This window comes from Urocitellus parryii, chromosome X (genome assembly GCF_045843805.1).
Source record: "Urocitellus parryii isolate mUroPar1 chromosome X, mUroPar1.hap1, whole genome shotgun sequence".
Lineage (NCBI taxonomy): Eukaryota > Metazoa > Chordata > Mammalia > Rodentia > Sciuridae > Urocitellus > Urocitellus parryii.
The window spans coordinates 120,667,207-120,811,385 of NC_135547.1; the positions used below are offsets into that span (position 1 = coordinate 120,667,207).

General features: G+C 39.3%; 2 protein-coding genes and 1 non-coding gene across 3 annotated transcripts; 1 reads left to right on the top strand and 2 right to left on the bottom strand.

The window, feature by feature from the left end:
• Nucleotides 1-21,587: 21,587 nt before the first annotated feature.
• On the bottom strand, nt 21,588-22,598 carry Mageb17 (MAGE family member B17). Its single transcript, XM_026396764.2, has one exon. The coding sequence runs from the start codon at nt 22,596-22,598 to the stop codon at nt 21,588-21,590; it is 1,011 nt and encodes a 336-aa protein (XP_026252549.1).
• A 17,859-nt stretch (nt 22,599-40,457) lies between these two features.
• On the bottom strand, nt 40,458-72,020 carry Grpr (gastrin releasing peptide receptor). The gene is made up of 3 exons (XM_026396759.2): nt 71,608-72,020; nt 42,741-43,092; nt 40,458-40,847 (listed from the first exon to the last, which is right to left on the bottom strand). The coding sequence occupies exons 1-3, from the start codon at nt 72,018-72,020 to the stop codon at nt 40,458-40,460; spliced, it is 1,155 nt and encodes a 384-aa protein (XP_026252544.1).
• Nucleotides 72,021-98,875: 26,855 nt separating this feature from the next.
• On the top strand, nt 98,876-98,979 carry LOC113188460 (U6 spliceosomal RNA). The gene has a single exon (XR_003301546.1). It is a non-coding gene; the product is annotated as a U6 spliceosomal RNA (small nuclear RNA).
• Nucleotides 98,980-144,179: the final 45,200 nt, after the last annotated feature.

Here is a 144,179-nt window from a genome sequence, read left to right on the forward strand (position 1 = left end):
ACTATTTGTAAATTGCTCATGTTATGAAACTTCAAAAGTGGAAAGCTGATCTCAGTAAATGATACAAACCTTCACATCTACTCTCAGGCTTTGGGGCAAACAATGTCGGAGCCTCACATATCCCACAGGCTCTGGGTTAAAAATCCTCAAGGTATAGGTTTTACACCATTTCTGAGTTTCCCCATAGGATTAGGATCTAGTTGTCCATAGTGGAAGCTGGCTGGATAATTCATCCTCTATTGGCTGCCTTTTCACATTTCCCAATTCCCAAATAAACTACTTGACTTCATATCCTTTTTTTTTTTTTTTTTTCAGATTCGGCTTCTGGGGAAACCCAAGCAAAGATAAGTTTGGATAAATGAAGGCAGACTTGGAGAAGCAAATATTTGGCCTCCCACTGATAGCTTAGCAGGCTGTTTCAAAGGGAAGAATCTGTCATTAAGATGGGGTTAATCTTGTGTGGTTCATTCTATTAACCCAGCGACTAGTTTGGCTGATGAGGGCTCACTTTCCTGCCGTCACTGGTCCTGAGTCACCTTACCAGCCAAGTAGGGAGGGAGGCCAAGACACCCAAGACATGCTGCTGCTGCTGACTTGGAAAACTCCGCAGTGTCATCAATCAATGGCTTACGCATGCTCTCAGCCGAAGGGCAATTAGTGCTACTCAGGATGAAAAGAAATAGAAGGCTGTGGATGAATGGGTTATTGAAGAGACTATCAAATCAGCCTGGCTGTTAGAAGTGACCAGAGGCAGTGGGAGCGCTCCTTGTCTGTGCTGAGCAACAGCTGCTGGTGAGCAGGCTTCCGGTTCAGGCTTGGAAGGGGTCATTTCACTGAGAGCAAGATCAGTCATCTTTACTACTTCCTCCCTCTGGGTCATCCCCTGTACAGACTTAGCAAATAGGGTACTCATATGATTGTGGCCATGTTTTCTTTCTTAAAAGCATGAAAATTGAATCCTTTCTATAGAATGACAGTATATTTTCCGAGCTTTTCTCTTGTACCTCTGCCTCTGTCTCTTACAGGGTCTATTTTTTCCTATTGGCTTTTTCTTCCCCACCCTGGCTAATCTCCACCTCTGTCTGCTTTTGCCCTTCCTCCCTTCCCCTCTTTCTTTCTTTTAAAAAAAAATATTTATTTTTTAGTTGTAGTTGTCAATATTTTTATTTTATTTATTTATTTTTATGTGGTGCTGAGGATTGAACCTAGGTCCTTGCACATGCTAGGCAAGTGCTCTAGCACTAGCCACAACCCCAGCCCTCTTTTCTTCTTTCTGCCCCAATCTCCCAACCTTATTTTTCCTGTGTCTTTTCCTCTCTTAGTTTCTCTACCCCCGTCTCTATCCCTCCTTCATTCCTCTGGTCCTGGGAATGCTCTGATCTTCTTGTAAAGTAGGTTCATTTATTGAATCCTTGATGTATCCCCCAAAGAAAAGCACTTGTAGTTAAAATCTTTCTGGGTCATTTGTGGCCAAATAACCCAACATAAAATCAGTTAGATTCACTTTCAAGTAAAAATTCCTTCTTGGGCTTTAAAAGCTTAACCTAAAGTTCCTCCAACTGGATAGACTGTCTGCTTTTCTGTCTTTATTGAAGCCGCACTTCAATAAAGTGGACATTACCTAGGCAGTGGGTTTGCATAAAGTTTAGCCATTTTTTTTTTAAATGGGACCCAAATGTGATCTCCTGCTTGCTTACCTAGAAAGGCAGGAGGAAAAAGTAAAGGGTGAAAGGCAGGTTAAAGATCTGCTGCTTACTGCCACCTGGGGTTGTGGCTCATAGGTGGACATGGGACATAGGCAGTCTTGATACGAGAATGGGGCCAAGGTATCCACAAGCTTGGTGACAAGATCTATGGTATCCCTGATATCACCACAAAGCTACACCTGGAACCTCCAAATAATTCCTGATACTGTATCATCAGCCCAGAGGTGAATTATTAAAAACCTGTTGACAAATAGGCACAGTGGCTCATGACTGTGGTTCTAGCTACTCTAGAGGCTGAGGCAGGAGGATGCTTGAGCCCAGAAGTTGAAGGCCATGCTGGGCAATATAGTGAGACTCCAGCTCTAAAATAAAACAAACTTGCAAATAAAACAAACAAACAAAAAATCTGAAGGAGAAGAGAAAACTCCATTGAAGACTCAAAACATCTTGCAAACTAAAATTCCAAAGAAAGTGAAGATATTATGTGCTAAGAAAGGCAACTGATGAAATCAGCAAACCATGAAATTTACTCAAGATGAAATTAAAGTAATTTTAAAAAGCTTAAAAGGGCTTGATCATAAATATGCCTCAGATGGTAGCTTGAAAAGAGAGATTTTCATAAAAGAGCAAGAAAGTATAAAATAATAAGGGAGGGTAGATAAGAAAACAAAACAATGAAAAATGTAGTTGCTGGAGTTAAAGACAGCAGGTAGAATAAACTGAAAACATTTTAATAAAGAATTTGTGAATGGAAAAACAGTGTTGAAGAATCCATCCAGAATATAGCACAAAGATACTACTACAAAATATAAAAGGATAGGAGTAATGAAGATAGGTTAAAAATACATATGCATTAGTGAATTCCACGGGGAAAAAAAGAGCATGGAATTAAAGAAGCAATATTTAAGCAAATATTGATAAAAGTTTTCCATAATTGATGGAAGACATGAGTCTTCAGACCAAAGCACACTTTGAGACTGAGCAGGATAAATAAAATTATGTCCAGTTTTAGACAGATTATAGTGGAAATGAAGAGCAGTAAGGGTAAAGAGAAAATATCTGAAAAACTACCCAATAGAAAGGACAGATATAAAGGAACAATTAGGAAAAGAGACAATGGAGTAGCATATTCAAACTAGAAATTTATGTGCACATAAATTCTTATTCAAGAGTGAGGAAGAATACAAATATTTTCCAATTTACAAAGGCTGAAATGTTCATACAGACCCTTGTTGAAAGAAATATTCAACCATGTACACTATTGAGAAATGAGCACAGAGGGAATACTTAAGATTTGTGAAATAATGATGAGCCAATAAATTATTAAAATGTCAGTAAAGTTTAATTAATGATTGAAAGAAATAATCATTTTGTATAAACAAGAGTAAAACCAAATCTCAAGGAACCAATAAAATGATAGGGGCTGTTTGAGACATACTTCGAGAAGATAAGGTGTTGAATTCACAAAAACCAAAGGTAGCTTACAATTAGTTTCAGGAAATGTGGATTTGACTTTTTCACTTGGAAAATCTGAATGTCACACTCTTTCCACATGATTTTCTACTGGTAAGTGGATTTTTTTCAATCATTTATAATATTAATTATTATCTAGTTGAAAGGCAAGCTATTATTTGTTTAGCTGAACACTAAGGACTTTTGGCATGAAAGTCACCACATGTAAAATTAATCTGATTGGCTTAATGGAAGATTTTGTGACATCAAAAATTATAATTAATACCCACAGTATACAAGAAAATTATTCAAATCAATAAGAAAAGGAAGAGGGAAATAGAAAAATGGGTTATTTATATGAAAAGGTAAGTCACAGAAAGACTTACCTTTGTTCTTTTTCAAGATTGTTTTTGTCTATTCTGAGTCCCTTGTACTTCTGAATGAATTTCAGAATCATCCTGTTGATTTCTTCAAAGGAAGCAATTAAAATTTTGGCAGAGATTGCATTGAATCTGTAGATCAATTTGGGGTCTATGGTCATTTTTTTTTTTTTTTTGGTTCAAACAGGAACTACTTTATTGCCCGAACCCAACGGGAACTCTCTAGAACTCCCCGGAAACTCCATGAGAACCAAAGGGAACACAAAAGTAGCGGGCACCTGAGGTAGCAGGAGCCACCCCACTGCCGGACAGCAGAGGTCCACATACACAACTGAAGACACAGCTTGCCCCAATCCAGCATCATCCAGTTACAGCAATCAGTCATTATCTTAATAATTATACACAGCTTAACTTAATTATCATCATCTTAATGGCTCGCTGGCATCACCTCCCAACCACTCCTTCTGGCAAAATGCCAGGCACCATCCCGACTTGGCTGTGGCTCTCAACACCTTCCAGGGGCTTCTCTGGAAGGAATCCAGCCTGGCTGACCCCTTGCTCTTAGTCCAGGGAACTCCTCAGACTTCCAGCCTTTAGACCTGGAATTGTTTCCTTAAGGCACAATTTGAGGTAGTATGTTACAGCAGTATTAAGAAATCCAGAATTTCATACTAGGAATGGCCTGGGTCTCCCGTGCACATCACAGGGATTTATCCCACCCAACAAGAGCGGCCACTGCCCCCTCCCCCTGGGCCTTTCCTAGATACCCCATCTCTATTTTTGGCTTCTGCTGAGATGCCCATGGGTGAGATGCTCAGAAATTCTCTGGTATCCATCTAGGGAGTTGTGAGTCCCTCCCTCAGACTCTTCAAGGAGATTCGGAGTGGCTGAATACTCGGAACTTGCAATTTTGTCAGAGGTATTAGGAAAGGGATGTACGGCCACGTGGTTGGCTTTCTCTCTGGGTCCTGCTTTTCTGACACAGACTCTCTAAATTTTAGCATTTTTGGAATCTGGATGGGCTGAGAATTTTCAAAATTATCAAGTTCTGGTTTCATTTTTTTTAACTTATTTCCTCAATCAATCTCATTCCACTTGCATTTTGCTATAAGCAGCAAGAAGTAAACAGCCTGCACCTTCCAAACTTGGCTTGCAAACGACCTCAGCTAAATATCCAACTGTATCCCTTATAGTCCGCTTTCCCCCAACCCCAGGACATGATCCCACCAAGCGCTCTGCCGCTCTATAACAAGCCCGTCCGGGCTCCAGCACACCTTCCTCACCAGACGCACCTTTGACCTCTGTACTCCTGTCCATAGAGATCTGGGCATTTTCTAAAGTGATCATGTGTTTCCCTCCCATGGGAGGCAGTGCCCAGGGGTCCAGGGGAACAGCTTCCTAAGGGAAGCTAGCCACAAGTGCCACAGGGAGGCTGGGGAAGATGTGGCTGGCCAGGAGGACTGTGTCAACCACACACCATGTCCATAGCAGGCCAAGCACACTCACAGCTCCAACTTCAGACCCCTCGCACTGATCCTGGGGGGCAAGGACCCCTGTAGTGAAGACACTGCTTAGGAGCTCCCAGGTCTCCAGGTCTCAGCCAACACACAATAGACCTTCAGATTCCTGTGGGGCAGGCCCTTCTCTGGGTGTGTGCTCAACTGGTTCTTTTATTTTGAATTGTGGTGAGAACACTTAGCATGAGATGTGCGTAGTGGGCTGCTACAGATTTCTGCATGGACAATCAGTACTGCTATCCGTGGGCCCGACATTGTCCAGCATACCTCAAGAACCCACTCATCTTGCCCAGCCGAACACTGCAGCCCCCAGAACAACTCCCCCAGCCTTGGAGACCAGCTCTCCACACTTTGCTGGTGCAGGCTTGATTTATGTTGGTATACTTTGAATTTTGATCTTTTCCTGGGCTGTCCATATATGATTTTATACTCTTTCATGATGCTAGGCAGCATCACTAAGCTATAGATCCCAGTCTGCTACATGATCATGAGGGTGAACAACCTATACTCTGCAGTACACTGGGCTGCTAAACTAGGATGCTTGGTAGGCCAAATGCATTAAAGGTATTTTTCACTTATGATATTTCAACTTATGATGGGTTTATTAGGGTGTAACCCTATCATAAGTCAAGGAGCATCTGTAATTCTTATTTCTGAAAGGTTGGTGATGATGTCTCCTGTTTCATTCCTGATATTAGTTATTTGAGTGTTCTCTCTTCTTTTGATTACTTTAGCTAAAGGCTTTTAAGCTTTATTGATCTTTTCAAACAACCCATCTTCAGTTCCATTGATTTGTTGTTTTTCTATTTTTGATTTCATATATTTCTGCTCTAATCTTTATTATTTCCTTCCTTCTGCTTGCTTTGAGTTAATTGCTCTGCTTTTGCTAGTTTCTTAAGTTGGAAAATTCAATTATTAAATTGAGATCTCACTTTTTTCCTAATATAATAATTTACAACTCAAATTTCCTCTGAGTACTGTTTTAGCCACATTTCTTAAGTTTTGGGGAATGCTATATTTTCATTCTCATTCATCTCAAAGTATTTTGTAATTTTCATTGGGATTTGTTTTCTTTGACCTATTGGCTATATAGGAGTATGTTGTTTAATTTCCACATATTTGTGAATTTCCTAAATTTCCTTTTGTTGATTTCCAATTTCTTTACATTGTGATTAGAGAATATACTCTGGATGATTTCTATTCTTTCAAATTTATTAAGGTACTATTTTGTGTTTCAACATGTGGTGTGTCCTAGGCAGTGTTCCATGTTCACTTGACATAAATATTTTCTGCTCTTATTGGCTGAGGTGTTTTATAGCTGTGTGTTAGTTAGATAGACCTAGTTAGCTTGTAGTTTTGCTCAAGCCTTTTATGTAGAAGTGAATTTTCAGAGGTCCTTATGACACCATTCTGGAAATGTTTTCCACTACAGTTAACAGAAAATAACTTTAGTATAATGCCCTTAAATACACAAAGGTTTTTTTTCTTGAGGTTGACAACATAGGTAATAATAAAATAACTTACTTAGTTTGCACTTGTCGGTTCAGTAAGTGCCTGGTGCAGACGTAACCTTGTCTTTGGTCGCTTCTGTGAAGTGATGTAGTTTTATGTTACTCGTGAAAAGGTTTTTCTTGGACAGCCTTTCAAACTACACTCATTAGTTGAAGAAGTCAAATTACTTTCTTGGAAATATCTAATGCCAAAGGCTATGATTGAATCTTTAAGAAAACTATGAAGATAAAAAAAGTGATAGGAAGATACGAAAGGCTGAATTTGTAATTTTGTCACCCAGAGGACATTTGGCAATGTCTAGAGACTTACTTATTTGTTGTAACTGGAAGGTGCTACTGGCATCTAGTTAGTAGATGCTACTAAAAATGCACAGAACAGTCCCCTGCAGCAAAGAATGATGTAATTCAAAATGTCAATAGTGCTATGATTGAGAAAACTTGCTCATAGATTAAATCTAATCTGTGAGATCAAAATGGAAAAAATATTTAAATTTTATTGCTTTAAACATCATGCATATATAAGTGCCTTGATTTTTTTTTTTTTCCCATTGAGGAAAGAAACTCAGGAGAACCTTTTTAAAGTTAATAGATGACAAACTTGAAATTTAGGATGTATTACTGAAATCAACATAAGAGATTAGGATAAGACAAATGACATCAATGTAAGTAGGCCTTTCATAGGAGGTAATTAATTATTTCACAGAGATTAATCATGGAAAGGCGGTGTTGCCTTAAGGACTGACAGCAATTAGAAAATTGATCAGATACTTTTTCGCTGCAAAGTGGTAAATACTTAGAATATTAAACAAGTTTTATATTAGTTTCTCAGACTTTGTAAGAATATGTAGGTTTTTTCATTTAGCCTTTTTCTTTGTTTAACATCTGGCTCCCATCCTATTGGTATGATTTGAATTGCTAGAATCCATTGCTAGAATCCATTAGTATATATGTTCCATGAAGGATGAGGATTTTTTGCTTATTTTGCTTGGTTTGAGAGTTTTGTTTTCTAATGTTTCCACAATATCTAGAACAAGAGTCAGCAAAACTCTTCTATAAAAATCCATATAGTAAATATTTTCAACTATTACAGGCAAAGTTCAAGTCTGAGCAGGGACTCAGAGTTAACTGATTGCTCACTGTGAAGAATTATACTGTCAGAGATCTTTCTAGGCCCCCAAAATTTGCATATTGGAAAATTCAAGGATCAACTTTTTAGACTTTTTGGTATTTTTTGAGGTATAATCTCACTATGTTGCTTAGACTGGCCTCAGACTCCTGGGCTCAAGTGATACAAATGCCTAAGCTTCCAAAGTAGCTGGAACTACAAGTGTGCACAACCATGCATGACGACCTTTGTAGCCTTTTGTCATCTTTAGCAAGCACTTCTGTCGGGTGCATCTGCTTCAGTCAGTGCACTGAACCTTTTTTTTTTTTTTTTTTGCGTACTGTACCATTTATAAAGAGGACAAAAGAAAAGTGATCAGTTGCATATTCGTAATCTCCAGCAAATAGAAGCAACAAAATTTGCCATGTATACCTCCTTTTTGGTAGTAGGTAATCCTTTTCTTTATAATTCTTTTTATCTGTGTGAACAGGTAATATATGCATATATATGTATACTTATATGTATGTATACACACACACACACTATTTTGGAAGATAAAATATAAGAAGTAAGACTACCTTATCATAGCCTCCCAAACACGGTCCTCTCACAAAAGACATCATCATTGCCTTGACGTGTTCTTCTGGACAGTCTTTTATGTTAGTCTATTCCAATGCTATGTGACCCAAATGCTATTTGATATGATGAATGATTTCTAATCTCTTCTTGACTATCCTGAAATAAAATTCACAGAAAATATAACTTCTGTGTTCAGATAAATAAAAATATAAATATAATATACTGTCCTATGATATAAGAGAAATTTTTTTAAAGAGAGAGAGAGAGAGAGAGAGAGAGAATTTTTTAATATTTATTTTTTAGTTTTCGGCGGACACATCTTTATTTGTATGTGGTGCTGAGGATCGAACCGAGGCCGCACACATGCCAGGTGAGCGCGCTACCGCTTCAGCCACATCCCCAGCCCAAGAGAAAATTTAAAGTAACAAATAATAAAATAATGGCTTTTAAATATGTAAATAGTGGTCATGAATGTTCTAGAAGACACAACAAAGTAGATTCTTGCATTTACTTTAATTTTTTTTTTTTGTATTGGTGATTCAACCCAGGGCCTTGTGCATACTAGGCAAGTGCTCTACCACTGAGCTACATCCCCAGCCCTTATACTCACTTTTGAAAAATTTAAGAAAAATAAGACAATGTCCAACAGGATACTCGTGATATTTTTCTTCATATTTGACATTTTTCAATAAATGTTCAATAAATAGTTGTATATATACCTAAAATTACTGTGAATGAGACCCTTACAAGTGAGATGTGTTTGCTGGCTATCCAAGTGCCAGGAACAGTGATGTCATTGGTAATGGGATTTTTCTGAGATATTCAACAACTAAAATAAAATAAAATAAGATCCAGTACAATATTTCCTCATTTTTAAGCAGTAATTTCATCTGTGTTCATGTGCAAAAAACAAAACAAAATACTTTGTGTTTCTATGTAAAATAGAATTTGAGTCTAGGTGGACTTTGAAAATCTTACAGGTTAATGGACATGAATATCCCTCAATTTGGATTAGCAACTGCCCCAAATTCCAAACAATTTGGATGAAAAGAAAATGCTCCCAGATAGCAGGACCTGGCCATTTGGTAACAGCTGTTCAATATCATACACTTGTATACCTTTCTAACAGGATAGGACATAGGACTTCTGTTGAGAGCTTTGGTTATGCCCAAGACTGAGCATGGTACATGACAAAGGCCCTGAATATTTTAGAAATACTTTCAAAGAGGAGGTAAAACTAGTTCTATAGGAGCTAGAGAATATTAGAGAGATCCATTAGGAAATTCAAAGTAATGAAGGTTTTTGTGTCATTTCCTCTCATGCCCATAGAGGGGAATGAGTGTCCTTTCTCAACCAAATTCCAAGTGAGGAGGCTACAAGAGCATGCAGTACTTCCTGGGGAGTGGGTTGGGAGACAGGCATCATAATTCACTGGTTGTATAGTTTCAAAAGGCAGAGCTGTGACAGGCCCTAAAGCCACAAGAGAAACTGAGATTTGTAAGGGAAGCTTGACTCAACATATGTATCTTGGAGTCAAGAGGCATCCAAATTAGTGCCTGCAGAGCAAACATGATCTAAGGAAAGTTGAAGGTAGGAGAAGACTAGACCAGTCTGCAATTGCCAGAGAAGGAAGCACTGGGAATTGCCTACCCTTTCATTAGGGGAGAAAGACTGTCTACATTTTCCTGGGACCTGCATAGACTCCATGGAAGGTAACTGGGCTTGAATTTTCCTGACTGAATGTGCCCAATCTTTTGCTACTTCAATAATGAATTCAAAGAAGATATAACCCAAGAGTTTCCAGGAAAAGGCAAGGCTTTGTTCCAGGTGAATCAGTGGCTAACCTGGCTAGAAACTGCTGAAGAAGAAGAATCAGAGGAAGAAGCTGACTAAAGAACCAGCCAAAGCCTTCAATTGTGCAAAACATACTGTTGCTATGATGTAACTGCATTTGACCTAACCACTTCGAAAATTCATTCCGCTGTAATGTTTTCACGATGTTTAAAGCAGAAGCATGTCAGTTAGGATTTCCTTCTGCATAAGGTTTTTTTTGTAGTGTAATATCTTAATCATAGTTTACCATCAAATATTTTAGGAGTATCTTTAATGTTTAGATAGTATATTAGCAGCATGCAATAATCACATCATAAGTTCTCAAGCAGAGGCAGTCTATTACAAGGACCTTCTTTGCTGCCAGTTATCATAGGCTGTTTTAAGTTAGAAAACTGAATAGCAACACTGAATACTGTAGAAATGCACTTTGCTCAGGATACCTGAGTTGTTGCAATATTTGATTATCCATTTGGTTGTTACAGAAAAATTGTTAACTATAATTGATGGTTGTTGCCGTAATAGTATATTGCCTGTATTTCTACCTCTAGTAATGGGCTTTATGTGCTAGATTTTAATATCCTTGAACCTCGGCAAGTGCACAAGACTTTTTAAAAGAAACATGGTTTACTTGCACAAAACTGATCAGTTTTGAGAGATCGTTAATGCCCTTGAAGTGGTTTTTGTGGGTGTGAAACAAATGGTGAGAATTTGAATTGGTCTCTCTTATTATAGTATTGAAATTAAGTCTACTTATTTATCAAGTCATGTTCATGCCCTGATTTTATATACTTGTATCTATCAATAAACATTGGATACTTGAAAAAAAAAAAAAGAATGCTGAACGTTATTTTAAACACATACCAGTAGGTAAATTTCTAAAACTGAAATTCCTAGGTCAAATAATGTATGAATTTTGAGAATAATTGCTAAATCATTTTCCTTAGAGGTATTATTAGCTTACAGATAGGCATGATGGTGCATGCTTATAATCCCAGTGGCTCAGGAGGCTGAGGCAGGAAGATTGCAAGTTCAAAGCCAACCTCAGCAACTTAGCAAGACCCTAAGCAACTTAGTGAGACCCTGTCTTAAAATGAAACATAAAAAGGTCTGGGAATGTTGCTCAGTGGTTAAGCACCCCATACTAAAAAAAAAAAAAGAAAAAGAAAGATATTCCTATTTTCCCATATCATCACTAACATAGTGTATTATCAAACCATTTTTATCTTTATCTTTTTTTAAGGGAGAATTGCTTCATGAACATTTTATTTTTTGTTATACCTTTGTTCTATTTAATTAATTAATTAATTATTTATTTTTATGGGGTGCTGAGGATCAAACCCAGGGCCTTACATATGTTGGCAAGCACTCTATCATTGAGCCACAACCCCAGTGCCCCCCATGTTTATCTTTACCAAGATAATATGTGAAAAATGTTATCTCCAGTATTTTGTGTTTCCTGTATTATGAATAAAAGTGAAGCATCTTTTTAAAAACATATTTAAAGGACATTTGCTTTTGCTTTCTATGAACTGTGTGTCTATAATAGTTTATTGTTCTGCCAATACTCACTTCCTTCCTCTTCCCAGTAGAAGAGATGAATATTCCCCTGCTCCTTTTTTCTTTTTTCTTTTTTTGGGGGGTGGGTAACAAGGATTGAACTCAGGGGCACTCAACCACTGAGCCACATCCCCAGCCCTATTTTGCATTTTATGATTTAGAGACAGGGTCTCACTGAGTTGCTTAGGACCTCACTTTTGCTGAGGCTGGCTTTGAACTTTGCAATCCTCCTGTATCAGCCTCCCGAGCCACTGAGATTACAGGTGTGTGCCACGGAGCCCAGTTTTCCCTGTTCCTTTGATGTTGATTTGGCTGCGTAACTTGCTTTGGTTAATAAAATGTTATCTTATCCAATGTGACATAAGAAAAAGCTTGACGACGTCCCTGTGTAGTTGGATTTCCCCTCTTGCTATCATGAGAATAGTATATCTCAAGGAACCCACTCTTCCCAGAGGACTGCTAAATGCAGAGAGCTGAGCTATCCCAGTCAACACCTAGACCTACAGCTTAAAGTACATCTATCCCAGGGAAACTACAGAGTAAAGAATGTGAAATAAATACTTATTTTTTGATGCTACTGACTTTACGAATTGTTTGTTATCCAGCATTACTGTGGAAAGAACTGACTGATTCGGTATTCTTTGCTCATTTTTCAAGTGATTTTATCTTTCTATTTTTGTCATATTTTATGTTAGAGACATTGGTCTTTTAATGTTATCTTTTGTCTCTTGATTTTGCTTAGGGTATTTTCTTACCATGAAAATGTTTTTGCATTTACCAATCTTTTAAAAGTAGTGTATTGCTTAGAATGGCTTTATGCACTATAAAATTATTTTTAAAGGCTTCTATATTTTTCCAGTACTTTTATGATATCAAGGTTTGGATTTAAAAGTTTTTAGTACATGCTTATTTTTATGGTTTGAACTGGAATGTTCTTCCCCAAAAGTTCACCTGTTGAAAACATGGTCCCCAATGCAGTAAGGTTCAGAGGTGGGGTTTTTAAGCAATGATTGGATCATGAAGGCTCTGACCTTGTTTGTGAATTAATCCATTTGATTAATGGAATGGACTGCTGGGAGGTGGGACTAGTTGGAGGAAGTAGGTCACTGAGGGTGTGCCCTGTAAGGGTTTATCTTCCCCCTGGCCCCTTCCTTGCTCTCTTTCTCTATCTCTGTTTTCCAAATGCCATGAGCTGAGCAACTTGTCTCTGATACACCCTTCCACCATGATGTTCTGCCTCATCTCAGGCCAGAGCAATGGAGCCATCCCAATATGGACTGATACCTCTGAAATTATGAACCAAAATAAACTTTTTCTCCTCTATGTTGTTCTTGTCAGGTATTTTGATCACAGTGATGCAAAGCTGACTAACACTTAAGTTTATATTTATATGTTGCATGCTGTTGATTTATATATGTATGTGATGTATTTCAACAGTGTACATTCGTATTTATTTATATTTGTGAATATGAGGTAAAGAACGAAACCACATTTTTAAGGATAATACCCAGTACTTCCAGTACCTTTTATTTGTTGATCCATGTTTTCCACACTGATTTGAAATGCTATCTTTATTGTATCCTAAATTCTCATGGGTACTTAGTTAGATCTACTTCTGAAAAGTCTCATGGGTTGGATTGATCCCTATTACCTGTAATACTTTTAATAATCATACTTGTACAATATTTTAATGTTTAATAAGGATGGTCTCCTTCATAATTCTTATATTTCAGAACTTTATTGGATTTTCTTACTTATTAATTTTTACATATGAACTTTAAATTCAGCTTATATATATTTCCCCAAAATACATGGAATTTTTACTAAGATTCTATTAAATACATAGATCAATTGAGGAAGAACCAGCATTTTTATGATATTGAGCTATTCTATCCACAGATATGGTATATATTTCTTTTGGCCCTCAAGATCCTTTAAATTTTTTCTTTACATGAATTTTGGATATTCCTTATTAAGCTTATTTCTAAGCATTTCATTTTGTTGTCATTGTGGATATTATAATTAGGCTCTTCTTCAGTATATCTTGATGTTTATTTTCATGAAAGCTTTTTTTCTGTATATTGATATTATACATGGAAATATACTGAAATTTCCAATTGTTTGTAACAGGTTTTAGGGTTTTCTAAAATGAACAATTTGAGGCTGTGGATATAGCTCAGTTGGTAGAGTGCTTGCTTAGCATGCACAAGGACCTGGGTTCAATTCCCAGCACCACCACAAAAAAAAAAAAAAAGTCTTGTTAAAATGAACAATGTGTTTTTTCTAGTAAAAACAAATTATTCATGAATAATGGCAATTTGACTCCTTTCCAATTTTGGCCTTTGATTTATTTCTCTAATTGTTTTGGCTAAATTTTTTTTAAATTAAATAATAATAGTAATAAAAAAACTACCCTTCTCCTATCTTAATTTTAAGGAGATACTTCTCACATTTTCCCATAAATCACAATACTAACTTTTTAGTTATATAATACCATAATAAGTAAATAAATTAATCAGTTCTTATTTTATTAATAGTTCATTTTAAATCATGAATGGATGCTGAATTTTATGAAATGCCTTCTCAAATTCTATAGAAATTATTTTATGTCCTTTTAACTTGTTAATCTTTCAATCTCTAGCTTGGTTGGTCTTCCAAACAAGTTTTTCATTCCCACATTTATAAGGTAGAAGAAACATGGTCTCTAAGGAATTAGCCACCAGCCCCCACAGTTGCCCAATTCTAATCATAGACTTAGCTGCCAATTTTAACATGATGTCCATGGCCTATTCCATAATTTACATTCTTTTCCATAGAGAGTTCCCTGAAGAGGACTTCCTTGTTATTTTATCTTTATCATCCTCTAGAATTCTATTCTCTGACATTTATAATCCCAAGGCTGCTGCCAGTCTTTCATACTATCACCCACTTTGTTTCATGGTGGGAAATGCTTATCCATGTGTATTTATTTGCTCTTCCATTTGCAAGTAGGATATTTGTGGTAGCTTTGTATCATACATCCCAACATACTTCCCTGTGTGGTTCCAGGTTAGGATTGGCCACAAGAGAAAGTTGCATGAGATTAGAAGTCAGAAGTAAAGGAGCAGCTGTATAGTTTTTCCTCTGCTGTAGAGGGTTAGACAGGTTGTCACTGCTCTTCTGGTTCATCTTGTCAACATAGGGCAGTGCCTGGACATGCAGCTTATTCTGCTCTTGACAGGCTCCCTCCTTAGAGTTCTATGGAGCAAATACATGTGAATGTCATGGCAAAGATAGCTTCTCCTGAAAGTTACCCATGACAGTGAAGCTGGAGGTAGTGAGAGATACAGCCTCCAGTTAATGCTTGCTTACACTCTTGTTCACCTTAATTTCAGCTAGGTGACCTATGGTTACTTCTGGGTCAACACTAGATGCAGAAACAGCCGCTTTTCATGGACTGCTCCACTACCCCCGCCATTGCATAAGGTCTAATCCCTGTAAGAAGCCCCACACTTTACATCATGCATGTATTTCTGCTTTTTTCACTGAACCTTGCCTGATTTAGATTTTCTCCTAAAGATTATTTCACTAATTCTCATTAATGACTTCAGGAAGTCTGCTGGTATAGTTTTTTTTTTTAACAGAATTATTGAAAGTTTATATATTTTCTGCCAAAGTTAAACAGCATTAAGATGAGACTGAATCATCTTGAGGAGAACCTTTCTGTTTCTCAAGTGCTAATGAATTATTTTTTTCTGAAGAAAAGTGGTCTCCTGAAATTGTTGGTGATGTATATTGATTCAGTAGCTCGAACAATCAGATTTCAGTTAAATTACTACATGGCTGTCCAGGACAACCCTTGGTCAAATTCTCTCTTGGGGGAGTTTAAATTGTCCTGAATTGCCCTGATTTGTCTTAACACTCAATATATAATTAGTGATTTTTTTCCACTCTTGTGGGAAACAAATGAGACTGAAAAGCAGGACTTTTTTTTTTCCTCTTGTACTTAACTAATTCATATTGTGTACATGTCCCAAAAGATAGTTTATATGTATTTCAGTGAGTGAAACATCTACTGCTTAAATATTCCTATGAAAGGTTTCTTTCAGCCCAGAGATGGTTTAGTTTGATGAAGTCATCTTGTTTTTACATCAAAGAGGGACTTAACAATTAGTTCTTCTTCCCATGAGTTAATTAAATTGCATCTGGCTCACAATGTCGCTCATATTTTCTACCACCCACACTATTTGAGGAAGTCATCTTCTCATGAGCAAACCCCTTTGAGTTTGCCATTTCCCAGCATATAGACATTTGGGACCAGGTTGCTCTTTGTTGAAGGGCACTGGCTAGCAGCATCCCAGGCATCTACCCACTAGATCCCAGAAGTCCCTTGCCACTGGTATGACAATCAAAAATGTTTTCTGGACTAGGGGTGTAGCTCAATGATAGAGTGCTTCCCTAGTATGTGCAAGGCCCTAGGTTCAATATCCCGAAGCACAAAAATAAATAAATATGTCTCCTGACATGGCCAAATGTGCCCTGGGGGAGATGGGACGAAATTACCTCCAGTTGAGAAATGCTTAGCATTTCCTTTCTGCTAGAGAAAAAAAAAATGAAGGATTTAGTTACACTTGGCCATTAGCTATAGGGAGGCCAAAGTAAAGGGCTTAAGTCATGGTGGGCACAATCTGAATACAGCTTTATATTGTTTGAGGATATGAATAAGGAAGTAGCAGAGGCTACATAAGGACCAAGTCAATCCTGAGATCCTCATTAATATCCTATGAGGTGAGACAGACTGGAATAGTATGCCATCTTTTCTTAACTACTAGGAACACTATGATTCTCTGTTTCTGCCCCAGTTTCTTCAGGAAAACAAAAAGTTTGAACCTGAATATTGAACCTGGTAATTATATTCACTATGTGGTAATTATTAAAATTGAAAAGTAATCGGTTACAAAATAATTATACCAAAAACATTGCCTTTAGGACTAGGAATATGGCTCCATGGTAGAGAGCTTGCCTAGCCTGCTCAAAGCCCCGGGTTCAACCCCAGGACCAAAACAAACAAACAACCCACAAAAATTGTCTTTGGACTTCATAGTAGTAAGACATAAAAGGTTTCCAGGTTGACCCTCCTTCAGAAAACTATTTAAAATACTGGATTAAAAATTATTGAAAAAGCTGACATCTGTCAAGAAAGAAAGGAACATGTAGGTAATATATTGAGTAAATATGGAAGCCCAGAAAGGTAAGCAGATCACCAGAGCAGGCTTTGGAATGGAGAATTATAGCCAAGCTGAGGTGAACTTGAACTTCAGTGTCACTATGGTGACCTGGATTCAGGAGAAAAAGTACTAGGGAAAGAATCTAAGAAAAAGCTTTTGTCATAACATTACTAGAGCAAAGGAGAAGAGGGAAGAGATACCCTCAGGAAGTTATGGCCACAAGCTGTCTCTTTAGAGAACTGGCAGCCCAAATTCAGAGTTCTTAACTGTTCAACAAAACCTGAAACCAATAATCTAGTGGTTTTAGATAGTTTGACAAGTGTCCAGAGCAAACAGGTGGAAGCAAAAGCCAGTTCTTGATAGGGGCAATGGCACATACCTATAATCTCAGGGCTAGAGAGTCTGAGGCAGGAGGATCACAAGTTCAAAGCCAGCCTCTGCAACTTAGAGAGACCTAAACAACTCAAATGAGTCCCTGTCTCTAAATAAGAAACTAAAAAGGGCTGAGGATGTGGCTCAGTGGTTAAATGTTCCCTGGGCTCAATTCCCAGTACCTCCCCCTCAAAAAAAATTTCTCTCTACACTAGAGACTATATTCAAAACTTCTGAGGATTCTCGTAAATAAAACTTTTAAGAAATACAAACAACAGGCTGGGGTTGTGGCTCAGTGGTAGAGGGATCGCCTAGCATGTGCAAGGCCCTGGGTTCAATCCTCAGAACCACATATAAATACATAAATTCAATAAAGATATTTTTTTAAAAAAGAAATATAAACAACAGAAAAATAAATAATTAAAAAAATGCATGAAGATATGAGTCCACGAGCAAATATTTGCAGGGGAAAAAAATAAATTCAAGGAGAAACAGGCTCACAAAATATAAAATTGCTAATGGTTACTCTATTTAAAGAAATAGCGGATAATGTTAAAACTACATACAGAGGTGGCCTTTGCTGGTAAATGGATGGAACTGGAGACTGTCATGCTAAGTGAAATAAACCAATCCCAAAAAACCAAAGGCAGAATGTTTTCTCTGATATTCAGATGCTAACACACACAATGAGAGGGGAGGAGGATAGAAGTTCATTGGATTAGACAAAGGGAAATGAAAGGAAGGGAGTGGGGATGAGAATAGGAAAGACAGGAGAATGAACTGTACATAACTTTCCTATGTTTATATATGAATATAAGACCAGTGAAACTCCACATATGTACAACCACAAGAATGGAAAGTTATACTCTATGTATGTATGATATGTCAAAATATACTCTAGTCATGTGTATCTAAAAATAACAAATAAAAATGTTTTAAAAATACAGAGGAGAAACAAAAATTGCCAAGCAGATTTGAAATAGAGCTTCTAAAATTTAATAATAGTAAATAATTCACAAGATTTTAACTGAAATTTAGACTCATTTGACGATAAAATTAATGAAATGGTTTATATGATGAAATTTATCTGAATGCATCAGAGAAGGCAAATTTCCTCCAAACAAAAACAAAAACAAATCAAGAGATTAAAGAGAATAAGAGATATGGAGAATAGTATGTGAGAAGACTAATACACATCTAATCAGAATTATAAATGACAAAGAACAAATGGACACAGGTAATATTTGAACATACAGTATAAGAAAATAACATCAGAGGATGACCTCATTCTAGGACACAGATATAAAATCTTAAACAAGAAATGTTAGTTCTAATCCAGAAACACAAAATTGTCTTAGTATTTAGAAATCACTTTAATCTACTACATTAACAAGAAACCATTAAAACCCTATATGTTAGTAGACGGAGAAAAGAATCTTCCAAAAAATCAGCATCGTTCATGATTTTAGAAATTAACTCCAGTGGGTGTGGTGGCACACGCTTGTAATCCCAGTGGTTCAGAAAGCTGAGATGAGGCATGAGGATAGCAAGTTCTAGACTAGCCTCAGCAACACAGCAAGGCCCTGAGCATAAAAAGGGCTGGGGATGTGGCTCAGTGGTTGAGCATCCCTGGGTTCAATAACCAGTACCAAAAAAAAAAAAAAAATCTCCCCAAACCTTTAAAAAAAAGTCAGAATGGGAGGGACTACCCATTGACATAGTGTTAATCAACTTTTCATCATTATGACAAAAACCTGAATAAAACAGCTTACAGGCAGAAAGATTTACCCTGGTTCATAGTTTCAGAGATTTTAGTCCATGATCATCTGGCTCCATCAATCTGAGCCTGAGGTGAGGCAGAACCTCATGGCAGAAGGGCATGGTAGAGGAAAACTGCTTAGCTCATGGAAGCCAGGAAGCTGGGGACAAGATATAGCCCTAAAGACACACCCCCAAGGACCCAGTTCTTCCAACTAGGTCCCACTTCCTCCAGCTTCTGCCACCTCCAATAACCCATTCAGCTATGAATCCTTCAATGGATTAATCCACTGATGAGGTCAAAGCCCTTGTGATCCAATCACTTCCTCAAAAATGCTACCTCTGAACATTGGGGCTTTGGGGACCAAGTCTTCATGAGCCTCCAAGTGCTCTGAGCAGAGTCAGGACTATATGGCAGGGGAGCTGTATGTAGTGGGCTGTCAGAGATGAGCCAGGCAAACAGCCTCAGCTGTAACTTCTAGTAGATTAGTACAGGAAAGGGCCCAGGCAGGATCATTTTTCATGTCCTTGATCTTTTGAGGTGATCTGACAATACATATGCAGATGAACCTATTTCTACTGATTTTTCTTTATTCAACACCCACCCCTTTATTTTGATACTCTTATTTCTGGCTATGCTGTGAACTCAACAGGGTATCTGGCAAGCACTGACATTTTTTTTAAGCGGTAGTTATTATTATAATTATTTTGATCCTGTACTATACCATGCATCATAATTTTTTTAATGCAGGAGAAGTAGGAGAATATGTCAAAATGCTGTCAAAATGCTGCTTAATACATAAAACAAATAATTCCCCATTAGATGAACAGTCATGAGATATGAGCGTGAAGTACATTTCCCAGTTAGATAAACCATGAAAAAAGTCTTACAAGGTGTGCAAAATACCATCAAATTTCCTCCCTCTTAACCTTTTTTTTTTTTTTCTGGTACAGGGGATTGAGCCCAAGGGCACATTACCACTGAGACACATCCCCAGCCCTTTTTTTTTTTAATTAAAAAAAAATTTTTTAGTTTTAGGTGGACACAGTATTTTTATGTTTATGTGGTGCTGAGGATCGAACCTAGTGCCTCATGCATACTAGGCAAGCACTCTACCACTGAGCCACAATCTCATCCCCATCCCCAGCCCTTTCTATTATTTGAGACAGGGTCTTGCTAAGTTGCTGAGGCTGGCCTCAAACTTGCAATCCTGCTGTCTTGGTATCCCGAGGCACTGGGATTAAAAGTGTGTGCCACCGTGTCTAGCTTCCTAGATACTCTTGCATATAACCCTTCTCTATTTTCATTCATTTCACCGCCATCAAAAATCTAGAGCTCGGGCTGGGGTTGTGGCTCAGGGGTAGAGCGCTTGCCTACCATGTGTGAGGCACTGGGTTCGATCCTCAGCATCACATAAAAATAAAATAAAGATATTGTGTCCATCTATATCATAAAAAAATCTAGAGCTCGTTTAGAGTTTGCTGTATTATGCAAAAGAATATTTACTTGGGTTCCCTTTTAATGGAGCCGTTTAGATCTCCAGGCCAGAGCAAAGAGGGACAGGACAGCTCAATGGTCACTGAGCATGCTTCCTCAAGAAAGTTTTTACCTTTATTCTCAGAAACCCCCCAACTTAAAAGTGCACAAAAATACCTACCTTAGTGGATCCCTGTGTGGAGACAGAACACAAGAATCCTTCCAGTTCTATCCCAGCTGGAGATTTCTGTTTTCCCACATCCTTGAGGAATACTAGGAACAATTCTGTTGTGGATGTAGTCTCTCCACCCTGAGACCCATCATCTGAGGGGCTGGCCCCTACTCACCAGCTTCATCTCACCCCTGATGCAAACTAAGTTAAAACTCCCCTCCCTTGACCCAGAGAATTCAAACCTGGCTGCTTCTATCTGCAATCTCCTCCCTCCTCACGCCTTCCTTTTATTGTCCTTTAGGTTTACAGTATAGCTTACCATGTTCCATATATGATAGCTGCTCTTGGAATCTAAAGCAACATTGGCAGGGACTGTGTCTTTTTTGTCTACACATTCTTTTCAAAGAGCAGATGTTTCCGCGAACAAAAGCGCCAGTGAACACGAGTTCTCATTTATAATGATTTAATGTCTCCCACATTCTTGAACAAACTAAGCAAATCCAGGTACATACTTTATATTTTTTTTCTGAAATAAGAAAAGAAATAAGAAAAAATAGGAATGGGCCCTTTTTTACTTTTTTTTTTAATCATCTCATGACCCCAACTATTTCACCAGAAGCTTCTTTTGCATTTTAAAAGCAAATCCCTATTCTGAGGCTGTTTTCTTGTACTGGATCACAATAAAAGATGTGAGGATTTTCAATTTGTTTTATAAAATAGTAAACTCGGTAAACAGGAATAACTCTGGACTCCTAAACTCAGACGGCTCAATCTAAACAAAGTCTTTACAAGAAATACAATGGAAAAACAGAAAAAGAAGATAAATCTGTAAGTTATTTATGAATAACAGAAACACAAAGAAGACACCATCGCGATCTCTCCAGCCCTCCCTTGCTCTCCAACTACTTAGGTCGATAGCAACTTTCAACCTCAAACTGAGGATCATCTCCCCGTGACTTCACTAATGCTGGGAGGATCTGGGGGAAGTGGCCCGGGGAAGGGCAGGAGTGCCAACTCTGGCTGCAACTCTGGCATGGAATCGCTCTTCCTCATCTCTCAAAGCCTCCTCATACCGAGCTTGGAAGATACTGGGCACCGTGTCGTTGACCTTGGCCAAAAATTCTAGGACTTGCATCTTGCTGGTTTCAGCATGAGCTTTGGAACCCCACAGGAATTCATAGCGGGGAGGATCACTGTGAGGCACCTGGCGGTACTCCAAATACTTTTCCTGCACCAAATCTTTGGTAATGAGCTTCCTGGGCTCCCCAAAGATGAAGTGCTTCCTACCATCATAGAGCCCTAACATATTCAGGAATTCCCACATCTCCTCCTCAGAGACGCAGTTGTCATTCATGAAGATCAGACCCAGGAGAGGCATCAGGAGACCATTCTTGGGAAAGCCTTTGCCATCACTCTGACTACCTTCACCCAGAAGATCCATCTTGCTAACCAGGGTGTAGGAGCTGCCGCTGGGGTCGCTTTCCTTCAGGTCAAGGCCAAAGACCAGCTCCATGTGCTCCTTGGTTCTCCGGAGGATTTCAGGGAAGTCCTTCCTGTACTTTCTGCTGATGATCTTCATCATATCTGCCTTGACAATGGGCTCTTTCATGTTATACTTGTGCAGCAGGAATTGCACCAACATGCCTGCCTTCCTGGTCAGAGGATCTTTTCCTGGGATCCTGGATGAGGATGGGGAGCTTGGATTCTCCTCCTCCTCACTCTTGGAACTTTCATCAGAACTCACGCAGGAACTGGCCGCAGCCTGAGAGCTGCTGGCCTGGGCTCTGTGACACTGCCAGAGGGTGCTTGTAGCAGCCGCCCCTTGGTAAGCACTCTCAGCAACAGGAGAGGGACATGGGGACTCTCCTTCTTCTGCTTTAGTGGCTTGAGCACCCTGAGGACCTTGGTCCTCACCTCGGGCCTGGCGGCGTTTCTCTCGGGCACGGAGCTTGCTCTTCTGGCCACGAGGCATGATGACTGTGCTCAAGGACAGCAGGTAGGACTGTGGCAGGAGGGCACCTGAATGTGGAAGACATGAAGATAGGAGTTTATTCACTAGGGAGAAAGCACCTTGGTTTTAAGAAGGGCCCTGTGCAGGTGTCCTTGAGGGCACTGTTCTAGGTCCCCACAAGTCTCCTGTTGTGATCAGCCTGTTCCCTGAAGACCCTGTGGGGGAAATTAGAGTGTGCCTTACGCTGCCATCTACCAACTCTGCCCAGGATCACTTTTGTCAAGCCAAGACCTTCACTTCTGTTCCCTTGAGGAGGAACTGGGGGGAACCTCGGCCTGACATCTATGCCTGGAATCACCCAGGGTTAAAACAGGAAGTGATTCTAAGATGCCCCTACTCATAATGGGGTGGGGGGTTCCTACACTTTTCAGGCTCTTCACAATGTCTCCTGTAAGATGCCCTCTGCTCACCAGATGTGATGATGTGCACCTGTAATCCCAGCAGTTTGGAAGACCGAGGCTGAAAGATTCCAAGCTCCAGGCCAGCCTCAGCAAGTTAGCAAGACCCTGTCTTAAAATAAAAAAAAAGGGCTGGGGAAGTGGCTCAGAGGAAAGCGCTGCTGAATTCAATCCCAGTACCCCAAACAAAACAAAACAACACCCCCAATACCCACTGCTCACCTGAGGCAACTCCCTTCAGGTCAAGGTCCTCTGTTTCCTAAGAACTCTCCTCTCCTTCCAGTGATGAATGGGACCTCACCCGTTAGTGCAATAATCCACCTCTCTGAGAGGAAAGCCTGCGGGAAATGAGGACTCACCTCAACCTAATCGCTCTGCTCATGGCTGCCCAGGGCTGAGGCCTCTTGTGTTCTAGAATAGTTGTTTTCTTCCTATCTCTTACAGGATTTCTATTTTCACTTCCAACAGAGCACAGGACTCCTTGCCCTGCTATACTGGGGCAGCCAGTCCTTAAACCAAGACCTGCAGGCTAAAGGGAGGGTCACCTGAGCCTGTGAGCTCTGACTGAGTCTCCCAGGGCTCACCCTAGGAGTGGGGCTTAGTGAAGCCTTCTACATTGGGGGCTGAATGGTCGCCTTTTTCTAACAGGCTCTTCACCTTGATACCTGACCAGTCCTGGGACTTGGTCCTTAGATGACTTGAAACTGTATTCCTCACACCCACCAATGTCCCTGCTTAAATGGGACCTCAAGAATTGGAGGTTTAGCACCATTTGACCCATTTATCCCACTCCTTGGTCTATACTAAAGGACTTACTCTAGTGACACAGCCACATCAATGTTTATAACAGCTCAATTCACAATAGCTAAACTGTGGAGCCAACCTAGACACCCTTCAATAGATGAATAATAAAGAAACTGTGGCATATATACACAATGGAATATTACTCAGCATTACCAAAGAATAAAATCATGGCATATGCAGGTAAATGGATGGAGTTGGAAAATATCATGCTAAAGGAAGTAAGCCAATCCCCCCAAAACAAAGGCCGAATGTTGTCTCTAAGTGGAAGCTGACCCATAATGGGGGTGAGTGGCATAGGAAGAATGGAGGAACTTTGGGCAAACGGGAGGGTGGGGAGGGGAAGGGAGGATGGGGGTAGGAAAGATGGTGGAATAAAGTGGACATCATTAACCTAAGTACATGTATGATGCAACTCTATATTGTCTACAACCAGAGAAATAAAAAGTTGTGCACCATTTGTGTACAATGAATCAAGATGCATTCTGCTGTCATATATGCCTAATTAGAATAAGTAAAGTAATTAATTAACGAATTAATTAATTTAAAAAAAAAAGAAATGGAGGTTTAGAGCCAGGCGTAGTGATGCACACCTGTAATCCCAGCGGCTGGGGAGGCTGAGACAGGAGGATCAAGAGTTCAAAGCCAGCCTCAGCAACAGGGAAGCGCTAACCAACTCAGTGACACCCTGTCTCTAAATAAAATACAAAATAGGGCTGGGGATGGGGCTGAGTGGTCGAGCGCCCCTGAGTTCAATCCCTGGTACTAAAAACAAACAAACAACCCCCCCCCATATTGGAGGTTTAGGGTAAACCACATCCTGACCAGGCTATTAAGCCTTTACCTAGATACCCGATCTGTCCTGAAATTCTCCCCTTCACTGGTGTGAGGCTGCACACCTCAGATGGAGGTCCTCATCTTCCTGAAACTTCCGAAGAGGAAGTTAGAGTGAGACCCGACAGGGCAAGGCTGTGCGGAGGGGCCTCCCAGGGCTGACAGAAGGGTCAGGACTCTATGGAACCCCGTTGTTCTCCACCAGGGGTTCTGAGCTTGACTCAAGGTGAGACTTCCAAATGCTCAGTCCATGGACCTGAGTAAGCCAACCCAGATCAAAGCCCTCACTTTGGGGAGTTGCTATGGGGGAAAGTCCAGGCATGACACATCTGGCTACCCCTGCTGGTTCTGGCAGCCGGACTTGTCAGACCCCTCTTTTAAAAATGGGGGGCAGAGGGCACTAGAGACCGAATCCCAGGGGCTGAGGTGGTGGCTCCGCGGTTGAGCGCTCGCTTCTCACTTGCGAGACCCTGGGTTCGATCCTCAGCACCACATAGAAATGCATAAGTAAAATAATAACTAAAAAAAAAGAGAGACTGAACCCCAGTGCCTCCCATTTTCTTTTTCTTTGGTTTTGTTTTTGGAACAGGGTCTCACTAAGTTGCAGAGGGCCTCTCTAAGTTGCTGAGGCTGGCCTCGCACTTGTGATCCTCCTGCTTCAGCCTCCAGAGCTGCTGGGATTACAGGTGTATGCCACGACTCCTGCCTGGCCAGTCAGGCCTCTCTTTAAGGTAAAGTATTCTCATTGGCTTTCAGGACTCAGGGCCTAGATCCACTGTTAAAAGATGTCAATCGATTTCCCTCCACAAGATTAGGGCCATCCCTGCATACCAAATTATTCACTTCCGGTTGTCCATTTACGGGAACCCTTCAGGCAGAAGAGAGTCGCTATAGCTCTGCCAGGCCTCAGACAAAGCCAGGGCCATGTAGGGCTGTGGCAGGGGTCAGGGTAGGGGTGGCGCACGGTAACAACAAGCCAATATCCCTGGCTATGTGCCCGTGTCCCTTTAGTCTACATTCACAGTCCTTACCTCAATACTCGACCACTCCTAAAATCCTATTTTCCGCTTAGGCGTACCGCTCAGATGGAGGTTGGCACCTTCCAGAAAGTTCCAAGCCGGAAGTCAGAGCGAGGCTCATCCGGCCAAGGTTTGTGGGGCCTCCCAAGGCTGACAACAAGGGCAGGAATCTACGGGACCCTACAGGTTTCAATCTGAGCCTGAAACTTCACTCTCAACTGAAGTAGCACAACCAGCTGCACACTCAGGCTACAAGGGGCGTTGGATACATCACATTTGCCCCCTTGCCCAGGGTTCCCAGGGCTCTGTAGGGGAGGAATTCTGACCAGCCTCCTCTTTTAAAGACTTCATTAGCATTCAGGTTCCACCCAGGACTCCATTTAGGACCAGTTTTCCCCCTCAGGGTAACTGGGGCTACCACACAGCCCAAGGCTTCCCAGCCGTGCTGTGACACTCTCTGTGTCACTCTCTGTGACACTGTATGTGACTCCACCGATACCATTCTAAGCCTGAGACTCTTCCTCTGAATCGGGACCCCCAATATCAGCCCTCGGAGATTCCCCAAATGGGAAATTCAGGGCACACTACATCTGGCTACCCCTGTGTGGGACTTCCAGTCCTGATAGTGGTGTGGGTGGGGTAGGATGTTCTGATCAGTCACCTCTTTGGGGGAAAAGACCCTCTCCACCACACTAGGGGTCCAGGTCTCCTCCCTGCGCCAATTGGGCCTCAGACAGACTCTCCACCTTCATTAGACCCTTCAGGCAGAAATGAGGAAATCCCAAATTGCGCAGACTGCTCATGGGGCGTGGGAATGTGTGATCCTCTGTGCTGTGATTCCTTCCTGTCACTCAAAATCTGTACCTTGACTCCTATTAGCTCCTGGATCTAGACTTCAAAACTAGGGGCTCCTCCCTCTAGACTAAAGCCTGCCTCTCCTTGAGTCTTTCCAGGCAGAAATGAGCATCCTCTCAACCTGATAACTCTGCCTGGACCTCCTAGCTTCCCGTAAGGGAAGAAGGGGGTGGAAGAGGGGGTGGAAGAGGGGGTGGAAGAGGGGGTGGAAGAGGGGGTGGAAGAGGGGGTGGAAGAGGGGGTGGAAGAGGGGGTGGAAGAGGGGGTGGAAGAGGGGGTGGAAGAGGGGGTGGGAATGTGGGAATTTGTGGTGCCTGCTATGTTTTCCAGTGCGTGGTTTTTATTCCTTCCTAAAATTTCTTACCTTGATACCTCGCTAGTCTGATAGCCTGGCCCTCAGTAGACCTGATGCTGCTCCCCTCAGATCAAGATCATAATATTCCCGGAACCATGCAATTGCAGTCAGGGTGAGCAAAATCCAGCCAAAACTGTACCAGACCTTCAAGAGCTGATAGGACCCCCAGGGGACCCTGCTGTTCTGGCTGGGTCTTTCCCTCATTCCTCTTCTAGAGTCATCACCTTGATTTCTATCAGAGGCTCACTGTCCTTCCTGACGATTTGTCCTGCGTGGATCAAGTCTCTCATATTCCTGGGGAAGGTCTAACAGCAGCCACGGGGCTGGTGTCTGTGGGACTCTGCTATGTTCTGCAATGTTGATCTCCCCAGTCCTCCATCATGGGGCTCCACAGAAGAGCCAAGACTGTACACGCTAAAGTACTCAGCCAATGAGGAATGGGGGGGGGGGGGCTTTGCACTCTAGAGGATAGAATGCTTGGTTGTACTCAATCTGCCCCTGACCGTGAGACACCCAATCTTGTAAGACTGCCTTGCTTTTTGCTATACCTGTGTCTTTTAGTCGATTCTTTGGATTTGGACAGGTGAGTGTATTTCTCACAAGGGGAAGGATTGTGAACATAACCACTTGGCATCAAAGTGGGACTACATTTTATCAGTAGGCACTTGCACAATTTGGAGTGATTCCTTTTCTGTTTTCTTAAGCATGCAATAGGGCAGACATCTCAAGGCACTGTGAGACAGGGAGGCCAGTAAGGGACCTGAAACCTCTTTGTTCTCTTCATAGCATTCCAATAGTAGCCAACTGGTTTCAGCTCTTGACTTATCACATATTTTACTTTTTCATTTGTCAAAGCAAGACCCCCTGCTTTAAAATGAGAATGAAAAAGGGTTTGCCTGCAGTTAGGAATTTGTTTCTGAGAGCAGATGCACTAGACCTTTTAACAACCTTTTCTGACATGAACAAAACTGGGGCAACAACATCTAATCAGAACTCCAGTACTTCCTTTGAGTCCGGTTTAATGGGCAGGTGGCTCTCAGTTCTTTGAAAAAAAAAATTATATTAAAGCAACAAGCAGTCACAGGTTTTTGTTGTTTTGACAAAGATTTTTTATGGCAACTAAGGAAGCAGTATATGTCCCATTAGTTGCTCTCAGGTAAAATTAGCCTTTCTGGGCAAGGTGTGTGTGACTTGAGAAGAGTGGGCAATAGCCATTGTCAATTGGCCTCATTTATATCCCATAAGAAAGGAAAAGCAATCAATTGTGTGCTAAGTCTTAAATGACTCTAGGCCAATAAAAGAAAGCAATCCTGCAGGGCTGATGTCCCAAACTTATGTGCTCTAGTTTCTTGTAGAGTAGGAACCCTGGGTGACCTTGCCATTCTGTAGGGACACAGTTTGGGTTCAAATGATAAAGGGGTGTGACAGGACCACACCAGGAAAGGGATTCTAAGGCTCTCCACCCAGAATGTGTTGGTAAATGTGTAAATACTAGATGGCAGAGAGAAAGTGCCAGGCTCAACATGGATTTCTTCCCAATAAATGATGTTCTTGGTCTGTGGTCACAAATTTTATACACATAGGAATTTCTCAGAGATCTATTAAAAAGTCAGTCCTGCTGCAGTAGATGCAAAGCAGGGCATGAGTCTGCATTTTTAACCAGCTCCTAGGTGATGCCAACTCTGCTGGTTCACAGATGGTAGCAGTGTCCTGACCAGCCTAACAGAGGACTGTTCAGCTTTGGAAAGGGCAGGGTGTGCTTTCAAAAATTCATTTTTATAATATTGAACACAATTCAGTTCATATTCAAGGTGCAGGAGTTTTGCTTTTGTGTTGTTTCCCTGACAAGATGTTATCTTATCTCTTTGGTATTAAAAACTACAGTTTATGGATGTTGACAACATTGATGTGTATTGCAATATATTCCTGCATAGATTTTGCCTCCGTCTAGCAGAAGGGACTGAGGAAGCTCTGCCCACTTCATCTACATCGTCTCCAAGCCAATTAATTCTCATTTTTGCAAACTGTGATGGCTGAGCGCAGACACAAATCATGACACTTTCCTTTAACTTCCTCATTTGTGAAATGAGGGTGTGTCTGCAATTCTCTGGGGGTGTCTTCCAACTCCAATAATCCATGCTTCTAAGAGAATATTAAATTCTCTATATTAAAATCTCTATGTTTTTTCTTTAATAAAGAAAGCTTTATTAAAGCTTTCTTCTCTGACAGGATAGGCAGAATGTTTACAAAGAGAGTTCAGACTTTCTGATAGGAAAAATTACCTGGGCTTTGGATGGAGCTCACAGCCATTAACAGGGACCCACCTTAAATGCAGTTTGGCTTTTTATTTTCTGGATATCTTAAAGATATTCTTCTGTCCTTCTGTCTGTCTAATCCGCAAAAACTAGATATAGAAAGTCTGGCACTATTATGACTGTCTTTAGCTATTTAAAGTGTCAACACTTTCAGAAAGCATTTATAACTTAACAGGGGGTGTTCTACCACACATCAAGAGGGTGGAGTACACGGTAAGACAAGTGGTAAGATACCTGGGGAGCTTGGACAGCTGCTGATCACATGTGATGTAGCTGTATCATTTCTTTGCAATTACCTGCTCTGTATTAGCCTGTTTTCTGTTGCCAGTAACACGATACCACAGATTGGGTGGCTTATAAAGAAAAGAGGTTTATTTCAGCTCATACTTCTGGAGATCCAAGGTCAACAGGATGCATCTGGTGATAGCCTTCTTGATGGTAGAGTTCAATAGCATCACATGGCAAGAGGCAGTGTGTGTGTGTGTGTGTGTGTGTGTGTGTGTGTGTGTCTATATTCCCTCTAGTCTCTTTCCCTCTTATAAAGCCACAGGAATCCATTATGGGAGCTCCACCTTGATAACCTTATCCAATCCTTAGAGGTCTCACCTCTAAACATCAGGGTTGGATTCAATTTCCTTTCTTTTAATACTTCATGATAAGGATCAACTTTTAACACATGAAGCCTGGTGTGGGGGGGCATTCAAACCATATCCAAACTATAACACTCTTGTATTCAGAACTTTGTGATTGTGGTACTTCTCATGTTGCCTTATTTGCTGTTGAGTGTTTTAAATATTCCCAAAGACTGGCTAAGCCATTGTGCAGACTTCACATATAAGTGGAGCTGGTGACAAAGAGAGAAAACATTGGCTTCTTGACCATGGATTCAGTGGGAATGGATGAAACAAAATGCCACTGACTTTGGAAATCCAACCTCACAATCTAGTCCTTTTTATTAGTGATGCTTTATAATTATATACAATAGTGGTATTCATGATGCCATATTCGTATATGTACATGACATAATTTGATCATCTCTTTCCCCAGTACCTTCTCTTTCCCTCTCCTCCTTTTCCCCTCAGATCCCCTTATTCTACTCTACTGTTCTCCCTTCTATTATTATTGTATTTTTAAAATTAGTACATTATAATGATAAATAAAACTCGGATTCATTATGGTGTATTTGTACCTGGACATAGTGTAATTTGGTTGGCTTCATTCCCCATGCCCTCCCGTCCTCCCTTCTCCCTCCCTCTTGATCCTTTTCCTTTACTCCATTTATTTCCCTTCTATTTTCATGAGATCCCGTTTTTATTCCTTTTTATTTTCTCTTTAGCTTATGAGAGAAACATTCAACCCTTGACTTTCTGGGTCTGGTTTATTTCACTTAGCATGATGTTCTCTAGTTTCATCCATTTACAGAAAATGACATACTTTCATTCTTTATGGCTCAGTAAAATTCCAGTGTGTTTACATGAAACATTTTCTTTATCCATATCCATTTTCTTTATGTTGACAGGCACCTAGTCTGGTGTTATAACTTGGCTATTGCGAATTGTGCTGCTATAAACATTGGTATGCATGTATCACTATAATATGCTGATTTTACTTCTTTTGGATAAATACAAAGGAGTGGCATAGCTGGATCATGTGGTGGTTCCATTCCTAGGTTTTTCTGAGGACCCTCCAAACTAATTCCCATAGTGGGTAGGTTACAAAGCTGGGACCTTCCAGGAATCTGAAGCAGTATGAAGACACCCCCCTCCCAACTCCAATTCTTGAAATCAAGTCAGACAGATTTTACACATGTAACTTAAAGTGACAGAAATGAGTTGATTGAAGGGATAGGAAAAAGAGAAAAGGGACACTCTCAGGGAGAGAGGAGAGGGACAATGTGCCTCTGCTGTACTCAAGTTTTATTGGGAATCCCAGAGAAGTTTCCAAAGAGCCCCACCCAGGTCTACCTCTTAACTTCTGACTGACGGTGGGGTGATATCATGCTTTCAAGTTCCCACTGCTATGACAACACTAGAAACTGGCCTATGCTGACCAGTTCCAATTGGCTTCTTAACCATAAATTCTTACAAATTTAATGGTTAGGAGGAATTATCCTAATATCCCTAAGTTTTGGGATCTGGTCTATGAAAGGGGTCACAAAAATCTCCCCTTCAGGGTAACTTGGGTTCCTCTTATTCCAATATTTCCTGCCTGCATTTCTTTTGCAGTTAACAGGTAGTTTGCTGAAGAATGTAACAAATCCTGTCCACTTATGCCAAGTATGCTTGCAGGTAAATTGTGTTTTGGAAAAGAAAGCACGTGGGGGTCAGCACAGTGGGCCCATTTTATAGAATTATTCCCTTAACATGTTCCCACCATTCGCACGTGCCTGTCCTCTAACAGCTTTACTCAATTTGCAGCCCCACCAGCAATGTATGAGTGTACCATTTTCCCCACATCCTCATCAGCATTTAGTGTTACTTGTATTTTTCATGACTGCCATTCTAACCAAATGATTTGAACTCTCAGTGTTGTTTTGATCTGCATCTCCCTGAGTACTAAAGATGTTGAAACTTTTCTTGGAGGAGCGGGGGGGGGGGGGGGGGGGGGCCGGGGGGCATGCTGGAAATTGAACCCATGGCCCTGTGCATGCAAGGCAAGCACTCTACCAACTGAGCTATATCCCTAGCTCCCTGAACATTTTTTTGATATATTTGTGGTCCATGTGCATTTCTTCTCTTGAAAAATGTCGCTTTGGTTTATTTTATCATTTATTGATTGAGGTTTTTTTTTTTTTTTTAGTTCTCTATGTATCGGTTCCTCTTTCTTTATAATAATTAGTTGGCTAGATGGAAAGAAATAAAAGTAGACTCCAGGTAGGCAGTAGGCTAACCATTTGGAACATTCAGCTAGACTTCCTCACTTTAAGTCACAATTTTTAAGAGCTTCCCTGCTCTCTAATACCTAGGATAATCTCATAAAGCAAGATCTCAAGATTTAGTATTCAAGTCCTAGGGAGAACAATCTGGAATAACTGTCAAATCATAAAGTCGTATTCTCTTTGTTTCTGCTATTCTATTTTTAGGGATTTTTTTTCTACGGCAATACTTGATTGTGCATGAAATTATGTATGTTTTGTTTGTGACATGGTTGGTGATAGCAAAATATTGGAAACAACCTAAACATTCATTAAAGGGATCTGGGTAAGTAAATTAGAGTACTCTATGTAAGTGTAAGAAAGAACAAGGAAGCTTTATGTGCCCATATGGGAATATCTTTAAGATATGTTGTGTAGTGACATTAACCAGATTCAAAACAATGAATATGTGCCAATTCTGTAAAATGGTGGTAGAAAGCAGGAAAACACATATTTGTATTTACTTGCTTATATGTTAAAAAGTATCCTAGTATACAAATGAAGGAACTCATAACAGTATAACAGTGGTCACCAGTTTGGGCCGGGGGGCAGGGTGCTGAGAACTGTGAAGGCAAGGAACAGTGATGTTCATTAACTTCCCCATGCTTTTAGTTTTGAACCATGAGACTAGCTTACTTATTCAAAAGGTAAATGCATATGTTAAAAATGTAACAAAACAAAAAACTCCTGATTCTGGGGAATCACCTGGGTTGCTTATTTTTAAATGAAGAGTTAGGCCACAACCCCTCTTGTTCCAAGTCAATAGGAGATTGGAGAACTGCATTTAACAAGTAGCCTGTTTGATTCTAATGTAGATGGTCAGGGGACCAAGGAACTGAAGGACACACAGCCACAGACTGCATTCATGCAACGGGCTACTTTTTATTGCACATTGGATACATGCATCTGTCCATTTCACAAATTAGACTTTATTACATTAAGGAATAGTTCAATTTATTATCATCTATGACTTGAACATTCAGCTTACTACACTGGATTTGATTCAGTGTCATACAGTTCATACACGATGTGATAGATGCTTTGGAAACACTTCTTGAAAAATAAAAATTCAATCAAAGAGCACACTTTATACAGAGAGTTGTACATGGCCACACAGTTAAGTTTGCACATTTACAAGGATCTGAATCATTCATAGAACTATTGTGAATTTCTTATAAATAATTCATTTGTCCAAGGAGTCTAGGCAAAGCCAAACCATGACATTATTTAAACTAAGTACCACACCTGGAACTTGTTCTGAGTTATTTAACAGAGCACATTTTTCAAGGCAATAAATATTTATAGTTAATAGTAACAAGTACAATTATAATTTACAAAATGTGTCTAATATTTAAAACAAAACACAAAATGACACTAAAGAAGTTTGTGCCATATATTTTTACAACTTGCTGAATTGACTGCTTCAACATATTGTATCACCCAAAACCCAGCCAACTTTAATGCAAGAAAGGTCATGTTCAAATCAATAGAGACCAGATTAGAAAAATAATAATAATAATTTCTTTAAAGAAAATCAGTTTTATCTTCCTAATGCTGTATTATCATTGACAATAGGTAAAATTCAAGCAAAGTGATGAAAAATTTGGATTCACAACAGGCCCAAGTTATATAATGTATTTTAAATACTGAAATCCTGAGTTATGCAACATTTTCAAGCTTGTCTGGGAGTTAATGAGGTTTTGAATGCATGAGGTTTTATTGTCCATTAAAATGATTCTTTTAAAAGACCATAAAATTATTAGAGTCCTTTAATGTCATTATATGACTCTGGGAGTGAATTTTAAATTTGAGGAAAAATCTTATCTTCTGGAAAGGTGCAAACCCTCAGAGAGGGCAGAAACATGGTGATATCTGGGTTTGTGACCACTCAGATTTCCTAATTCCATACCCAAGTTCCTTACCTGACCCAGTAGTCCAGGAAGTATCTTTCTAGTAGAGGCTATTCGTGTAGCTTGGGTCCCCAGACTCCAAGAACACATCCGCTGGCATATTTTAGTCTTGTAGGAAGGAAGAGGTGCAGAGGGTGGTTCTACCTTTTCCTGATACTTTTTCTCCAATTAACTCTGATTCAAAGATGGATGATATCTGGGTTGGCTATTCTCACTAGGACCTTCACCCAAGGTTATTTTCTTTTCCATCAGTCACAGAACCAAGTGGGAAATTCTTCCCAGGACTTCTGCTTGCAACTGAATTGTGTCTCTGGGTGGAGATGAGGGTGCAAACATCTAAACTAACCTGTGTGTTTCAATGTACTTTGTGTGTATTCTTTGACTCTATCCCTAGCGCAGGCCTCTGGACAAGATCTAGAAAAGGGACCAGAGCTTTCTATTTGGTACTGTGAACTGAATATGTCACACAGGCTGGATTGGGGAATTAATGCTGAGCAGTGGTATAGATGAGGATTTGAGAGATTTAGGTCCACGTCTGTATTCTGTCATTCAACTATTCCATGTGACGTTAGGATGGTTAGGTAATATCCTTGAGCCACAGCACTGAACTTGGCCCATTGTCAGTGCTTGCTCAAGTTAAGTCCCTTCTTTCCCAGCACTTCCAGAACCACAGGACTTCAATTCTGCTTTTGGACGAATGTACGTATTCATAGCCTGTGTTTTTGCTCCCAAGGATTCCACCCTTCTGTGTCTCTGTTTTTTGCTTTTTCAGTACTGGGATGGAACCCAGGGCCTCATGCATGCTATATCTTCAACCTCTGGTCATTCCATGTCACTATTTTTTTGTAACATGAAATGTTGTTCCCACTAGTATGCTTCTCCTGAGACAGTCAACAATGACCCTGTTTATTCCCTTGTGCCAAGTTAAAGAGACTCACTTTGGGGGCAACAGAACACCCTATAAATCAGTGAATCAATGATTAGCACTGTTCTTCCATATTACAGAACAGGTCATGACAAGGAAACATGTTTAGTTCACATCAAAACAAAATGAAATCAGATTAAATCGAACCTGATGAAATTGTGTTTTCGTAGGCCAAATATGATCTAATGTTGACAATTTCAGGTATTAACCTCATAGTTCCACAGGCCTTTTAATCTAATGGTCACTAGTAAGTGAATTTAATATTTATAAATTCCAAAGTAAATGATGTAAAGCAGCTCTTTGGCCAGCAGGGAAGCCTTGGATTAGATGAGGTAATGAGTGCCAAAGTGCTTTATAGACTACGTATTAAACACTAGGTAAATGCCAAGTATTCTTTTGAATTAGTCCTAAACATGTAGTATTCTAACCCTAAGATTCTTACCTTATATATTCACTATATGCACAACACTGAAACTTTTTTAAAAAAATTATATATATTCCACAGAATGCATTCCTTTTCTGCACCCCTCCCCACCCATACTGGGTGGAACCCAGGGCCTCACACAGGCTAGGTGAGTGCTCTATCACTGAGCTACATCCCCAGCCCTCACTGAATGTGTTTCTTTCTTTCTTTTTTTAAATTTACTTTTTAGTTGTAGATGGAAACAATACCTTTATTTTATTTATTTATTTTTATGTGGTGCTGAGGATCGAACCCAGGGCCTCGCACATGCTAGGCGAGTGCTCTACCCCTGAGCCACTGAACGTGTTTCTAATATGAGGTTTCACAAGAAAAAGTTTGCTCTTAGTGCGCTATTCATGTTGATTCCTCTGGGTATATTCAGATGGAGTTAATGTGCTCCTCTCTCACCTGGCAAGGGGTATCTTTGAAGACCAAAATTTATAATAAGGGATTGCACTATATTAAAGTTGCTATGTATTTGTGTTGGGGGAAGAGGTGGAGCGACCATCCAGATACAGAATACGGAAGAGCATGTCAAGGCTTTGGTCTATTAAATAACACACACAGGACCTGGTCCTGCAAGACTGAAGGATTCCTTTCGTTTTTAGCTATTAATCTATTATGAAAATGTGGTCAAAAGTTAGACAAATGTGTGGGGCTGGGGATGTGGCTCAAGCGGTGACGTGCTCACCTGGCATGCGCAGGGCACTGGGTTCGATCCTCAGCACCACATAAAAATTAAATAAAGATGTTGTGTCCATCGAAAACTGAAAAAGAAATATATATATATATATATATATATATATATATATATATATATATATATATATATATAAAGTTAGACAAATGTGCAAGATGTGGTCCATTCCTTCCAGAAACCCCGGGCTAATTCCAGCCTACTCTCTAACAACAGCTTTCTCCTGGTGGGGATGTGAAGGACACAAATGGGCAGAAAGCTTGTGTCCTTCCCATTTTACCATGATACAAGTGGATATTATTCATTCGATTCTCATAGAGTCAGGTCCCAGGATGATTGTTTCTATCTAGTGCCTGGGAACAGTGACTTAGCCACCTTTTACTTCACAGATGAGGATGCCATTAACATGTTATTCCCAAAGCTAATCTTTATTACTAGAAGCTATGTGATATGTGAAGAGACTCTGAAATCAATAACCAACTGCTACACTTGGCATAAATGAACACTTTATAACCCGAGTAGGCCCATGTCCTAGAGTCAAGTTTGTTTATTTCTTTTCAATGTATATTTTCATAACAAGATGAGTGTGGATCATCTGCTGCAGCCTCTAATTTATTTACCTAAGGTGTCACCATCTTCCAAGATGAAACCACATTATTTTGTAGGGCAACAAGGGAGATCCAGGACTTGCTAATTCAGAAGGCCAGATTCAGTGGGGAAGCAAGAGCAGCCAGAAGAACAGGGAATCATAAAAGCATCGCTAGGGAGGGGCTTTGTCCATGCTAAGCAGGGACACTCATCTTGCCGGGGAATATCGCTCCCGATAGCAACTGTGCCTTCCCTATCCACAGCAGCCAACAGTGGGAAGATGGCTTTGTTTATTGCTTAATCTATCACTGTTGAACTGCTTGCCTCAGGGAGGCTCGATTAAAGATAGATTGAAAGGTAGTATCTGTCAATTGAATAAACACAGATGGTTTTCCACAGCAAAAATTGATTTTTTTTCCTCACCAAAGACATAAGTGCTAAACGTGATTATCTTTGGAAGCCAGGCATGAAATGTCTCAGCTCCAGCCCCTGCCACACTTTGCCCTGGCAGAGAGGTCATATACATAGGTCTTAGAACTCTCTCATGTGATTTTAGGTTTTCAGGGGGAAATACAACCTTGATTTCCCTAGAGAGGCCCAATTAAGTCATTCCTACCAAGAAGGTCTGAGTTAACCCTTGAGCTAATTCACAAAATGGCTTTACCATTTCTTGGTCACTGGTTGGCAAAGATCTCCTCCAATGTTTTTATTTATTTAAGAGTCTCAAGGAAGTAACAAGATTTGCCTAAAGACACATAGACCTCAATCTTCTCATTCTTTTTCCAGAAGCTTGGGAAGAGATGTCATGGTGTTAACTGAAGGAAACAAGGAGAAGAGTCCTGCTCCCAAAATGTCTCTGGAAGCAGGCAGATCAGAAATTCTCAAACTAGCACCCAGAATTCCAAATACTGGAATTCTATGCACCCAGAATACTATATATGTTAGCAACTAACTAGGCCTGAGCTCATTCATATGCAAAGGTTTTGAAGGAAGCCAAGGACAAAATTTTGGAACAGTAGTTCAGTATAACAGATGTATGGGAGTCAAAGGGTGACTAGGAAGAGTATCCTTTGAATAATGAGAAGATTGAGCAATATGTTTTACATTTCTTTCAGCTCTAATTCCAAAACATTGGGCATTCATGCAAATGATTCCAAGGAGTCCCTTACACAGTAGAATGGCCTGTCTCCTTTGATACCACCAGTGTGCACATGAGTATGAAATGGTGGTTGAAAGAATTCCAAAGAGTTATTGTTGCAAGAGATGCAGAAATAGGGCAGCTGTAACAAGTGAGTTACAGTTGGGCATGGTGGTGCTCACCTGTAATCCCAGTGACTCAGGAGACTGGGGCAGGAGTATTGCAAGTTTGAGGACAGCCTCATCAATTTAATGTGGCCCTAAGCAATTAAAAAGTCCCTGTCTCAAAATTAAAAATTAAAAGGGTGGGGGAGCAGGGCTATAGCTCAGCGGTAACGTGCCCCTGGGTTCAATTTCCAGTACCAAAAAAAAAAAAAAGAACTGATATAAATGCTTTCAACATAGAACTAGAAATGATGAAGAAACTCAGATAATTTTAGCAATGGAGGGATTTAGCACTGTCTTCTCATTTTGGATATGAAAAGAAAATGAATTTAGGGAAGAGAGTTTTTTGTTGTTGTTCGTTACCGGGGACTGAACCCAAGGGTGCTTAACCACTGAGCCACATCCCCAGCACTTTTTTATTTTTTATTTAGAGACAAGGTCTGGCTGAGTTGCTTAGGACCTCATTAAGTTGCTAAGGCTGGCTTTGAACTTGCCATCCTCCTGCCTCAGCCTCCCTAGTTGTTGGGATTACAGATGTGTGCCACTGCACCTGCAAAGAAGGGAAATTGATAGCCAAAGTCATATAGCTAGAGGCAGAGTTGGGACAGCAAGACATCTTGCTTTTTTGTGCTACATTGTCTGTCTTGCTTTTCAAACTGTGCAGTGTAATTATGGGTTACCAAAAAAGGCGTGGTGTGTACAGTACATCAGGCCAGGTAGAAAGCAGCAGTGAAGAGGCTTCGCTCCAGCTAATACAATTGTAAACACAGGTCTTTACAACGGTCTTAGTCTTAACTCTTAAAGCTCCACAGAAAATGAGTGCTTTCCAGTAGCAAGAGAAAAAATCTTTTCAAATGTGCCAGGTGGAAAAGATTGCTGACTGTTTCTATCTCACCTAGGGAGAGGAAACCTTAACTAAAATTGCCAATTGCCTTAGGGTGCAAGGGATACACATTAGGGCACATTTGCAGAATTTGGATTCATCTGAAATTGAGTTACATGGTTGCAATCTGTCAGAATTGGCCTGTCTTTGAGTCAAGAAAAACTGGAATCAGGGTTTCAAAAGTAAGATAGTCCAATCATTTTTACAGCCAATTTTATGCACTTAGTCTTTTTTTCTGCACATGGGCTATTTCATACATACTCCTCTGAAGTGGAAACAAATCTGTACCTGTTTTTAAAATCTGTTCTTAAAGGTAAGCCCCCTACAACTTTCTTGTACATTTTCAGACAGAAATATGTTATTGAAATTGTATTAATTTGCCCCCACAAACTTGTAGGGGAAGCATATATTAAATATAAACATGTTTCTATTTCTACTCAAATATAATCCCTTCTTTCTGATATTGGAAGCAGTGCTTCAATGTAACAGCTAAATCTAAGTGAATACATGTGGCTCAAAATCTATGTACTGGGCTGGAAGTGTGGCTCAGTGGTAGAGCATTTGTCTGGCATGCCCAAAGCCCTGGGTTCCATCCCAAGCAGTGCCAAAACAACAACAAAACAAACAAACAAAACCTGTACACCAAGAATAAATATCATCCTTTATGCATTTATAAATATTTTAAATATTTGAGGAATTGACAGCATGGTCAACTTTTTCCACAAGAGGATTTATCTTCTATGGTAGAATGGCACTATGAGAATTAAAGTTGGGTGATAGTCACAATGTGAGATATCACTCTACAGCCACACATTGATCTTTACATATGTGAATGTGTTTGATTGTATTTTTGCTTTAAAATTATGTGTTAAGTATTCCTCCTATTCCTCGGTAACATTTTTTTTTTTAAATCAATATTTAGAGAGGTTTTTTTTTTTCCTATTTCCATGCGTGGGTAGTTATTCAAATTGAGGTTTGTCTTATCTTAAACTGGCTTGCAGTGCTATAAATCTGGAGAGCATTGTTCATATATGAGGCTTTTCATAGGGTCTACTTTTCATGTTAGGGATGTAAATAAAAGTTCTCCAGTTTATGTATTACAGATATTCCTGGAAAAGGAATTGAGTCATATTTTAAAAGCATTAGCTTCTGCTTAAAGAAATGACAAGGTGAAGTTTCCCAAAATAGACAGTCAAGGCCTGATTTCCCTGTTTTATCCATCTAGGGGGCCAGATTGTTTCTGTGACTTAATTGGCCATGCCTATATATATATCAGGTCTTGATGCTTCAAATAATAATTTCTTGTTTGTTTCCTTTTCTAAAAAGGGGAGAAGTTTGCTTTCCATGCAAAGATTCACTTACAAGATGAAATGGGAAAGCTAAGCCTTGGTAACTTACTTAGAAACACAACAGTGATCCATTTGGGCCCCTCCCCACCCACCTACACCAGTCAAGAGCCCTCTGGAGGGTACAGAGACAACTACAGATTCAAGGGCTGGGGCTTCTGGCTGGCCATAAAGTAAAGCCAGGAGTCCCTAGGGGGTCAAGGTCAAGGGTTACTCTAAACATACCCCTCATGACAGATGTTTCCATTGATCAGGCTGAAAGTGGCCACGGAGGGGTTGGTACTCTTGAAGGAGGTCATGCAGGTGGTACTTCTGCCAGTGCTATGGGACCGGCTCATCAGGCCAGGCCGGCAACAGAGGAGCTGGGTGTTGAACTGTTTCCTGAAAGTCTTGCTTAGAAGGTAGAGGGCAAAGGGGTTCACGCAGGAGTTGGTGAAGGCCAAGAGGCGGGCACAAATACTGGTGATAAAGTGGAGCATGGAGGTATCCACTTCAGAGTAGTGGTAGGAACGGTACAGGTAGATGACATGATTGGGGAGCCAGCAGAAAGCGAAGAGGCCCACAAACACCAGCACCGTCTTGGCAAGCCGCTTCCGGGATTCCATCTAAGGAGAGAGTCACATGGAGAGTGACAGAGGGATGATCAGGGGCCAGTGTCAGAGGAAAGGAGATGAAGATTCAGACAGACACAGGCAGGGAAAAGCAATTAGCTCACAAAGCCACAGAAAAAGGGTTCAGTAGGAGAGGACAAGAGAATCCAAAAATTGAGACAAGAACAACAGAAACAAAAGAGAAGGAGGGAGGGAGGGAGGGAGAGAGAGAGAGAGAGAGAGAGATTCAGCAACAGAGATGGACAACAGGAAGGAGAAAGCCACGAGGTAGAATAGAGTTAGAACATGCTGCTGAGAACAGATCTTTAAACAAAGTTGATTACATGCTTGAATGGATTGCACAATGAAATTCTAGTAAATGCTCTCTTTTTCCTCGGGAGAGCAGGGGCGCAGTTTATCAGCCATACGACTTTATGCCTTTCTTGGCTCTACAGTTAATAATTTCTTATTCCCTCCAATGCTCAAAAAAGCAGCCAGTTTTGTTCTTCCTCACTGGCTAAGTCAAGATAACTGCCTATTATTATTTTTAATCTCAAGTTATTTCTAGGCTTTTCTATATAGGAAGGTAATTAGGCGAAGTGGGATGAACACCCCCTTTTGCTCCCAGCTCCCTGTCCTACTTCAGGGAGAAATTTGTTTCTCATTTAAGAATTTGAGGTACACTAGATATCACTGAGAAATTTTTCAAGTAGGGAGATAGTTTCATTGATGGCTGTCACTCTTCCCTGGTAACTGAGGCAAGAGAGAGAAAGGAAAAAGAGAGAGAGAGAGAGAGAGAGAGAGAGAGAGAGAGAGAGAGAGAGAGAGAGAGAAAGGAAAAAGGGAGAAAGAGAATTTTGAAGGGATTTGAAAGGTGAGGTCTCCAAGTGAGAGTCAGATATTGGGGGGAGGTACAAGAGATTGAACCCAGGGTGCTTTACCACTGAACAACTTCCCCAGCCCTTCTTATTTTTTGTTTTGAGATGGGGTCCCCCTAAGTTGCTTAGGGCCTTGCCAAATTGCTAAGGCTGGCCTCAAACTTGCAATCCTCCTGCCTCAGACTCCCAAGTCCCTGGAATGACAGGCATGCACCACCAATTCTGGTCAGCTATTCATTTAAATTAAGTAGGGAATCTTTCTACTTTTCCATCATAAATATCACATGATCTGCATCTGGGTTAGAATGCAAGAAGAACTGACAGAGACAAGAAAGTCAGAGCCCCTAGTGTCTACCATATGTACCTCAAAGATGAAATTTGGTGGTCATGAAGGATTAGGGGGGAATCTAACAGATAAGGAGGACAGCCTACAAGCTAGGAACTCTAGGTCTTAGATGCTCCTTAACTTTACAATAATAGGGATTATTACCCTATAACAGATAAGAAAACTGAGGCTCAGAGGGTGTGAGTGAGCCATGAAATCTGGCTTTGAGCCAAACCAGTGAGCCTTTCTCAATCAAATTACATCTTTCTTTCTTTCTTTTTTTTGGTACCAGGATTGAACCCAGGGATGCTTAACCACTGAGCTATATCCCCTGCCCTTTCTATTCTTTATTTTGAGACAGAGTTGCTGAGGGTGGCTTTGAACTTGCAATCCTCCTGCCACAGCTTCCTGAACTGCTGTGATTACAGGTGTGCGCCCCCATCTTTTTTTGAACTGACCTCATTTTCCTGCCCCCTCTGCTTTGCCTCTACGCGGGAACCCACTTCCTAGCCAAGCAAATGTGAATGAAGTTTAAAGAAGCACCTGACTGCAGATCACTCATGTCATTTTATTGCAAAACCAAGTAACATGGCAGCCTAAACATTGTACTTGTCAGTGGGGTCCAAAAACAAACAACAACCAAAAAAAAAAAAAAGCAAGGGACCAAATCCTCAAGGAAGAAGTAGGTCTCTCCTAAGTACTCACCTGCTTCTTGACATGTATATTTCCTTCCACAGGCAAATTATAAGCACTCTGGATCAGGTTTCTGGCAATGAAATAATAGTAGACGGAGATGATCGACAGTGGGATGATGTAGAAAACCAGAAAGGAAGCCATGGAGTGGATTTTGGGGTGCAGATCATTAGAGTGCGGGTATGGGGCACAGCTAATGAAGGTCTGGTTGGTGCTTTCCTCATGGAAAGGATGGAGGTCAGAGAACACAGCCTCTGGGATGGCCAGCAGCATGGAGATGATCCAGATCAAGGCGGCTTTGATGCAGATCTTCAACAGGGCATGAGACGTCTGAATATCCATTGGCCGGACAATGGCTTTGTACCTGGAGCAAGAAAGAGGGAAAGTTCTGCAGAAGTTGCCTACTGTCATTACAGATGCCAGGGCCGGGACTGGGGTGCGGCAAGTCAGACACTGAAGTATAATATTGAAGGAGGTGCTCACTTTCAGGTTCATGAAACTCCCGACTGAATTCACATGGCCCTGACCATGAGTGGCTTCTTCAGTTTGACACCCCAAGCACACGTGGCTTGCCTCATCTTAGCTGGGCTGTGAAGGATGCCTTCCCTTTTTCCAGCAGTAACATTTGGCCCACATTCTTCCTCTTTTAGTTCAGAAGTTTTCCTTTTCAAAATCTTTCTTTAATTGGTACATAAAATTGCACGTTTATTATGCATAACATGATATTTCAAAATATGTATACACTGTGGGATGGCTCCATCAAGCTAATTAGCATACGCATCACATCACATATCTTTTGGTTTTATTAGTGCATTATAGTTATACATAATAGTTGGGTTCATTCTGATATAATCATACATGCATGGAATTTAATTCACTCCATTTCAATCCCTGGTGCCCCCTCTTTCTCTTCCCTCCTCCCTTCCCCAGCCTCCTTCCTCTATTCTACTGGTCGACCTTCCACTCATTTATTTATTTATTTTTAATTGGTGCTTTATAGATGTTCATAAAGGCAGAATTCACTGGTGTATATGCATGCACATAGGGTAATATTATCAAATTCATTCTGCATTTCCTTCTCTTTCCCCTCCCTCCACCTAACACTTCCATCTCCATCTTCTACTCCACTGATCTTCCCTCTATGACATTCAACACTCCCCCATTTTTTCCCCCTTACTTTGCTTTAGGTTCTGCATATGGACTTTTTTTTTTTTTTTTCAGCGCTGGGGATTGAATCTGGGACCTTGCACATGCTAGGCAAGCACTGTACCACTGAGCCACATCCTTAGCCCTACATATGGACTCTTAGTGATTTTTAAGAATACGATACATTGTTATTAACCAGAGTTACCATGTTGTAAAATTCACAGTCTCTCTTGCTTTTGAGAATACTTCACAGAAAAGCCGATGTTCCTTTCATTTTTCTCATTAAATCACAGAAATTAATAATGAAGCACATTACTGTTTAAAGAGACAAGGAGGTTGGTGTATCTTTGGCAAAAACTTCGTTTTGAGGATTCAAATAGAATTCAAGGAATCTTAGATCATCGAGTATTTTAAATATGCCCCTTTTTATCTTTCAAAGGATGTGGAATTTCCACTGAAATTGTTTTACCCAGGAGGAGCCCTGTAATTGTCAAATTAATCTTTTCCTTGCCCCCATACTCTTTCAGTGTTATCTTCTCTTGAAGCATTTAGGTCTTTACTGGTTTGTGAGCCATTTATCACAGATCAAGTGCTCTGGGAAGCAGACACAGGCATGCAGTTAAGAGTACCAAAGGTTTATTGGGCAGTAATACATGTGAAAGGAAAAGGGAGAAGGACAAAGGGGAATGAAGGGAAGGGGGGATGGGAATGGGAAAGACAGTAGAATGAATCAGATATAACTTTTCTATGTCCATATATGAATACATGACCAGCATAACTCCACATCATGTAGAACTAAGATTGGGAAGTTATACTCCATGTATGTATGATATGTCAAAATGCACTCTACTGTAATGTATAACTAAAAAGAACAAATAAGAAATTCAAAAATAATAAAACAAAAAAGAAAAAGAAAAGGGGGAAGGAAGCAGAATTGGGCAGAGGTCGCTGTCAGACATAATGCAGATGTCACAAGGTCTACACACCTGCAAGGATGACCAACCATCCAGTTTGCCTGGGAATTTTCCAGAGTGAGCACTGAAAGGCTTACATCCTAGGAAGATTCTCAGGCCTAGCAAACCAAGATGGCTGGTGGTCTTACACCCACCTAATAGGAAGTTTGGGAGCATAGATTGCCCAGTGGAGGAGTCCTGCCTTGGGTGGAAATGGCCAGTCACTTGTCTTATCACTTTGCTTAGAGACTGGCTGGAGCCATCCAAGAATAGTGTGACTTCTTTCCTACCAGAGTCAGTCACTTGAGCAGAAGCCACCCAAGAGAGCATGACCACAGTTTGAAACCTTAAGTGGACCCTGAAAGAGCTGATAGCCTCCAACCCCCTGCAGCTGGGCACATCTCTTCTTCCAGAGGGCTAAGCAGCATGACTCCATGTTGAACACAACTCCACATCTGATGCCCAGCAAACTGGACCACCGTGTATCTTGTGTGCACTTGTCTGAGAACCCACAGGAGGCTGAGCCTCTGGTTGGTGAAGAATATATCTTTCTCCACCTTGACATGCACTGGCACTGTGATATGCACATACTCCACAAATGATTCTTCGGTGAAACATGAGCTGCCATAAGGTGGAAGTTGACATGAGTTGGGACCAACTAAATGTGACGCTGTTCATGCCGAAAATACTGTGTTTGAACTGGGTTCTACTTATAATATTATTTTATATCATGTACTTCAGTGAGTTTACTTATTTCTATTCATTTCCATGTTGATCAGACTCCATTGAGCTACCAGTCTTGGATGCGCCCCGAATCCTCACTCACTTTCCACCTGCTGGGGAAAGGAGAGAGCTCTTAAGTGGCAAGTTTGAAAAACAAGAATCTGGTTTGTGTATTGGGCTCAGGGAGGTCATCTACTGTCCCTGGCTAGGGGAATGGTATGTCTGATACAAGATACCAGAGTGTCAACAAGTTCTGTATTGCTGTGGACCTAAAACATACTCTGGATAATACCTTTATCAAATGTGGAAGCAATTATTCTGATTCCTTTATCTAGTTCTCTATTTTCAACTCAGGTAGGGAAGGCAGGGCTATGATTTACTACATGATCTTACAACCCAACATTTCAGAATAATACCCCAGTCTTGCTTCAATGTGCTTGGCTGTACTTTCTTAATAATAATAATAATAATAATAATAATAATAATATATAATCTTTATTATATATATTTATTATATGTCTTTATTATATTTATCTTTGTTTTATATCTTTATTTTATATATCTTTATAAATGTATGTATATTTTGTTTATTATTTTTAAAGATTTTTTAAAAGATGGACATAATATCTTTACTTGATTTATTTTATTTATATTTATGTGGTGCAGAGGACCGAATCCAGTGCCTCACAGGTGGGACGCAAGTGCTCTACCCTGAGCTATAACCCCAGGCCTTGTTTATTTATTTGTATGCCGTGCTGAGGATGGAGCTTAGTACCTCACACATGCGAGGCAAGTGCTCTACCACTGCGCTACAACTCCAGACCCCTGGCTTTACTTTCATTTAAAATAATTAGTAAAATCACATACAATTTTCAAAGATAAGTTCTATTTTGATCTAGTTTCTTTTCTATTCATTAATCATTTCAAACATTTTTATTCCTAACTTATAGTGTAGGCCAGGCAGGGAATTGATTTTTTTTTTAATTAGAATAAATGACCATCTTTACTTATTTATTTATTTTTTAATATTTTTTTTAGTTGTAGTTGGACACAATACCTTTGTTTTATTTATTTATTTGTTTGTTTGTTTTTTATGTGTTGCTGAGGATCGAACCCAGTGCCTCTCAAGTGTTAGGCATATGCTGTACTGCTGAGCCCCAGCCCCAGCCTCAGCCCCAGCCACGTAGAATAGGTGACCATCTTTAGCCAAAGATATGTATAAAAAGGCATCAGTAATATGTTTGTTAAAGATAAAATGATAACTATGACTTCTATCTGCATCTTCTGGAAGATGTCAGTCATAAGTACCAGTAAGTGTCTGGTAAAGGTGACTCACTTATGCATGAGTAAACCAGAATCAACTGGTAATCCCATGTTCCTAAATTCAAAATGCCTTGGGAACTATTGAGCTACCATTTCAAATTCATGACTTTTAAAACATAAAAGATAATACAAAAACATTTCCTTTATAGTTTTGCCAGAAAACAATTTGAATCTAAATCTAAGTAAGCCTCTAGTGATCATGACAGCCATGTTTGAACCAGTTTTCAGGAAATGTGGGAATAGAGGAACCTGTTAACTGATGCTTTGAGGATAAAATCAGCAAATTCTAAATTGGAAAATTCTGTAAAAATGATGATCCCACTATTTTCAATAAATGCATGTCATAGAAAAACTGGGAGAACAGTTACAGACTGAGATATGTTAGACTTATCAACCCAGTTCAACATGTGAACCCCATTGGAGTTTTCATTCAAACCAAATAACTATTGAAAGATATTTTTGAGACTATTGAAAAAAATCAAACATAGATGTAGTATTGGTGCTATCAAGGAATTATTTTAGTGTATTGAGTGAGATAATGATATTGTAACTGTGTTATATAAGAGGCCTTGTTTATTAAAGACATGTAAAAATGTGCAATCAAAAATAAATTTTATTAAAAATTAAAAATAGAATGTAGAAATACATTGCAAGGACTTTTATGTTATAGAATATTCATAACATATTAAAGAATCAAAAGAAATCTTTTTTAACAAGTCCTTGTTTTGTGCCAAGCAGATAATGACATCTACATTATTTCATTTATATTCCGGACAACCCCAACAGGTATGCATTATTAGCCTCATCCTGTGATGGGAAATTGAAGCTCAGAGTTGAGGAGGTGGTAGAGTCGACATTTAATTTGAGATCAATGCTTTTCAGATTACCACAGCTCTTTCAGAAGAAAGTTTGGGTAAATCTTTTCTAGACACAGAGAAACAGACCAGACACATCTCAAACATATGCAGAACATACTAAATGTTCCCTGAATCTCTAATGGTCCTATAGAGCATGGAACACATCTATTTCCTCTTCTGCCTTAGACTGTTCTGCCCAGAGCTCCCAATACAGGGAGTCAGGAGTCTCTGCTGGGTTGTTTCTGTTTAAGAGTAATGTCTGTTTGAACTGGAGGAAGTGGATACCCAACCAGCTAATGAATTGCCTGGCCATCTACTAAAGAGTTCCTCTTTCTTATAAGCATTTAACTCCCTCCCCTCCCCCCAAAAAAGAGGTAGAATGTAGTTAGTCAATGTTTGATGCTGAAAAGATTTTGATGTCAAGGAAGTTTACATGGCAGCCATGTTTGAACCACATGGAAGATGAATAACAGAGTAGATGGATTGGAAGAAAGATAAGCAATGAGGCAGACATAAGAGGGAGGCTTATTATGTCAAAATGAACCCCACTGTTATATGTAACTATAATGCACAAATTACCAGATTTATTTCCAGGATCTTTCCATATTTATCATCCCCAACGTCTTGTCCCCTGAAAGAATGATTTGTCAACTTTCTGCTGCACTAAAAAGATACGTAAGTTCTTAAATGTCCATCACTTGCCTACCTCCCTGTTTTCCTCATGCTCAATTCCAGAGACTCCATTCATCTGAGTCAAATCCTCCCAAATTTCAGCTTAAGTAACATCTTGATGAAGCTTTCGTTGACCAATCTAGGCCTCAAACATCCCCATTCTTTCTCCCAATCTGTCTGAGTTTTATGAGAGGATTTTCAACTCTTCGAATTTTATACTTACAATAAACTCTAAACTATCTTGAATTCAACTGTTAGCTTTCTCTGGGCATATATTTTCTACTTTCCTCCTAACTTTTGTCTGAAGCTTCTATCTGCTTCTCTTCCTTTCTTTATGTAGTGTTAAAAATGCCCGAAGCTCCTTGTTCTGCATACCATTTATTTTAAAGTAGGGTCTCAGCAAATAGTTGCTAATTAATTGATCATGAACACATGACTTGCAGATGTTTTCTCTTGTTTCCAACTTGTCACAAATGAGAGAGAGAGAGATAAGATTTACTTTTACATATTTAGTAAGAATCATTCTTCCATAGACTGACACATTCACTCCTCTGATAATACGGGACGCAAGACAATTTTTTCCCACTTCTGAAAACATCTGTGCATCATTTTTCTTATGCAAACATTCGAAAGGTCAAACAAGGTTCTACATAACAAGATTAATGTGTCAAAGAGATTCCTGGCAAGAAGAAGTAGCTGGCTGCTACACTCAGGGTTGGAAACCTTTGCCCACAGAAAAGTATGTCTTTTATTTCAATATGGGCAGTCTGTTTATTTTTTAAGGATCCAGCATTTCAGCCCTTATTTGTCTATAATTATCTACTGAAGTGTGTCGGAATTGTTAAACAAAAATATTTTAAAACTTCCATTACCATTCAAATGTACACTACGTGGGGAAGACAGAGGTGAAGAAAAAAACAAAATGAACAGAATGGTCTCTAGGGTAACTGACACACTGTCTGCATTCAAATTAGAATCCTACCTAAAAAGATTTGACAAAACTATTAAACACTGGCCTTATTTTCTCCTGAGAATAACATGAAGTATTTCTCTGAAGAATTATTAACTGGCTTGTAAAAAGACTACAACACACAGCAGTGGAATCTTATCTCCCTTTGAGCTATGGCTCTGCAAATGGAGAACTTCCTGACTCTTAGTGCACATCCAACAGTTATCTTTAAGTATGTAACCGATTACAGTCATCCTGTCCCATTTCCTCTAAACTAAATCGCTCTAATGCTCTTTTCTACCTCTTCTTAATATAGCCTACTTTTCTCTGGGCTCTAATATGGACTTAGGATTCAGAGCAGAATCCTGGGAAGATGGCAGGATGGAAAGAACAGAGGAGGAAAAAAAAAGAAAAGTAAAAACAATGAAATTGGAGAAAGAGGCAGAGGAAAGGAGAAGATGGGAGACAAAGGGAGAGGACAGAAGCGGTGGGGTGGAGAAGAAAGAACCATCTGGCAATGCTCCTCTAGTTTAGAAGCACGGTTTCTCAGCTGACATATTTGTCTGGACCTTGTCAATGTACTTTGCTACCCAAGAGCAAGCTAGAGGAAGGGTAGCGGGTGGTTGCAGAGGAGTGGGGCACTTGAGAAAGTACACAACTCCTTTTCACTAAGAACTCTTTAAGATCCTTAGCAGGATCTAGCTAAGAAAGTAATAACCATTTTGGTGAAGGATGAACTTGCCATGCAAAAAATGTGCTTCCCAAGCTTGGGAGGCAGGGCAGAGTAGACATCAGCAGCACAAGGATACAGACCCTGAAAGCCAGTAGAGTTGACTTGATTCTAGCCCCTTGTTTCCCTGGAAATGATATCATGAACAAGGACAAGCATGTATCCATGTTAAACTTGAAAAACTTGTGAGCAGGGAGTTGAGTTCAATCTCTCTCTCCTATTGCAAAAGTCTCAATGCCACTTGCATTAGGCCAGAATAAAATATTCTTTGCCATAAAAAAAAAAGATGATGAGCAAAATGATCCAAGCAGCTACCTAGTCTCAGATCCAGGGCAAAGGCACCCCTTGCTGCATTCCTATAGTTCTAATTGCACTAATTGGACATACCACTCAGTAAAAAGAAAGTGGGAATGCACCTACATTCTGAATGTGTTGATGTATAAATTGTATACATGTATTACTGTACTAATATATCATGCACAGTAAAACAGGCACCCTACATTTTTTACTTACTAAAAGAAAACAGAAGTCTTTGAAAAAATGGTTGATCCTATATCTGGAGTAGGAAATGTACAAGATGAACCTCAAACACTTTATTGTGCCAGTCACAAAGGAAGTGCTGAATATAATGGATTCATGGCAAAGAACTTAGAAGGCATATTGAAAGATCTTCCTTGAAAAATTTAGGACAAGTTTAGCAGTAAACTAACAACAGTGGCAATGGATAACTCAATGTATTTAAAATAACACACAAATCAATCCAGGAGCAGTGACACATGCCTATATTCCCAGCTACTCAGGAGGCTGAGGTAGGAGAATGGCAAGTTCAAGGCCAGCCTCAAAAACTCATCAAGACTCTCAGCAACTTAGCAAGGGTGAAGCTTAGGGCCTTGCTAAGTTGCTGAGGCTGGCTTTGAACTCACAATCCTCCTGTTTCAGCCCCTCAAACTGCTGGTATTACAGGCATGGTCTCAATGTTATTTTTTTAAAAATATTTTTATTACTTATTGATGGGCCTTTATTTCTTTATATGTGGTGTGGAGACTCGAACCCAGTGCCTCGCACATGCTAGGCAAGTGCTCTACCACTGAGCCACAACCCCAGCACTCAACGTCATTTTTTAAAGAAAATATAGAGGAGTTACTATTCTACCTTGAAGGAGATTAAAGAGATAAAACAAATGAAATGCACAAGCCTTGATTTGACTTTTTATTTTTATTTATTTATTTTTAATATTTATTTTTTAATTTTAGGTGGACACAATATCTTTTTTTAAAGAGAGAGAGAGGGGGAGAGAGAGAGAGAGAGAGAGAGAGAGAGAGAGAGAATTTTAATATTTATTTTTTAGCTTTAAGCGGACACAACATCTTTGTTGGTATGTGGTGCTGAGGATAGAACCCGGGCCGCACACATGCCATGCGAGCACGCTACCGCTTGAGCCACATCCCCAGCCCGACTTTTGATTTTTAAAAAGAACCAATAAAAGATGTTTTGGCACAACAGAGAAAATTTGATTATGGTTACATATTAGGTGGTATTTAAAGAATTATTGTTAATTTCATTCAGTGTGATAATGACATTGAGTTTTTTTTCCCCCTCAGGTAATATATACTATTATATTTAAGGGTGAAACTTTAGATGTTTGCCCCTTACTTTCCAAAGCTCAGCAAAACAAAACACAACGAATATATAAATACATATACACACACCCACACACACACACATCACACACACACAGAACATACATTTAGAACAAAATCTAAGAAATGACAATTGTTGAATGTGAGTGGATATTGTAAAATGCAGAATTTTTAAAAAATGAACTGTGTAAAATGCAAACTTTGAAATAATAGTGTGCATTTTATTAAAGTAGTGTGCATTTTATTAAAATGATGTGCATTTTATTAAAATGATGTGATTGAATGTGTCATACCTGATTGGTGCCCATGCCAGGAACAGAGGATGTGTCTTCTCTGTTATATTCATAATGTTCTCTTGGACTTTCAATTTTAATATCAGCTAAAATTTGTGGGATTTTGTTTGGATTTGTTTTGTTTCAGCAGGAATATTTTGTAGCCATTTATCTATTTGGGGATGCTAGTTTAATTAAAACTAGATTATGCACCAACATATATCAGTTGGCAAGGCCTTGCTATGAGCTGAAAGAGCAGGAAGGAGTTAAGAATGTCATCATTGTTGAGCCTCCTATGAGGTGAGACACCCATTGTGCTGCCTGTGCACCAGGTGATAAGACATCCTCTGATATAGAGTCAGTGATCCTCTGACATAGAGTCAAGTTGGACCGTATGTATTGCTAATGGTTAATTCATCCTTACATTTAAATAAAAAGCAATATAAATAGAAATCTTGACACTTTCTTCCCTTCTCTGATTTACAGGTCACACCTCTCTAGAAGCATGTGAGTCCCACTTGTCTGTTGTCCCAGAGGACTCTTTCTGGAAAATGTAGCCAAAGTTTCAGGAGTTTTTCTAGAGTTCTGTAGCAGAGACCCTTCTGTCTCAAGAGGAAGTAAGTTTTAAACTCAGGCCAAGGAAGTACATCATGATCCATGTTCCATGATTACATGGAATCATACTTTTTCTTTCAAGAGATCAAAAGACAGATGCTGTATCCAGGCAGGACCATCTCTGACTAAAATTCTCCAGTTATCTATCAGGGAGGATATTATGTCCTGTACCTGTAGATGCCCACTAACTCCCTGAGAGGAGGCCCTGCTTTGGGGAGGAGAGAAGATATCAGTTATTCATTCTATAGTATGGTTTGAGGTCAATGCCATCACCTTCATGTATGTATATAAAGTCCTACCTCCAAGTGTGGTAGGAAAGCTCTGTTTCCCAATAATAGATTTCTCTTTCTTCTGTAATCCAGCAGCTTGGGAGGCTGTGACAGAAGGATCATGAGTTCAAAGCCAGCCTCAGCATTAGGGAGGTGCTAAGCAACTCAGTGAGACCCTGTCTCTAAATAAAATTCAAAATAGGACTGGGGATGTGGCTTAGTGGTCAAGTGCCCCTGAATTCAATTTCTGGTACCAAAAAAAAAATAGAAAATAAAAGATATCTCTTTCTCTTTCCCTTTCTTTCTTTACCTACCTCCCTTCCTTCTCCTCCTTCTTCTTCTTCTTCTTCTTCTTCTTCTTCTTCTTCTTCTTCTTCTTCTTCTTCTTCTTCTTCTTTTCTCTCTCTCTCTCTCTCTCTCTCTCTCTCTCTCTCTCTCTCTTCCCACCTGTCTCTTTCTTTCTTCCCCCCACAAGTAGAAGGGACATTTGTAGGGGCAAGGGCTGCAGGCAACCAGATTTCTACATATTTACTTTCTTCCAAGTCTCACTTAGTAAATACTGTGTGCAAATTTCTTACACAGGTTACACAGGAATAAAACTATTTAGTACCTGGGTTTCAATTAGATTGATTCTACTAACAATAGTGACCACCACTGCTGTCATAGCTAAAACATATGGGAGACTTAACATGAATCAGGTACTGGGCTGTGAGCTTTGTTTAAATTACCACTTTTATCTTCACAACAATCCTATGTGGCTTGTACTAATGTTATTGCTTTTTTACAGATATGGAAACTGAGGCTAAGTAACTTATACAAGGCCATCAGTGCTAAGTATTGGAAACAGAGTTTGAGCCCATGCAGGATGACCTCTAGGCCTATCACCAGGTCATACAGCTTTCTACCACCATGGTCTTGTGATTGACTATGCAATCCATGATTTCTGATATTGGAAATAAGGAGGAAAAAATAAGGAAATTATCAGAAGATCTATCCTCCACCTGCTAGATCCATGGTGAAAGCAGTGTATTCCTAAGCAGATATAAAATTCCTGTTCTTCCTTGAGTCTTATACTGAATGTTTATTTATATATATATATGTAATAAAATAATATATTATCATATGATAATATTATATATAATTAACATATATTAATTAATATATTATATAATTGTATAATATATTATATATAATTATATCATTAATATATTATATATTATTATATATAATGATATAATAACAACAGTAATATATAATATATATATATATATATATTGCTGTTCCCTGTGGTCTGAGGCCTAGAGTGAAGCCAAGAGTGAGGTATCTTGGCTCTTTCATATGTTCAGAGGCCTCAGAACCAAAAGGAGCCAAGGAGCCATCTGAGTGGGACATTGGAGGGGAGATAAACAATGGCATCAGAGAAGGACTAGAAGCCAGCGGCTGGAAAGAGGCTAGAGAAAGAGCCACTGACACTGGGAAGGTTTCAGGAGTGAGGATACTGACTCTGGGATATGAGGGATATAGAAGCTTAGGGATAAAATGGAAAAGGAGGTGCAATCAATTGTGGGCCATCTTATGGCACTTTCACACAAAGTATTGGACAGCTATTGACCCTTGGGCCAAAAATGAGTTTTAGCAGGATGATCTGATTTCAAAGTTCAATGCTAATCCTGTGAGGGAGGCTGTCAGAAGGAGTATAAGCAGGATGAAACATTACACTTGCCAGTGGGTATGTTTAAAATGACAAAGGAAAAGCAGTTAACCCAAGTTAAATTTCAGTAGGTGTGCAAAGATCTTGGCACACGTTGTCATTGGAAGGCCATTCCTCAAAAATATTATGGAAGGAAGAATATATATTTATATCGTGTTAGACTTTTTCAGCAGTTTATGAGCCAAAAAGTTTAAAGAACTTTTATAGATCCCATTTGCAAATTATAGTTAGGCACTGTCTGCAATTACTCGACCGTGTAGCATGGAAGATACACAGAGAATAGGGAAAATTACAAAGATGGAGAAGAATCGCTCATGCTCTAGAGTGGGGAGAATAGATTCTGGGTCATAAATTGTTTTCATAAATTGTTATTCACCTCCACACAGAGTCTGAGGCAAGGATTTAGGTCAAGCAAGGGAGGGGATCCTAGGAAGCACAGGGAGGGAGTAAGGAAGTGAGACAGGGAAGAATTGGAAGCCAATAAAAAGGTACCACTGTAGGCAACTAGGGCACACTCTTGCTGAGTCTCCCTTGACATTAATCAGAATCTTCTGGAGAGACAAGGCTGTCAGATAAACCACTCGAGTTAAGTGTGAATTTTAGCTAAATAGCAAATTTCCCACCACCCAGTATTGGAACTTAAACTCAAGCCTCCTACATATTAGGCCTACTTCCTACCACTGAACTACATCCCAACTGGGGATCCCCGCAGAGACCCACACTGAGTACATTTCAGAGCTGTGTCATCAAGGAATGAGGTCATAGTATTTATTCAACTCTCCCCCACCCCTCTTTGAGAATTATCCTGGGTTGTTATTTCTAGGATACTCCAGCATGCCCTAAACCTTACATTGGCCCAGGGATGGACCTTGCAGAGAAACACAGGAAGTCTGGGACTGTAAGTGACCCTCAGGTGCCCTGCGGGATAGGAACTCCACTTGCTATGTAAATTCTGCTGGTCCACTCAGTTTATGAATTATAGAGAGAAAGTAAAATATCTGAAGTGATTTTCAAATGTATTTCTTTTTTTCCAAATATATTTCAAATATATTTCAAATTTTTTTTCAAATATATTTCAAGTTCTTGGGAATAAAAACAGAATTTCAAAATTATCTTAATAAAATACATTATCATTTTTTTTTCCACAAACAAGAATCATTAAAGCTCAAAAATACCATCATGGCATATGACTCATTGAATTTAATTATAAAAACTTGACGGCACTATATTTAAGTAAACTTCTGTGAGAGGTTTTATAAGTGGGACGATCCAACTTTGTAGCTAACTGGGTCCTCAAGGTTGATCTGGGCAATGTTGGGGAGGCATCACTGTGTAGTGAAGGATCCCAAAACGGGGAGAGGGAGGGTGAGACTGGATAAAGACTGGGAGCCCTGCATTCTACTTCTACTTTCATAATTAACATTTTTTTTTTGGTGGAAATATGCTGTCTCCATTTGTTTTTATTTTTATTTTTTTATTTAGCAAAAACTTACCTAGCATTTATTTGGGGTCTGGCACAACTCTCAACACTTACAAGAATCAACTTTTTTGCTGGGCACAGTGGCACATGCCTGTAATTCCAGTGACTCTGGAGGTTGAGGCAGGAGGATCAGAAGTTTGAGGCTAGCCTCAGCAACTTAGCAAGGCCCTGTCTCAAAATAGAAATTAAAATGATCTGGGGATGTAGCTCAGGGGTAAAATAGTGAGTTCAATCCTCAGTCCCCACCCCCATAAAGTCAATTTTTTAAATCCACATAATACTACCAGAAGATGGGTATTACTATTGTCATCTTATTTAATTTTACAGATGAAGAAACTGAGGCATGGAGAAGTAAATAACTTGCCCAGGGCCACATAGCCAAGAGTGGCAGGGCTGGGGCTTGAATAAAGGCTGCTGGCTTCTGAGTCCAGGCTTTAAACCATGAGATTTGAATACTTCCATTTGCTTCATCTGCAAAATGGAGTAATGGTACCAATCTTACTTATTGTGATGGAAAGCTAACTGAGATGTTTCAAAACACTTTGGGAAACAGGGAGCACTATTTAAATAAAAGGTTATGGGGGCTGGGATTGTGGCTCAGCGGTAGAGTGCTTGCCTAGCATGCACGGGGCCCTGGGTTTGATCCTCAGCACCACATAAAAATAAATGAATGGAATAAAGGTATTGTATCCAACTACAACTAAAAAAAAAATAAATATTTAAAAAATATACATATTAAAAAATAAATAAAATGTTATGATTGCATTTCCTGGGAAGGATGAATGTCCACTAGAATGTCAACTGGTCAAGATTTTGATAACTACCTCTTAGCTCCCTTCTAAAAATAAATAGTAATCATGGTGATGGTATTAACACTCTTTTGACTAGGAATTCAAACATTGTATAAAGAAGTCAATGCATATTATTTCATTTCATCATTTGAACAGTCCTGTGATATATCAGAAGTAAATACTTGTATTTTAAATATTAGAAAACTGAGGCTTATAAGAGTGATTTACTGAAAGTCACTTAGCTGACAATGAGAAGAAACAGCTCAAATTGAGACATCTCTTTAAATTCAACACTTTTGAATCCATTTCCACTATGAATAGTGCTCTTATTAGGGTTTAGATGTGAGTGTCCCCCAATAGCTCATGTGTGAGATAATGCAAGAGGGTTCAGAGGTGAAATGATTGGGTTATAAGGGCCTTAACCTAATCAGCTCATTAATCCCCTGATAGGTATTAACTGGGCAGTAACTATAGGCCGGGAGGGCATGACTGAGAGGTAGGTCCCTGAGAGTGTGCCTTTGGGGTTTATTTTGTCAATGGCAAGGGGAGAGGAGTGTCTCTCTCTCTCTCTCTCTCTCTCTCTCTCTCTCTCTCTCTCTCTCTCTCTCCTTCCTGGTATCATGTCCTGAGCTGTTTTCCTCCACCAAACTCTTCCGCCATGATGTTCTGCCTCATCTTGGGCCCAGAGCAATGGAGTCGTCCATCTATGGACTGAGACCTCTGAAACCATGAGCCCCAAATAAACTTTTCCTCCTTAAAATTGTTCTTGTCAGGTATTTTGGTCATAGCATCGAAAAAGCTGACTAAAACAGCTTTACTAAATGTGACCCATCCCCAAAGCAGTAAACAAAACAAAACAAGAGAGCAGGCCAAAAATAAAAAGAAAGAAAGGAGGTATTATTTAAAGGGTACAGAGCTTCAGTTTAGGAAGCTGACAAAGTTCTGGAAATGGATGGTGGTGACAGTTACACATTGGTGTAAATGTACTTAATGCTACTGAATTGTGCCCTTAAAAATGGCTAAAATAGTAAAATTTTCATTGTGTTGTATATTTTATCACAATAAAATTAAAGAAAGCAAAGAGTTTGTAACCATGCAAGCTTAGACTATCCTAAGAACCAACTGAAAAAGTTGCTATAAGTCAGCAAAGATATCAACAAGGAGAGTGGATGAGTTAATTTGAAGGACTTTTTTCGGTTAAAAAATTGTCATAAAGTACAATGAGCTCACTATAAAAATTCAGACAGTAGAGAATTCTAAAAACTAAAAAACAACAACAAAAAATACAAGCATAATTCTTACTTGCAATGTTCTGATATATTGCCTTCCAATTTTTCCTCTGCCTTTTGTACAGAATTGGGGGTACACAATTTTTCAGATTTTTCAAATGACCTATAATGTAAGCATTTCCTTGCCTCACACACATGCCCATGACCCCTCTAGCCAGAAGGCAGTGCTCTGCAGATGACAGCTAGCACCTCTGGGTGCCATGTCCTTCTAGGGAACCCTTTCAATTTTTTCATTTAAACAACTGTAGACAGCACACAGGACGTAAGGCATGCTAGAAAGCATTCTTAAAGATCATTGTTTGAGCTGGGCATGGTGGTGCACACCTGTAATCAAAAGCAGTTTGGGAGGCTGAGACAGGACGCTCATGAGTTCAAAGCCAGCCTCAGCAATTTAGCAAGGCTCTGAGCAACTCAGTGAGACCCCATCTAAATAAAATACAAAAAAGGACTGGGGATGTGGCTCAGTGGGTAAGTGCCCCTGAGTTCAATCCCCCGTACCAAAAAAAAAAAAAAAAAAAAAAAAAAAAAAAAAAAAAAAAATCATTGCTTGACTCTTTTACCATTTCCTAATCATGTGCTATAGAAACTTCATCTCACCATCTAAAAATAGTGATAAGGATTACAGATGATCCAAAAAGCTAAGATGCATGACAAGACAGTGCCTTCTAACCACAAAGCATTGCAGATATAGGATGTTTATTTATAATATCCCCTAGTAAGTTTGTCCTATATAACTGGACAGGGGCCATGGATTCTTCTAGGTCCACTCCACTTAAATAGGAAAATCTCACTGTTAAATGACCAGAGTATGTGCATATGACACTGTATCAGGGACAGCAAACTAGGACTCACCAATTAAATCTAGTCTTTTGTCTGCTTTTGTGTGACCATGAGCTAGAAATAGTCTTTACATTTTAAAAGGTTGGGAAAAATCCAAAGAATAAAATTTTGTGATATATGAAATTCAAATCTCAATGTCCATAAGCAAAGCTTTAATGGCACACTGACATATTCATTTATTTATGCATTTCTATGGCTGCTTTCATGCCACAAAGGCAGAATTAAGTGGTCACAATAGAGACCCACTGAATGGCCCACAAAGCTTAAAACATTTAGCATCTGGCCCTTTTCAGAAAAGTCTGCCTAGCTCAGGCCTATGTGCTCTGAATGTCTGAATATGCATAATTTTGTCCCCTGTCTATGTCAAAGCTGTTTATTCCTTTTTTAAATGGAGGTAAACCCGCCCATCTCACCCAGTGCTGCCTGTTAAACTTATTAATTTGTGATAATGAAGACAATAGGCCACTGACCCCTGACGTTGGTCTTCCAGTACTAAGCACTCATTGCTCAGCATGCTTACTCAATTTATCAGCACATTTAAGTACTAATTTGGCATTTCAGGCTCTGCTTGGCACTATGAATATGAAAGTCCTTAGCCTCTGAGGATTTAAATCCAATTGGGAAAGGAAGGTACACTCAAGAAAAGCACTTAATGAAGGATACAATGACATTTGCATATTCCTTGTGAAGTCTCTTAGAAGAGATGATGCTAGATCAGCATATATAAAGTGCTATTATCACAGTATTATAGACAAATGAGCACATGTTTAATTACAAACCCGTTTTCCATGTAACTACAGAAGATAAAATGTGTTAGTCATCAAGTACCATTTCTTTAACTTAAAGAAAAAGAAATTGGAGCCCAGGGAAGTCCCACAGCTAGTTAGCTGAGAACAAGACCTAGAGCATAGATCTCTGGATCTTTGAGCCAGTGGCAATTTTCGTATTTGACCATCACACTTTAGATTTTTAAGTCTTTTTATTTTTGTATTTTATTTTATTTATTTTTGTTACTGGGGATTGAACTCAGGGGCACTTAACCACTCAACCACATCCCCAGTCCTTTTTATTTTTTATTTTGAGACAGGGTTCTGCTAAGTCGCTGAGGCTGGCTGGACTTGAACTTTCAATCCTCCTGCCTCAGCCTCCTGAGCTGCTGGGATTACAGAGTGCCACCACGTGAGGCTTGAGTCTTTTTAAAGCATAAGTAAGAATAGTTAGAAATAGATATTGATAATACTTGTCTTCATCATATAATTAGTTCCCATATTCCCTAACCATCATTTTAACCTTTAATTTCACCTCTGTTGAAAATCTAAAAAAGAAATAATGCCAAATTCTGATTTTTCTACCCTTCTGCAATGTTTTCAACCATTTAAAGTAAGAGGAGACAAAAGATAATAATGAGATTCTTAAAAATCTATTCTGAGCTGGGTGCAGTAGCTCCTGCCTGTAATTCTGGCAACTCAGGAGACTGAGGCAGGCAGGATCCCAAGTTTGAGGCCACCCTCAGCAACTAAGCAAGACACTCAGTAATTTAGAGAGACTCTGTCTCAAAATAAAAAGTAAAGTGGAGTGGGGATGTATCCCCTAGGCAAAACACCCCTAGCATCAATTCCCAGTACCAAATAAAATAAAATAAAATAAAATTCTGTTCTGATCACTTTATGTTTGGAACGTTGGGGATTAAATCCAAGATCTCATGCAAGATAGTAGGTACTTTACCGCTGAGCTATATCCCCAGCCCCCATTAATTTATTTTCCCACATGTTCTCTAGGGGAGACTACTGTGATATCTTTGTTTAATAATTTTCTACTGTCTTAAAGTTGTGTTAAAGAACTTCTCATAACAGAGGTCTGACCCTGGTATGACACTGCTTAACTCAATTTAAAAAAAAAGAAACATTGAAAAGCTTAAAATTGATCAGCAGTTCTTCCATTTACTTGTAGACAGCATAAGGAAATAAATGAGTCACTGAGACACATTATTGTCACAGTAAGTCCTTCTTAATAAATTTCTTTATGTGCACAAATTTGCATTTTTCCTCTACTTCTTTCCTGTATAACTTTTAGTTATTGCCATTGGCCAACTGGCCTGAGTACAATACAAGAAAAAAAGAAGGAAGGAAGGAAGGAAATAAGGGAGGAAGGAAGGGAATGAAGAAAAGAAGTTTAAAGAAACGTACCTTAGAACATTCTGTCTCTTTCCTTTCCATTGAATGTTCACTGTTATCCCTCATTGTATAACTGAATGTCAGTTCTAGCTCCTGCTTACTGGGGCTAAGAGTCCTGGACTAGTTTGAAGATCGCAGAGGCTTTGATGTACCTACATGCTTGGCAGTGTCCGCTGCTACAGGCATCAGCTGAAATTTCTCACTTACTCATTTTGAAGTTAGCCAGAGCTCACTTCTCTGACTCTAAATTGCTAAGATCATCTGAGGCTCTGAATGCTGATCCCACAGGCCTGAGTAGGTACTTCCAAACTCCTCTTCAAAAGAACTAAGATGTGTGGAGTTTTCAATGGCAGCAGACCAGGTCTTAAGACAGGTGGTATGGGATTATCCCCTCCTGATAATGGTGACCTAGCTCGTTGCTGACCAAGTCTTCTGTATCGAAAAGTTAGAAAAAAATCTCTTTGAAAATATCAGTGAAACACCAAGGCAAACACAAGGCTATGACTACACAAGAAGCCAAAATTCTGGAGAGAAAGGAAGCTTGGAGATGAAACTATTATTCAGCATCATTTTCCCTTGAAGGCATTTACAGATTTCAAGCAACAGTAGAGAAACTAAGAGATGAACAGAATTTCTAGAAACTTTAGAGAAGGACAAGAAGTAGAGTCCAGGGACCACCAAGTAGAGGATCCTAGGTTAACACTCCAGGTTTTAATTAAGATGCTGAAGGATGTAAACCTTATTAGTAGAGGAGAACCAACCAATCCTCACAAAGACCAAAGCCCAGCTGCCAATCTACTCAGTCTTTTTTTAAATATTTTTTTTTTAGTGTTGATAGACCTTTATATATTCCTTTATTTATATGTGGTGCTGAGGATTGAACCCAGTGCCTCACACATGCTAGGCAAGTGCTCCACCACTAAGCCACAATCCTAGTCCCCTACTCAGTATTTGTGTCAAATATCCTGCCACCTTCTAGCTGCAAGAGCAAAAACTCATCTTTCCCAAAGATAATATCATCTAGAGCATCAAATCATCTACAATTCTTCATATGAAAAATTAAACTGTCAAACAAAAACTGCCTGGCATACCAGGCAACAAAACAAAGTGGCCAAAAAACAAAGGGAAAAAGATATAATAGAAACAGATTTATAGAGATCCTACATGTTAGAGTTTACCAGAGAGGGATTTTAAAACATATTGAGATGAATTGGAGAAATTAGACTGCAAGACGGAACCATATGTAAATTCTAGAATTACAATCACAATAACTGAAAATAAGAATTAAATAGAAACTTCAGAAGCAGACTAGACATAGTTAAAGATAGAATTAGTGAACTGAAAATGGTAAGACTGAAGTACAGTGAGAAAAAAGGATTAAAAATACAAAAAAAAGGAAGTAGGAGATGCATATGACATAGCAATATGATGTGATTAAATTGTGTTTTAAATTATTTTCAACAACAGAGGTCTTACACTAATATGAAATTACCTGCCTCAATAAAATAAAAAAGAATCAAAAGGGGTAAAAAGATTTAAGTTAACCTGTAGTTATTCTATTTATATGTGGATAGCGGAGACAATGAAATAGGAGTTAATATTTGAAGTAATAATAATCAAGAACTTTCCAAAACTGACTAAAAATCTTCAGGGCACAGATTAAAGAAATACTATGAACTCCAAGCAGGAATAATACAAAGAAAACCAACCCTATGTGCATCGTAGTAATACTACTGGAAACCAAAAATGAAAGAGAAAAAAATTTAAATCAGTTCCAAGGTGGGAGGGGGATTAATACTATTAAAGGAGCAACAATAAAACTGACATCTGACTTCACAGAGGAAGTCAAAAGCCAATGAATGACAACTTCAAAATGCTGAAAGATAAGAATGCCCTCTTAGAATTCTATGCCCAGTGTAAATATCCTCCAAAGGCATATGAAGGAAAAAGGTTTTCAGGAAAACAATAACTGAGAAAATGTATCACTTTGAAACTTAACACTAAATGAAATACAGAACGGATTCTTTGAGTAGCTTTAACATGATCTCAGATGAAGCCACAGAGATGCAGGAAGGAGCAGAGAAAAATGGTAAAGGTAAATAAGTGAATGCACCTAAATCTAAATTTAAATCTAAAGGTAAACATGTGAGTAAATGTAAAGTAGATACAAAGAGTCAAAATAACGTCGTGTGGGTCTCAAAACACAAAAAGAATTAAAATATAGAACAAATAAAACAAAAAGTAGGAGAGAATTTTAAGTGTCTTATTAACTTTGTACTGTCTACAAGATTCTTTGTACTGTGTAGAAGATTCTAGTAAATTAAGTATACATATTGTAAAGTCTAGGGTAGTAACTAAAAGAATATTAAGAAAAGCTTGATAATTAACAAAGGCATAGGTAGAAAGGGAGGAAAAAGATTATTAAAAGGGTGACACCAATAAAATCAAATAATAAGATGGTAGATTTAAATTTAAATATACAGGTAGAATTGAATTTATCAATGTCCGTATTTATAGGGCAGAAACCTGGAGCCAATTTACAAATAGCAAATATATTTGTATAAATTCACTCGTGTTATGCATAACCACAAAATACCAACATTGATAAAGATAACAAAAAGCTCATAATGTGAAGACAGCCACACCAAGTAGGTTAATAAGTGTCATCAATTAAATGAGTACTTAAGATTACTCAAGGCACAAGAAAACTTGAAATGCTCTAAATTTTTACGGCCCATGTAAGAAAGAAACAGGATAGTAATTGCTATGGCTTGAGTGTTGAAAACTCATGTTGAAATTTTATTTTCACTGTCACCGTACAGTGTTAAGAGGTGGGACCTTTAACAGGTAATTAGGTTATGAGGGCTCTGTGCTTATGAGCAGATTAATGCCAGGAGCAGTTTAGTTATATGAGAGCGCATTGTTATAATGCCAAGTTCAGTCCCCATTTCCTCTGTGTCTTGCTCAAGTTCACTTGCCCTTCTGCCATATTATGACACAGCATGAAGGCCCTCGCAGGATGCTAGCACCATGCTCTTGGTCTTCCCAGGCTCCAGAACCATGAACTAAATAAACTTGTATTGTTTATAATTTACCCAGTCTGTGTATTCTGTTATAGCAGCAGAAAAAAAGACTAAAACAATGGTTTTCTAAAATTTGATAATAATCCTAAACATTTATATAACATTACCAATAATAAGGCATGAAGTTGAAAGCACATTTTCCAACCTTTCATTAATAAAAAGACTATTTTAGTTTTAAAAAATGCAAGACAACGACATACTCTTCTAATTTCTCTATAGAAGTGAATATTACTGGGGCTAGGAGTGTAGCTCAGTTGTAGAGTGCGTGCCTAGTTAGCATGCATGGGGCCTGGGGAGCAATCCTCAACACAAAAATACACAAAAGGAAGAGGAAGGAAGAAAAGAAGGAAGGAAAGAAGAAAGACTATGGATGTGGCTCAGTAGTAGAGTGCTTGCCTAGCAAGGTCTCGGGTTTCATACCTAGCATAGTAGGAGAGCAAGAGGCGGGTAGGGAGCGAGAGTTGGGAGGCTGGGAGAGGGAGAATGAAAGGGAAGAAAGGATATTACAAAATCACGATACATTTAAAGAGAGACAAATGATGACTGACCCAAAATATTTAAGAAAACAAGTAAGACAGTTACTTAATAGGTATTATGTTGTTCTGGATTTTGTGATGTTTCTGGAATTTATGAGTTTATTTAAATTAATAATGTATTATGATTCCTAAATCTGATGTATGCTTTCTAAATGATTTAAAACATTCTTATATATTTCTAAATAGTAATGGGGATTGAACCCAGCGGCACACTACCACTGAGCTACATCCCAGCCCTTCTTATTTTATTTTATTTTTATTTTGAGACAGGATCTCACTAAGTTGCCCAGTCTGACCTCAAACTTGCGATCCTCCTGCTTCAGCCTCTGGAGTTGCTGGGACTATGGCCATGCGCCACCATACCAGGTTAAACTTTCATTTCTTTTTTTGACATTTCATTCAAACTTTTACTTGTGTTTTCTTAAAAAGCACCCCCAGTTTTCATAAAACCTAGATTAGCTCTTGTCATCTGTGGTCAGAAGCATTATTCTAAGGCTGTACTCTGTTAACCATCAAAGAAAATGAACAATATGAGTTACAGTACACCAGGTTCACCTAGTAGATCTACCAGAATTCATTCATTTCTTTATTCCTTTTTCCCTGCATCCATCCATTTATCTATTCAACAAAGATCTATTGAGCACCCACTATAGGTTAGGAACTATTCTAGTGTCATAGAATATGTTCTTGAATGAGATAGTCTCCTACTTTTGGGAGCTTATATTCCAGTGGTAGAACATATAAAGTAAAGTATAATTCTGGATACTTACTTAAGAGAAATGAAGATATACACCCATATGAAAACTGTACATTAATGCTTATGCTGGATTTATTAATAATCACAAGAAACTTAAAATAACCCTAGTGCCCATCAACTGGGGAACAGACAAACTGCTATATCCATGCAAAGGAATACTACTAAGCAAAAAACAATGTGGATTAATTATATATGCAACATGAGTTGGATGATACTGCATGATATCATTCCTGTGAAATTCTAAAAAAAGATCAGTGGCCAGGAGTAGGGGGTAGAAAAAAAGGGATAAATTATAGAAAGACATATGAGAATTGGGGGGGGGGGTGAGGGAAAGATTCTCTGTCTTGATTTGGTTGTGGTGGTGATGCAATTGAATAAGTTTGTCAAAATTCATAGAAATGGACATTTTAGAATTCACTGTGTATAAATTACACTCCAAAAAATATGAAAAAAGAAAGAAAGAAAAGAAACTGGAGGATGGACTAATGTTGGTCATTCTGTTAGACTGAGTGGCCAAGGAAGACTTCTTACAGGAGGTGACTGATATTTAAGTGAACCTCTTCAAAGTCCCTTTGAATGACTGGGAGGTTAAAAAAAAAAGTGGAGTGAAGGATTTCTTTTAAATTTTTTGTTCTGAAAAACATGTGTTTTAATTAAGGCAGAATTTATGCAACCTCACACACCAGGAGGATTTATAAGTACAAGAATGCAAATTTGGTCTATTTTTAAAGGATGTTATTGACAGGCACAGTTCAAAAAACCTCACCAGGGAGCCCTTTTCAGGCTACACTGTATGTTTCATGATCAAGTTTGGCCTCCATGCATAATAAGTTTCCAGAAATGATACTTAATTAATCACATAAAAGCCTGACACTTGAAAAGATAATGTGTGAGAGACGAGATCAAAGTTCTTCACTGCCCTTCTCTTCTGTAGCACTCCAGTTGACAGAGCCTTGCTGGGAAAACCCACTTCCACAGCACCTGCCCTCTGATGGCTCTCAGAATCTGCTAACAGCTGTGGTAGCTCCATTACTAAGGGGAGACTTGAGTTGAATTTCCTTCCAGAGAGTCAACCGAAGCCTCAGAAAAATCAAACTTTAGAGAAGTTATAACCTGGCAGCTCATGTAAACTGTTCCAGCTGAGGAACATTTTGGAAGGATGCTCTATAAGAAATGAGAATACATCTTCTCTTGGAAGAAAAGGGCCAATCTCTTTGGAATCAATGAAGCTGGAATTACAGTAAAGGAACCTTTTAAATCATGGGGTGACTCCTTCTGAGGAGAATCACCCGGAAGTCCCTTAGGGTTTCAGAACAGCCTGCTTTGGAGTCTGTAGCTCCCATTGTCCAGAGCAGAGAAATTGAAGCAGACTTTGTTTTGATAGCTTCTGAAGAAAAGTTTGGGGTTCCTCTGAAGGAATGAGAAGAGGAATGTTCTAGTTTGTCTTGCCTCTGATTTTGCGGTGAGGGTTAAATTCCTGCCACCTCTTTTGATGTCTGTGTCAAACAAAGGTTTGAACTTTAAGATGACTTCTACTTCTAGCTGGTGGATTTTTTACCATTTTGTCACTGCTCAAACATCAATCAAGCCATAGCTAATGGCACTTGTATTTTAAGTAGGGTGAGTCAGGGTATCCCTGAAGACAGACTCCATGGAGCTTCCCTTATGATTAAGGAAGTAGAAAACACACCTGTAAAAGGGACATAGTGGTACCAAGCAGGATAGATTTGATAACTAATGAACAATATAGGTAATAGTATCTTGGGAAAAGGAAAAAATCAATGAAAGAAAAAAATAGAAGAACCATGCCTTGACAGATTGATAAGATTTGGGGAGATGGAAAGAGTAGGGCCTAACCAGGGAGGGGAAAAAGAGGTCAGAGACCGGAGAAGTCTGGAAGTGCGTATGGGAGACAGTAAGAGGAGTTTGGATAGCTCAGTGTCTATTCTGGCAAGTTCTGGGACAAGGGGATAATAGATGGAAGAGGGTCAGCAAAAGAGAATGGAAATATCAGAAAGAAGACCTGGAAAGTGGACCCTTTCTCATGTATTCTTCAGTAAGTCTCAAAACCTCATCAATGGGATGCCCAAATTCCCCAAGTCTGTGGTTGGAGATGGTATTGGGCTCCTTGATTTCTTCCCTCTTCCTGTGTGGGAGTCTTCAATAGAAGGTCTTTAACAGACAAGAGGAGCCTGAGCTACTGGGAGGCATTGATAGTTGAGGAATTCCTCCTGTGCTCTATGAGACAGAGCAGCAAACATAGATCCTGGGAAAGAGATTTGGAACTCAAGGCACAGAGTAAACTCTCTTCTGCCCTGTCCGGTAGAACTTTCTGATGGGGATGTTCTGAATTTGTGCTGTCCAATAGAGTGGCCACTAGCCCGTGTGGCTGCCAACCATTTCACACATGGCTTGCATGACCATGACACTGAATTGTATAATGAACTATATAAGAAATCTCTGCCCTCAACATTTTTAATAATCTACCTAAAATTTTAAAGCAATGAATATATGAGAGAATTTTTTAAAAGATAAAGTGAAATGCTTCAAAACAGCAAGATAAAACATGTCACAAGATGATTTGTGTCTCAGATAATAAGTGTCATATTTAGGGAAGGGTGAGGAAATTTGGGATAGAATGAGCCAACATAGGGCTTTAAGGAGAAAGCTTAAGCCAAATTCTGAAGGAAGCAAAATGACAGATATAAATCATAAGATTTTGGAATTAGAAGGGATCATAGAAATAATCTAATTCAAATCCATCATTTTATGGCTGATTCAACTAAGGCCAGAGAGTTAAGTGACTTGTTCCCATTTCCTCATCTGGATAGTAGTGGCAGAAAAATGTCTAAAATGCAGATCTGTTGATGCTCATCTAAGCCCATATACCACATGGGATGGGGAGTAGAGTCTTATAGTTAGGAAAGGAGAAAGTGTTCTGAAATGAATCAGTGAAGCCATGTCTCTGAGGATGTTTTCTGTGTGTAAGAACAGAAAACAGGGGAGGGGAAAATATTAAAGGGGCTTGCAAACCTGCAATTAATCAGTTATGCAAATCCCAGAATTGCAATTTCTGAAGTCTCCCTTTGACACAGGGACAATGACATAAACTTTTCTAGAAAAATGCTGTTCTCATCCTGACAAAGACTCAAGTTGACCTGGGGAAGGGGAGAACTGGCATTGACTGCAATCTATAGAGGGCAGGGTTGGATGTGATCACTACAGGTCCTCAGAAACCCTGATTCGGTAGATTTAGGAATTTATAGGGTTTTAAAGTGCCCCTATGATTCTCGTGATCATCTAGTGTGAAGGATATTCTGATTTACCCCTTTACCAATCTATCAAATATAGACTACCACTTTGGAAAACTGACAATGTTTACTAAATGCATGTCTCTAGGATCCAGCATTACACACCCAGACATATACTCTTGTGTCCCCCAAAAGGCATACATAAGAATATCCAGATTATTATAATCCCAAACCAGAAACAACCCTGTATCCATCAGTATTAGAATGGAAAAAAAATTGATGTATATTCATCCCATGGAAACCTACACACAATTAAAGAGAACAAGCCACTGTTACATGCACCAATAAGAATAAATACAGAAATAATGATAAGCATAAGAAGCCAGACACAAAGGAATAGTCACTACACAATTCCATTTATATGAGATTAAAGAATTGGCACAAATAATCTAATGATTAACCAGGAAGGGCCTAAGAGACACTCTAGGGGTCCTGAACTCTTCTATATCTCAATCGGATAGTGGTTATGCAGATATATAGACATGTAAAAATGTATCAAGCTTTCAACTTGTTGAGTTTACTGTGTATATAGATCACACCTTGTGGAAAAGAAAAGATACAGAATTTGCACTGTCAACCTCACAAGGTTGTAATAAGAACCCCACAGCTTGTTGGGCGCAGTGGTGCATGCATGTATCCCAAGACTCAGAAGGCTGAGGCAGAAGGATCACAAGTTCAAGGCCAGTTCCGGCAACTTAGTAAGACCCTGACTCAAAATCAAAAATTAAAAGGGCTAAGAATATGGCTAAGTGGTTAAGCAGCCTAGGTTCAATCCTTGGTACTAAAAGAATCCCATAGCTTTTTGAAATAGACAAGTAGAGTCTGCTATTCTTTAAAAAGTTCAATAATTATTCTTCTCCTTGAAGTCAGTTACATGTACTACCTGTGATCCAGGTGACCCAACAGCTTTCTTAAGTTCAGCAAAACATACAAAGTTGGTTGCATGGGAGCTCACAGTCACTTCTGAGCTTGGAAAGGACACATAGTAACTGTAAACTGACTGAGGACACACTGCAGCTGCCGGCATGTGCTTCCGAAAGAGCTTTCTCATTCTGCTGATGGTGAGCCCAGTCTGCTTTGAAACTCGGGGGAAGAGGTCCCTGCAGCTGCATCTTTGCATTCTGTGCCCCCACTTTCCTCTCAGTTTCCCTCCCCCGGAAGACAGCAAACACCATCTGTACCACTGCATTCAGCAACCTGGAAACCAAAATCTCTTTTTCCCATCAAGAAAATTACCCTCATCCTGAAGTGCTCCTGGCCATGGGTAACCAGCCACACAGTTTCTGCCAGCTACAAAGTTTGCCGGCTCTGAATTTACCCTGAAACTGTCTGTGGCCATTAGTACCTGATGTGCAATTGTGCAGGGTAAGAATAAGGTGAAGGTAAGTGAGAGAGTAGGCGCAAGGCCCTCATTACTGGGCCATTAGTTTTTCAGTCTTTGAAAATGTGCTGAGCAGCATACTTCAGGCAGCTAAGTATAAACACATGTCTACAAACACTGATAACACTATCTTTATTTGCCCATTATTCAACAAAGCTAGCTCACCTGAGGACTGTTTGTTCCTCTACAAAATGAGAATCCAGTGCCACATGTATTAAAATGTGGGACATTTTTTTTTCAGAGTATAAACTTTTAAAGGCAGTTTCCACACCTTTTCTGGTATACTCTCAAGTCCTAGGGTTTCTTTAACATATAACATAAAGTTGATTTTAAGATAAAACTATATAGTCTGATTCACTGTATCAGTTTTTCTGAGTTTGACCATTTAGTTTATGCCATGTCTGATTTTCAGAAGCCAGGAATACATAAGACATGTTCAGCAATTTGTGTGAACAACCTGCAGGTATTTCCTGAGTTGTGAATTCAAGCAAGTATTTTTTGTTTTAGCAAGATAGATGTTTGATAAATGTTCAAGAATGAAAATGAATTTTTTCAAGAGGGAAGAAATGTAAATTTTTTATGCAGTATGATCACACAAGCAATACCATCCATGAATATATCTATTTCCTAGAATAAAACCCTATGCTGGACTCCCTCTTCATCCCTCACCCCTGAAAAACCCCAAGGAGAGTGCATATCAATAAAGATTTTAAAATTAGGAGTCAGCCTTGAATAGATCTTTATCCAGAAGAAAAAAAACAAGAAAACCAATACTGTTCAATTCCATTGAAAAGAGACTTAGAAAAAGCAGCACACAACTCTTCAGTCACAGAAAGCCAAATACAAAATCAGCTGTGAGAAAAGTTAAACTGTCTGAGGAAAATAAATTTCAAAGAAATGAGCCTTATTTTCTCCTCTTCGTTATTTCTTCGTTATTTCTGAAAGAATATTTTGACGAAGTACCCTGAGATTTTTCTGTTCTCTGAAGTTTTTCAATTGCTACTAAGAAAACATTCACCTGAGGTTGAAACTATGGGGCGTGATCATCTTTCTCACTGGCCAATTAATTCTGCAGGAAGGGAGAAATTAGGAAAAGGTAATGACTGGTCTCCAGAAAATGCACCTCAATCTTAATGTTCACAAATTTCCCTCCACCCTCGTTTGTGTCCTGTCTCTCTATTCACTCACTTTTCTTTCTTAAACCAACATGTCAAACTCAAGAAGTAATTCCCAGAGCAAAAACATACCTGGCAGGGAATCTGAGTTTGAATAAAACTTCCTGTTGTGCACACAGCTCTGTCTATCATGACATGGGAGTTGTTTCCTGAAACATCTACCACCCCAGGACAGCATGCAACTTTCAGCCAGTCTGCTTACCTGTCTGCCGACAGTGCCGTGAGTGTGAAGACAGACACCCCGACTGAGGTTAGCTGTATAAAGGGGATCAGCTTGCAGCCAATCCTGCCAAATAGCCATCTGTCAGCCAGGTACCTGCTGGCATCAACAGGAGCACACGTTACCAGGAGGAGCAGGTCTCCCAAAGCCAGACTGGAGATGAACAGGTTCGGCACATTTCTCATGGACTTGACTGTACAGAAGATCTTGATCAGAGTGATGTTGCCAATGAGGCCTATCAGGATGATAACCCCATAAATTGCGGGGATGACATACAGGATCCCCGGGTGGAACCAGTCGTCATTCACAGGGAGATCCATGCTGTTACTGGAGGCATTGCAGTTTGTGAAATTGTCCACTTTCAAGTTCAGAAGTAAACAATTGTTTGGATCCATCTCTAGACTTCTTCTCACCTAAAAGTGCCCTGAAGATTCTGTTTCTTAACTTTTGATGTTGCAGTAAGGTGAAGATGAGGATGAGATCTAGTCTGGCCTCTTTATCTTCTTTAATAAAAATTCCCTAAGTGTGTAGATTACTATGGTATTCAAAGCTGTCACTATTTTGATGCTGGAACTGCTCTGGCCTTTTCGTAACCAGTGCAGTACACCTCAATCAAACAAGTTAACAACAAAAACTCAGTCCAAAGAAAGGCTTAGCATGAAGCCCACTCTGTCTCAGCTCTATCTATCTCCATCCTAGTCTGAGACTCCCCGGCTACAGTTAATCAAGAACTTTTGGCCTGCTGTTTTCACACTGCATTTCCTGTCTTTCCTGATATTTAGAACCTGAAGGTTTAAAGTGGGTAGAAAAAAACTGCACTGGGAAAGTCTCAAATCCTATAGGCAGGATGCTTTGCACGTCACCGGCTTCACCAGCAAACAGCAGCTCTCCTGAGCGGAGGCTCTGAAGAGGAACCCGACCACGTATAGACAGAGAATGCCAGCCCCCTACTGGACACTGCGATCACTGCCCAGCCGCCCGCTCTCTCCAAATGAGAACCAACCAGCAAACCGCAGTTCCTACGTGGCTTAACAGATACCTTTGGCTTCTCTTTTAAGCACGCAGAACCTGTGGTAGGTGCTTAATGAACGTTGCTGGCACTTTGCAAAAACGTTGGAAATATTTCCCACACTATCTCCATGAACTCAGATGGGATTCGTAGCCCATTTCCCCCCACTTTTCTGATACATTAGAATGGCATGTTAGGGTTGCTCTAAAAGGAGGTCTGTGAATTCAAATCCCAGAGATGCACGGGGCGTCTGGCGTGAGCTGTCCAGCTCAGCCTTCTTGCAAAGGGGACTGCTACTGAGAAACGCACACAGGACTCATACCTTGAACCTCCAAAGACAGACATCTGGGAAGACCAAAAGCACAATGCACACATGCTCTTTCCTGGCGATTTGCCAAGTCCTTCCTGTTCCCTCTACCGGGGCGCCAGCTGTATCCTTAACTCTCAAAGATCAATAGTCTTTTCCAGAAAATTGTGGGGTTTTTTTCCCCCCTCATGTGATCTAAAAATTATATGAATTGGCATTTTGATGTAGCTATTTGCATTTTTTTTATTGCATGCTTGCTACGTTTTATAGCAAACTTCCTCTTAAGCCCTGAGTGGGAAATAAAGAACTATAAAAGATTTACAGATTCTCCCAAGGAATTGGGGGGGGGGGGAGGATAGGGTAGTGGAAAGAAATAAGTAAGAGTTAAAAGAATGGTAGGAAAGATTTCATTAAGGAAATACTATCAGAATCAGACTTAGGCCCTTAGCCAACAACTTATAAATATATCGTAAGAGTATATCTTCAAGACTTATGTGAAGCCAGTTCTTCCAGGTACATGATAGAAAGCTACGGAGGTCTCATTTTCCAGGACCCATTAGAAATAAAGAAACTTGTACTTGTTACCCTGCCAGGGCCCACCAGAAAGCTTCCAAGAGTATTGTCATGAATATTTCTGGTGGCAGGTTACAACAGCAAGATGGCTGCCATGCTTCTTCTGTAAATATGAAATATTCCTTTTAGCCAACAGTAGGAAGACTGATGCTACCTGGCTGGAGGTAGAAGATTCTCAGTGGAGCTCCATCATTAGCAATGAGTCAATAACCATGAGCCTATTGGTGTCAATCAGTTGCCAGCTGTATGACTTAACGATACAGTACGTGGACTCCTGCTTCAATCCTGGGTCTCTCATTTACTACCTTTGGTAAGTTAGTATCTTAAGGTTCAGGTTTCTCATTTGTAGGGTGGGGATAATTTGTGAAGCTAAATGAAATGATTCCTGTTAAGATAGAATAGTACAGGGTGTAGTGGTGCACGCCTCTAATCCCAGCAACTCAGAAGCTGAGGAAGGAGGATCACAAGTTCAAGGCCAGCCTCAGCAACTTAGCAAGACTCTGTCTCAAAAATAATAATAAAAAATTAAAAGTACTAAAGGACTGGGGGTGTACGTCAGTGGTAAAACACCTCTCAGTTCAAGCTCCAGTATATTAAAAAAAAAAAAGAATAGCATTTGGTCCATAGTAATAATAATTGAGCTGTATTAAGTCATACAGCTGGCAATTAATATTAGCTGCTTATTATTATTACTGCAATTATTACTTTGGGATTGAGGGGAAACAGTTTATTTTGGAAAAGGTCAGAAGAGTAATTGCTCTCAGATCAACAAGCAAGGGGTTCTATTTATACTAGTGAATCAACAACTCCTCTATTCATTTGAAAAAAATTTTTTCATCATCTACAGTTGCCAGACACTGCATTGGAGGCTGAGAAAAATAATGTGATGATATGTACACCAGCAGCTCATGAACCCCATGCCCTTTCTAGAATGCAGTACCTATGTTTTCTTCAGGAAAGGTGATAATTGATCTCAAAGGTTGAGTCAATGTTTGGAAATTGAGATGGTGATGGATCCTGCATTTTTTTAAATGCTTATTTTTTAGTTGTAGTTGGACACAATACCTTTATTTTATTTATTTTTATGTGGTGCCGAGGATCGAACCCAGGGCCTCACACGTGCCAGGCGAGCGCTCTACCACAGAGCCACAACCCCAGTCCAGATCCTGCATTCTTATTAAGAAGTTTGGTATAGAGTTTTGGTTCACAAAGACTTTTTCTGGAAACTGTTTCTCTTTATTTCTTTAGCTACCTTTGTGTGTTGAGTCAGCCTCGGTTCTTAAATCCAATTGGGCAATTATTGTTTCTTCCCATGTAAGTTAAGCAGATGCTGATCGATGTTGATTCCTCACAGCTGGTGTTAGGATTCTGTGTTCCACAGCACTATAGAATGTTCTAATGGCATTTTAGGAGTGAAGGGTATATTGAAGTTTGACACCTCATATTTTCTGAGATCAAAGATGTTTTAAAAGGCTAATTAGAAAATTTCAATGTCATTTCCACTAATTAGCTATACTGATTCTTTCCATCCCTACCATTATGTGTCACCTTCCTGCAGAACACCAAACATACTCTGACCTTTGCTTAGCTTTGTATTTAGTGACAAGTTATGAGAAAGCCTGTGACTTGTGAAAATGACATGAAACAAATAGAATAAGAGTCCCTGTCCTCAGGGATTCCGGTTTCTGAATTGAATTGGAGGGTGACTCAGCATCTTTTCTTACGTGTTGGGGACCGGATACACTTTTATTTCAGCCAATAGAATCACATTTTCCATTTTCCCAGAAAAGCAGATTTTCTGTGAGACTTAATATGGGGATGGGGTGGTGACTTGATAAAGTTAAGGAGGATGGGTAGATTTAATGGGACGGAAGAGAGGAGAAACGAAGTCTCTTCCCACTAACTTGGTGAAGCAAAAAATGTGCATTAATTGGGTATGATTAATTATAGAGTGGGTAGAATTTGAAAGTAGAGCCACAAGAAAGAAAAGGGTATGCTCTGAATCTGCTTGAGAGACAGTCTCCCTGTAACAAAGGTTTGGAAGGGAGTGAAAATGAGAAATAAAAGATCTTGGATCTGTTGGGTAAGACTGCATTTAAGGTTTTAGGTTAAAGTTTATCTTATAAGATACAGTTCTTTTAAAAAAATATTCATTAAGATTTATTGAGGTGCTTTATAAATATATAAACTCTGGGATCCTAGCCCAGATCTACTGAGTTGGAATCTCCAGGGATAGAACCTCCAAATCAGTATTTTTCATTAGGTCTCCAGGGAATTCCAGCACTATGTTATACTGGGGACCAGTGATGTAGGCAGTGTGTGATTCAATGATTCTGACAACATGACAGCACCTGTTCTGGTCTTCCTGCTGAGAAAGATGGTAAATAAGAAAACATATTTAAGAGTTTGATGCTATGGGCTCTTGCTACCCAAAATGTGGTCTGTGAGTCATCAGTATGGACATGACCTGAGAGCGTGTTACAAGTACAGAATTTTGGCTGAATGTGGTGGTACACACCTATATAATCCTAGCTACTCAGGAGGCTGAGGCAAGAGGATCACAAGTTCAAGGCCAGACTGGGCAACTAAGCAAGACCCTGTCTCAAAATGAAAAGGGCTGGAGATACAGCTCAGTGGTCAATCCCCAGGACCACACACCCCCTTCAAAAAAAAAAAATGTCTAGACAGGTACTAGGAACAGATGGGAAATTAGAATCTCAAGTTCAGAATGGAACCAACAACTGAAGAATCTCAAAGCTAAATTAAGAACCTTTGAATTGGAGTTTTTTAATATCCCTGATAGTGGCTGAGAATTGTCCCAAGCTATATGGCAGGTAAGTTGTTTTTGCTACAACACAGAGGCAACAATCCCATCACAGGAAATACAGGCAATGGAGAAGCCCAGGATGGTAATTTTCTCAGGGTTTGTCACTCAGAGAATAAAGAAGGACAAGAGGGAAGTCACTCTAGAAGGAAATGCCGAAGCTGGTTTATATTGAGTTTGCTCTATGAACAAGGGGATGTAAGTCCACCAGTGGAATTGAGAGGTGAAATCAGAAGGCAGAGGGTAAATAATGAAGAGGACCCACAGAACTCGAAAGTTGAATGACACACAATTTAAATGTATAGTAAAAAGATTCGTGGAGAATTGAGTGAAGTTAGGCTTTGAGAAGGTCATGTGGTTAAATTCAGTGGGTACTGAGCATGATTTCATTATTAGATTTGTGACAGTATCGTGGAGAAGCTGCTAAAAAGATTGCAGCAACCCCCACTTGAGAAGAATCAGAGATGTCAAATTTTAGTCCTGCAGCAGAAACAAACGAGGCAGATGAGTCTATCCAGATCCTGAGATCCTGGGATCATTTCAAGTTCCCTTTTCTGTTCTCAACTTTCTGTGACTTTTCAATGGACTGGAAAATTTAGGAGAAAGCTGAAGGGAGAATTCCAGGAGAAAAAGTCAAGTTGCAGGAGTAAATGTGGATGCCCAGAGGAGTCCTGGAGGGAAGACCACATTCTCAATCAGTGGGGAGGCCAAGAGAACACCTGGTGTGGTGGTTTTAAAATATACCCTTCAATTCTTGGTATGCTTTTCTTTAAGAGACAGAGACTAATCTACTTCCCCTTGGATGTGAGCCATACTTACTGACTGGCTTCTAGCAAGTGGAATGAGACTACAGGGACAGTGTAATTTCCAAGACTAGATGGGAAAGGACACTGAAGCTTCCTCTTTGGGATCACTTGCTCTGGAGGAAGTCAGCTGCCATGTCTTGAGGACACTCAAGTGACCCTATTGATAGGTCCACATGAACTGAGATCTGTCCACTCCTATGTGAGTGCATCATTTTGGGAGCAGATCCTCCAGCCCCAGTCAAGCCTTCAGATGATAGCAACCTCAGTTGACACCTTTTGTGAGGGACCCAGAATCAGAACCACCCAGCCAAGTCACTCCCAAATTCCTACCTGACAGAGATTGTAAATTCATAAATGTCTGTCATTTTTAAACCACTGTTTTATGGTAATTTGTTATGCAGCAATAGATCACACTTGGTCAGTAGAATGGGTGAAGAAGGGGAAGAAAGATTAACCATCAAAAAGACAAAAGAAACCAAAAAAAATCAGAAAAAGGCAAGCAATAAAGCCAACTTGAAACTTGAGTATTCAGATAATAGAGTGTGAGGGGAAGGAAAATATGGTCAAACCTAGAAAAGTTATGAGACTGAAAGCCATTTGTCATCCAGTAACACCGATTCTTATCTATGTGTATGTTTAAAATATTAGACAGGAAATGAAACTTCTTGCTCAGACACTATATATCTAGATATCAGACAATTTATATTCCATTTCCACATCTGCTCAATAAGTTTGGGCAAGTCAAATCAATTTAATGAACATTATTTGTTACCGTGCTGTGTATTTTCCATCTATGAAATACAGGGCCATTTTCCCCTTGCCCATACCCCAGGACAACTTGAATCATCAGTACTATCCAGTAACACCAAAGGCAGTCAAGAGTGGCACCATCCCTCTATGTTCAATCATCCCTTTTCAGCTCTTTCTTCCTCTCTCCTGGAGAGTCCCAGCAACACATACATACATCCCTGTCTTATTTCTTTTTCTTTTTTTTTAGTACTGGGAATTGAATCCAGCTGTGCTTAACTCCTGAGCCATATCCCCAGCCCTGTCTTATTTCTATCTCCAGTATCAGATAACCAACCAGACAACACATTGTTAGGATGGATCCCTTTTTAAACATTTTATTTTGAAATAATTGTAGATTCATAGAAAAGTTGTAATGACAGTACAAAAATTTCCCATGTACCCTTCACTCACCTTCCTTTGTGGTTAACATCTTACAAAGCTAAGAAATTAGGATTGGTACAATACACTTATTCAAATTATAGACTTTCTTTAGCCTTCTAGTCTTTCTACTACTGTCAGTTTCTGTTTTGGGGTCCAATCCAAGATACCACATGGTGTTTAACCATTATGATGCCTTAGTCTCCTCCTATCTGTGACAGTGTCTGATTTTCCTATTTTTTTGCAGAGTACTGGTTGGATAGTTTGTAGAGTGTTCCTCAATTTGGGTTTGTCTGATACAATTTCATGATTAGACTGAGGATATGGACTTGGGGAAAGAAAACCATACAGGTGAAGTGTCCTTCTTATCACATCCTATCAAGAGCATGAATTAGTTGCTACTGTAACCAATCACCATGAAGTTAGTGAATTAGAACACTAGGAATTAATGTTCTTATAATGCTGGATCCCAAAAGTCTAAACTGAACCTTACAGGGCTAAATTCAAGTTGGCAGGGAAAGTTCCTTCTGAAGTCTCTAAGAAGCATTGTTTCTTGCTTCTTCCAGCTTCTGGTGGTCCCTAGCATTCCTTGGCTGGTGGTCACATCACTCCATTCTCTGCTTCTGTTGTTACATTGCCTTTTGCTCTGTGGGCAAATCCTTCTCTGCTTCCCACTTATAAGGATCCTTGTAATACACTGGCCCTATCTAGATAATCCAGTCCCTTTAGTTATGTAAGAGAACATACTCATAGAATCTGGGGTTTAAGACTTGGATACCTTTGGGAGCCATTATTCAGCCTGCCACAGACTATCTGATTCCATATAATTTTTCAGTGGTGATGTTAACCTTGATCACTTGGTTTACCTGGAGCCTGCTAGGATTTTCACTGTAAAGTTGTATTTGGGTTGATAGATTCCTTTCAATTGCTAGAAATGCAATTTTACTCACATCTAAATAAGTAATGATGTTGACATATGTAGCCATTCAACACCACTTACATGAAATGTCACTCCCTGCCAGTCTCAGTTCTAGGGCCTGGAAATACAAAGAGTAGCAAGCAATGGTCCCTGCTTACAAGGAGCTAATTGCCTAACTAGGAAAATTTTTATAATTTCTTTAAAGAAAGCTATTTTATAAGCATAAATGAGCATTCTTTTGAAACCATCTGGAAACTACTTCAGGATTGACCTTTGAATGTACACTGGTTTCAGGTTATATAAAAATGGAAATTAATGTTCTTATAATTTCTGAAGTGTGATTGGACATTTTTGTGACTATTTTCTACTTTTATATGCTCTCTTGGATTCTCTTCTCAAAGGTAAAGTATTATCTCATGAACAAACCAATAAAAATGCCATCAGGATTCCCATGAGAAACTCCAGATTGATTTTATTTTGTGTCCAGGCAGTTTTATGGGACAAAATAGCCAGGATGCACCTCTAAACTCTAGGCGCTTGTGAAACTAAAGTGAATCCAAACCTTGAATTTTACCCTTTTTCTTTGGACTGCAAAATAACACACTATCTTCTCCTAAGGAATATGGTAGAATACAGGCTTACCCATAGATTTTTCTCCAAATGCCACTATGGCACTTCAAACTCAGAGTGGCTCCATGGGAACTCTCATTCAGTATGAAAACTCTGTTATTTTTACTGCTTGAAAGAGGCTCACCTTAAATTAACTCCAAGTCATGTCTGAAATATATATCCCATATCAGGTTCTCAAGTCAAATACTCTTGAAGTGAAATAGCTTAGAAATACACAGGGAATTTATCATTCACATACTGCAAAATTCAAGCTTCCCTTTGCTTCATCACAATATATCAGAGATGAATCCTAGTCATATTGCTTATTAGCTACCTGCCTTCGATGAAGTCATATATACAAGGGATTTAAATAACATTGAGGGCCAGACATGGTGGTGCATGCTGTGTGATCCCAGCAGCTCAGGAGGCTGAAACAGGAGGATCAAGAGTTCAAAGCCAGCCTCAGCAACCTAGCAAGGTCCTAAGCAACTTAGCAGGACTTAACTAAAAACAGAGTGTAAAAAAGAGCTGGGATGTGGCTCAGTTGGTTCAGCATCCCTATATTCAATCCCTGGTACCAAAAAATAAAATAAAATAAAATGACCCCAAAAGTGACAGTAAGGCTGTCCCTCTCTACCTCTTGTTGTAAGATTCAAACAAGATACAAATATGAAGGTATTTGAAAAAATATCAAGTCCTAAATAATTTTAAGTGTCTGTGTAGTCAATTATTATTCATTTTAAGTGTGATAAGAGTATTTTAATTGTTTTGCAAAGTCCTCTGGGGATTGAAGTAAAGGGCACTCAACCACTGAGCCCCATCCCCAGCCCTATTTTGTATTTTATTTAGAGATAGAGTCTCACTGAGTTGCCTCTCTAAGTTGCCAAGGCTGGCTTTGAACTCACCATCCTCCTGCCTCAGCCTCCTGAGCTGCTGGGATTACAGGCGTGCTCCATCATGCCCAGCTAGAAAGTCCTTATATTTTAAAGCATAGGTCAGCACGTTTTCTTAAGGGGCAAAACGGTAAATAGTTTGGGCTGTGTGGACTCCAGGTTCCCTGTCTGGGAAAGCAGGCAATTGACAAGAGGAAAATAAATCTGTGTGACTTTCCTCCAATAATCTTCATTTATAAACAAGAGGTTGGCCCACAGGCCAGACTTTACTGACACTGTACCAGAGAGACTCATTGAAATATCTTTGAATGAAATGTTCTGATAATGAGGATTTATTTCAAAATCATATGGAAAGTGGAGAAGTGGGAAGGGGCCAAGATGAAAACATCAAAACTGACTTGACAGCTGTCAAAGACTGGTGAAGGGTCTGTGGTCATTCATGTTGTACATCTGTTAATTTTTGTGTTTTCAGTTCTCTGTTTAGAATGCTATTATATGTCAAAAATGTAATTTATCCCTAACATGATTAATAATGTCAACCAAATAACTAACTACTCATATATCTTTGAAACCTTGGCTGGATAGTATTAAGTAGAACTTCCAAAGAAGAGTGGTGGCAGCATTTCAGTCATTCAGATATGCATCGCCTCGCTTCACATCAGTCAATCTCAAGGTATAAGAATGAAGTCCCCTGGACCTGGATGTAGTGGTGCCCACTTGCAGTGTCAGGGACTTGGGAGGCTGAGGCAGAAGGATATCAAGTTGGAGGCCAGTCTAGGCAACTTAACAAGGCCCTGTGTCAAAATTAAAAAAATAAAAATAAAAAACAAAAAGGTCTGGGGATGTAGCTCGGTGGTAGAGTGCCCTGGGTTCAATCCCCTGTACCAATAAGTAAATAAAGATTGAAGTGTCATGCACACAATTGCAGATGGAAGTGGTTTCAGAGTGGCTGGTGGATTTTCAGCCAAAAGAATGCCTCTTATTATAGTAGGGAAATGGACCGATTTGTTCTTTTTACTGTCCCCACCATCTTTCCTTGTTCCTCCCCATGGACACATTAGTATATTTTAAACTACACTCGTGTCCCATGGAAGCCAAGATAAATCAGATAGATAATGAGTTGTACAGGACCTGTGGAAAGAGGTGAGAACAGATCAGTGTACATTTTACATAGAGCTATGCCAATCAAATGCAGCTCAGAGCCTTGTAATTAGACACTTAAACATTAGACCATACCACCTCTCAGAGAACAAGAAGGAGAAACGGGTGGACATGCCTCCAAGTTCTCCTTGGAGGTGAAATGGACAAACAGGAGAAAGGGAAAAAAAAAGTGTGCTCAAACATAAGTAAGTAGAAACTATGAATAAAGAATAAGGAAGTTGAAAGACTAGTGGGAAAAAACCAACATGTCCAACAGCTATAATTTCTATTTCTTCGGTAATGGTGTCTTATGGTTCTGTTTTCTGTTTTATTTTGTTGTTGTTTTTTGTTTTTGTTTTTGTTTTGTATGTGTTTGGATGCCCAATTCCTGTCTCATGTCTATGATTCACATTTCTTTAAATATCAAAGCAATTTAAGATATAGAAAAGAAAGAAGCAAAAGCTCATTCATTCCCAAAGGTGACAAGACCTGACTTGTGCTTTCTCTTTCAATAAACAAGATGAAACATTCCATGGAAACATGAGAGAAATTATGCAACAGTTTGCTGAAAATGCTGCTAGGTTTCAGGGTGACTATTAGCAACAGTGATCATGCCCCCATTTCTAATCTCATGACAAAGATGCTTCTCAAAGGATTCTAGCAAAGCTTGATAATGCAATTTCCCATTTCCCTGTCGCATACCCCAGTCCTGGTCCTAACCCCACTTCTGCGTCCCCTTGCCAACAGTGAGATGCCACCTTTCAAAATGAACATCTAATCTGCTGTGTTGGGATTAGAGACCTCTCTATAGCCATTCAAAAATGCCTGGGCATGGTGGCACACACCTGTAATTCCAGTGACTTGGGAGGCTGAGGCAGGAGGATCACAAGTCTGAGGCCAGCCTGGGAAACATAACAAGACAGTCTCAAAAAAAAAAAAAAAAAAAAACAACTTGAGGATGTAGCTCAGTAGTAGAGCACCCCTGGGTTCAATCCCTAATACTACCCCTGCCCCCACAAAACAAAAAGTCCCTTCTGGGTTGGGTTTGTAGCTCAGCAGTAGAACACTTGTCTGGCACATGTCAGGCTCTGGTTTGCATCCCCAGTACTGGGAGCAGGTGGTAGAAAAACAAAGAAATCATCTGCTCCACTTCCTTCATTTATAAACCCTCCTTTTCCCATGATTGACAATAGTCTTCCTCTGGGTGTTGTACCATGGGAATTGATCACCAAAGCATATTTTCTTTCTTTAATAAAGGCCTGCAAATGTGGAAACTTTGCCTTAGAAAAGAGATTGGTCAGACACCAGCCCCCCAACCCCAAGGCTATATCATTATGTCTATAGCAAAGAATGCCTGCTTGCCAAGTATACAAAAATAACAGAATCAAAAGTTAATAACTCTGAGCAGGTTATAATAGCAGACAATGATGTTTGTGGACTTCTGAAGCATTTTGCTTGAGATTCAGTAGCTTCAAATGTTCAGGGAAGTAAAACACAATTAATATATTTTTTCTAACTTTCAATTTAAAGAGTCATTGAGATGAAAACAATCAGATCAGAAAAGGAATGAGGAGAGGCTTCTGTTACTAGGCAATCAAGAAGCAACACAAACTGTACTCTGCAAGAAAAATCTTTTACTCCTTCCCAGGAACTAGGATTCACGAAAAGCAGCATTTGAGTGTTTCCTTAGATAGAACTGCTGAGCACATTCACCCTAAATTCTCACTCCAAGCTCTAGGTCTACTCAAGAGTGTGTTTGTACGTGGGGACACGTGTGTGTAGGAGAGTTAGAATCTTGCATTAGTTGAGTGTTTACTATGTGCCAGACACTTCTAAATGCTGTCTATTTCTTTGGATTTTGAATCCTACTAAGTAGGTACTATTATTAGTCCCATTTTAAAGATTAGGAAACAGAGGTCCGAAGAAGTTTTATAAGTCACTCAAGATTATATGATCAGTTAATACCAAAGTCCAGTTTCTAACTCAGGTAATCTGGACTAGATTCCATGCTCTTAATATCTATTCTAGTTCCATGGGATTTCTGAATGAGAATTCTTTTTTTAATTATTTTTATTTATTCGTTTACTTATTTATTTATTTATTTACTTATTTTTGGTGCTGGAGGTTGAACCCATAGGTGATTTAACCACTGAGCAACATTCCTAGACCTTTTTTATTTTTATTAATTTATTTTACAGTAGAATGCATTTTGACATATTGTACACAAATGGAGCACAACTTGGAATGAGAATTCTTACTAGTTAGAATCAGATATTTTTAGATCTCAGATGGACCCTCCACTCCTTCATAGCCAAAAAAAAAACTAAGACCTAGACAGGTTGAGACCATCTCAGTAAACAAATGTTGCACATAAGTCAGAACCTGGGTCTGCTGGGAGCTTATCTATATCTCTTCTTCTACCTCCCACACATGATGTTTTCTCTGAAGAGATTTCATCAGAGGAACCATGGCATCCACAGATATGTGCCACTCAGATTGCCCTTCAAGACAAAATGTGCTGTTCAGCTGAGAACCTCTACCTGTTGGGTACATTAACACTTAACAGATAAACTTTGACTTTCTACCTGGGGCTACCCTCTCCTTAGGCAGCCCTCAGCCAAAGACTCAGCTTGGCAGAAACACTAGGACCTGGTCATTTCTGCCCAAAAATGGACTCTCCTAGTGGATAATCTTTGCACCAAAACTCCTATTTTGTTGTCTGAGCTGCTTCATGAAGGGACTGAATCCAGGGCCACTTCACCACTGAGCTATATCTCCAGCCTTTTTCATTCTTTGTTTTGAGACAGGGACTCCCTAAGTTGTTGAAGCTGGCTTCAAATTTCAAATCCTCCTGCCTCAGCCTCCCAGGTCTCTGGGATTACAGATGTGCACCACCATTCCCAGCCTCTTTGTATTTCAGACATTACTTATCTGCAGCATATCTCTTTCTCAACTAATTATTTCAGTCTCTGCTTTCCAGAGAGGATTCAACTGGCATAGGAACAAAATATACTTTGATACTTCTAACATTGAAGATGGAAGAAAATCATTGAATTTAAAGGCCAATCACTTGAACAATATCTTTGCTTCTCTCTTGTCTTCTTCCGTGTGAAGTCTCTTAGTACTAAGATAGAACTTTAGGTCTTCAACATCTTTCTTGACTCTCAAGTTAACATCCTCCCTTAAGAAATTCCTAAAACAATTAAAATACAGTGAATTTAGCCACACAGAATTCTTTTTTTTTAAACATATATGTATGTAGACTGTTGCACTGCCCTATAATTCTTCTCACATGCTGCTTCAAATGTCCTAAATATTTTCTACTCTCCCTTCAGCCAGCAAATTTCTCATTGTTTCACACCAAGTTCAATTATCACTCTTCTGCAAGGCCTTGCTGGAGTCCTCTGGGCAGAACAATCCTATAGAAACCCCCCATTACTATTATATCATCATCATTATCATCATCATCATAGTTTAGATATTAAGAGAATGTGAGAGACAATGCAAGAAGGTTTAGAGGTGAAATAATTGGGTTAGGAGAGTTTAAACCTAATCAGTGAATTCCTTCAAAGAGATTAACTGGGTGGTAACTATAGGCAGGTAGGGTGTGGCTCAAGAAGTGGGGCATTGGGGCATGCCTTTGGGGTATATATATTGTCTCTGGTGAGGGGAGAAGTCTCTCTCTGCTTCCTGGTGCCACGTCTGGACCTGCTTTCCTCCACCACACCCTTCCGCCATGATATGCTGCGTCATCTCAGGCCCAGAGCAATGGAGTTGGCCATCTACGGACTAACACCACTGTAACTGTGAGCCCAAATAAACTTTTCTTCCTCTAAAATTGTTCTTGTCAGGTCTTTTGGTCACAGCATCAAAAAGACTAACTAAAACAATCATCATCAACATCATCACCACCAACATCATCATCATCATCACCCCTACTGAATTCTATTGAATATTATTCAGTTCCAGGTCTCGGCTAAGAATTAAGTAAACTGTAATGAGGCAGGTAGTATCATTGCATCCATTGTTAAAGGTGAGGAGTCAGACACAGAGAGATTAGAAAGGAAACTCTAGAGCCCATCTTTTAAGAGCTATGTGATGATATATGAAAACAGCAGGTTCTCTTTTCTTTTCCTAGACACCTCTTCTTAAGAAGGGAATGGCTTGCTGTCAACTCTGATCAATAGTCAACAGACCTGTTGATAAAGTTAATCCTTCAGATTTTCCAAGACTCTTGTCTTCCACTCCCTTTATTTTCCCTCTCTCCTCACTCTCCTCTCTTTCTACTCCCTGGTTCCATGAAATGTAAAGTGGGAAACTGGGATAGTGGATTGGGGAGTGAGGCAACCTACTGCATTTTTTCTCTGTTGAAAGCTTTCACATAGGAACAATGTGCCATCATAAGAGTCGCAGCTGTCACTCTTATAATGAAAGACAGATTAATAAGAGAAAAGCACAACAAATTAATTCAATCGACATTTTACAGGACACAGGAGGCCTCAGAAACAAAGACCCAAAGACCCAGGAAAGACTATTTTGGTGTTTAGGTTCTATTAAGAAAAGACAGACATGTAGAAATGTGCTGGGACAAAAGGATGTGACTTAATAACAGGGGAAACCTGGCTGGTTTGATTCTTCTTGGCTTCTCTTTGTGGTAATTCCTTCCTCTTAGATATAAGGCAGGACTCCCTCTTATGACCTACTATCAGACAAGGTAAGTCAGAGAATTTCTTCATGGTCAGCTCCTACATGAAGAGGAAGATTAAAGTAATATTTCTAGCTTTTATGACTGTCTTTTGGGAGAAAGATGTTCCCATTTCTATGATTTGTCTTGGGGAAGAGAAATTGTAGTTTCTATGGCCTGTCACGGGGGAGAAAAAGACCAAGGGAAAAAAGGGCAGGAGAAGGGCAGAAAGAGAGTTTGCTTCTGAGGCTTTCTAACAGCCTTCAGTTCGAAGGACCCAGAATGCCAAAGCACCATACTTTGGCATATTATTATCTGAGCCCCCAGTGCTTCCTATTTTTCATTGCTGGTTGTTGTCTATATATGCATCCTCACGTGGTGAGGCAGAAAGAGCTTGAGTCTGAACTATGTTAAATTGGTGACAATAGTGCAATTGGCAATCCTGGTTCATATATATATGGAGAGAGAGATGGGAGGAGATGTGTGGTCATGTGACCTTGGGCAAGATGTATGACCTCCTGTATTTCTCTTTAATCATTTATAAAATAGGAATGATAATTTCTAACTCACAACATAGTTATGAGAATTAAATGACACATAGCAATACTCAATAAACAGTGGTTCCCTTTCCTAAGATCATTGCTAAATTTGGCCCTTATATTCAGACAGCTCCATCATAGTTTTGTCAACCATATTTGTATGAAATCCACTTCTTTTATGGAAAGGTGTGTTTTTCTCTATAACCACATTGCATTTTTGTAACTAATAATATAAATTATATTTAATATGTCATCATCAGTATACTTTTTTGGACACACAAATCAAATTATTTGATAAGTAGACTGATGTGTGAATTTGACTGGGAGAAATAAATCTTACTGGTGAGTAGGAGAAATTCTGTCCTAATTTGTGATATGATGAAAAGGGATGTTATAGTTCTAATAAGGCATGAAATGGTAAGACGATTATTAATTGAATGTGACCTTTGGGTAATTTATGCCTATGGGGAACTAAAATATTAGGGGAAATGAGGTTTTAAACAGCTATTACATTTCTTCACACATCCACTTACTCATCCATGTACTTCTTCGTTTCTCCATCCATTTATTATTCATCCATCCTCTATCCATGCATCCATCTTTCCACCTATCCATTATCCTATCCAGCTACTCATTTATCTATTGCACCCATCTTTCCATTCACCCATGCATTCCACTGACTCATGGTAGTCATTAATTGCGTATGAACATGCGTAAGTAATGATCCTTATCATACGGGAACTTTCCATTGAAGAGGGGAGAAAAAAAAGAAGAAATATGAGGCAAAAGCCCTGGAGAGTCGTATGAGAACCTACAGAGTTCCTAGGCATGAGAAATCACAGCTGACAGAGAAGAAGGGCAAACATCTTGGATGTAAGAAACAGAATTTGCTTTGGACTCTGAAGATTCTAGAAGAATCAGGAAGACATTATGGATGAAAGAGGGAGTACATTTGAGCAACAAATCTCCAAGAGAAGACAAGTTGTACCGCGGGGTGGTGAATGTTTTGGTTTAATCACATGATGATAGAAAAATAAGCTTGAAAAGTATGTTGAGGGAGATCATGGAAGGTCTGTAATCATGAGATGGGAACTTTGGTATTTTCTTGGAAAGCACACAAAGACCATGAAATTTTCTAAGTAGTAGACTAATACAAAATAGCATGTAACAAATATTTTTAATAAATTTCAATTTTAATTACTTAGCTAATAGCTAAATATTTGTTAATATGACAAATATTTTAATAAATTTCCATTTTAATTAACTAGTTTAATTAGCTAGATAATTTAGCAAGTTAATAGCTAATCAGAGGTTCTGGGATTTTTCTCAGTTCACAGAACCCTGTATCTCTAATTTTTTCATGGCACCTCTTGGCCAAAAGAATATCTAACAATTCATTTTATTAAATAAGGTTCAAATAACTTATTAAATATTTATTTGTTGGGAACTGCCACATGGGAACCGAGTGCCCCTTAGCCTTGAGCGAAGAGAATGTGGAGATGTGGCAAGCCAGCCATGGGCTGTGTGTGTGTGAACTATGAGCATTGAGTGCATAGGGTGGATTGCCCCTCTGTTTGGGTGGGCCTGGCTCAGGTCTTTTTGCTCACTTTGCCCATGATCCCTACACAGATCATGAGATGGGCGTGGCCTTCCTAGATGTCAGTCAACGTGCTGACAGCAAGATATCACAAAGCTAGACTCAACCCCCTGAAACCTGACCCCTTGCCTCATTTGAATGGCTTCTCCCCAATAAAAGGTTCAGCAAGTGCTCTCTTTCTTGCCTGCCTTGTCACTCTTGTGGAAGCTGTGGCTCAGGAATGGTCACTGAACCCAAAGAAAAGGTACTTTTTGTGTCTGTGTCTTTATTTAGTCCCCAAATTCACAAGTAAACCGGTCAGGATCACTTCAAGTGAATTTATATCCTAACAACCTAGTAGCCATTTACAAAATAATTTATATAAATTTTTAAAATTTGTAAAAATGTCATTCTTAAGTAACCTGGAGACATGGATTTGATTATAAATAATTTATGTGTGAGATAATTCAGGAAGTTCTGGCAGATATGAGGGGTACTGAAGCAGGAAGGTCAAGAGTCAATAAGTATATTATTAAGCAAGTTTCCACTGAAGGCAACTGCAGTTCATTCCCACTGGGAAACTTCGGGAGTCAGAGTAGAACATGAACCTGAGAATTTTTACTGGACAGGCAACTCTTACTGATATTGAAGACTGCTCCTAGGGGAACGTTAATATCTTGGAACTTTTGGCTTGCCATGTACATGGATAGAGAGAGCTTCAATGGACAGAGAAAATCTTCAGAAAAATAGATGGTATTTGAGTAATTGAAATGAACTCCATCCAAATGGTAAGGCCCAAGGAAATATGGGTGAGGTGGAGACAGTAAATGTGTCACTAGTAAAGCCTAGGAAGACAGCAATTGTAACAATGATCTGAGGGCAGTGCTCTTCCATAAGGATGAATCAGAATACCTAGAAGGCATGGATAGTTTGAAAAAACATATATAATAGAATATAACTTTATGTTTACAAAATAAAAACACTTTTTGTTTTTATTTCTTTGGTAAATATAGAAAGAAGATAGTAATATTCAAAAGAGTTCAACATTGGGACACATTAGTCTCAGAAGAGTGACTTGAAATACTGATATTTGCTCCTGATTTAAAATGTTTGAGAAGGGCTAAGCCAGATCCTTCCTGGCAAAGTAGTAGCAAAGGAGGAAAAACATTTGTTTTTCTAGCCAAAGGGAAAGAAGTACTGATTTCTCAACTGAAAAGGAAGGTTGAAATTGGGAAGTATTTAGCAGAAGACTTGATTTCTAAATACATTCTCAACAAAATTAAATGGGTTTGCCATGTTCCAATTCAACTTAGTTATGCCTCATGAAACTGAGAAGTTTCCTATAAATTACATTTTAGAAATCATTTAAAAATTCTCAAGTAATCTTTTCTAAGGGGAAAAAATACGAGAACCACCAAGCATCTCACTAAAATCAGCTACTCATCATTAATTTCTGTTTCCTAATGGAAATGAATGATTCACTCCTTTGTTGAATTTTACTTGGGGCTACATGTTTTAAAGTTGATCTAAGAGTTCATCCTCCAAACAAAATATATCAATACAGTCTTAATTTAGGCCTAAAATTTTGATTCAAATATGTCTAATGAATTTATGTCTATAAACTGAGTCCCCTAAATGTACTTGGCTGAAGGAAGAGGAAATTTGCTCTAGCACCTGGAGGAAAGTCAAAAATAGTCTTTTGAATACAGGTCTCTGGGTTGACGTCTGAGCTCTCTGGAGAGATGTGCAATCAAGAAAAACCAAGGAACTCAATTTCTTGAGAAATTCTAAATATATAGGTCAAAAACATTATTGTACTATGGTTCTGTTGAGGACAGTGAATGAAGGCTTCAGGGAATATAATGTCACTTTGGTGACTTGACAGGTCATAGTTCTGAGGCACCTGGGATATCCAGAACTCTCCAAAAGTGTTGGCTGTGGTGATGAGCAGGACCAAGTAGCAGATTCAGGGAGAAGAAGATGGGAAGTTTCTCAAGAGCCAGCAGAAAGAGATTTTGCAAAATCAGTAAAATCTGGACTTTTCTTTTCCATGTGACTACTTAAGTACCCATAGGATAGAGAAACTTGGGTTGACAACAAATGAAAACAGTATCAAGTTTAAAATGCCTCAATGTGTCATATACTTTTGCAGATAACAATTATAATAAGCCATAAGTGATTTTTTAATAAGTAGAAAGATAAAAAAACAGTAAGTCCAGATAATATAAGTGCAGCTAGTTGTTCAGTGCTGTGTCATAGTGATTAATTACATTTTCCCAAGAGATATTTTAAATATATATTGTTGTTTCTACTAAGTGCCTACCTGGTTACCAAGAAAAACCTCAGGTGAGGGCATTAAGAGCCCTTAATGTTAGTGTCCCAAATGGACCATTTACAGCTTTTGACCTTAGGCGAATTTCGTGGGGATGATTAAATTATTGCCCCTAATTCTTCAACCCACCTCCAATCCATATTCTTGACAGGGCCTCGCTATGGGCAGAGAGTATTTCCCTGCCCCTTGATTTGGGACATAGTCATGTGACTTACCCTGGCCAATGACATGTGGGCCTAAGTAACAGTGCTTCAACTCAAATATAGGCTTTAAAAGGTCTTGTGAAGAGCCACTTTTTTTTTCTTGCACCTCTACCATCTTGATAAGAAAAACCTACTCCAGTTGACCCACTGATGCAAGGAGTCAGGTGGAACAAACTTAAAAGACCTGAAATATGAAACTTCCCTAGCACAAAAACCTAGAGCAGCCAAACCCCAGCTAGCCCAGAGATACATTAGCTAAATACATATGCTTACTGTTAAAAGCTGCTAAGAATCTGTGGTTATTTGTTATGCAGCAATAGCTGACTGATATGCCTCATTATCTTTATGGGTTTCAGTTTTTCTCATCTGTAAATTGAATGAATTTACTATATATCTCAAATCTCTTCTAGCTTTAATCACTTTTTTCCTGAAATAAATTTCTCCTTCTTTGTATGTAGCTGATTTTTTTCAAAAGCCTTTCTTATACCTCTAAAGCACACTAACTTCAGGAAGTGTTGCTCCTCTGGCTGGATATGCCAGTTCTGTATCTCATGACACTCATTAGACAGTCAAAAGACTTCCAACCAAAGCTGAAGAGCCCATAGGAAATGTGCAGATATTAAGCCTCAGATAAACAGTACTCATTTAATTTCCAGCCTTTGAAAAGTAAGTTTCAGAATGAGCCCTTTGTTTATTGACTGAGCCTTTAGGTCTCCTGGGTGTGAAGGAAAGAAAAGTCAATATCTCCTGAACTTTTAGGAAGCATTTGTATTTTTGGCTTATAGAATTCAAGCCCAAAATAACCAACCAAGGTTTATCTTTGGGTATTAGCAATCATTAGCTTCCTCTCTGGTAAGGTACTTCTGTAGTTGTTGTTGTTATTATTATTATTATAACAGCTTCTTGTCTATACCATATAATTTCTGCACATAGTAAAATAAGAGTACTCAACTTCATTCAATATAGAAAGTTAACTTTCTCCCTTGTTCTTCTTCCTTTCTTTGCTGTATTACAATGATCTATAAAAACCTACATTAAGTAACACCGGTATCATTGCAACAGGTAGAATGCCAACATAGCCCTCTCCTGCTGTAGAAGAACCCTCCAGGCTGAGGTTTTAAATTAGTAAGGATTTGGGTCAGCAACTTTTATGGAAAAAGAGAAAAAAAAGAGAGGGTGGGGAGGGAGGGGGGAGGCGGAGAGGTGTGTGTGTGTGTGTGTGTGTGTGTGTGTGTGTGAAAATAATGTAGATTTGAATCCCAGAAGGACTATGGAAAGGCAGAACAAGATATGGGTATGAAAAGCTGAAGAATTGCCCCTCTAATATATCAGGTTTTAATCCCTAGAACCCATACATGTTACCTTATATGGAAATAGGACCTTTGCAGATAAGATAATCATCATCATCATCATCTTGAGATGGGGAGATTATCCAGAATTAGCAGGGTGGGCACTAACTGCTATTCCATGTATCCTTATGAGAGAGAGGTAGAGGGAGAGTTGATAGGCAGAAGAGAAGAAAGCGATGTAACCACAGAGGCAGAGATTGGAGTGAAAAGGCCACCCCCTCCCTCTTTGCAATCTCTCTCTCCTCTCTTCTTTCTTTTTCCTCCTTTTTCTCCTCCTCCCTTCCCCATTTTTCTCTCTTCTCTGCTGCCCAAGCAGATGCCAAACTAGGGAATGAGATAGTGACTCCCTCTACTTGTGGGTTCTCCAATTTCTAGAAATTCTTTTATTTCTCCCCTCCCAGCACTTCACATGGCTTCCCATGTGGAAGAGAGAAAATCATTTCATAGTTACTTCTGATTAATTAACTAATATGACTAACATTTTCTAACAAGATCACAAATATAGGCATATATATTCAAGAAATGGAACTTTCAGTGCAAAGATATATTGACATTTTTCCTGTTTTTGAAGAATTTTTACCCACATCCCAGCCTAGAGACACTCAGGAGGTCTGATCTAATCTGGCTTTTGCTGGTTGTCCCAGGCTCTGAACATTTCACAGAAACTGTATAGTTCTGCATGGCTTGTTCAAGGACTATTAAAGTTCAGACTGATCTTCTTTATCTCTCTAATTATTGGAGAGAACAAGGAGTCCTGAGGCTGTCCCCAAATGGGATGGTATGCTTAATAATCACGCCTCCTCAGCTTCTAAGCACTTTTGAAGGAGATCAGTCCCTGGCAGAACCAGCTCCCATGTTATAAATTTGGTATCTTAGCCTCTTCAGGGTGCTCAAATAGACCTCAGATGCAAAGACTTGTCAAGGTTTATAGGAAAAGCTCTATAAGCTACAAGCTGTCAATAAAATTCTATTGAATTCACCTTCTCATTTCTCTGCTTGTCTTTAAAATCCCAGATTGATTTTTACAGAATTCACAGTGTCATTCAGGTAATGCTGTTTCTAGTTGTTGGCAGGGTGTTCTTAATGACATAGCAATAATGTGGCACTGCTTTTGTGAAGTCAGCAAGTATATCACAAGAAAGGGAGACCCATTCACCCCACTCTTCTTCTAGAGAGGGGTATACGTGTATTTCTTAGCCACACACATTTCTCCTGCCCATTTCCTTTTTTCTGTGCACCTGCAATTTGATCTTGCACTGTAATAATTCAATTTTGCTTAATCTGATTATACTTGAGTGAAAATGAAAAGCAATGTTTATGTGATATATTGAAGAGTTTGTAAGGGAAAACTATTTAACCTTTTAGCAGATTTTAACAATTGAATGCAGGGTTTCTTAGCTTTGTCACTGTTGATATTTGGGGTTGAATAACTCATTGTTTGAGGAAGAATGTCATACCTATAATGTGTATCATAGGATGTTTAATGTTATCCTTGGCCCCTAGCCACTAGATGCACAGGTATTCCAGTACTCTTACCCTCTCCCCAAAATGTCACCAAACATTGCCAAATATCCCTGATTGAGGGAAAGCAGTTAAGAACCATTAGTTTAAACTATAAATCTGTTTTTAGAAGATGCTTGGAGCAGTCAAAGAAAGACTGTGAAAAAAAAAGTGTATTAGAAAGTTTGGGGGAGCTGGGGATATAGCTCAGTTGGTAGAGTGCTTGTTTAGCATGTGCAAGGTAAATCCCCAGCACCACCACCAAAAAACAAAAAGACAAAAAAAAAAAAACAGAAGGAAAGAAAGAAAATTTGATAGCCAGTCTTCAAGATAGTTTTCAATGATTGTGCTCTCTGGTATCCATGCCCTTAGTAGTCCTCTCCCACACTGAGTAGGGCTAACCAATTAACCAATAGGATATTGTGGAACTGATAACGTGTAAGTTTTTGAGCTAGGTCATAATAGATATTCCTATTTTAGATTATCTGCACTGGGAAGAGAAATTAGCTATCATACCATGAGTGTTCCACAACCCTATGGAGAGGTCCATAAGGCGAGAGTTTCTTGAGATCCATCTTGAAAGTTACTACGATTTAGATTTGGTTTGTCCCCCAAGGATCCTTGTGTTAAAGTCTTGGTCCTCAGGGTGGTGGTATTGAGGTGTTAAAACTTTTGAAATGGGGCCTAATATGAGGTCTTTTGGTCATTGGGGGCCCTGCCCTTGGAAGGGATTAAGGTAGTTTTCCTGCAACCCCTGGTAGTTCTTACAAGAGTGTGGTTATCAAAGCCTGAGCTGCCTATCTCCCGAGCTCCGATTTCCTGTATTGATTATAATCTCTTGTTCCTGTACATGCTCCCACCATTGCCATCTGCCATGATGTGATAGAGCCCAGACGGCCCTCACCAGAACTAAGCAATTGCCAGTGCCTTGACTTTGAATCTCCAAAACTGAGCTAAATAAATCTCTGCTCTTCATAAGTAGCCTGCCTCAAGCATTTTATTATGGTGATGAAAAGCTAGTTAATACATATGTGGAACTTGCAACCTCCATCAGGCCATGATGACTACAGCCCAGAACAACATCTTGACTACAAACTCATGAAGGGCCCACAGTCAGAATCACCTAGCAAGCTGCTCTTGAATTCCTGAGTACTGAAACTGCTCATTCTTTGTTATTGTTTTAAGCCTCTAAGTTTTGGGATCATTTGTTACACAGCAATAGATAACTAATAAAATTTAGAACATATCAATTTCAAACAAAACATTTCTCTGTTTAATATTGTTTTATTCAAGTCATAGAGATTTTGTTACTTTTCTGGTTAAATAAAATTTTAGAGTAGAGTTCTATTGATTCTTGCATGGCTAACAGGGACAGAGCAGATCAAAAGAATAAAATTAGAGTTTTTGTTAGGAAGAAACAAAGACCGTCCTTTGACTGGCTAAGTTTAGGGAGATCCCTAACTCCAGAAATAATGAGATTAAGCAAATAAATACTTACTGTTGAAAAAAAAAATTTATTTTAGTAAATTTTGGCTTTTATTAATAAACTGAGCTCTATTTAGAAGTCCTTAGGGCTATTTCAGTGTTAGTCCTTGTTTAAATTTTTTTTAAAGGGCATTTTACTTTGAGACATTTATATATGTAATTCATTTAATCATGATTGCCAGAGCATTTGTCCACTGCTATTTTTTAAAAAGGGGCTTAAACTGGTCGTCTCTCATAGAAATCTGAACGATAAAATTTCATGGCTATTAAAATTTCTCTGACTACTAAGCAATTTTCTGAAACTATTAAAAAACAATCAGCAATTAATAGATAAGCAAATTGTGTTTTATTCATACAATGGAATACTACTTGGTAATAAAAAGAAGTGAACTATTGAGACACACAACAAAATAATTGTGTTGAGTGAAAGAGGACAGACAGAAAGAGTATGTACTTTATGATTCCATTTCTATGAAATTCTACAAAATGCAAACCCATCTGTGGTATCTATCATAAAGCAAATCAATGGTTGCCAGGAATGGGAGTAAGAAGGGGTGAAAGGGAGGCATTATAAAGGGACATGAGAAAATTTTTAGAGGTGATAGGTATGTTACTATTTCAATTATGGTGATGATTTCATAGGCTTATACATGTCAAAACATATCAACTGGTATACTTTAAACATGTACAGCTTATTACATGTCCATGTTAACCTGAAAAGCTGTTTCAAAAATGATGAATAATGTGTCATATGATTAAAAAAATAACTGGTATCATGATCATGTAGAAAAAGCAAAAAAAAAAAAAATGGAATATAGGCAAAAGTACTTATTCTGACACTTGAATTCTTAGAATTCCTATTTAGTCACCTGAACAAGAACAACAAAAATGTAGGACTTATATGAGCTTACCTTTGCTGTTCTAAAGTTAGGTGCTTCTATTCAAAGATATTGGGGAACAAATAGGCCTAACTACTGTTAAGTCCCCAAAGACAAGATGGAGACCACATCTAAGCCCCAGGGCCTCAGCTAGCATTTCCTACTAGATCTCTTAGGAATACCCTATGGAGTAGGAATGGTTTCCCTTGCACTTTCACTGTTCTCTCAAAACAAGGACAAAAACCTTTCTTCTGGGCTCAAAGATTTTACTACTACCCATATGGAGAAACAGGCCAAGAAAAACAAATAAAAGGAAATTAGGAAGTTTTAGGGTCATATTAAGTGCTTATAGTCATGGCTATATTTGTTTCTTTCTTTCTTTCATTTTCTTTGTTATAGTATTACAGTTATACATAGTAGTGGAGTTTGTTTTGACAAAAATCATACATGCGGGCTGGGGATGTGGCTCAAGCGGTAGCGCCCTCGCCTGGCATACGTGCGGCCCGGGTTCGATCCTCAGCACCACATACCAACAAAGATGTTGTGTCCGCCGAGAACTAAAAAATAAATATTAAAAATTCTCTCTCTAAAAAAAAAAAAAAAAAAAATCATACATGCATGGAATTTGATTTCAATTCCCAATAGCTGATTTTTTTTCCCAGTTTCCTTCTGAGATAATAGCTAAAATCCCCTTAGAACTTTCTCTGTTTTATTGTTAGAGACAGGACACCAAACTTCCTTCTATCCCTCTTCAGAATGTCTTTTCCCAGCTCTCTCAGAATGAAAAAATATGTTCACATTTTCCTAGATCAAGGATACTGTTTATGGCCTGTAAGACTAAAGAACCAACAGGAAGGGAATATTTTTGTCAATTTGGGTTAGAATTTTATATGAATTGTATACTTGAATAGGACTGTCTTCTTCTATTGCAATACTGCTCTCCATGAGATTCTTTTGTCCAAATTGCATACCAGTTAACTACTGACACATTAATGCTGCATAACATACCATCTCAAGATACAGTAGTTTATAAAGCATTTATTTCTCACTAGATTGTGGCTGATCTTGTCTGAACTTAACTCAGTTCAGCTCAGCTCTGCACCACATATCTTTCAATTTCCTTAGATCAGCCACATGCCTTTATCATGGTGATGGCAGAAGCACAAGAGCATAGAACAGAAGCACATTATAGCTCTTAGGACTTAGAACTGGTATGGTCTCACTTCTTTCCACATCCCAATGGCTACAGAAATTCACATGGCCAAGCCTAACATAAATGGGGAAGGGGAAAATACCCTTTCCATGGAGTTTTGGGGAGGTAGGGTGGAAGGAATGAATATATGCTGAACAATCATCTAATCTAAAGCTTTTTTCTTTTTTCTTCTGTTCCTGTACATTTATCATTATTATAGTTTTGTAGACCAATAAAACTTGTGTTCCACAATTTGCAAGTATAACTTATGTTTTACAATTTACAAAATTGACTTCATGGATTATAAGACTTCACTTTCTATCATTTTTTCTGACAGGTACAATATTTTTCCCTTTGGTTATTAGGCTATTATGTTAAAACATTATGGGGGAGCAGGGGGGATGAGACTTCTACCATAGAGTGTGCCAATTGATAATTCATTCAAAAGTAAAATAGCACTCAACCCTACTTACAGTTGCTAAGGCAAATAGGAATTTATTTTGCTCACGTGACAAGAAATTCAAAGGCAGGCAACCTTGGGCTGGCAGTATTATCAAAGACTGGTTCTTTTCCTCTCTCTGATCCTTGATGGTTAGTACATTGGTTTTTGTCTTCATGGGAGTAAAATGGCTAGTACAGCTCCATACATCAAGCCTATATTCAAAGTAGGGAGAAATAGCAGAGGACCACGTAGCTGAGATAGGCTTTCCTTGTGTTCAGAAAATAAAAGTTGCCCTGAAAATTGACCATTTATAAATCCATAAAAGATAATATTTTGAGCTTGATAGTCTTTATAACAAAAGACAAAGATAAAAGCTATGGGGAAAAGCACCTGCTGAGAAATACTATAGTGTCTGCCTCAAGAGAACACACACACCCCTTAGACCTAATCACTCCTTCTAAGCAATCCTTACCTGGGGTATACAATTGTTACAAATACAAAATGATAACCTTATTCCTGTGCCTCTGTTGCATCTGTGTTTCACATCAGGCCACTCAGAAACTGATCTTGAGTTTTCTGGATTAATTTAGATATTCTCAAGCAATGCTATAATGTTTGATGAGTTGAATAATATGAGGAAAGGTTATTATTTGAAGGTTGTGTCCTTGGGCAAGTTACTTAACTCCTCTGGGCTTTAGTTTCATTGCCTAATAAATGAACTTTAAAAAAATATATCTTGCAAGGTTGCTGTGAAGATAGGAAATCATGTTTGAAAAGAGCTTCACGCTTTGTCTGCAATTTAGTAGGTAAATTGTTACCTGCAGTGCTTGCTTCGGCAGCACATATGCTAAAATTGGAACCATACAGAGATTAGCATGGCCCCTGAGCAAAGATGACACGTACATGCGTGAAATGTTCGATATTTCTTTTAAATTGTTCCCTGCAGCTGAATGCATTCCTAATTGGCCTACTCACTCTGCATCAAGGTTCACTGTCTCACATGATGTTTTGTTGTAATAGTTTGATGAACTAAAGCTTGTCCAAAAAAGGAATGTACAGTGAAACCTTACAATCAGTAGCTGACATCATCATCATTATTGTTCTGGGGTACTTCAACTCCTTCTGATTAGACATTTCATCCTCCTATGTCTTGCATACATTTTCCAGGCTATCAGCAATGTGGCAAGAAGCTGCACCCAGCATTGCTTTCATCTGGCTATTAAATCTGCATCACCCTCAAGTATCAGCCTTCTGGAATGGTCAGACAGAAGGGAGGAGTCTGGAGGAGACTTATTTACATGTGAAGGGGAAACAAAGCAATATAAAAATATCTTGCCTGAAACACAACCTGTAGGCCAGGCAGAAATCATCTTCTTTGTTCTCTCCTGTCCCCTCATTACCAAAGTTCCTCTCTGTTTCTCCCTGGGGCAGAGAGAGAACATTGGGAAAAAGCAGAGTTTCTGCCTATGCTATCTTCTTCTAGAGATAAAACCATTTATTTCCTTTTTCCTTTCATTTTCTTTCTTCAAATTCACTGGATATAACACTTATAATTTATTGTTTCCCACTCACTATTCTAATTGAGATTCAGGCCCAACCATTCAACCGAAAAGTTAGCTAGATCGAGAAACAATTAGACTCTTTAGTCATTAATTGCACTTGACATTAACCAAGATGAATAGACACATGACCTGTTACAAGCTTATTGGTAAATTGAATGCTAATATTGAATTTCTCTTTATTTTAAACACTAGAAGTGTTATACTTTAGATCTGGAATGTTCCCCAAAAGCCCATGCATTGAAAGCTTGTTCCTCAGCCCATGGTGCTATTGGTGGAACCTTTAGGAGGTGAACCCTAGTTGGAAGAAGACAGGAAGGTCACTGGAAAACTTGCCCTTGCAGTGTATATCTTGTCCCTGGCCCCTTCCTCTCTCTCTCTCTCTCTCTCTCTCTCTCTCTCTCTCTCTGCTTCCTGGCCACCATAAGGTGAGCAACTTTGCTCTACACACACTCCCTGCCATGATGTTCTACCTCACCATAGGCCCAGAAAGAGTGGAGCTAAGTGACCATGGACTGGAACCTCTGAAACTGTGAGCCAAAACAAACTTTCCTTCTTTTTAAACTGTTTCTCTCTGGTATTTAGTCATAGCAACAGAAAGCTGTCTAAGACAATAAGTAATCATATGTTCTCTCCTTTTACTGAAGATTAATCCTAGTAATTGTGGAGCAAGAGTGAAGAGAAAGAAGCCATTAGAATTATAACAAGGAAGTATTTCTTCGTATTGTTAATACTTAGTGATTACTTTGAGTCTTAGAGAGTTAACTTTAATAATATTTCTTAAGTCAAAGGTGTGATTTAAAATTTTTCATTCTGCACATACTTCCATGTAGAGTCTTCATAATCCTAATAAGTGGGAGTATGAACACCTGTTTTGTTTTCTAGTTAACTGACAGGTATACATATGAAGAAAATGGTGGTGGTTATGTGGTAGTGGGGTCTTCTAGGTGTCATTAACACCTAAATAGAAGAAAGTGCTATTAGGTCCAGCTATACACCACAAGTACTCAAATACTCAGAAAATACTTAGGAGATGAGAATTGATGAAAAGAAAATGAGTTTTATTCAAAGGCCTGAACCCTGGAAGATGGAGAGGGACTATTGTCCTCAAAGCTCTATCTTCAGGAAGGAGGGTACACAAAAGGCTTTTATAGGGAGGTACAGGGGGCAGTGAGCAGGAAGACTACAAGCTGGGTGGGATCTTTATCATCCAGGGTATGTGTCTCCTCTTATTTTTTAGTCTGGCCAGAATATCACAATGGACCTTGACCTCCTGGAGTTAGTTCCTATAGTTCTTTAGACAGACTCCTTTGCAAGTTAAACTTCAGAGCCATTTACATGCTTTGTGTTAGCTGATGCACAGAACTAAAGAATAAGGAGGTGCATATTCTCATGTAATCTAAAGGTCTCCAGATTTTCTGGGTTCTATAAATCTAAAGAAGAAATATTTAGCAATTAACAGCATAATCATTTAAGTGTGGCTTCTCTTTAGAATTTAGAATGCTGGGCAAAAGGAAGGGATGTAACCTTGCAAGTGACAACTTGCAATAGAGAAGCCACTGTTACAAGAAGGTAATTCTTGTAACTCTGGCAAGGTTTACCCAGTCCTAAATGATTTGTTCCAATCTCATAGAACACCAGGGCTAGAACTTGCATTAATGATCATCCCGTCATTATGCAGACAGCTGTTTGTCTGTTTGTTTGGTGTTTGTGTGTATCTACACCAGATGGCAGAGATCCTTTGATACATGTGCACCTTCATTGCTTGGTATAGAGGATGGAGATTTCCACAAATCAGACCTAAAAAGTGAACATGGACATTGTGTTCCATTCCATAGACAGTGTCAATTCCCCTGTAAGATGTAAAAAGACATTGTCTTAATATCATGTAAATGTTTAATAGAAATTTCTTTCCTGGGACTGGGGGTTAGCTCACTGGTAAAGTGCTTGCCTAGTATGTTCAAGGCGTTGGGCTGGATCCCTGGCCAGGTAAAATAGGAAAAAAACAAATTCCTGAGAATGATGTCTGATAGAGAAGGGTTAAGGAGGGTATCCGGTACATGAAGTGAGATGAAGAGTAAAGAGGAAGAAAAGGACCAAAGACGGGGGAAGATTTGGCCAAAAATGACCTGTTTCTACTCCAACTGGATGCTCTTGAATCCTGATGAAGCAAAATATCCTTGGGAATAAATCAGTGGTTCTCAGAGTGTGAATTCCAAACCAGTAGAACCAGCATCACTCATCTGGGACCCACCTGAGACCACTGAATCAGAACAATCCCTACAGGGATGCTGTTGTATGCTTGAACTTGTGTAAGGGAAGAAAAATGATTTTCCCTCCCCACCCTTCCCAAGTTCTTAGCTGGGACTCTCTGTAATAAAAAACAGGCCAATAAGAGAAAAACAAACACAAATTTAATAACATCTAAACCTCTGTGTAGGTGAGAGATAACCCACAGAAATGAGTAAATCTGCTGGGCACGGTGGCCCACACTTGTAATCCCAGTGGCTGGTAAGGCTGAGACAGGAGGATTGCAAGTTCAAAGCCAGCTGAAGCAACAATGAGGCCCTAAGCAACTCAAAGAGATTCTGTCTCTAAATAAATTACAAAATAGGGCTAGGGTTGTGGCTTAGTGGATAAGTGCCCCTGATTTCAATCCCCAGTACTAAAAGAAAGAAAGAAAAGAGAAATGAGTAAATCTCTAGAATAGATCTCAAAGAGTTATTTTTAGACTTCTAACTTAAATACCATCCTTTTCCAAAACAGTCATCTGAATGCAGATGCAGATGCAGAAAACAAACATCTTTAAAATGGAGATTTCCTGGGGAGTGATATTGGTGAAATTCTGTTGTTCTATTATGTGCATGTATGAATATATAACAACAAATCCCATCATAATGCACAACTATAACGCACCAACAAAAAATGTGGAAAGCAAAAAAGAAGAAAAAATTGAAGATTTCCTTTATAGATAAAAAGTTATTTTACAAAAGGGTGACTTCTATTTTAACCCTTGTCCTGTATTGTTTCCCAAAATAACCAGCTCAAAATAGTACTTATGCTCATTTATTCTGATCTCCAACAGTCATATTTTGAACCCCATTGTTTAAGAACCACCACTATGCTAAACATTATTTGGTGATGACTACCTGAATGTGAATGAGTTCTCATTGGCCATGGATATTTCAAGAGGAGTGACCAGGGATCACCAATGCATAGCCATCCCCTAATAGCAGGCTGGCATGGAGACACTTGGAATATATTGCTAGGATCAATAAATTATGGTTGATGTGGTGGCACATACCAGCTACTTGGGAGACTGGGGCAGGAGGATCACTTGAGACCAGCCTAGTCAACATAGTGAGACCCCATATCCTAATAAAACAAAAAAAAAAAATGTCCTGTTTGAGAACAGTTAAGTCCTTTTCCTGACAGCAACTTTTAATATGGTAATATCTTCTTGGAGAGAATAAGGGAGAAGGAAGTAGAGCATGTGACAAGAAAACCAGTGTCACAGTTTGGCCCAGCACTGTCCTTTCCTGTTTAGAAAAAAACATATTCAGGAATATCACCTTAAAGATAGGTTCCAAGTTTTACAAAAATAACTTTAATATTCTTTTTACATTTGGACAGCAGACTAAAATAGCAATCCATACAATTTGTAGCACTTATGGACCAACATTTCAGATTCTATGCCCTTTTGTGTGGAAGGAATATTGTGTTGATAGAAAATATTAATTTATATGGGAAATAATGGTTCTGCCTGACAATTTCTTGAAATAAATATTTTCCCATTAAAATACTTGCTTTAAATGGTTTGCTTGAGATTGTCTTGTTAACAGTTCCAAAAGAAAAAAGAAGGAAATAAAAGTATTCTTTGTTAGTCATATTTCAGAGCTTTAGTAGCCTGTTAAAAGTCTGGTAGACCAGGGCTGGGGATGTAGCTCAATGGGTAGAGTGCTTGCTTTGCATGCACAAGGCCCTGGGTTCAATCCTCAGCACCACACACACGCACTCAAAATAAGTCTGGTAGACCACTGTCAAGGTCATCATCTAGGGCAAAGGTTCTCAACCAGGGCAACTGTGCACCCCACTTCCCCTGAAACATTGGCAATGTCTGGAGATAGTTTGGGCTGTCCCAGTTAGGAGGGGACTGCCACTGGCATCTTAATGGTAGAGGCCTGCAATATTGCTAAACATTCTATAATGCATAGGACAGCTCTCATGGGAAGATTTATTCAGCATCAAATGTCAATAATACCATAGCAGAGAAATACTCACCAGTCTGCAGGCCCTGCTTCCTGTAGTGGGGAATCAGATTATTTACCATAAAGTAGGAAAGTCTGGAGACAGAAACGAGGTACAATTGTTATGCTCGAATTCGGGACCCCCAAAAGACCACCAGAGACCAAGATTGATGTAAGCAGCAAAGAGGTGTTTATTGCGAGCTAGCTCAGTCTTCCGCACGCACACAGCAACTGGTGACGCTGAGAGGCCCCGAGCCCAGGGTTTGCAGCAGTTTTATACACTCTTTGGGGAAGGCAGGGACTTCACATACATCATAGCATCTCTTAGCAAATCATCACACACCGCAGGAAAATCAAATAACAACTCTATAACATGATTAGCACATTCACTGGCAGGAACAAGTTGGGTAAGGGTGATTGGTTACTAAAAGAGGGGGATTCATTTGAACTGATTGGTTTAAGCCACAAGGGGAGTACGTGCTGAACTACATGGTTTCCCAACATGTTATCAACCACCATAAACTACTGGGAGGGTCATCTGGCATCCCAGGTATTTCCCTGTCTCATGCTGATTGGTGGCTGCTAGGGGGCTGCTATGGATCCCCACCTAGCCTGACTGAGTCAGGGACACCTGGCACAGCAGATCTCTCCTGTTATTTGTAGATAAACAAAGGAGTGCTCTGTGGGTTTTTCCAAGGACAAAGGTCATGTCCCTTTCTTGGACAGGCTTTGCTCTGAGATAGAGGCTGGTTTTTCAAAGTTATTGTGTCCATCTATAACTAAAAAATTTTTTTAAAAAATTAAAAAGCCCCTTGTTCTCCCTGATGGGCAGAATCACAGCCTCTGCGACAGGAGTCATCTGTGTTTCTCCTTTGCTAGCAAAGCAATAAACCTTCTTTTTCCTTTTTCTTTTAAGAAAGAAAAAAAAAAAAAAAACCATGTCCTTGTTATTGGATTGGCATTGGGGAAAAAGACAGAGCTTTCTTTGGCAACACTTCTGATGAAAAGAGCAAAGCATTTCTCTCAGGCTGGAAGGTTCTGAGGTAAAAACAAATTACTCCCACATACATACATTTCCTTTATTGACCTGTTTTCTTCTTCCAAAGTGTTTTGGGAGCATTATTTAACTCCATATCTCAAGATCTTTCATCAAGTGGGTGTTTAATACATTTTTATTGAATGAATGGGTACACCACAGGAAACTGTCACTTGTCCCTAGAAACTGATAGCCCTGTTGGGATTCAGGATACACCAATCTAAAATATGATTGTGGGAGATCAAAATATGCCTCCCTATAAGATCCTTGCTTAGCATCTGGATGGCCATCTTAAGTGACAGCCACCATTTCAAGGAAAAAGTTTTGCTTTCCTGCCCAAGGGCCTTTCTGAGAAAGGCTCACCCCTCCTTCATACCAACCCAACCCTTACCCACCAGAATTAGGACCCACCCAGCTCTGATTCCTGAGTCTCCCCCATAAAGGTCCCAGAACTCAAGCCTGTTTTGCCTCTCTCTTCTATAGAGAGATGGCCTTTATTTGTCAGCTCTGACAAATAAACTCTCGTGTGTATCTCTACCTGGTCTCCATATTTCATTTCTCTCTTACCCCTCTCTCATTTCTCGCTTTCCCTTCACACCCCAAAATAGACTTTGGCATATTTTGAGCTGGTAATTCTAAGAAACCCCAGGCACAGAAGTAGCTCTGAGAAGTTATACTTTTGTAAAAGAAAGTTGCATCTATGAACGATATCTGCTTTAGTAAAATATCTACATCAGGAAGTGGGCTGTTCCAAACAGCTTTTACTACCTAAGAGACTTTTCATCTGCATAAGAAGCCAATCTTTTTTACCAAACATTTCCCTTCCTTTCCTTTCCCTCCCATAATTTGTGTCTCCCGGCAACACTCCTACCCAACCCCCAGAAGCTCCAAGTCCCTAGTCCTTTCTTTAGCTCAGAGTGCTTGCACATGGCCCTTCTTCTTCAGTTCTCATATTTTGTAGGACTTGAGTGTATGCACCTAATTTAAATGGCTTTTCTTGTGATAGTCTATGTCAATTTAATTTATTCAGCCAAACAACTTAGCAGGGTGGAGGAAAGTGATTGTTTTTCTTGCCCTCACAACCCCCATGCTATACACACCCCATAACAAGTTCAGAACTAAAGAATACTGGACCATCCTTTTCTGTCTTCTCTTCTCTTACTCTTATGACCTTGACCAAATTGTAAGTCCTCCTGTAACTGAATGCATTAGATTCACATCTGGGTGACTGCAAAGTCAGAAAGCACAACAAAAGACAAATGAGTGGAGAAAGAGTATTACCAGTAGCAGATAAAGAGAGTGCTGGTGTTATTTCCAAAGCAATGTTCTCCCTGAAGAAAGGAAGCACAGAGATTTTATTCAGGGAACATATACATATTTATATAGGAAACCACATAGGAGTGAGTACATTCTTGAGCATGTTGTTAAAGGAAATGCACATTTCTGAGCATACTCAGTTTAGGGAATTCCTTCAAGAAGGAAAGATGGTGGACACATTTCTGGGCCTCTGCAGTTCAATCACAGAGCACACGTTTAAAAAGGGAGATGGAAGACCTGAACACTTTGAGGTGCACTCAATTCAATATTATAATGAGCCAAGTTTACTCTTGGTAACTTAAAAGAATGAGTCAGAGTAGCTCACTGACCTTTGCTGGTTCTTTACAAGTTTTTCCAAAGAGTCTTTCCTGAAGGCCAGCCCCATGTCTGTCATCCCAGCAACTTGGGAGGCTGAGGCAGGAGGAGTGCAAGTAAGCACCCCTGGGTTGAATCCTCAGTACAACAAATAATAATAACAACAACAATAATAAGTCTTAGCTGAAACAAAGAGGATAACTCTGAAGGTATCTTAATGATTTTATCTCTGAAGGTGGCTGCCTCACTCGCACAAGCCATGTAACATTCTAGCACTTTGCTGCTTGTCTAAGGCTGAGAAATCAACCTGATGAAAGTTCATAGCCAGTAGGAACCAAAAGAGCAAATTCAGCACTCCCAGCTCACCATTCAAATGAACTCATGTCTAAAGAGGGGCTTCTAAGCTTCAAAAATACAATGATTACAACAATTATCATCATTAAAGGTATGATGCCAGGTAACTAGTTTAGATTGCTATTTCCTGAGCAGGGGAAATGAGGCCAGAAAGTCAGAAGGTTCTGTACCCTTGTCCTGATGATGCATTAGGTCTTTCCTGTGGCTCTGAGCCTTCTATGCACAGCCTCTGACAATGTGTCATTTTCCTCACTTCTTTATTCTCCCAAGGTGGATTGACAACTTTGTATATTCTGGACACTGCACTGAAAAACCAGCCTCTATCTCAGAGCAAAGCCTGTCCAAGAAAGGGACATGACCTATGTCCTTGGAAAAACCCACAGAGCACTCACTCCTAGGCACATTCCCACCCTGCTAAGTTGTTTATCTACAAATAACAGGAGAGATCTGCTGCGCCAGGTGTCCCTGACTCAGTCAGGCTAGGTGGGGAACCATAGCAGCCCCCTAGCAGCCACCAATCAGCATGAGACAGGGAAATACCTGGGATGCCAGATGACCCTCCCAGTAGTTTATGGTGGTTGATAACATGTTGGGAAACCATGTAGTTCAGCACGTACTCCCCTTGGGGCTTAAACCAATCAGTTCAAATGAATCCCCCTCTTTTAGTAACCAATCACCCTTACCCAACTTGTTCCTGCCAGTGAATGTGCTAATCATGTTATAGAGTTGTTATTTGATTTTCCTGCGGTGTGTGATGATTTGCTAAAAGAGGCTATGATGTATGTGAAGTCCCTGCCCTCTCCAAAAAATGTAAAAAACTGCTGCAAACCCTGGGCTCAGGGCCTCTCAGCATCACCAGTTGCTGTGTGTGTGCGCGGAGGACCGAGCTAGCTCGCAATAAACACCTCTTTGCTGCTTACATCGATCTTGGGTCTCTGGTGGTCTTTGGGGATCCTGAATTCGAGCATAACATCACCAAGTATAAGGATTAAAAAGTGACTAAGTCAGGATTCTTGCCCTTCACAAGTCATAGTCTTCAAAATTTAGCTGCCAAGTCACTTTTGAAAAGTTTGAAAACACATGTAACCTTCTCACCTATTTTTGAGTTGACATCTCAAGTTTTTCATCATTAATTTAAATAATTATAAAGGGTAGAATTGCCGATGTATTATAAATATGGACATTTAAAAACGAAAAGGAGAGACAGGTATGGTGGTGAAGCCAGATTTAAAGTAAGATAGTCAGTGTAGTTAGGTAAATCGGGTCTAATATCATATGGAGTGAAATCTAAAATGGAGGCCATGCTGATAATGATTCCAAAATGGAGGCCATGCTGATAATGATTCCAGGAAATGCAGGACAACTCATGGAATGTTAATGAAGTCCCAGAAAGGCCCTAGGCCAAAGTCCACCCCAAAGAAATGTTAATGGAACCCAGGAAACAGCCCCCACCAGGTTTGGAGATAGCCCATCCCAAAGAAGTGATAATGAAGTCCTTCCTGCCCAGATTACTTGTTTGGCCCACCTGTGTCTCAACCCTTCCCCCTTACATTCCATCACCAAAACTATAAAAAGGGGAACACATTCGCCCTTCAACGGATTCCACCTCTTGGGTCCCCTTCTTCCTCCGGGAGAAGTCTTTTCCGCTGTCCTTTAATAAACTTCTAATTTCTACTCTGACTTTGCCTCGGCATGCTTCTCTGGTGTTATTCTTCAACACTGGGGAAGCAAGGACTCCTCACCGGTCAACAGCAGTAACAGTGGCACACAGCTGTAATCCCAGAGGCTCAGGAGGCTGAGGCAGGAGGATTGCAAGTTCAAAGCCAGCCTCAGCAAAAGCGAAGTCCTAAGCAACTCAGTGAGACCCTGTCTCTAAATAAAATGCAAAATAGGGCTGGGGATGGGCTCAGTGGTTGACTGCCCCTGAGTTCAATCCCTAGTACTTCCCTCCAAAAAAAAAAAAGAAAAGAAACAGATACATCACTCATTTCAATGTATCCAATAGAATCTAAATGCTATTTTGATACTTACCAGCCTTCATTAAAAAAAAATATGTGGGGGCTGGGGATGTGGCTCAAGCGGTAGTGCGCTCGCCTGGCATGCGTGCAACCCGGGTTCGATCCTCAGCACCACATACCAACAAAGATGTTGTGTCCGCCGAGAACTAAAAAAAATAAATATTAAAAAAAAAAAATTCTATCTCTCTCTCTCCTCTCTCACTCTCTCTTAAAAAAAAATGAATCTTTAAAAAAAAAAAATGTGTATATATATATATATATATATATATATACACACTTGCCTCACATGCACAAGGCCCTGGGTTAGATCCCCAGCACCACCAAAAAATAAGTAAATAAAATAAATATATATATAATGAAAAGGTCGGGCGAACGTCGGAGGAAAAGACCACCAAGACACCGTCCCATGCAATAGCAAAGGGTTTATTGGGGGTCCAGCATGCTGGGGCTCAGAGCTCACTTCAGAAGAGCAGAGAACAAAGAGCCCCGAGAACAACTTGAGCAGAGTTTATATACATTCTTTGGAGAGGGCAGGGACTTTACATACATCATAGCATCCCTTAGCAAATCATCACATACCACAGGAAAATCAAATAACAACTCTAAAACATGATTAGCACATTCACTGGCAGGAACAGGTCGGGCGGGGGTGATTGGTCAGTCCTAAGAAGGGGTATACGTTTATACTGATTGGTTGAAGCCCTGAGATGTATACATGCTGAGCTGCACGGTTTCTGGGAAGGGGTTGTTAAGTAACTAGGTGGTCAGGGAAGATTTCGACACACATCTAATGGGCAGTTCCGGGAATTGTCTTAACTGCCACAGGAATTTCAGGTTCTGAGTGCAACTTAGAAACTTTGCAAAACCTGGTCCTTTACATTTCAATTTCAATTTCTTTTATCCTTTCAATAGGAAGAAATTTTACAAACTTTTTCTCTGCAAGCAATCTCATATTTCCATTCCACTTCCTCCACAGAATTTTATACTACTGGAATTTATCTTTATGCTTGAAAGACTTGATGGTCCCACTATTACACACAGAGAGAGAGAGAGAGAGAGAGAGAGAGAGAGAGAGAGAGAAAGAGAGAGAGAGAGAGAGGCTATGAACTTTGTTTTGTTTTGGTACTGGGACTTGAACCGAGGGACACTTAACCACTGAGCCACATCTCCAGCGTTTTTTAATTTTTTATTTAGAGACAGAGCCTCACTAAATTGCTGAGACTGTCCTCGAATTTGCAATCTTTCTGCCTCAGCTTCCTGGGACTCTGGGATTATAGGCATGTACCACCATGTCAAACTACAAAACACTTTTTTTTTCCATGTGGCAATTCAGCTCAACTCTCTTCATCTAAGTGTAACTTAACAGTGGCACTGTTGGGTTCAAATCTGAGCTCTACTGTGTAATAGTTGTATCTTTGGGTAAATTATATAAACTCTATGAACTTCATTTTCCTCCTCCATATTATTGGGAAATCAATATTGCATATTTTGTACAAGTGTTGTAGAAATTAAATAAATTGATAAATGAAAATGTTTAGTCCAGTGCCTAGCATATAATAGGCATATGATATATGATGGCAAATTAGTAAGTCACTATGCAAAAGACTTCTTCCCTCACAACAAGAAAGCATGACATTTTCTTCCATATCTACTAGATTCATGATATTTTATCCAACCTGCCTTTTTTTTCCTAGAGCCCCTAATATACACTACCAGTTTGCTAGGGATTCTTTTCCAAAATTACCTCAAATTTGATAGATGAGCAAATTACCATTTTACTCCTATCTGTTTATTGCTAGGGCAAATTGCCAAATATCTGCATGCAAAAATACTAGAAAGTAGGTTTCTGGACATTCTAAGGAGCTACAAGGAACTGATAAACCAGTGTACAATTATATATCTCCACAGTTATTCATAAATCACACTGTAGCTTTAAATTACTTTAAGACTCTTTGTAGTTAATCCTTACTAAAAATTCACCTTCAATGTGATCAATGCATGCTGTTTTCTTTTAATCTTATTTGTTTAGGGTTTCTTTTCAAGTAAACCTTTGCTAATAACAGTGATCCTGTCTTTGGTTTCCTTAGGAACACACCCAGGGGAGATACATACAGGATGAAAAAAGAACAGAATGTCCAAAATGTGAAGCATCTGGCATTCTCATATAAGGCTTTTAGGAATGGAAAATAGTACAATTAGTCTGGAAAACTTTTTGGCAGCTTTTTATGAAGTTAAAATCCATCTGCCCTATGATCCACCAATTCCACTCCTAAGTATTTACCCAAGAAGAATAAAACTATACGTCTACCTAAAAATTTGTATAAGACTATTTATTCAGCCTTATTCATAATAACCCAAAACTCAAATGTCCATCAAAAGGAGAATGGATACACCAATGTTGCTATATACATACAGTGGAATACAAATCAGCAATAAAACAGGAAGAACCATGATAAAACATGGCTGCATCTCAAAAGCATTACATTATGTGAAAGAAGCCAGATATAAATAAGAACATACCATATAGTTCAACTTATATGAAGCTCTAGAATGTGTGTCAATAGAAATCAGAACAGTGATTACACATGGGGAAGGAGTATTAATTGTGAAAGGTCACAAAGAACTTTATGGGGTGATGGAAATATTCTATGACTTGATTGAGGAGGAGGTCACAAAGTGTATATCTATGCTTAATATCTGTACACTATGCTTAATATCTGTACATTTTGTTAAAGGCAAATTATGCTTTTTTAATATTGAAGGAAATGAAAACAAACAACAACAATAAAATAACAGCATCCACGCTTACAGTTGCAAGGGACCTCAAAGATTATTTCACCTTCATGTCCTCCATTCTGAGGCCAGGAAATTACATACAGCAGCTTAACTAGGTGAGCACTAAACTTTAACTTGAACCTTACAGTAGGAAAAACATAAAATTACAGCCCAGTCTTTTCCATCTTCAGTCATCCCCAGCTAATCACACTGCTGGCTCATTTGGGCTTTCGTTTTGTTAAACTTCTTGCCTCCAGCAGCTAGGATTTTTCATGTAATCTCTGTGGACCCTGAGTGCCCCCATCCAGTTGTGTACCAGTTGTACTCATAGTTAATATCTATACTCAAGGTCAATAATACCTCCAAGTGTCTTGGAGTTCCTCCTCCTTATGCTATTTATGGCCCCTGGAGTTGTCATGTAAGTAGATTATCTCAGACAACTTTAGGAAATTTGGGGGTGAATCTGTTCAGAATCCCTTCAAAGATTCATCTCATATAAACATGCTCTATGAATACACCAGGAAAGAACTGTATTATGACACAGGAGACTCACATCAGGACAAGGAGATACTGGTCACCTAAAACAATTGTGTAGGAAGGCTTATAATTAGGCTGTCCTACTTGATAAAACCAGGGCTTGGAACACAGCTCAAATAATGACTGAAATGGATGTTTCTTTTCATTCTCATGCAACAGCACAACATCAGGTTGCCCCCAGACTGCTATTCTAGGAATGAAGAAAGATCAATGACCCCCTCTCTATAATTGGGCTTGAAGGTTTAGGAAAAGTGAAAAAAAAATCTCTTGGAGGGGATTGGGAGCATTGTTGCCCACAAAGGAAAAAACTAGGAATATATTCATGAGAAAAAATGCAACGCAATAAATTCTTTCTGTGTGAAATAAGAGATATTCAACTTTTTTATTTTTAATTTTTTGTTTCATTTCCAAAAAAAAAGGTAACACAAATGAATACCAAAATCCTATTAATTTCTTATTATGGCCTTAATGAATAAAGTGGAGAAAGGGGAAATGATTAAAGAGACACTCAAAAGGCAAGCCATGTACAAAATAGGAATGATTTACCTGGTCACATGTTCCCTACCCAGGAAATAATAATATCACCCACTCCATGAACACATACCATTTGCTAGTCACTATGCCATACATCTTAGAAGGACTCTTTGATATGTTTTATTATTATCTCCATTCTACAGTGAAGAAACTGAAACTTACAGAGGTTAAATATTTGGAATATATGTAGGAAGTAGGACTGGGATTTGAACCAGACAGTTTAGCCAGGGAACTTTTTTTTTTTATTATGATTTTTTTTAAAGAGAGAGAGGGAGAGAGAGAGAGAGAGAGAGAGAGAGAGAGAGAGAGAGAGAGAGGGAGAGGAGAACTTTTTTAATATTTATTTTCTAGTTTTCGGCGGACACAACATCTTTGTTTGTATGTGGTGCTGAGGATTGAACCCGGGCCGCACGCATGCCAGGTGAGCGCGCTACCACTTGAGCCACATCTCCAGCCCAAGGAATCTGGAATTTCTAACCACTGTTTTACAATGCATCTAATCTCCAAATTCCAACACATCTCCATTATGGGAACACCAATGATTCTTCTAGGAGTTTGTGAGGAAAACTACAAACAGAATCTCTCAAATCTCTCAGAGCATGAGAACAGATTCATATTAAGTTTTTAGACTTTACACACTGTAAGCAAAAATGATCAAGGACGCCGGGAGACCTTGGATCAACAAGCTGTCTCCCTTAAGCAGTGGTGGCACATTTTCAGGGGAGAAAATGGCAACTGGTTATAAGAGGGGTCTGCTTTTTACAGGTCTTAATGAGAGTTAATCATAGCAGAATGTTTAGTGTGACTTAATCATTAGAAACTTGGGATGTGCCAGCTGGTGAGAAACTGATGTGACACCATTTTTGAGAAACCAGCCTGTTCCTCAGAGCAAAGCCTGTCCAAAGAAGGAGGCATGACCCGTGTCCTTGGAAAAACCCACAGAGCGCTCCTAGGCATATACCCACCCTGCTGAGTTGTTTATCTACAAATAACAGGAGAGATCTGCAGCACCAGGTGTCCCTGACTCAGTCAGGCTAGGTGGGGACCCACAGCAACCTCCTAGTGACCACCAATCAGCATGAGACAGGGAAAATACCTGGGATGCCAGATGACCCTCCCAGTAGTTTATGGTGGTTGATAACATGTTGGGAAACCATGTAGTTTAGCACATACACTCCTCGTGGCTTAAACCAATCAGTTCAGAGGAATCCCCCTCTTGTAGTAACCAATCACCCCTACCCAACTTGTTCCCGCCAGTGAATGTGCTAATCATGTTTTAGAGTTGTTATTTGATTTCCCGCGGTGTGTGATGATTTGCTAAGAGATGCTACGATGTATGTGGGGGTCCCTGCCTTCCCCAAAGAGTGTATAAAACTGCTGCAAACCCTGGGCTCAGGGCCTCTCAGCATCACCAGTTGCTGTGTGTGCGCGGAGGACTGAGCTAGCTTGCAATAAACACCTCTTTGCTGCTTACATGGATCTCAGTCTCTGGTGGTCTTTTGGGGGTCCCGAACTCTAGCATATCACTGGGTGCTCAGGAAACTGGTTGTACAGGTTAAAATCTAACTCAAGAAAACAGCTGTAAAAGCTCAAAACTCATTTTCACTCAGGGAAACAGTTGTAAAAGCTTGAAACTCATTGTTATGGGGGATAAAAATCCAGAGTCCAGAGCCCATTTGTTTGACTTTCCCTCCAGGACTCAGTGTTCCTGGGAAAGGATGAAAGACCAGGGCCCAGGGCCTAATGTTTACCTTTTCTCTCCTGGGATCCATTGTCCCCCGTCCTCCCTAGGGGCTGTCATTCCTCTTTTCTTGGGGGATGGATAATATTTTCCATATATTCCACACATGCCCCTGGATATGGCAAACAAAGGAAGGAATCAGGAGGATTGTTGAAAATTACAAGTTCTACTGAAAGCAGAATAAAAGACTTATAACTCTTTCCTCCCAATCCTTTTTTATGGGTTTCTGTTGGGTTAGAAAAACTGTCAAGTAATAGTTCTTCTTATATTCAAAACTGACACAGACTTTAGAGTTAAATGAACCCAAATTTTAAAAAAAAGTACTCAACTGATGAATCACTCAGGGTAGCTCTTTGTTATGCATTATCTCATTCCTAATACATCTTTCTGATGAACATATTTGCAACATTCAAAATGGCACTATCTGGACTCAACGTCTGTCGTCGGCAATTAAGTATTCTGGTTGTTTATGTCTAATTTGACTGTTCCAAATTTGCTGGAAGGAGGAAAACCTTGAACACTTTTATTTTGAAAATCTCTTCTTAAACAAACTAATACTTTTTCCCTAAAGATTATGACTTTAAGAGCAGGGTTTATCAAATGTTATCTTAAATGTTAGAAACATGACTTATACAAATATAAAATGACTTATCACTGATTTATTAACTCATTAAAGTGTTATGGTTTGGATAAGTATCTCCCAAAGGCTCATGTGTTAAATAAAGGCTTGGTTCCCAGACTGAGGAGCTATTAGGAGGTGGTGATACCTTTAAGAGGTGGGACCTTATTGGAACTCTTTTGGTCATAGGAGGGCATGTCCTTGAAAGGGATATTAGGATGCTGGCTCCTCCCCTTTTTCTTTGGCTTCTCAGCCGCCATGAGTGAGCAGCTGAAAATGTGCAACTGTGAGCCACAATAAACATTCCCTTCTTTTTGGCTTGGGTATCAGGGATTGAACTCAGGGGCACTCAATCACTGAGCCCCATCCCCAACCCTATTTTGTATTTTATTTAGAGACAGGGTCTCACTGAGTTGCTTAGGGCCTCAATAAATTGCTGAGGAACTCGTGATCCTCCTGCCTCAGCCTCCCCTGGTGCCGGGATTACAGGCGCTTGCCGCTGCACCCAGCAAAACTTTCCTTTTTATAAGTTGATGTCTCAGGTACTTTTGTCACAGTGAAGGAAGTCTAGCACAAATAGCAGAATAATAATGTTGATTAAAAGGAGAATTGAGGGCTGGGGTTGTGGCTCAGTGGCAGAGCGCTTGCCTAACATGCATGAGGCACTGAGTTCGATCCCAGGCACCACATAAAAATAAACAAATAAAATAAAAATATTGTGTCCATCTACAACTACAAAAGATAAAAATAAAAATAAAAAGGAGAATTGAAAGTCTGAGCATATGCAGGCATTGACAGAACAAAGGAATAAGCTTTATTAAATTAACTATGAGTAGCTATTATCTTACAGGACAACAAAAACATAATCTTTGGGGTTATCTATAATTTTATTGGACAGAAATTATTTACTTGTCAATAATATGAAGAAAGGTGAAAGGTTCAAGTTATATAACCTCAGAGTCTGGGCCCTAGTTAAGAATTAATAATAAGTCAAGTGAAAGTATGTTTCCCTCTAGGGTAAATAATCCTTGGGTGAGCCTGTTTGGAAAAGCTCCCTTATGTCACTGAAAGAACATGCAGTCATTATTTTGCCTTATTTCCAAGTTTTAGATAATTTTTCTTCATAAATTTTGTTTCTAAAGAGGATCTTATTGGCAATAGGGCACAGAATTTCAGTTTCACAATCTTCAAAATTCTCATGAGCAAAAATATTCTTTCCAGAATGGACTTTGATTTATGATTCTGGTCCTTCAGCCTGACCCCTTGCAGTCATCTTATTCTGCATGGTGTCAGGTAAGTACTCCCCAAGCTGGTATCCCCACCATCAAATTTGCTGTTGTTAATCCAATTCTAGCTTACTTTCAAGCTGCACCCTATCTTTGGTGGCATTGAGTGCAAAGCCCAAAGGATACTGTGACAAAACAAGTCCAGTATCTTCCTGTCACCTTGCCTTAAATTCCTCTAGGTTCACTAATGTCTTTTCATTTGTTCTTTCTGGAAGGACAGTTGATGTTGGGGGCCCACGAGGGTTGTACATTCAGTTCTTGTGCATATGGTGCCTGCTCTTGCTTCCTCACCCCTAAGCAGGCTCGTGTTGTTCAGGATGCTTCATGGAAGACGCCATGATTGACTTAGCCCTTGGAAGCATGGAAAGAAAAATGTTATTCCTATTCAACAGACGAATAAAAAAGCATTCAAAGGCATGTAGAGCAATCATGCACTGACTGTAGCTGGACTGGAATCAAGGTTGAGGGATATGAGAAATAAGAGTGACAAGCAGGAGGTGTGGTTAAGACAAGATAAAGAGTAGGTGACTTTTGCCAAGTACCTACTATATGTTGGATGATTTTGAGACTCATTTTGGCAAACCAACTTCAAATATTCTTCTTTATTTCCCAAAGGAATATGTTGGAGAATGAACACTTCACAATTAAAACATCGAGGCAGGGGCTGAGGTTGTGGCTCAGTGGTAGAACACTTGCCTAGGAGGTGTGAGGCAGTGGGTTCGCTTCTCAGCACCACATAAAAATAAAATAAAGAGTAAAGGCCCATTGACAACTAAAAAAAAAAAAAAAAAGAAGAATGAAACAAAACATAGAGGCAGGCAGAGCATATCCCTTATCAATAAACCAACACCAAATGCCAACTTTTCCTAGAAAATTTGGCCTGAGTGTGGCCCTAGTGGAAAAGTAAACAAAACCCTAAGCTGGGAATGATGGCACATGCCTACAATTCCAGCAATTCAGGAGGTTGAAGCAGGAGAATTTCAAATTGAAAGCCAGCCTCAGCAACTTAGTGAGATCCTGTCTCAAAAAGAAATTAAAGTGGCTGGGGATATAGTTCAGTCAGTACAGTGCTTGCCTTTCACACACAAGGCCCTGGGTTCAATCCCCAGCACCATCACCAAAAAAAAAAAAAAAAAAAAGAAAAAGAAAAAGAAAGAAAGAAAGAAATTAAAAAGAGCAAGGGTGTAGCTCAGTGAGTGATAAAGTAACCCTGGGTTCAATCCCCAGTACCAAAAAAACAAACAAAAACCAAAAAACCTATTCTCTAATTGTTTGGGTCTTACATGACAAATCAATTGATATATCAATCATGATTCTAGTTAATGTTTACTGAGCAATTATTATGTGCCAGGCATATTCTAAGCATTTCACATGTGTTGTCTCCTTTGATCCCCATGGCAATCTTAAAGTTCAATAACAGAAACGTCTGAATTCAGTATCCAATAAAGAGGGTTGAAATATTTCCTTAAAATAACACAATTTTCCTAGTGATCACAGTTCTGACTGCAACTGGCCAGCCACATAATAGTTCTCAAGAGTGGGAATTATCCCTATCTGAATAATACTCATTCCACCTCCCCCCTCCAAAAAAAATTGTGTTGGGAGTCATAAAATTGCAGGATTACAAATGCCTCATTAAAGAAATTGCAAAGACAATACTGGTGGGCTAAGGTTTGCATGTGAGCCAGATTTCTGCCTCCTTCACCAACTAGATTTTCACTTTTTCTTTTAGGGATTTTGCTTCATGAAGGTCACCGTGACATCATTTTATTCAGGAAACAGATTTAATGAAATGTAATGACTTTCAAAGCTGGATGCTCATGTGAGTCCCTTAACTGTGTGTTATTAAAGTGCTTGTCGTCAGATACCCTGCAGAGTGGTTCTGTGGCTTTGCTGCCGTTATTTATCATGCACTTCTTTTCTATGGCTTTGTTTTGCTTTGTTTTAGTGGTTCTGGGGATTGAACCCAGAGTCTTGAGCATGCTAGGCAAGCACATTACCACCAAGGTACATCCCTAGCCCACTATCTTGTGTTTCTTATTCAGCCACATTGTTTCTACTGCTTGTGTGTGTGTGTGTGGGGGGGGGGGTACCAGGGATTGAACTCAGGGGCTCTCAACCACTGAGCCACATCCCCAGCCCTATTTTGTATTTTATTTAGAGACAGGGTCTCCCTGACTTGCTTAGTGCCTCGCCAGTTGCTGAGGCTGGCTATCCTCCTGTCTCAGCCTCCCAAGCTGCTAGGATGACAGGGGTGTGCCACCGCCTGGCTTACTGCTTTTCTTATTGAAGGAGGATTAAACTCACATCACAGAGGAAGAGACTAAAAATCAAATGCCATACCTTTGTCCCAAGCCATTGTCTATTCTTCTGATCCAACCATGTCCCCTAAAAGCTACTTTCTATAGGAATTGCTTATATTCCCCATTTCCTATGAAGCAGGTATTTAAGCCTCTGTCATCTGGCTCTTCTTTGAGTTTAATATTTTGTGTGACTCTCATGCTTACACACATTAATACAGTCGAGTGCCTTTTCTCCTATTAATCTATCTACTGTCAGTTTGTTCCAGCAAACAAAATTACCAAATCTTCAGAAGGAACGTTTGAACTTCCCTGCAAAACCAAATGAATTTTTAGTTCCACGAAGTTTTTCTGGTTTCCAATTTCAACTTTAATTATTGTGTCAAACAAACAAAATACTCAGAGTTTGACGTTTATAGACATATTAGCAATCTTTTATCAAGTTATTATTTTATCCTAAAACAAAGATTTTGCCGTTGAAATGTTTTCTACATCATTCAATACGGTATTGATATCGTAGGGCCTAAATCTTATTTAGATACCTCAATTTTAGGTTGTTGTATCAATAGATGCATGAAGACAGATTCATTGTTTGGACTGGTCATCTATTAGAAATACAGCTACATCTTCACTAAGCTCTTTAGCAGTCCGTAGCTTTCTTTCCCATTTCGCTTTCCATCTGGGGTCTTTTCTATAGAATAATTTCTCTCTTGTCAAGGACCCTCACTCCTCTCAACACATTATAAAACACAAAGATTCTAAAAACAGAACATTTAATCTGACTCTAATCAAAGAATCCCAGCAGGAAATTATGTATGATTTCATATGTTACTACTGATAAATACCAGGTGTTGCTTGGCTTTTTTGAAGGGATTATTTGTGGTGTATATTTTGCCAGAATTACCCTATGTGAGGTTGCTTTGTTGCTAAGTCCCTTTTTTGTATTATGTCACAAATATCCAAGGCAGCTAATTACAGCCCCTACAAAAGATGCAGTTCTTTGTTTTTGAATACCATGCTGCTGATTCACCATCAACACTGCGTTGGTATTGTCCTGCCAAACAGTTGCTGGGTCTCATTTGTGATAAAGACATACAGGTGTACATTTGCTGACTGATGGCAGAGGAGCGGGCTGTGCCCATCTGCTGTTTTTAAGAAAAGCCAAATCGTCTACAACATTTTCTAACATCTAATCTCTGTTTTATCTAATCAATAGGCAACCTAATGATTTTTTGCTCCTGGATTTGAGCATACTTCCAGATTTCTCCAACTGCTTCAAGTCATATCATGAAAGCTTTTAAGGAAATTAGCAAATAAAATCAGCTTTGGTTCAACCTAAGCTGAAAAACCAGCCTCTACCTCAGAGCAAAGCCTGTCCAAGGAAGGGACATGACCTTAGTCCTTGGAAAGACCCACAGAGCACTCACTCCTAGGCACATTCCCACCCTGCTAAGTTGTTTATCTACAAATAACAGGAGAGATCTGCTGTGCCAGGTGTCCCTGACTCAGGCTAGGTGAGGACCCATAGCAGCCCCCTAGCAGCCACCAATCAGCATGAGACAGGGAAATACCTGGGATGCCAGTGGTTTATGGTGGTTGATCACATGTTGGGAAACCATGTAGTTCAGCACGTACACCCCTCTTGGCTCAAACCAATCAGTTCAAACCAATACCCCTTTTGTACTGACCAATCACCCCTACCCAACTTGTTCCTGCCAGTGAATGTGCTAATCATGTTTTAGAGTTGTTATTTGATTTCCCCGCGGTGTGTGATGATTTGCTATGATGTATGTGAAGTCCCTGCCCTCTCCAAAAAATGTATAAAAATGCTGCAAACCCTGGGCTCAGGGCCTCTCAGCGTCACCAGTTGCTGTGTGTGTGCACGGAGGACCGAGCTAGCTCGCAATGAACACCTCTTTGCTGCTTACATTGATCTTGGGTCTCTGGTAGTCTTTGGGGATCCTGAATTCGAGCATAACAAAGCTTGGTGCGATATGTTCAATTTGAAGGTAGCAATATCCATTAAATACATAAAAATATAATGGAAAAATTAAGTGATAGAAAAAAATCCTACTTTCCTCTCTGAAATAGATACTAATTTGTTAAATTAGTGTACTAAAAATAAAACAAAAGCAAAAAACAACAATCTCTCTCTCTCTACACACACACACACAAAAAAAAAATTACATGTTGAAAGTTCTAATACTCTTCTATCTTCAATGGACTGTAACTCTTTAAACTGTTATAATCACATTGACAAATGGAGGGAATGAACCTACAATTCAAAGGCAGTTGTCAAAAAATAGGAATAAGTAAATATTTTAAATATAAAATATAGTCCGAATATTATATGTCCAAGCAATAGGCAGACACGATGAAGCTCCCTCAGTAAATTAGGTTATGATGTGAACAGGGACTGGCCTTAGTTTGAAGTGGTCTTTGCATTGGGCCAAAGTTAAACAGTCTCTTTTATCTTGATCCTATGCAATATCAAACACTCCTAAGGCTTACCTACAGGCCTAAGGTATATATTGAAAAAATTCATACATGAAACAGACTTATCATAACATCCCTTACGGTACTGAAACCAGAATTAGACTGGCAGTCAGTATAGATAGGTAAATTGAGTCAGTTGAGATCTAGGAGACCAATTTTGAATGAGTCTGGCAAGTTGGAGACTGTCCCCTGAGGGATTGAAATGTTAATTCCTTCAGAGCCCTTCCTCCACTGCCTTAGCTCCAACCTGTCCCAGGAATTGTCCCTCCCCACAGGGAGCTCTAAGGTTGTAAATTAATGTGTCCTGAGCTGCTGCATCCTGCCCTTCCCCCTTCAGCCCACCTGTTTCCCACCTTTTGGCCACCCCACTGAGCATTCCTGGCCTAGTCACCTGCACAGGAAGGAGAAAGATAAGGGGAAGAGGGCAGGAGAACACAGGAAGCCTAGGACATATAAAAAGGGCAGAACACCTCGCCTCTTGGGATACCAGGATACCAGCTATGGCCCCCTTCTCCCTTGCAGAAGTCTATGTTACCCCTTTTAAATAAACCCTGGTTTATATGCTTGTCTCTATTCTCTAATGTTCAAACTTCAGCATGTGGGGAAGCAGGACTCACTGATAACCAGCAGTAACCAGCAGTATCAGTACCCCTCAGCACAAACATATATATTCTTTCTTTTTTAAAATTTCTCTCTTGGAAGCCAGCTATCATGTAAGAAGTCCAATCACCTTGAGCCCAACATGCTCTAATAATCCCAAGCCACTCGGAAAGGGCCTAAGGGTTAAGCCACCATGTGGAGAAAGAGCCCAGTGAGCTGAGAAGAAACTGGCTTCCACTGAATTTTCTTCTTGCAAGATTTTGTCACATCAATTCTTAATCAATTAGCATTTCTACTTAAATAGCTATTTCCCAGTCTTGTTCCAGTAAATATTTTGGTGCACTGGAGAGGGCAAAAAATAGTTTTGTGACATATGAGTATTGGCATTTTCAACCACCAAATAAAAGGTCATACAATTTTCATTAGTTATTATTTTCAAAATGCTTAATATTTGTGGGAACTCAGCAAGGATCTAAAGTCAGAGGGAGATAATCACACAGCCAACAGATCCAAGCTCAGCAGGGCCTTATCACAGACTCATGAGTAACCCCAGAAATGTGATTCAGGCCTCATATGTATCCAAACAATAATTGCAAGATTGTTAACCAAAAACTCAGTCCTTGTCCCCCGTGCCAATCCAATAACCAGGACACAGTTTTGAGAAAAAGGAAAAAGAAGATTTATTGCTTTACTAGCAAAGGAGAAGCATAGGGGGCCTCTAGTCCTAGAGGCTGTTGAGTCTGCCCATCAGGGAAAACAGGGGGCTTTTAAAGAAGAGCTTCAAAGGCTGCATTCCAGGTGTGCCCTGATGGGGAGTCTCAGGGCACCCTGATGGTGAATTGAAATTCACTTGTTTATTTGGGAGATAGTCATTTCCTAGATCTTCCTATGACTTCTCCTTCCTGTGGCGAACAGATAACTCAAGGAAATCTTGTTCCCCCCACGCCCAGGTTAGGGAGGGAGAGAGGGAGAAGAGGAAAAGAAAAACATGTCCCTTTTAAAATAAGCAGCAAGGCACAGTGGCTGGCGCACGCCTGTAATCCCAGCAGCTCAGGAGGCTAAGACAGGAGAATCTCCCTCAGCACAAGTGAGGTGCTAAGCAAGTCAGTGAGACCCTGTCTCTAAATAAAATATAAAATAGGGCTGGGAATGTGACTCAGTGGTTGAGTGACCCTGAGTTCAATCCTTAGTATCCCCCCCCCCCCCGCAAAAAAATAATAAAATAAAATAAGCGTCAAGGGCTATATTCAAAAGATGAAGTGGACCACTGTTACAAGATGATGAATTAAATTCAAAATAGACCCACATGCTGTGCACCACTCCCATCCGGAAGCATAGACTATTTCCCACTCCCTGAGATCCAGGCTGGAATTGCTTTAACAACAGAATACAGCAGAGATGATGCTGCATCCACTACAGATTTAAGCTTTTGAGAGGCCTAGAAGCTTCTGCTTTCTCTCTTGGAAGCTAGCTGCCATGTAAGAAGTGTAATCATCTTGAATCCAACATGCTCTGACAATCCCAAATCAGAAAGAAAGGGCCCAAAAGATAAGACACCAGGTGGAGAAAGAGTTAGCAAGAACTGAGACAACAGATGTGTGAGTAAAGACGCCATCTTGGAAGTAGACTCTTTGCCCTTCAGCCCCCACACCCTTTCTTTTCTTTTGTAAAGGTAAAATTTCTAAGCTGATTCTAAGCTGCAAGAGTCTGAGTTAAAGTGTAAAAGATTGGGCATTGTAAAGTTCCTAAATTGAAAGGCTTGGGCTAAAAAAAATTAAATAAATAATAGGCCAGGTATTGTTAAAATTCCTCTGCTACCCCCAGAACCTGTAATCTCTGTAGCTGTTAGGACAATACCTGAACTGCCCAGTAAATATTTCCATTGATTCCCTGGTTGTTTATTAGCTAAGGGCTCCAAATAGCTCAGTACGTAAGCATCTAGGCTCCAAAACCAATCACCCCTGCCCAGAATCATGTATGATTTGTTCTGATGTATGCAAAGCCCCCCACCCTCTCCAAAAAGTGTACTTAAGCTCTGCTTGACCTCTGCTCTGGGCTCTGGGCTACTCTCCCTTCCTGAGTGAGCCTTGAGCCCCAGCATGCTGGTTCAATAAAACTTCCCCCTGCTTATTGCATGAGGCTGGTCTCTTGTGGTCTCTTTCTCCGACGCTCCGAAGGACCCTTACACTTTCTTCTGTGTGTGTGCATGTGGCACTATGGATTCAACCCAGAGGCACTTTATCACTGAGGTACATTCCCAGCTCATTTTATCTTTTTGTTTGAGACAGGGTCTTGCTAAATTGCAGAGGCTTGCCATCCTCCAGCCTCAGCCTCCCAAATTGCTGGGATTATAGGACTGCACCACGGCTCTGGACAGATCCCACTCTTTCTGACCTAGTTAAGAACATGTAGAGCAGAAAGGAGCTGTTCAGCTAAGCCCATTTTGAATTCCTGATCCATAAAATCATGACCACAATACAATAGTTGTTTTAAATCTCTAAGCTTTAGGGTGGTTTGCAGAAAAAAAATGAATAAACTAAGAGATGACACATTTTTGCATGATTGAAAGCTTAGCTTTGAAATGACTTCTAAAATAAGGAAAAAATGAAACACAAATTGGATTTTTCCCCTGTAAACTAGTAAATGAATATCAGGAGAAGTATTGTCCTGTGAATTAAACTCGACTTTACTTTTCTTTATCTAGTCTAATCTAGTCAATGAATATACTAGATTTTAGCCCCAGCACAGAACATATCATTGATATTCTGGTACAGGGCTAGTGGAGAGCAGCACTGAAGAGTAAAACAGTATCCCTGAGAGACCTCTTATGAGGAGGTTACATTTTGAAAAAAAATAAGAATAAAAGGCAATATAATACATCACACACTGGAACACTTTCAATAAGGATAGGAAGAAGAGGGCCTACAAATATTTTCAGAATTATGTAACTTTCAGAGCTGCTTATGGGGGAGGAGGCAGTGGAAGACTAATGTAGATAGAGACATTGATTTTTTAAAAAAATATTTATTGAGCATTAGCCATGTGACAGAAATCTGGGGACACACAAAGGGGTTTATCCACTAGGTGAACAAGTAAACAATTATAATACTACTTATAAATCCAAAAGTAATGGGCTGGGGCTGTAGCTCAGGGGTAGAGCGGTTGCCTCGCATGTGTGAGGCACTGGGTTCGAGCCTCACCCCCACATAAAAATAAATACATAAAGCTATTGTGTCCATCTACAACTAAAAAAAGAAAAAGAAAAATTTTTAAAAAATCCAAAACCCAGTGTAAGGCCAGTAAAGCAAGGTGATGGTGTCAATTTTATTAGGTTTAGTGATAGATTTTGGTCTGCAGATATGGTCACTTCTTATGGTTTGAACTAATATTTTGGAATGTCCAGGGTATAGGGTGAACAGGGAGAATTTTGAATGAAGAGATTATTCGGAGAGAAACAGGGTCACTTTAGATTCTGAACCAAAACCAAAAACCAAGTCTCCTTGAATGCCAAACTAATGACATTGATTTTTATACTGGAAAAGAACAGTAAATCTTTTAAGCGGAGGAACAATACTGGAAATCTTTCATCTTAGAAAGACCACATTTTATTAGGGCTTCCTTAAAATGAAAAAGAGTCTTTGCCTTTTAGAGATATATTCTGCAATAATTTTTGGATGAAATGGTACAAGGTCTGTCATCAGCTTCAGAATAAGACAGAGGTAGGGGAAGTTGGAGTAGAAGAGATGAAACAAGATGAATAATAAGCTGATCATTGTTGAAGGGGAGGCCATGGTCACACAGGGGTCATTATACGCTCCATCTTCCATAGGTTTTAAATTTACCATAATAAAAAATACAAAAAAAAAAAAAAAAGGAAATATCAAAGGGAGGTAGGAGAGAAGCAAGGAAAGAATATTCTTGCTGCTTTGTGGCTTGATTTTGCAGGTGTTGGGAGTTGTATTAATTGCCTAAAGCTGCCATAATGACTGGGGATAGAGACACAGTTGCGCAATGGTGGGAACACAAGGTTAAAAGAATCATTTGATAAAGTGGGCCCACGATGCTGACCTCCACATGCTTTCTTTTCCAAGAAGCAATCTACCTGCAGCCCTGGCTGGCCTAAGTGGACAGGATATGTCACATTTCTCAGCAAACTACCTGTTAACTGCAGGAGAAATGCAGGCCCAAGATAATGTTGATGGGAAGAACCCAGGAGACTTTGGTGACCAGATTCTAAAACTCAGGGAGATAAGGATACTTCCTCCTAACCATAACATTTGTAAGAATTTATGGTTAAGAAGACAATTGGAAATGGGCAGCATGGGTCAAGGTAACCTAGAGTGGTCATGGAAATGGGGACTTGAAAGTCTGATGTCACCCTGCTGTCAGTCAAAAGTCAAGAGGTGGACCTGGGTGGGACTTTCTGGAAACTTCTCTGGGATCCCCAATAAAACTGGGGAGCAGAAGACACACACTGTCTCTCTCCTGAGAGGACCCACTGTCTCCCTCAAGAGTGTCCCCTTTCCCTTTCCTATCCCTTCAATCAACTCATTCCTTTTTTTTTTTTTTTTTTAAAGATAGAGTGAGAGAGAGGGAGAGAGAGAATTTTTTTTTAATATTTATTTTTTAGTTCTCGGCGGACACAACATCTTTGTTTGTACGTGGTGCTGAGGATCGAACCCGGGCCGCACGCATGCCAGGCAAGCACGCTACCGCTTGAGTCACATCCCCAGCCCAACTCATTCCTTTACTCTGGGTGACATGTCTGAAATCCTTCTGACTTAGTCGCAAGAATTGGGGCCTGAAAGGGGGGATCTCCATGCTGCCTTAGTCTCCAGGAAGGCTCCAGCTCTGTAACAATAACAAATAACCACAAACTTGGTGGGTCACAAGACAAATTTATTCTCTCACTTCTGGAGGCTACAAGTCCAAAACCAAAATACCAAAATACCACCACACTCACTGTGAAGGATCCAAAAGGAAATCCTTCTTGGCTCTGCCAGCTTCTGGTGGCTTCCAGCATTTCATTGTCTTGTAAACACATCACACTTGTCTCAGTTTCTATCTTTACATCACCTCTTCCTCTGTGTTTCCGTGTCCTCTTATAAGGAGAACAATCACTGGACTTAAAGCCCACCCTGAATACATTATGATAGCATCCTAAGATCCTTAGCTATTTATATCTGCAAAAAAAAAAAAAAAAAAAAAAAAAAAAAGAAAGAAAGAAAGAAAGAAAGAAAAAACAGAACATTTTTGAACAAGGTCATAATTGTGAGGTTCCAGGCGAACATGAATTTTGAAGGACATTATTCAATCCATGACAAGGATAGAGGCTGGAAGTAAAAACAGAAACTGGAAAAGGGAGAGAAAATGAAAAAGCCATAAAGAGGAAAACAGAACCAAGATATTGCCCATGGGGATTCAGTCTGGTTTAAATGCAAATCATATACCATAGTTGCTATTTGAGGTAAAGGCAGGCACACTGAGAAGATGAGGAAAATAACCCTCTCAAAAGACCATCTTAGATAACTCAACCATGTGAAAGGGTTTACACAGAGAACAGTGGGCAGAACATTGTGTGTGGGGCAGGGTCTTCGTTAGCCAAAATGTGTGTCTTTTTCTTATTTATTTAATTATTTTGTTCTGTCCAGAACATTGCAATTGACCTGGGCCTCCTGTGGCTAGTTCCTGTAATCCTCAGACAAACATTACTTTTATGCAAGTTAAACATCACAGCAATTTGCATGTTTTGTATTGGTTGGATGCACAGGACCAAAGAATAAGGAGGGGGCCCAGGGTAGTGGCGGTGGTGCACCCCTCTAATCTCAGCAACTTGGAAGGCTGAGGCAGGAGGATTGCAAGTTTGAGGCCAGCTTCAGCAACTCACCAAGATCCTGTCTTAAAATTAAAAATAAAAAGGGCATCATGCAGTCTGATGTTATCTGAAGGTTGCTAGATATTCTGGGGTCTGTGACTCTAAAGAAAGATTATTTAGCAGTTGACATCTTTTTTTTTTTTTTTTTTAGAGAGAGTGAGAGAGGGGAGACAGAGAGAGAGAAACTTTAATATTTATTTTTTAGTTCTCGGCGGACACAACATCTTTGTTGGTATGTGGTGCTGAGGATCGAACCCGGGCCGCACGCATGCCAGGCGAGCGCGCTACCGCTGAGCCACATCTCCAGCCCCGAGCAGTTGACATCTTAACCATTTAGCTGTAGTATTTCTTTAAACTTTAGAATCCCAGGAAAGGGAGAGGAAGTCAAAGGACAACTCTTAAAGGGGCAACCACTGTTCCATTTATAAAGCTTTGCTTCTGCAATCAGCCAAATGTTGCTTTTGGGCAACATTTCTTTTCTCTTATTTCATCTCATTGCTATGAGAATTAACCTACAGGAATACAAATCAACTATTAAATGATATAAAAATACAGGCTTCCTTTTCCATTTCTAAGAGGTTCTACTGTTGTTACATGCATTTTTCTCCAATCGTCTGACCTGCCTCTGAAGGTGGGTATTTGATTCTCTTTTATCTGTCAGAGAAGGCTGTTCAACACTGAGAAATCATTCAATCCAGTGCTGTTCTTTGTTCACAGTCTTGTAACATTAGGAGGGACAAAGGTATTCAATCCCCTCCCACCCCAAGGTTCAAGTTTGCTGAAATAAACTGACAATAGATTATCAGGACAAAAGGTATCCAAATTCATTATGTGCATGGAGGAATCACAGGAAATGTCTAATGTCCCAATGAGGTTCAAAACATGGCTCTTCATAGGGGACAGGGAAATGGGGACTTAGGCCATTTAGAGGGGTACTGAATGATTTTTAGGGGGAATAAATAGGTAGAGCAGAAGAACAGATAACAGCCTAGGACATAGTTGCTCTGGGCCCTGGGAGGTGAGGGAGAAACAGCGCTTGGAACCAGAGTTGTCATATTATGCAAGTAAAGTATCCAGGTAGTGGCTCTGAGCTGACCTTAGGAGAGGTGAGGCCTGTCTGGGTGTGGTGACTCACACTCTTCTTCCTCATTAATGAGATTTTGGAAAAGGAATCCAAGAAAATTGCATTTCTTTTCAAAGAACTGGACGGGGGAAGGGGGGGCAGCTTCTCCTTGGGATTGGGGGAGGAAGAAAAACAAGGGAAGATTAGACAGACCCGAATAAGAACTTCCAATTTCTATTTGTGTATTTGTTTATTATTGGTACTGGGCATTGAAACCAGGGGTGCTTTACCACTGAGGTGCATCCCAACCCTTTTTATTTTTATAATTTTGAGACAGGGTCTTGCTAAGTTCTGTATTAGATATATTCATGTTCTTCAAGTATACAAGTCTTAAAATGAAAAAGCTTAGGAGAGCACTTTATTCTGCCAATTTAGAAGGTCCATAAACTTAACATATTGTTTCCATAGTCATAAATACCTTGGTTACTTTGTGGTTGAAATGAAAATGCATACTCTCAAAGTACTGAATGAAATACTTCCTAGGAATTCCTCCTGCTATTCATATAGAGGGCAAGAGTGTGCTGGTTTGAATGTTTCAGGACTCTACTAATACTGTCTGGAACAAAGAAGAATCAGTTGATTGTTTGCCCAGAAAGTAAGTGGGAACAAGGATTTGCTCTATCTTAGAGAAAAGGAGGAGCTGTTGATGGGTTACAGGCATCCCTAAGATCAAGGAAGGGGTGCTGCCTTTCTTACTTACCATAGGGATAAAATACTCAACTGAAGAAACTATATTTATATTCAATGTACTAACTCACTTTTTGTAAGTAATTTACCAGCCCAGGAAAGCCAAAACAATAAGACTTCAGTTATGTTTTACTTAAAAACAAAAGTTGTTTAAAGTCAAATTGCTACAGTCAGATACACTAGTATTCACTAGTGAGGTAGCCCCAAAGATTCATCCCTGCTTATTCATGTCCCAAACAATGTTCTAAACCTAATTATAGGCATTGTACATATATACGTATATGTGTGTGTGCATGCATAAATGCATGTATATAGCATATATGTACACATACTACATAAAGTATAGATAAATTTGCTCACACACATATTAGCCATGAATAGTTTTGTTTTTCCTGACTCTATTACATACAAAGCATTGTTCAGTTATGGCTGATTTTTATCTTTTTTTTTTTTTTTTTAGTTAGTTTTGTGGTATTTGGGATTGAACCCAGGGGCTCTCTACTACTGAGCTACAACTTTAGCGCTTTCTAATTTTTTATTTTGAGATAGGGTCAAGCTAAATTGATGAGGCTCTAACTAATTAATGAAGCTGGTTTCTAATTTACAATCCTCTTGCCTCAGCCTCCTGAGTCACTGGGATTACAGGCATGAGCCACAACACCCAGTTGTTTACTTCATAATGTGTTACTGTTTGCCACATGTATATCCAAGGAATGTTAACTTTTCAGGAAACCATAAATAATGTAATTTTTTTTTTTTTTTTTTGGTACTGAGGATTGAATCCAGGGGTGCTTAACCACTGAGCCACATCTTCAGCTCCCCCCCACCCTTATTTTTTTTTCCAAATTTAGAGATACAGGGTCTCGCTGAATTGCTTAGCATCTCGCTTTTGCTGAGGCTGGCTTTGAACTCATGATCCTCCTGTTAGCCTCCCAAACCACTGGGATTACAGGCATGCACCACTCACATGGGGCTGAAAATGTACATTTAACTGATTAAAAGACTCAGAGAATGAGGGAAGGATTTCCATCAAATAGATTGAAATCAGTCAGTGAATAGTCACAAGGTTAGAAAATATTGGAGCATATAAGTTTTTGTATGTGTGGGTTTTTGTTTGTTTGCTTTGTTTTGTATGGGGGATGAAACTCCAGAGTGCTGTTATCACTGAGCTATATTTTCAGCCCTTTTTATTTTTATTTTGAGGCAGGGTCTTGTTAAGTTGCCCAGGCTGGCCTCAAACTTGCAATCCTCCTGCCTCAACCTCCCCAGTTGCTGAGATTACAGGTGTGCATCACCATGCCTGACTCCATCATTTATTTTAGAAACTTGAGTTGCTCTGCATCTCATGGCTGACTATTCTGACTGTAGGGCTTTTAACTTTCAGAAATAAAAGCTTTTGTAAAAAAAATGAGCACTTTTTATCCCGAGTCACTGCTATAGTAGAAAAGAATGGAAATGTTAGCAGTTTAAGAGCTATTAGGCTGTGTTTTTGAACACTGACACACAGCAGCTCTGCATAATGACATTTAACCATAGGGCTGGCAGTGGCTAACAGATACCTGTAACAGATAACTGTCATAGCAGAAGCAGGAAACAATGTAGTGGGGACAGAACAATCCCCCTTTAGGCTTAATGCAGTTAAGAGTCACTAAGCTGTATGAGCTAAGAGTAGCTAGGCTATTGACAAGCTTGTACCCATATAAGGAATGTAGAATGCACCTTCCACTAGAAGTGCACCAACTCTCTTGCCTTGATGTAACCCAAACATGCTTATGCTCGGGGCATGATGTAACCCTGCTATGCTCAGAGCTCAGACTTTGGGAATTATCCCTCTGGGCAGTGGCGCCACTAACAAAGTGCTGTTTCCAGATCTCAGAGTTTTGACCCTTGTGTCCCACTACACTATGGGAAGTCTCTGTTTTCTGAAAAGTCCATTTTTATCAGGTCTTCTCTCATCTAAATTTTCTATAAACATCTATAGCTTGCCATGCACATTATATTGACATAAACCTTATGACTCTAAAACAAACAAATTTTGTGTTGCTTTAATGTTCAGTATTTAATTAGGTTATAGGTTTTGAAAACCATTATTCCATGTGTGATACAGCAGAATTCTTAATAAAGTAGAACCCATTTGCTAATCATGCCAGATAATAAAGAAGCATTTTATTTCCATAAGAAATTACCCAAGACAAAAGTTTTGTCATCATTTATGATGAAGGGTAAGCTACACAGGCTAATTTTTTGTTTGTTTTTGCCTCGGGCTCACAATTAATTTTAGTGGATAAGGAGCTGATCTATATAGAGAAGAAAAATAGCTTTTCTTCTACCCATCTTAGGTTCATGGCCAGGGTCCCTATATCATAAGACAGATTAATGAGAGAAGATAAATTTATTTATTTGCTTAATTAATTAACTAATAATTAATTTTTTTTTGGTGCTGGGGGTTGAACCCAGTGCCTTGTGCATGCATATTTGTATGTTATGTGATATTGAAACTGTAATTCTAGATAAAACCAGGTTCTCCACTTTTGCTGGCAGGAGAAAGCCTATTTTAGTGTTAGCAGCTAATCATAGTAGCAAATGCCTGCAGTATCAGCACCACAAGTTGCATCTGGCAAAGCCAGAATCTTCTCTGCAGTGGTGTGTTGCAGCTGTCAGTGATGGGCTGTGCCACTAATATTACAGCAGACCCCAGAAACTCACCACCAATTTCTTTCCAGGTTCTTGTCTTACAAATTCAAAGAAATCAAAGGAGTATTGAAAGCAGTAGGATTTGTAAAGAAAGGAAGCAGAGCTTCTCCCGGACAAGAGGGGACCTATTAGCATGTTGTCATTTAGATGCACTAGTATAGGGGTTAATGTAGCTACCAGGTTAAGGCTAAAGGTCAAAATCTAAACTAAGCAGATATTGGAAAAATGTTAAAGCTATTGGTTCAGCCCATGACCATCTGCTTGGCTGTGTCCATTTTGCCCTTGAGTTTGAAATTTCTTGCCTCTCTGGGACAAATGGTTGGATGGAATGTTTGGAATATTTTTACAGGTTAATTTCACTGAGAGGCCTTTAAATTTAGAAAAGCAATTATGCTAACCTCCTGCTGGTTTACCATCTATCCTATCTTATTCAACATGCCAGCCTTCATTGAAAAAAAATGAAGACCTGAATAAACAGTTAAACTTGAGTGTTTTATAGTAGATTTTATATAGAGCACTGTGGAGAGATATGAGGAGGAGCTAAATGTAATAAACTGTGGGGAACTTAGCAAGCCTAGTTATTCAGATTCTTCTTTGTCCCTATGACTTTAAAGAGAAGGCCACTCCTTTGCATCAAGGTATAGAGAGGGCATGTCTTGCCTGAGGGTCTTATGATCTGCTTCAGGGACAGCTCAGAATATTCTCCCTAGATTTGATAATCTGCTTCAGGGGAGAAGGATGCAAGAAAGTCAGAGAAAACTTCTTGCTTTTGCCATTTTCTCTGACAAAATCCTTCAGCTTAAAATATTATATATGCCAAGGTGCTACATTTAGGGGAAGCATGTCCTAAACCCCATGGTTCATTTATTTTAAAAATGTTTTTAAATATTTAAGGACCGATTTGTAGTACAGAATCTATATGAAGAAAACTTTGAAACATTTTGAGCACACACACACAAATCCAATTTGGAATCAACTTAAAGATATATCTGCTTATCCAATAGAAAGAGTGAATACCTTAAAATGGTCTATTCTCCTTACTATAAAAAATTAAAGCATTATCAAGTGACTGTAATGAAAACCATTTGATTCTAGCACTTAATAGAAAGAGATCAATACAACAAAATAGAATATAGAAATAGAGCAAAACAATTTAGGGATTTAGTAATCATAGGGGTAGCATTTTGTTTCAGTAGAGAGAATATGGATTATTCAATAAATGATATTAGAACAACAAACTACCTGTCTGGGGAAGAATAAAATTAATTTCTTTTCATTCCCTGCAACAAAAAGTAAATTCAAGATGTATTAAAGGTTTAAATGTGATAAAAATTGAAGTAAATATGGTGGAAAGCTAGAAGTCGTCTTTTTTAAAAAAAGTATAATCTTGAGTAGGAATGACTTTCATAGTTTAAGATTTAAAGTTAGATGCCATAAAACAGTGACTGTCAACCTTGGCTGCACAAGAGACTCACCTGAAGAACTTGCAAGAAGTTTCCACTCCCAGATTCTACTCTGGACCTAACCAATCAGAACCTCTGGAGATGGGGCCTAAGTCTCTGATTGTTTTGGTTCATTTTTTTTGTTTGATTGAATTTTTTAAAAAAAATTTCCCTAGGTTTGATGCATGGTTTGGCTTGAGAACAATAAAATAAAACTTTTGGGTTATCTCCCATATCATTTCAGAAACTGTCTAGATACTCTTTGCCAAGAGGGGCCCAACTGCCATTTTTACTTTGTGGCAGGCAGGCTGCATGCTTGCTTGCTGCCTTCTTGGTCCTCACCCAAAAATGAAAGGACAGATCCTCCATACTTCAGAATGTCACAAATCTTTATTTATTTATTGATTTATTTATTTATTTATTTATTTTAAAGAGAGAGTGAGAGAGAGAGAGAATTTTAATATTTATTTTTTAGTGGCGGACACAACATCTTTGTTGGTATGTGGTGCTGAGGATCGAACCCGGGCCACACGCATGCCAGGCGAGCGCGCTACCGCTTGAGCCACATCCTCAGCCCTGTCACAAATCCTTAAAGAGAGTGTATTGGTAAGGCATAGTGGCAAGAAACAGAAGGTATGCTCAAATTGGGTAATTTGAAAAGAGTTTAATGAAGAAGTTGTATACATAGACAACCTTTAGTGTCTTATTTGTGGTTGTGACTACATGTATCTATGTGATAAAATTTGATTTGACAAAAAAAAGTGAATATGATGAAATCCAAGTAAGGTATATAGTCTAGTCATAGTATCGTGCCAATAATAATTTCCTTATTTTGACAACATACTCTTGGGTATGTATGGTGTTATCACTGAAAGGAAACTGGATGAAGGGTATGAAGAACCTCTTTGTATTATTTTTGAAGCTTCTTCTGAGTTTTTTATTATTTCAAAATAAAAAGTAAAAAATAGAGAAACCATATATGAAGATGTGAGTAGGGAGGAAAAAAATTATGCAAAGAATGATATGATAGTGCACAACACAACAATGGGGCCCAGTCCCTGACTCCTAGCCTAAAATAATGGAAAGAAAGAACTGTTATTAGAACTGGGAGCCAGAGAAGGACACAAGCTATATAGAAAGAGCTATCTGACAAGTACTGTGAACTTCAGACAAGGAATGGGCCAAGACATCAAGTTCATTGAAACTGGGCCCTGGCTCATTGCCTGAAATTGAGCAAAATTAATTTAAGAACCTGAAAGAAGTTGTAAAGCTTGGAGTGAATATTGAAATGGAACTTAGGAAGCAGTGATATTGGCTCACATGTTTGGGAAAGTTGAGAAGTCCCAAGACTGGAGCTGGCAAGCTGGAGACTCAGGAGAGTCACATGTAGTTCTAGTCTAAATCTGAAGATCTGATCAATCAAAAGCTGGCAGACTTGAAACCCAAGAGGAGCAGATGTTTCTTTTGAATCCAAATGCTAGAATAGTCATATTAGATCAAAGCAATAAGAGGAGTTTCCTCTCAAAGGATTAGCCTTTTTTTTTTTAATTTAATGGCTATCTGGATGATGGCCACTCACATTAGGGAGGACAATCTGTTTTACTCAGTGTGCCAATTTAAATGTTAATATTATCCAAAAGCATCCTCACAAACGCACCTACAATTTGGCCAAATATCTGGGCACCACATATCCAAGTCAAGTTGGAACATAAAAGTAACCATTTCAATGATAGACTAATAAGGTTGGTTTGGGTTTTTGTTTTTATATAGTAATGTGGATTGGACCCAGGTGCTTTACCAGCCCTTTTTATTTTGAGACAGGATTTTGCTAAGTTGCCAAGGCTGGTCTTAATCTTACAATCCTTCTGCCTCAGCCTCCCAAGTTGCTGGAATTATAGGTGTGCACCACCATGGCCAACTTTATTTTTTGTTTCTATACCAAGGAACAGCTCATCAGAAAAAGTATCTGAGGGTTGGATACTTAGCTCAGTGATAGAGCACTTGCCTGGCATGTGTGAGGCCCTGGGTTTGGTCCCCAGCCTCACCAAAAAAAAAAAAAAAAAAAAAGGAAAAAATAGTTGAATATCACCTTACTTTGTGTCACTTATATTGAGATACTATGAATAATAAAACTCTTGAGTATTGTCATTGGAAAAGTCAGGTGAGATTTTAAGATAAATTTTTTTTCTTTCACTCATGCTGATCATTCTTTCCACCAAGAGCTGAAAGTTAATTGACTTCAAATATATTTTGCTTTGAGTAATAACTTGGAAATGTGCTCACTGGACTAAGAAGCTCATCTATGCTTTGGGTTAGTCCCAGTAGGACTGAACTCTCATACGTGCAAATAATGTTCCATCAACAATCAACCTGATACAAACCACACAGGGTTCTTAATCCAAGAAGTGGTGACTCACAGAGGTAACACTCTGGGCACTTAGGTTGCCCATGCTTTTATAAACCAAATGTAACTTAGTTTTTTTTGTTTGTTTGTTTGCTTTTTTTTTTAGAAGAGTGGGTAGCTGACCTTGAATCTCATTGTGCATGCCACAAACTATAGCTAAGTTAAAAATTTTCATGCTACTATCATTTTTGTATTCAAGGTGCTATTGGTTTCCTCCTGGATCCTCCATCAGCAGGGGAGATGGGTTGTGACCACACACTTAAGATATGCTCTCTAGTGTAAAAAAGGTCCAGTGTCTGCTAAAAGCATAGAAAACCGCTTTCATGCATTTGTTCATTTAGTCAACCTACATTTATTGCATACCTACATTGTACCTGGAACTATGTTGTGCTGATATTTGAAGAATGGAGCAAAAAGTGAGAGGGAAGTCAGAACATGTAAGACCTCCTTCCTAGGTCACTTACAGGACCATGAGTATGCAGTGTTAGAAGAGCAATCATATTCGATTATACTTTTATCAAGAAAAAGTACTTTAAAAGCAAAACAAAAACTTGAGGCTATTTCCAAAGATAATAGATATTTAAACCAAGTTTTAAATGAGTCAGACAAATTTAGAAGAGTGAACTATGACTTGCTTCTAACCAGCTAAATATGGAAATAGGCTGGGATGTCACTCTCAGGACTACTTTACATAAGGTTTCTTATGTAAGATTACCTAACTTTACATAACATTTCTTCTTAGCCACCTGGACTTAGGTGAATCGCCTGCTGGCCTTGAAGAAGCAAACAGAGATGCTGCACGTGGAGAAAGCCCTGTGGCAAGGAATAGAAGGGCGTCTCCAGCTGACAGCCTGTGAGAAGTGCAGGGTCTCAGTCCTACAACCACAAAGACCTGAATTCCACCAACAAAACCCTGAGCTCCAGAGAAAGTTGTAGCCCTAGCTTACTCAGTGACTGTGGCGGAATGAAACTCTGAACCAACCATCCAGCCAGGTAGTACCTGGACCACTAATCCAGGAAACTGTGAACTAATAAATATGGGTTTTAAGACACTATGCTTGTAGTATTTTGTTATGCAGCAAGAAAACTAACAAAATCTAATCCTGTTTTTCTCCTTAAGCTTAAATAAAATCCTTTTTTCTAAACTTTCGCAGAGCTAATTCTCTCATGGGGTGTGTTCTTAAGCTCAGGAACACTGATCACTTCAGGTTCAAAAACATTCTTGGCTTCTCATAACCCCAAGTTTCCTGGGAAACATTGCTACTACCACAGAAATGTTTTCATCAGGGACATGGATGAGGAAAGTGAGAGATTTAGGATCTAGTTTTCGGCATACTTCTATCAGAATGGAATTTTTTTATTTCCTACTTTCATGTTCTCTGTTTTTATGGCTCTCTTGGGTTTCTTGGAGGCAAATAATGTCTGAAATAACCTATGCTGATGCTAAGTAAATAGGCCTGTGCTATTCAGTTGCATTGAAGACTGGTGTTTTTCTAATACATTGTTTGACACAGAACAGGAACATAATTGCCCTGGTATGAAGCACAGAGTTTTCTAAGAGGTAAAACACTGGGATAAGTCAGGTTGCCCATAAATCATGTGCTGAAGTGACAACCCAGCCAGAGGGAGGAATTATGGAGGATCAACACTGTAATAACAGGATACAACCTGAGGGGATGTAGTGGACACTGATGGTGGCTTTCCCACACCTCCTGAAGCAGCTGGGGCATCAGTCCTCCAGCTATCATGATTGTCACCTGCTAATAGATCACATCTATACACTTACAGAACTGCTTTTGGTCAAAATGGAACTGACTTACACAGGAGATTTTACACACACACACACACACACACACACACACACACACACTGGGGGAACAGCTCATAGTCAATGGTTGTCTACTGACTAATATGGTTATTAAAAACATCAACCCCAGCCAGACACAGTGGTGCATGTATGTAATTTCAGCCACTTGGTAAATTGGAGCAGGAAGATTGCAAATTCAAGCCCAAACTGGGCCAATTAGTGAGACCTTGTCTCAAAGTTAAAAAAAAAAAAAAATGTAAAGGGCTGGGTGTAGCTCAGGGGTAAAGCACCCTGGGTTCAATTCCCAGTACCAAAAAAAAAAAAAAGTCAGCCCCTCTACTTTCATAAGAGACCGCGCCATAGCGCCATAGAACCGTTCAGGCCCATCTCAGAGATCACCACTGGATCAGGCTGAAGCCAATCCTCTTAGCTGTTTCCTGCTTTTCTCACTCACCTTCTGAGAACACTTCTTCAGCAAATCACTTGCACTTCATCTCACTTCAGAACACTGTCTTCACCCTTAAAGAAACTTAGTATCCATAAGCTATCACTCCCCATTTTCCACCAAGCCTCTCTAGTCATCTCTAGGCAACTACCAGTCTAGTTTTGATCTCTATGGAGTTTCCTGTTCTGGACATTTCATATAAAACGGAATGCTATAACATGGGATTTTGTTTTTGGTACCAGTAATTGAACCCAGGAGACTTAACCAATGAGCCACAACTCCAGCCCTTTTTATTTTTTTATTTTGAGCCAGCCACTGGCTAGGTTGCTGAGGCTGACTTTGAACTCACAATCCTCCTGCCTCAACCTCCTGAGCTGCTGGGATTACAGGCATGTGTCAATGCTCTGGGCTCTGGAGCATCTTTTACACATTTATTGGTCATTTGCATATCTTCTTTGGAAAAGGATTGATTTCTTTGCCTACAACTAACTGAGCTGTCTTTTTCTTATTTAGTTGTAAGAATTTTTTATATATTCTGAATACAAGTTCCTTATTAGATACATGATTTGCAAGTATTTTTTACCATTCTGTGAGTTATTTTTCAACTTTCTTGATGATAGTGGCTAATGTTCTACTTCTTTACCTGGATGTGCCACATGGATGTTTTTACCTTATGACAATTTGTAAAACTGCACCATTTTCTCTATTGGTTATAATGGAATAGTAAATCCATTTTTTATTTTAGGGGAATTTATAAGGGGAAATGAGGATATTTTAAATTCCATTTTTATCAGTTTAAGATTATAATTCATTTCTACTCTGGTTCCTTTTACTCATGTCAAAGAGATCAAGAAAAGATCAGGGAAGAGTCTTGTAGATCAGCTAATCTGCATCTTTCATTTTTGAGACAAGAAATAATTGAATAGTTAAGTAAATGTATAATCACCATATCCTACATTTCAACCTTCTTTGATTTATCCCATATCACCCTAATATATTACCAAACCTATTCCACACTTACTGCATTGTCAACATACCTCAGTGACCAAATCCCACAAAAGAGATCATCTGCAGCTTCCTATTGTAGAGAAAGCAACTTCTTCAGAGACTTTATATTCTCTGCAGTTTTTAAAAAAAATATTTTCCAGTCTTATCTCTCCCCAGCATTCATTTGTGAAACAGTGACCTACTTAGTATCCATCTGTGTCGAGTACTATACAAGGCACAATATATTCTGTGGTAAGCAAAACACACATAACCCTGTCCTCGTGCAACTTCCAGTGTGGTGATATTATGTGACAAATTGCACATTAGAAGCATTATTTCTAACTTTATAAAGAGAAGAATTTTGATTTAGGTCACAGTTCGGGATGTCTGAGGCCTGGTGTCTCTGGCAAAGGCCTCATGACAGATGGCATCATGATGCAGAGAGCAGGTATGGATGCAAAGATCACACTGGATGACACAAGCCAGAGAGCAAATGAGGGGTCAGGTTCAGGCTTTTATAACAACTCTCTCTCATGAGAATCACACAAAAAACTACCTTAATCTCTCCTGAGGTCAATTTCATGGAGATCTCAGAACCTCCCTTAGCACCCGCATCTTATAAGTCCACATCACCTGCCAATATCACCACACTAGGGACCTAGGGACCAGGCTTCCAACATGTGAGCCCTTTTATCTTTTTTTTTTTTTTTTAATATTTTTTTTTTAGTTGTAGATGGACAGACGCAATGCCTTTATTTGTTTATTTTCTATGTGGTGCTGAGGATCACACCCAGTGCCTCACACGTGCCAAGCAAGAGCTCTACCACTGAGTCACAACCCCAGCCCTGGGAACACATTTATCTTGCTAAGAAAAGGAAGCTGGAGGGCACTAAATCTACATAGGCACATTTTGTCACTCCTGTGCCTCTTCTTGAAAAGTTTTGCTCATTTTTAGGGATTTTGGAAATGGGACTTATGAAACACCTAAGTTTCTTCTATCTTCTTTCAAAGCCACTTTGAATAAAACCTGTTTTTCTACCAATTTGACTCCAAATATTTCTGGATCAGCAAGCATTATGGTCTGGCCTCTTCCTCCCTAGGGGAAGATCTTATGCCACCTCATAACAGAAAGAGTTGGTGTTAACCCAGCAAAAAGTTGAGGAGAGAAATTTCCAGAAGGAAGAAAGTTCTCTGATTGTCCTCTGAAATAGGTCATAACCCTATGTCCAGAGAAAAGGACCATCCTTACACCCAGAAGAACAAATAGTCCTTGCTATGTTTCCCCTACTTTATTGTCACAAATTCATACCCTTTGTCATATATGTCTCCACAACCGTCTACTCCTCATTAAAATTGGCATAGATATACACAAGTTTAACTGTTTCTTTGGGTCTTCTCTTCCTTATGAAAGCTTCCATGTCATGTAAAACTTACATTAAGTAAATTCATGTGCTTTTCTCTTTTTAATATGTCTTTCATTATAGGGTTCTCAGCTGTGAATCTAGAATGAATGAGGAAATGATATTTTTCCTAATCTATACTTTACATTCATATCAATTCTTCTAATGAATCAATTTTGTTCAAGTGGATGTCAATATTGAAAGATACTTTTTTGTTAATTTCTTTGTTGGAAACTTTCAAAATTATAGCTAGAAAAGGATTCAGATATATGCATATCTATGTATATGAATCTCCTTTTTCAACTGCTGTGATATTTATGAATTCTAAATACACAAGGAATCAGTAGCCCACCAAAGTGGCATGATGATTACTTTAAACTGAAAATGTCTGGGCCGTCAGTAGCCACAGAAAGACTTAAGACGGGCCTCCTGAAACTATAAACACCAGGGAGCCCAACTTCTAGGAAGTTTCCTGATTGAGAATACACTGACTTTTAGCCAGGAAGTAGGAATTCAGCTTCCAATTTGCATTTTAAAAGCCCTGAATAACCTTCCATACTTTCTCCCTGAAGTTGTAAACCACCACCAACTACTCTTTTGTAAACTTGATATGTAAAACTTTATCTCTGACTATTCTTAGAGCTACTCATTACTGAGCATATTCATTGTAAATAAATGTTGTCTTTTCTTCTGTTAATCTTTCCCTGGACCCTAGTGGGAAGGGGAAAAAGTGTTTCCTCTCAACAATGCAAGTAAATTAAAAATAATGAAAATTTAGCATCCTAGTTAAGATGTGCTTGCTGTAAATTTAAAATAAGCCCTGTTTGTTATAACTTAACATAAAAAGTAATTTAAAGCATCTTATTAATAATTTTAATATATTGATTTTAAGTTGTAGTGAAAATATTTTGCATATAAACAGTTATATAAAATATATAATTAAAATTAATCTACTGAGTTCCTGTTTACTTTTTCTCACTGAAGCTACTAGAAAAACTAAAATGATACATACAGCTGATGCTCTGTTTCTGTAGAACAGTGTTTGGAGTAGAATTCAGTGAAGCAAAATGATAACAAGTGAGTTGAAATAAAGATGGGGGCAGATGGAGAATAGGAACCAGATTCTCCTAGGTAGTGCATAGCCCATTAAAAGAAGCTTGAATTTTGAACAGGGAAATTACTTGATTAGCTTTGCACTTTAAGATCTTGAGTAAAACTGCAGAGCTACACTTTGAATAATGGCCTAGAGGAAAAGCTAAAATGGGAGACTAGTGATTTCCTTTTAACTCAAGAGCATGTGAGGGCTGGGGTTGTGGTTCAGTGGTATAGCACTTGTCTCGAACATGTGAGGCACTGGGTTCAATCCTCAGCACCACATAAAAGCAAATAAAACAGAATAAAGATATTGTGTCCATGTATAACTAAAAAAATATTTTTTAAAAAAAGAGCATGTGAGGTGCATGCCTTGTGAACGCAGCTACTTGAGAGGCTGAGGCAGGAGGATCACAAGTTCAAGGTCAGCCTGGGTAATTTAGTGAGACCCTGGCTCAAAATAAAAAATACAGAGGGCTGGGGATGTGATTCAGTGGTGAAGCATCCTTGGGTTCAACTCCCAGTGCTGTCCCCTACCCCCACTCCCCCAACCCCTGCCCAGAAAGCATGTAATGAAGCTTCACATCTCTGAGACATAAACTCTGGATATAATATTGAGTCCTCAAGAAGGACCATACCCACCATAGCCATTGGAGTTTGCTTTGCTTTGAAACACCTTAATTCACCAGGGAGGTCTTTAACTTCTCAAAATCTTCACTGATACTCACTAGTGTGCACCCCATTGGTATTCAAATTTGTGTTTAACACAGCCCCACCGTTTATGAGCACAGTGGAGCACACCTATAATCTCAGCAACTCAGGAGGCTGAGGCAGGAGGATCGCAAGTTCAAAGCCAGCCTCAGCAATTTAGCAAAGCCCTAAGCAACTTAGAAAGACCCTGTCTTAAAATAAAATACATTTTTATAAAAAGGGCTGGGGATGTGGCTAAGTGGTTAAGCACCCCTGGGTTCAATCTCCGGTACCAAAAAAAAAAGAAAAAAAAATCAGATATGGATGAGAACTAGGGCTGAAGCCCAACTCACTTTCCAGCTGGGCTGGCTCCAGATTTTTAAGAGTTTCTACTAAGGATATGTAGAATGACAAACTTTACAAATATTCAGAATGTCTAACCACAAGGATTTTAAAATGTTAATGAAAAATCAGGTGGAGTGTCCCACCCTGTGATCCCAGCTACTTGGAAGGCTGATGCAGGAGGATCACAAGTTTGAAGCCAGCCTCAGCATCATAGCAAGACCCCATTTGAAAAACAAAAAAAAAAAAAAAAGGAAAGAAAGAAATGTTAATTATAGATCTGGATATTATCTAAAATTTATAATAGAAGGTTAAATGAAAAGGGCAGCTAAGCAATTTTATGTGCATTCTGCAGCACTATACAAAATGAGCATGTATAAATACGAACAAAGACAGAAACAATTCACAAAAGGTGAACAGATTATTTATGTTACTATGGTGATTTATAGAGAGTACTTTTTACTTTTAATAATAGTTCCCTTAATATCATATTATTTTTCAATAAAAAAAGCCTCAAGAGTTCTTTTTCTGGGAAATAGATTGTAAAAAGAAAATTAAAAAATATTGTATTACAAGGGCAAAAACATTTTCTCAAGTGTGAGGGAGAGAAAAAAAGGTTTCTTTTTCTTTTTCTTCTTTTTTTTTTTTTAATCATTGTACCATTAGCATCATGAAGATGGAAAATCAAATGTTGTTCATAGGAACAACTTCCAGAGCCATGGAAATCCCACTTGGAAATTTCACAACTTCTTTCTCAAATCATTGTACAGAGGTATATAAAACAACTTTCCAAATTATGTGTTCTGCATGTTTCTGAATACCCACAAGGCCAGTTCCTTAAATTACTACAATTTGCATGAGATTTCTCCATACAAATATTCACATTATTTTCTAACACAGATTTATTTTAAATTTCATTTTGAAATATTCTTTCTTTTCTTTTTTTTAGTTGTAGATGGACACAATACCTTTATCTTTATTTATTTATTAATATGTGGTGCTAAGGATCTAAGCTAGTGCCTCACACATGCTAGGCAAGTGCTCTACCACTAAGTCACAACTCCAGCCCTCATTTTGAAATATCTTAATAGACTTAATGATTCTCCTGAGTATCTCCTTTTTGGATTCTATATTTTACTTTACTACTTGCTGAGAATCTAGCCAATTTTAAAAGAACATTTTAACTTTTATTGTAATTTTTTTTCTAATAAGCAATATTCTTAAATTCCAGAGAAATTTTAAGAAAGTGAATGTCTCAGTAGATTTCCAAAGACATAATAGCCATAGCTACCAGGTGGGCATTATTCTGTCCAGTTTAGGAAAAAGTAGGAAAGAGCATTGGGGGGGGGTAATAAAGAGCAAAAAATAAATAATTAAATAAAATGATAGCATCAAATTACTAACA

Coding starts and splice junctions, on each gene's coding strand:
- Mageb17 (XM_026396764.2), bottom strand. CDS start 22,598: ATGCCTCGTGGCCAGAAGAGCAAGCTCCGTGCCCGAGAGAAACGCCGC.
- Grpr (XM_026396759.2), bottom strand. CDS start 72,020: ATGGATCCAAACAATTGTTTACTTCTGAACTTGAAAGTGGACAATTTC. Junction 43,093..71,607: donor ACGGCACTGTCGGCAGACAG/GTAAGCAGACTG, acceptor TTCTTGCTCCAG/GTACAAAGCCATTGTCCGGC. Junction 40,848..42,740: donor ATATACATGTCAAGAAGCAG/GTGAGTACTTAG, acceptor CTCTCTCCTTAG/ATGGAATCCCGGAAGCGGCT.